At 43.1% G+C, this 144,179-nt stretch overlaps 1 pseudogene; it reads right to left on the bottom strand.

The window, feature by feature from the left end:
• Window positions 1-52,207: 52,207 nt before the first annotated feature.
• On the bottom strand, window positions 52,208-113,580 carry LOC141574786 (trafficking protein particle complex subunit 9-like; annotated as a pseudogene).
• Between the last annotated feature and the right edge of the window lie 30,599 nt (window positions 113,581-144,179).

Raw genomic sequence — 144,179 nt, 5'->3', positions numbered from 1 at the left:
TCTCAAGTCAATAACAAAGTAAGGGTCTTCTGTTTGCTGGGGGTACCTGGTGTCACATTAGGGAGCTGTGAGCCTTGGGGACATCAGTGAGTGGGTGGCTCACTGTGTATACTGTGTTGCTTGTTAGGCGGCCTGAGGACAGTTGGCTTATAGGTGACCCATTCACTCATGCAGGGGTCTCTTTGGGAATTCTCTGCATGTGAGGCTAACTTGGGTCACATGGGGAGCAGTACCGGCCAGTCACAGCTTGGTCCACAGTCACCTAGTGCCCTCAAGGCTTTCATCCCATGGATGCGTCACCTCCCCCTAGATGGGGACAAGGGCACAATTGGCGGGACAGCTTCTCAGTGGTGGAGGCATTGCTCTCCAGACCCAACACTCAGCAGCATGAACCACTGGTGTTGGCCACAGTCTTGGCTAGATGAGGCTGTTGGGTAGCTGAGCTCATGAGACGTGGGTTCCATGCTTCCATTCTCACCAAGAGCTCTGCTTTTGAAGGTTCTGGTCAGAGAGCCACAAATACTCCCAAGCCCATTAAAAAATAACTGTCTCTTTTACTCGGGGAAGGGCACACAGAAGGAGAACGGGTCATCCCGAGAGCAGGAGAGACCAAGTCAGTACTGCCATCAGGGGTCTGACAGACAAGCCAGCTCAGTTCCTCTTACTAGTTGTTTACTTGGAGGATCTGGGGTATTTGGGTGACCTGCAAGTGTCAGGAAATAGTACACAAGGGCTTTGTAGATTTTCTGGTCTGGTGTTAACTCACCCCATTGTAGCTGTTGTGCAAGGAAACAAAACTTGGTGGACAACAGGCCATGGCCTCTGCTCCCTGGTGGAGCCAGGAGGTTACAATGTTCAGTACAACTGCGGGGGAATCATTTCTATGTTGAGAGTCCAGATGGCCTTACATATCTCTCATGCTGGATGTCTAAGTTGCAGAGGGAAACTGGATTCCATCCAGCTCTCCAGCCAAGGAGGAGACCAGAAGTGGCCTCCCCCACCAACTGTGAGCTCTTTGCCTCCACTGACAGCAGCATCTATAGCAAAAAGCTGGGCTGCCACCTGCGTTTCCGTGTAAACATCCGAGTAGCCACAGCAATGGTCTCGTGAGGGTTGGTGTGCCCAAGGAAGCGGTGTGTGGGATGGAGGGAGGAGTGCCGGGGTCAGACACCGGGCGGGCAGGCAGGCAGTGACGACATCTGTGCAGCGCAGGCGCCATGGAACTGAGCCAAAGGGAGGCGGGTTTTGGAGCAGGGAGCCTGGGCAGTGCTGTGTTGTTCATAAGAAGATCCTGGGCTCTGGATCCAAGAAGTCATTGGCTTGATTCCTGACCCTGACCCTCATCTTGGGCAAATGTTTGAATCTTTCTGTGCCTCTGTTCCCTGGTGTCCCAAATGGGGACAATAGTAGCAATTACCTCTGAGAGTCAGGAGGGCCTTTATAGATGTCATTTCATTACTCTCACAGCAGCCCACGAACACGGTTCTAGGTCCCCCATTTTACACGTGGCAGACAGGTAACCTTTTAATCAGTAATCAGGCAACTAAGAATGGTCAGAACCAGCATTTGAATCTGATCCCTGTGTCCAGATTATTTCTATTCTCACTCAGTATTACTGGAAAAATAGTAAATTCAGAACAAACATTGCTGGGAAATGGGTGCTTGAAATATGTTTGTCGTCATCACCATTAGGGAGTGTTGTGTTCATGTTACTCACAGCCCATCCGAGGCTCCCTGCATATCCTGCTGCCCCTGGTGGGGTCTGCAGGGCTCTGGGCAGCTTCTCCTTGATCTCTACCCCAAGGCTCTCTGCTCTCTACAGGTTGATTCTCAACACTGACTGCTCAGTAGAGCTAATGTCTAAAAACAAAAAAAGGTGGGGAAGGTACGGCTCAGTGGTAGAGCACGTGCTTAGCATGCAAGAGGTCCTGGGTTCAATTCCCAGTACCTCCATTAAAATAAATAAATCTAACGCCCCCCCAAAAAACAGAAGAAGTAATTAAAAACAATAAAGAGTAAAAAGTCCCCACTCCAGGCTGGGGCACACTATTTTTTCAAGGCTCCCAGATGCTTCCCATGTGCAGGAGGGTGAGATCTACCCCTCTACAACTCTTCTTGTGATCTTGTCCACTCACACCCATTAGCCCCTTGAAACAGGAAAACTACTTGGCTCAGCCAAGAACTTTCTCCTGATTTCTAGACTTTTATTTGCCTACTGGACATCTCTCCTGAAGCCCACAAGCACCCAGCCAGAACTGAATCAGTTGTCTCTTCTCATGAATTGCCCCTCTTCCTGCCTTTCTTATTTCAGGGAATGGCACTATAATTTAGGACACTGCCAAAGCCAGAAAGCTGACCGGCATCTTTGACCTCTTCCTGCCCTTCCATCACACCTGTGGCCAATCCTTCCACCGGTTGAAATGTTTTCTTCTCTCTCCTCCTGGTGGGGCCTCAGCAGGCCTTCACATGAAACTGCCAATAGGTCTCCCTACCTCTATCTTGTCTCTTTCTAGATCACTTTGCATGTTTCCTCTACCTTGGAGGCACACAGAGTCCTATGTGATCTCTCCACCTGGTTACCTCAGCTGCCTCCCACACCCTGTGCTCACTCCTAGACTATTTGCAGTTCCTGGAAGTGACCTGGCTCTCTTTGACCTCCCTCCTTTGCACGTGTAGCTCCCCAGGGAGAAATGGCCTTAACATTATACCTTCACCTGATCACTTCTAGGGCGTCTGAGAGCTCACCACAGTGGTTCCCTCCTCTGGGAGAGCCTTGGCTACAGTTCCGGCTCTCTGCCCCGAGCACCATCTGCTGACTGTTATCCAGGCCCTCTTAACACGCCTCCTCAGCCATCATTTCATGATGAGTCCTGTGCACCTAGGAGCTCCCGGAAGCAGGGACTGTGTCTTTTTTCTCTTTATTCTCAGAGCATGGTAGAGTCTCAGGTATAATGGTGGAGGGAACAGTGGTTATTCTGGAATTTCTCTAAAGTTGGGGCCTTGGGGTAACAGTCTGGTTGGAAGAAGGGCTTAGGGGATTTTCCCTGAAGCCACATTTTCAATTAACATTTCATGTAGTTTTTGTCTACAACTTGAAGTTACGAGTCTTAAAACAGAATGACGATTTCTAAAAAGTACTTTACCGAAGATTGAGGAAAATGGCAGTTTTCCATATTTAAGAATATTATTTTAATTTTGTGTGACTGGGGTGGTGGAAAATAGAAATGCAGGGGCTACTAAAGCATTCTCATCCCCTTCCCCACCCTCAGGTCCTTCTGACAGAAGAGACAGAGGGATGTGAGGAGAAGGCTTGGAGGGTGGACCATGCACTGATTTTAAATTATGACACTTACTTGTGCTTTTTTTAACTTTCTTTTTAATGGAGGTATTGGGGCTTGAACCCAGGACATTGTACATGCCAAGCACGTGCTCTACCACTGAGCTATACCCACCCTTCCCCCCAATATTTGTGTTTTTAGTGGGCATAGTGTGCTGGTAGCAGGTACTTTAGCATCAGACACAGTCACGTGCGTCTCACCATCACGTTAATACATACCTTTCCCCTGAGCTAGAGAGCTAGTCTGTTTTCAAAAGTTCAATAAATTATCTACATTTTCTTTTTTCTAAAAAAAGGCATTAACTCATGTTTCTCATTAGTATCGCTTATAAATAAAATGTGATTTTATTAACCATTTACCAAAGTGTTAAGGGTAATAAATATTAAGTACAGATTTCTGAAGCATCAGTCATCACTGAAGATCCACATTCTGCTGTTCTCTCTCTCTGTTAGTCACCTTACTTCTGGAGATCTGGAAGCGGCGCCAGGCAGAACTTAAGTACAAATGGGACACGGTTGAGCAGGAAGAACAAGTCCGGACAGAAAAGGAGGCTCGGTGTCCCCACGTGGAGACAGATGAGATTACCCAGGAAAAGCGGGCGCTGTTTAGATGCACTTCAGTCGGTTTACTTCTGGGCTTGTCAGCCTTGGCTGCATGTTGGAATCACCAGGGGACCTTAAAAAATGTTGGTGCCTGGATTCCTTCACTGCAAGCTCTGATGGTACTTAGTGGCCTGGGGTGCATTCTGGCATGGGGAAGTTTTTAAAGCTCCTCTGGTTATTCTAATGTGCAGCCAAGGTGAAGGAGCACTGCCCGGAATGGTGGACACAGAAGAGAAGTGTGGTCCTTCCTTCATAATAACAGTAAAAAGGGGGAAAAAAAAAAGAATGCTATGTGTATAATAAAAGAGGCATTGATTTGTATCCTTTCATAATGCCAATAAATAAATGCAAAATATAAATTAGCCGCAATGACATAGATGTAGAAGGAAAGACACATTGGTTTTTATAGTTGACTCCCATTTTTTCACATGTGCCTTAATTCTTGCGGCCTCCTTTTCATCGTAGACTAGGTGCCCCTTTGTCTTGAACTAAGTCCAGGTCACTGCTCTCCCTTCCGTTTGGGATGTGCACAAAGCAACGTGGCTCTCACCCTAAAGTCAGAGAAAGGGCAGAAGAAGCAGGGAAACCTTTGTTGAGGTGCCATCACTGTTTGAGCAATGTCTGAGCTAGGCATTGTAAATAAAAGAAATGAAAATTTATTGCTGACACTCATGCTGCAAAATTAAAAAAATAAAACTATATATCTTTGTATCAACATTCCAGAGCTATGTAAAGATGATTTTTTGAGACATCTGTATTATTGCTTCTTTCCATCATCTGAGATAATTTAGAGCTGATGGTACTTGCATTCAGTAGCAGCAGGACAGTAGGTTGTGAGCATGAATAACCCTTGGAAAGAAAAAGCTTTTACTAGGAACATCTGAAAATGTCTCCAACTATAGATTTAATAAATTGAATCACAGATCTACAGAATGTTGGCACTGAAAATGTCTGGAGGGAGCAGGTCAAATTCCTCTTTTTATAAATGGAAAAAAATGAAGTTCAGCTACCAATAGAAAGGGACATTTGTCTTTTCCAATGTAAAAAGCTTCTAATAATCCCCATTATGAATATTTCCCATTGTTTACAACTGAAGATGGGGGTCAAAGAATATGTTGGTGAAAGACCGTACATCCAGAGATGAAAGCTGAAACTTAGACAAAATTAGATGTGCATAATGTTTTTGAGTCCTGAAAAATAAAATCGTATCATATTGGCAGCATACAAAAAATACTGAAGAAAAGATTTTGGACATTTAAACTGCCAATTGTAAATTTAAAATTGCCAACTAATAAGTTTAAATTTTCATTGGAACATGCTTGTTGAAAAATTGAAGATGAAGACTCATTTCAGTTTATCATTCTTCGTTATTTAAAAAATTGTTTAATTTTTCTTTTAGTTATTTATTTGAATTGTTTACTTTAATTGCGAATGCATGCTCCATTGTTTAGAGAGGCCAGCGTTGTGGTAGTGAGACCTTGGGAATGAAGTTGCCTAAATACATATTTGAACACAACAGCTTGCTTCCTGAGTGATCTTGGACAACTTAACTTCTCTGTGCCATAGTTTCCTATAAAATAAGAATAAGAGAGTTGCTTCCTCATGACTGCGGTAAGCACAGGTCGAATTAATGTACAGAATCTACTTGGAAGACTTCCTGGCACAGAGGAAGGGCCATGTACTTAGTTACAGCTATTATTATGCTATATCTGCTTTTATAATCCAGGTAAATCTTGAGTCTTACTGATTTCATCTCTAAAAAAGAAATCTAAATATAAACCCTAAAATGGGAACTCTAAAACTTCATAGTTGTAGCTAATTAACACATAAAGCTCAACCAAGAAACACACAGTGGAGACCAGTTATCTGCAGACACCTGTGAAACTTCCTGTCCTGCATGGAGTCTAAGCTGTCACTACCGTCACTTCTGAAATCAAAGGCAAGCTAAGGAATAGAGCTTTAAAGCTTGGCCTAATCAGGTACCCAGACCCCTAAGTTCAGACCATGGCAGGGAAACAGTTTACTGTTCACATGTGCATTTTGAAAATATAGTATTAAAATGAACACTGTACGTATTTTGTTGTGTGTTTTACATCGATAACAGAAAAGAAAAGAAAAAAAAAGAAAAAAAAAAAAACCCAAGCAGTTACAAATAAGGAGGCTATGTCTGAAAATTATTATTTTTTTTTAAATTATGTTTACAATTTAGTGACCAGTTAGGAGAAAAATCATTTCATTGGTGTAATCCCTTGATTGACTAAACTTGTTTTTTTAATTAGGAAGAAGAGCGTGTTCCATTTACCACCTGGGGAAAGTGTATACATATAACTCTTTGTGCAATTGCTTTTTTCTGGGTAAGAACCTGCCACAGACTTTTTAAAATCTAATGTGAAATGCTGAGAAAACTGAAAATCAAGCTGGGAAATATGTAGTCTCATAGAGAAAACTTTTTCCAGAGAACATCTGAGCCAACTCAGGGGGCCACTCTGGAGGTTCCACAGTCTCTTCTGCTCACAGTGCTTCCCCCAATTCTTTTCACCTCACTTGTTAAAGTCACATCAGTGGTTTAGGATTCTCCAGGGTCTGATTAAGAGACCAGATGGAGCCATTAAAATTTCTAAAATTTTCCAAGAATAACAACCAAGGTAAAATGTCTAAGAATAGCCTAACAAAAGGATAGTAGGAACTATCAAAAAAAAAAAAAAACTACTGAAAGATATAAAAGATGCTTTAATCACATGATTCTAAATTAAAAGATCATATCTCCAAAATATCAAAAGTTATAAAATTGATTTGGGGTTTATTGTGAATAAAATCATATTAGTAGTATAATAATTATTAAGATAATGAGAGTTTTACTAGCTCAAGAATAACCAGATTAGAAAATAGGACAGGAAGTCCAGATATGGGCTCTGATATCAATAATAATTTAATATAAGAGATGGAAGACATTACAAATCAGGGAGATAAAGGGTATTCAGTAAATGGAACACTTGTTAGCTAATTGGGGGGGAAAGCAAAGATTGAAATCATACAGTGAACCATATATTGTGTTACATTCCAGAAACATTTAAAAAAGTAACACAATTAGAAAAAAACTACAAATAAATATGGATGAATATACAACCTCTAGATGAACAGTAAGTTTCAGAGGAAAATATATAAAGATTTCCATGCATCAGAAGCATCCTAAGTTTAAACAAAACACCAGAGGAAGTTATTTGTTTACAAATCTGACAAGGGGCTAATTCCTTCAATACATAGAGAGTTCAGATCACTTCAAGGTAACATCAAAAAATCTCAGGAGCGTAGGAGGCAGAGAAGATGAACACACATTCACAAAGGAAAAAATAGATGTCACACTCCAGTGGTAATTCATTCAGTGCACATCAGAATGAAATAGTTTTCCACCTCTCAAGTGACACAGCTCTGTTTATGAGGATGAAGTGCCAGTGATCACCAATCCCATGCCTAGGTTACTGGATATTTTTTGTGAAGTATGGTTGATTTACAATGCTGTGTTAATTCCTGGTGTACTCCTCAAGCCTTCTTAGAAAGCAGTCTGGCAGTTCATATCAAGAGTCAAAAATATTCATATGCTTTAATCCAATAATTCAGTTTTGAAAAACTTTTAATCAGGAAGTATTTCAAAATGGCAGGGAAAAGTCGGTATGGATGCAAGTCACAGACATACTTTTGTATGTATATATATATAAAATCTCAGCCAAAATATTCTTCCAAACCTTCCCATAGTAGAATATTATGCAGCCATGAAAAAGTGTGTCCATGAAAATATTTTATGACATGTCAAAGTGTTATGCTTATGATAGGCTTGAGAATAAAATTAGTATATAAAATGATTTGTAATATACAAACAATGCACCGTTCTGATGGAATTATGTCTATAGGTAGAAGCATTTTTCTTATTTTATTTTTTATTCATTCTGAGAGTTGGAGTCTTTTGATTGTAGGTGACAAAATCAATCTCCAATGTGTTTAAACAACAACCAAAAAATGGGGATTCATGGGATTTATTGGTTCCTGTAAATGAAATCCTCAGGTCTGAGGTCTGGCTTCAGTCAAGGAGAGATACTGTAGCCCAGATGATGTCAAGGGCTGCTTTTGTCCTGTCTTCATTCTGTGTCCAAGGATGTCTCAGCATTCTGCTTCTAGGCACTCAGCATCTCAGATCACACATCCATCCAAACAAAGAGAGGTCTCTTTTGGCAGCTTCCTCTCTTGATAGAGGAAGCTTATCATTCACATGGGCACCAGCACGTATCTTCTCACATAATAGTGGCTCTTACTGGGTTATTTGCCAATTCTCAAATCATGTGCGAAGCCAATAGAATGAAGGGTATTATTTGTCTTAAACCAACTGAGTTCTACCTCTGGTGCTTCAGAAAGAGTGGGCCAATCGAGCTTAAATCACAGGACTAAAAACAGAAGGGAGGTTATTTACCCTAAAGCAAATTCTGGGTCCTCTTCTAAGACTGGTGACAGATCCAGGACAGCAGTTCTGTCCACTACTGACTACTTTCAAATTTTCTTTAATGAGCAAATATTAAAGTTATGATCAGAAAACATGATAAATAAGAAGAAACTTGAGGAAAGAGAATGGAAAGCTTTCCTGTTTCTTAAGAAATATTGAACCCATTAATTGCTTGGAAGAAAAACGGAAATGTGTCAAGTTTGTAAAAGTTCTGAAATGAATTAGAATTGATTTCACAGACCATGAAGGAGACAGTGCTATACAGTTAGTGTGTCTTTGGGCTCTTTGAGTATTTCAGTTCTTTCACTTAATAGTTGCTTCATTTGGGGCAAATTGCATCATCTCCACGTGGCTCTACTTCCTAATCTGTAAAAGAGACATAATATTACCTTCCCCACAGGGTTATTGTGAGGATTTAGAAAAATAGATGTGTGCTGAAGCAATAGTAAGCATTTAAAGAATCTTAACTATTGTTTTCTTAACACATAATTAAAAAATTATTATGCAGACTTATTTAAAATGCATAATATTTAAATGGCCTATATGTGCTGTATAAGAAAGGAAGGCTTAATATACCTTCTAGAATACATTTTTCTCAGCCTTAACTAATTTTCACATTTAATCACACACACACCAAAAAGTTATTCCTTTCACAAGCATGAAGCCTTAACTGTGAAGAAAAGGATGATGAAAGAGAATAGAGGAGGAAATAAAATGCTTTCTCTACAAACTGATGGCTTAAAAACTAAGAAAAACAACTTTTTAAGAACTTGGTCACCATATTCATAGCTAAAACTTAGGTAGAGTTTTTCACATGCCTGTGGTTAATGTCCCAAATGTTTTCACAATTAGTAAATCATTGACTCATCACAATAGTCGTATAAATTGCTATTATTATCCCCCCATTATATGGGTGAGGAGATTGAAGCCCCTAGAGGTTAAGAAATTTACACAAGGCCCCACAGCTAGCATCGGAGCTGGGATCCAGATGCAGGAGTGTGGCTCCAGGAGGGGCTTGTAAACACCCTGCAGGTGCAAGCCAGCCTCCCGCTGTTACTGTAAATAACATGATGTGGTCCACTTTGTCTTGAAATTCACATTCTTTGTAGCTTTCTCTCTGGGGCAGCCATCAGGAGCAGCCAGAGACACTGAGTACATGCTTCTGGATGATGACCAAGAAGGTAGATGGAAGGAAAACAGTTTAAAAATGGGACCTTTAATGTGCATTCTTCAGTGGGCAGAAAAATACCTGCCTAGTGAGGAGCTGAAACCCTATCAGCCACGTGCAAATTATGCTTCAGACACTCCCGTTGCCCTTGGGTCCACACAGTCAGGACTACAATGGATCAGGGACATGAATCTTGTGCAAATGCAGGGAGTATGAATACCTGCCATTTTAAGATCTCAAGGAGTACGAAAATCATGTGAAGCTTCCATCAGCAGAGACCTGCTGTCACTTCCAGTATTTCCCTCATGGCACGTCCACAGCTTCACTGGTCCTATTCAGAATGAAGACGACAGCTAGCACCTGCTGACCCCTGAATCAGTGATAGGTTCTCCCTTGAAAGGAAGCGTATCCCTTTCATGGGTTACAACTAGATCATAACCTAAGTAATTCTATAGATGTAGAAGGGGTATTTTCATTGGTTCTGCTATCACAGACTTGTCTCCAAAAGAACATGCCACCAGTTACTCCATTTTCAGCCATTTAAAGATATACTTAGCAGGCTTCCTTCTTTAGTTCAGTTTTAGGTTTACAGAAAACTTCACAGAAATTGGAGTTCCCATATATTCCCTATGCCCTGCACACAGCTGCTCCTGCTGTCAGCATGTTACATTAGAGGATGCACTCATTCTTTTTGACATCCTTCATTCCTCCTCCCCAAAAGTTTAACATGCCTGATATTCACGTCTCTTGTGGCATTTATGTGCGATTTACATCACTTCTCATGTTTATGTGAGGTTTACAGGCCATGCATGTTGTCTGTTTAAGCTTTGGTTGGGGGCAAGTTTTCTGTTTAAAAATATGATCATTAGTGAGTCTCATGCTGCTGGGTTTTTGGGTTGTCAGGTCCCGTTGACCATTGCTTCAGTTATTGGGATCATTGTCTGTGGACTTTCAGTGTTCATTGTATTTTCTGCAAAACTTTCCAAGAACCTGAATGGAAGAGACCCAATCCAGAAGTACCTGACTGTGCAGGTGGGCCACGCCCATCACTGCTTCCCTCATCAGCGTTATCATCATCGTGACCCTGAATGCCATATATGAGAAAGTGGCAATCATGATGACTGACTCTGGTAAGCTCCTCCTGCAGCTGAGGTCATTTCTACACCAGTTTTAGAACGAGGTCAAAACAGAGACTGTATCTTTTAGGCACTTCAATTCCAGTACATTACAGTCTTTAGAAAACTTCAAGTGTAAACGTATTTTCTCTAGCCTATGTGAGAAGTGAATTAGCTCCAGCTTTGCATTACTAAAAGGGAAAAAGGAAGCATTAGAATGTCCAAGCTCTGTGTAAACAGGTCAGTGCTTAATAATAATTTCAATTACATTAGATCATGAATTTTATTGTTGAAAGTAAATAGTCTCTGTATTGCAAATAAGTGGAAGAGGGTCGTGGTTCCAGTGGCAGATTTGCTTGTGCGTTACAGAAAGGAGAGGTAATCACAGTTTTATGTGTCTTCCCCCTATGCTGTTCCTGTTAGTGTAGCTCCATTCTCATCAGATGTGGCTTCTATAATAAATGTTTCTTCTCTCTGGCTTGTATCCCAGCCAGCGGCTTAGCGGCCCAAGTTAAGTGCTTCCGACCCGCTGCATGTGGCTGGGTCGTTCTCCCAGTGGTCTGCTCAGTGGTCATCTTCTGAAAACACTAAGACCAATTCAAATTCTGAACTAGGAGGATGACCCGTTTTATGTTCCCCAAATGCTTCTAGCAAGTTGCCCCGTGTTTTGTTTGTTTCCTTCAATAGTCCTACCTTACTGCTGTTCAGGGAGACAAGAGAATATCATTTAGCAGGATGTTTAAAAGTAGCTTTCTGCCAACTTACACCTGACAGAGGACAGTTCTTGCCCATTGGATACTGTTGTGCTTATAAATTTTAAGGAACGGCTGACTCTTTTTTTTTTTTTTTTTTTTGCCTTGTGGGATATTGTGTTCATAGTGGGAGAAACTCTTACAACAGTGTGTACACTTGGAATTAACATAGTAGCTATGTTAAGAAATTCAAAACAGCTTAAATGAAAACAGTGTGAATTGTGTGTATATATACATATTTCCCGTGTTAACTCATGTGTCCATGGCTTTGATGAGAGTCTCAAAGCCGTTCACAGTTTTACAGAATTAACTTTTCTTTATTCTAGCTGCAGAGCACCCAAGGACCAGACTGACTATGAGAACAATCTAGCCATGAAGTTGTTCTTGTTCCAGTTTGTCAACTACTACTCCTCGTGTTTCTACATCACATTCTTTAAGGGCAGATTTGTGACTTATCCTGGAGATCTGGTGTATTGGCTGTGAAAATACAGAAATGAAGACGTGTGAATACAGCTTTGTGTTCTGACAGTCTAACCGTTTCATGTTTTCTCTTAGTTGCCCAATGAAGAGTGTCTTTACTCTCTGTTCCTTAGACTTTTTTAGGCATATAATAATGACTTTATTTCATTTTAGAGCTACCTAAAATTTAAATGAGATTTTCTTTCTAATATTCCAGTGTGACCAAGGTGGCTGTCTCCTTGAACTGAAGACACAGCTGACAATAATCATGGGAGGACAGTCAATCTGGAATAACATACAAGAGGTGTTACTTCCGTGAGTACTAAGTCGTGATCTTGGGGTGAGAACGGCCCACCCATCCACATCATTTTCCTGCATGCCCATTTCTAAAACAGGGGAGACTCTCAGCTTATTAAAGCTCTCCAGACAAGATGATCCAGCCAACATTGTAAACGTACCTGCTGTTTAATAATTATGCTTAGATACCTTCCTTTTTTTGTTTAACTTAAATCCCCAAGTGCTATAGTTTCTGCTTATGAGCCCATCATTAGGGACTGACTGATCAGAGCCCTTTGAGAGATGGCCCTTTTTAGGGCCGTGAACTAAGTTTTCCCACAACTTCCCACAACTTTCTCCTCCTTTTACACATGCATTTAAAAACAAAAAAGAACATTAATTTGTTGAGTGCCTAGTATGTGCTAGTCACTGTATTAAATGTTGTACATATATGTGTGTGTGCGTGCGCATGTGCGTGTACAATTTAATCACCCAAACAATCCTTATTCTTATCTTCCTTTTGCAAATGAAGATCCTGTGGCTTAAAGAGGGTAAATGATTTGCCCAAGGTCTCATTGCCAATAAGAGACCACTGTGGGACTCACATGTAAGACCCTATCTCTCTGAATCCATGTTCTTCTAAGAACGGAGACTCTTGTGGTCCTAAGGCACAGGGTTACATAATGTTTTAAGAGACACTTGTCTAAAAGAATAACTATAGAGGTTTTGACTTACTGTTCTCTTCCTAAAAATGAGAAAAGCAGATGTTAGCAAAGGTCACACTGTCCTTTTGATTTTCAAATAAGCCCAATCCCATATCAAAGAGGACAGTCCAGGGTTATCTGTAATTTCTGAACATTTCAAGGAGCTTACAGTATTCGCTTTATGTTGCTGTTGTAACAAGTAACCCCAAACGTCACGGTAGAAGGAAGAAAAAAGAAAAAGTATCCACTAAACAACACAAATTTAACCTTGTAGCATTCTTCAACGCAGAAGCCTGCTGAAGTCAAATTATTGGCAGGGCTGTTTCTGAAGGCCTCAGGGTAACCTGTATCTTTGAATTTTCTGGCTCCCAGAGGCCACCTGCATTTCTTGGCCTGTGACCTCTTTTCTCTCTCTCAATGTAAGCATGGTTTTGTGTTTCTGACTCTAATCCTGTGGTCACATCTCCTCTCCTCTCTCCCCTCTTCTGTCTCCCTCTTCCTCCTTTAACGACCCTGGTGATTACACTGGGCCCATCTCTAGAATCCAGCTCATCTCTCTTAGAGTTGGCTGGTTAGCAACCTTAATCACATCTGCAACCATAGGCCCCCTTTGCCAGGGAACCTGACCTCTTCATATTTTCTGGGGATTAGGACATATACATCTTGGGAGGGGAATCATTTTTCTGCCTACCACACTAAATTTTTAAGATAATTTCTGGGTTTGAGTTTCTGTTCTCATAAAACTGTTGATCTCTCTTCTGTCTTGCCTTCCATACCAGCATTCTGCTCCTGGCCAACCTAACTGCAGAGCTCACCCCTCTCTGCAGTGTCCCCCAAAACCACTTACACAAGCAGGCCTTACTGTTGTTTGGAGCATGGTGGAGAAACTCAAACAACTTGAATTTTGAAATAAAAAAACCTCCGTAATTTTAAAATCTTCCATGCCACTATAAAAGTTTATATTTTTAACTTCATTTCTTAATTTTTAAACTATTTTAAACTTTGTTACTTTTTAAACTTTACTTTTTTTCTTATCATCCTACATTGTAGGCTCCAGAAACCTGCTATTCTGCCCACCACATCCAAGTTCCCTTTCATTGTTTCTCCTCCCTTCCCTAACCTTCCTTCTCTCTCCCTTATTACCAAGTTTCTGTCCATTCTTTTTATAGGGTAATTAAATTATTTTTTCTTTCTTTCTTTCTGTTTTTGCCGAGTGAACACCTTTGGGTGTCAGTGTGTCCTTCCACATTTCTTCACAAGGGCTTCATCTTTCAGCTTCAGTATGGATTACTGGGGTCTGTTTCTAAACAAAGGCATTTCCCTTGTCCCCCAGCTCACCACGCCCCTCAAAAAAAAAAAAAAAGACTCTGATCTTTGCTGTGAAATGAATCTTTTTTTTCCCTACTGTGCAGTAGACAACTCTTACCCTGAGTTCACAGTCAGATTTTTTCCAGAGTAAAAGTAGCTCATGTGCAAATAATACTATCTTTCTCTGTGAAAAGAAATAGACCAGATAGAGGAAATACTTAACTCAGATTACTCAAAAGCATTTCCTGAAGGAAATAGGTTAATTATTTAACAGTAAATTTTGTTGAATCTGGTTATCAGTGAGCTATTTTTACCAATCAAGGAGAAGGATATATTTCCTAAATTGGTACTGAGCAATTCATGTGAAATGAAACTTACTCACATGAACTAGTTTAAAGTAAAGGATGCATTATAGTATCTGTGGTCTGTTTATACCTTCGCTTAAGTAAGCACATTGTTGTAGGTTCCAGTGAGCTGAACTTTGCCTCCATGTATTTCTACTCTGGGCTGAAATATTTAGGGAATATGTTTTGAATTATGTTTCCCTTGTTTGAAAACCAGGAATGCTGAATGGTAGCCAAGTTCGAGGGTGGATTGCCTTTTCCTCACTGCCTCTTCACTTTGTATAATGTGCCTGTTTCCTTCTTAATTTTTCATATAAAATCCTAACATACCAGAGATCTATCAATTACTCTTGCTGCACCAATACTATACCCATCCTCAAAAATACATAGGAAGGCAAAAGAAAACTTATAAAGGTAACGACTATTTTCATGCTATGTAGATATGTCTAAAGGAACATAATGAAATGAATTTCACCATAACTCACCTGCCTCCAAACCCCAAGTTCCATGTGGATTTCTTGAGTAGGATTCTCGGAGCAAATGAAGAAGGACAGTGATGCCGTGATCCAGGCTCCCTCTGGGGTCTCCCCAGCACTTGGATCGGCAGCTGGTATAAAGTAGGTCTCAGTCCGAGCCAGCTGAGTTGCTGAGTGACTCACAGGCATCACATGCGTGATATCAGTGAATTAACAGCATTCTTTGTAGAACTCAGAGAATAAGCTGAGAGCCGTGTGGCCTTCCGTGCCTCACATACTATTTTGATATTGGGGTCATTTCTGGGAATGTTATTCTGTACTTGACAAAAAGCTAGTACAATTCCAGGGTTAAGCAACTTGCCCTAGGGAAATTTTATGATAAAATATTAAGAAAAAAAGTTAAATGCCCAAAATGACATAGCATTGTCTTTGGTGTTTAGATAATGTATGGCTGTAATTTTCTTACTTTATATGTTTTCTACATTTTCCACCGTGTGTATGCACTACTATATAGTAAGAAAAAGCAAATGTTTAAAAGAGAAAATCTCTCTTCTCCAGATATGATTTGGTTAGAGGATGTGTCAGATACATATAATAAGAGAATCTTAAATACATGTGTCCATAATTCACTCTTTAATTTCAGGAACAGGACTCAGGAATGAAATAGATTAAGAGAATCAAAGATACTTGTATTCAAGATAAACAAGTGGGAGTGTCCTCAACAGAATCGGTGATAATCTATAATGCAGGGATTAAATGTGATAATGAAGGTACAAAGACAACATGAAGTAGAAAGTGCCACGTGGCAAGCAGTGAGTAAAGGGCAATTTACCATGATTATGCCAATATGTGTGGTTAATTCCCAAGCAAATGACTGTGTAACATCTGCTAGAGGGGGAAAGCTTCCAGCCTTGGCTGGAGAGGGGGGCGTATCCAGTGTCTGTACTTTTTAAAATGTCTACAGGTGTTTCTCATGTGCAAATTGGTATCCCTGCATGAGAACCATAAATCAACAGAAAACCCAAAAGACCGAGGACAATGATGGGTTGCCGACAGCCCAAGCTTTTCTGCCACAGAAGCGTGGTTCCACTCAGGAAGACTGAGCAAGAGGCTCAGAGCCTTAGCTAAGGACAAGCAAGTCGGGACTGCTAATACGACCTGATGCCATTGACGGGGGAGGGCAGTTCAGCACAAGAAGGGAGCACCCGTTGAGTTAACATGGAAGTTTCATCCTGTATCCAAACTGTGTTGGATTTGGGTCCCGGAGGGTAAAAGCCCTGCTTCCCTGGGGCATGGACCGGATTCCACAGGAGGCTGAGACACGAAGTATGAGGCAGAGAAAAATTCCCCCAGGAGACTCCCGAGTCTGGGTGCCAGGGAGGGTGATGGACGAGCGCGGTCCCAGCCCCAACCGCAACGCAGGGCTCCGAGTGGCTGTGGAGCTGCGCACTCCCGGCCGGACCTCAGACCTGACTGCAGCGCTCTGAGCTGCGGCCTGGGGAGCGGCTTCAGCAGCAGGCTGTCCCCGTCATTCTCGTAGGTGCTGCAGTGACCCCCACCCCTGTGGACACGACGTTCCCAAGCCAAGGGTCTAAGTGACTTCAACCCTATTTCCAGGTGACCACAGCCGGTTAGCCTGTGCTGCTCAAAAGGAAGATCCCACATGGGGTTTTGATGTGTTAGGGGGGTTGCTAATACCTGGCCTGCTTTGAATTGTTTCATCCTGACAGCAGCCCAGGCAGTGAAAGTTTTATCTCCCAATTTTATTTCAACTTTTTTTGTTGAAAGTATATTTGGTTTACAATATTGTGTTAATTCTTGGTGTACAGCATAGTGATTCAGTTATACATACATATATATATATATATATTCCTTGTCATATTCTTTTTGACTATAGGTTATTAAAAGTTACTGAATGTAGTTCCCTGTGCTATACAGTAGGACCTTGTTGTTTGATGCAAAAATTACTAAACAAAGTATTTGCAGACTAAACCTAGCCATGTATACGGCACAGTTGAGTTTATCTCAGGATTTAAATGTGGTTTTGATCTCCAGGATCTCTTTATCAACTTATCATATGTATAGTGCCTGTGGAACACTTCTCAGAAAAATGTTTAAAAATCATAAGATTTAGAGAATAAAGAAGGAAGATAATTATACTGCAAAGCCAATATCAAGAAATAGAAATGGGCATTTGTGATACAGTAATATCTGAATTATTGGAAGAACGTGTTGAATAAGAGGATCCAGTGGTGGGTCTACTGACCGCAACGTTCTGCCACAGCAGTGAGTGTAAATCATCTTCTGAGATCCTCAACAATTGCATTTTGAATGTAAATAAAGTTAAATAACAAATAAGCCATGAAGTGTGGATTCAGATTCAGGGGTATCTCGAGTCCATATCCATACCGCTTCCCAGAGCTCCCTGCTCTTCCCCTAAAGTAATTGAAAGAAATGGGGAAAGTTTGTGAAGCGAAGGGCATGTTCCATTGCAAAGAAATCTCGTAGCAAACCTGGGAGCATGGCCAGGGAAAGGTTAACGCTGAGATCAGAGGCAGTGGGAAACCAGCAGGGGCAGCTCTTTACAAGTCACATCATGTACTCTGTGTGTGTCCATGTGTGTCTGCATACAGACGTGTGGGCATGTATGATGTATACACCTGCCTTTCATGTGAAGCCGCCTCACTGTCCAAATTTGAAATCCATCCAAACGTGCAGTGCTGTAAGCCGAAACTCAGCCAGACGCTTAGTTGTCTGTTGTTGCTCTGTCTCTTCTGCTGAACTCCACGAGTACACCAAGCGCCAGCTGTTGCTTTCAGGGACAACAGCTCTGTAGGATACAGGTCCATGCCTTGTTTCACTGCCAACTCTGGTTTCCTTTCAGGACAAATTGCCATTTGAAAAAGGGGGAAGCATTCAGTTGGCCCACAAGCCTCTGAGTGTGGAAAAAAGAAAACCTTAGAGACAGCTCTGTGGGACAGCATCCAGGAGGGGGCAGAGCACTGGGCTGCTAGTCGAGGCTGTGTTTCTTTCAAGCTCTGCACTGACTTTGAGGTGGCATGTCACTTCTTTGGCCCTTGATTTGTTCAGCTTAAATTAGGGTCTTGGACCTGTTTGATCCAACGTTAGAGTATCACTTTTCTGCTTGGTCACCCTCCATGGCTCTGCAATTCCTTCAGAGGGAAAAATGCCCACATCCTCACTGCAGTCTCTTAGGCTCCACCCTCAAAACCACCACTTATTTCCTATTCACTCTGGCCCACACCAGCCTCCATGCTGTCTGTCCAGCATGAGGGACCTACAGGCCTGTGATCACCGTTCCCTCTGCCCCTCCTCTGCCCTGACCTTCCCTCCGTCTTTGCCTAATTCAAAGGTCACTGCCCCATCCCCACTCCTCCCTACCACACATTCCTCGTCCTCCTTTATTTTACCCACAGCATTTATCACCAGCTCACATACCCTGTATTTCTTTCTTTTACTTATTTTCTCTGACGATTTTGAGACTGGAAAGGCCACGGTGGATAATAGCAGAGAACTGGGGGGAAAAAGACAAATGAGGGAAGGTATCTTCTAAAAGCTATAATGCCCACCTGAAAAGGAGGTAGGAGATAAAGTTGTAGTCGTTACAATTTTGGTAAACCCAAGGTACGTAGTCAGGACTAGTTTTCACAATATTTGGGGGTAGGGAGGCAGCAATAAAAGGAAATTTATCCTGAAAACAAGAAACTAAATTCTTGGGAAGATGATGTTTTCACCTTTAAATGTCAGTAATACTTTAATGACCTTGGTCTGATAATATCCTGCCTTATAATTTGATCTGTTTGGCAGCTGGGTCATGAAACTAATGGTGCCACAGTTTCGGGAGCAGAACAGAGCACCCCACGATGGGAACGGGAAAACCATCTGTATCCCATGGGCAAACTGGGCTTATTTTATGAATACCTTGAAATCAGCAAGTCATCAGTGGAAATTTCTGTGCTGTCGGTTATACTAGAGTATGTTTTGGGTCTCAGAAGCATCGGTTACCCAGCCAAACAATGACCTAGCCTACCAAAACGGAGCCTGCTTTTCTCCATTAAATGCAATTATGCAATCAGTCTTTCAAATAGGGTGCCTGTGTGTATCTTTGTCAATATTTATGTTGTACAAAGCTGAAGATTTACTGCCAAGGAATGAAATGGAATACTCATTCAGGTACGTCTCCACCATTGATTCTCAGAACCTTCTGGTCATGTAGTCTAAGGACGAGCTCAGAACCGTTACTAGATGTGACTCAGCACGGGCTGCAGCCCGTGTGGCACAGCTGTTGGCTGATCTCCTTCTAAACAGAGTCATGTGAGCCCGCCAGCCTGTGCAGAAAGCCCGCAAGAGCATCCTGCCTCATGGCAGCAAGGGTCACAGGGTCACCCCTTCCACATGTCACACCTGCCTTTGACATTGTTCCTATCTCTTCTGGCCGATGGTTTCTGCCTGGTTCCTTGAGTGACCTCATGGTACATCACTGGCTTGAATTCAGGATGAATTTGCTGATCTGGAGTATCGGTTGAGAAAAGATCCCCTCCTTCTCCAATGTCTTTGTCCATTTCTGTACATTTGCTTGGGCTCTGTTTCTCTTTGGTTGAACTTGGTTTTGAGCTCTCGGTTGCCTTTAAATGGTTGCATCTCAAAATTGATTTCCATAGGAAACGTCATCTTTTCTATTATGCAAGGTGCACTTTTATCTACTAGAAGGCTGATGATGTGCACGTTTTGTATCTGAGCCTTTCAGCTCACCACTGCCTTGAATTAGTTTTTTGGTCTTTTTTAAGCTTAGGAGACAGGAAAGGAGTTTGGTCAATAGGCTTTGCATTTATGCATGCATGTTCATGTCTGCAAACGCACCCCTTTGTGCTTCCAGTTTATAAGGCTACAGATAGAGGGAGGTATTTTTTTTCCTAAATTAAATTCTATATATAAAATAATTGCTTTTAAAAATATACATTATACATGGAAACGCGTCTGGTTCCTTCGGTGAGTGAAAGGTCATCTTGTGGCATCTTCAGTCAGCTATGCTTTGTGGCCTGGTGTCTGATTTGAGTTTCATCTTTGCTTTTGTTGTGTTTCGTGTCCAGGTTCCTTTAAAGGTGCAGCTGCAGTCCCTGGTGTAGAAGTTATGTTCGTTTATTCTGCTTATTTTCAAAAGGACTATAAGCCAATGACCTGTTATTCCAAAATGAGTCATAATTGTAAATATGTCTTATTGGGGCTATTATCAGCATTAATAATAACAACAACATTCTGGGGGAAGCATATCATTTGGTATTTTAACACACACGAAAAAAGCCTTGGAAAAAAGTTATTCTAGTTAAGTCAAATAAAGGTCATTGAAAGGAAAAGTTGTACGCTTTTGGGAGAAACTGATAGGACATTTAGAACTTTATAGTCTCATTAAAATACCAATTAAATAATTCAGCCCCCCCTACCCTACAAAACAGGATGGAGTAACAGCTATTCCAGAGAGGTTTTTCAGATTTATTCGTTTTCCTATTCTCTAAATAATCCCTAACGAATTAGAAAATTCAATCCATTTCTGAGAGTAGGCAGTCAGTTATTCTGTATTCAACGCTGGAGTTAAACTTATTTTGTGTTCTTTTTGTTCATGGGAGATAGAATTTCCAAGTGCTTTATGAATTATTTTTGTTCCTCTAAAATAAAATGCCTTTTGTGGTGATCTCCTGACCTCAGTTTCCTCCTCCCAGTTTTCCCCATGATCATTAACGACACCCCACCTGCCTTCTTATTTATGCTTCTTAGCTGCTGAAGGGGAACAGCTTCTGACAGATGACCCTGGAGCTCTCCACCCGTGCCTTGTTAGGCCTCGCACCCAGCCACCAACCCTAGTGTCCTTCGCCTGAATTAACTTTCTCTGCTTTTCTGCCTGGAAGGACTCTTGCCAAGCCTTGGCAGGGACCCCTCCATGTTTTAGAGATTTGCTGCTCTCCTCCCTAGGCATGAATTGCACTTGATTCTTGTCTTGATGGTGCATGATCGTGTCCGTGTCCATCGTGCTCCCCGATGGACTGATCCTGTCGGAGGCAGTAGTCAGGCTTTTCACCTTCCCGTCCATGTCTGGAGCACCACAGCCTGGACCCTGGTTCTCATACGTGTTTAAGTGACTTGAGCTTGGAGTTTCAACACACTCACATATAACTGTTAGATGAGTTGGCGGTAACATTGCCCCCAAGCCCTCACAAGGTTCTATAGGGCACATGATTTTTTCTGAGTGAAATTTCTCTTTTATTTGTTTTAGTGAATTCCCCACTGTCTTTTGGGATTATTAGAGTAACCCTGAGTTGTTAACCACAATAGCTCTTCCCCCACAAGCGAATGATCCTGCTGTCTGAGAACTCAGACAGGGGACATAAGAGAAATAATCTATCAGTCTTAATATCTGGAAGCCATAAGATACCGTTTTGTACTTAGAGCACCCATAGCACTAACACCAGTCTCTCAAGAACTTGGCGCTGCCTTCCCAGACGGCGGTTGCCGTAAGTGAAATGCAGTGAGTGATGAAGTGAGAGCTCTTCGTCTCTGGTACTGCCTTTTCCACCCTTGCTGTGTTAACTTGATCTTCCCTTCATATATTGTGTTCTCCATTTAATTTACTGCAGTTAATATCAGTTGTTCTTCAACATCTCCTTGCACACGCCCTCTCCATTCCCACTCTCTCCAGTGCTCTCCCACCCACGCCGCTCCTGCGCTCTCCAGGACCAGGCCTGTCTGCCCCACGCCCTCACCTCTGTTCTGTCTGCCCACCACCTGCACTGACATTTCCTTAACTCCGCAGAATGAAATTCCCAAAATGGCAGCTGAGTAACGGGGGGGGATTGTAGACCTCTCATCTCTTTACTGATACATTCGTTTATCCATCCAACAAACACTGAGCACCTGCTGTGCCAAACACTGTATCAACTGCTGGGGAGACCAAGACAGGTAAGACTTGGTGTCTGCACTCCCCAGGCCAGGCGAGGCTTGGCGAGTCGTTGATGGATTGCTCAGCAGGTGAACACACATTGGACTTCCTAGAGCTGGAAATATTTGAACTGAATCTTGAAAGGTGAAAAGAAGTTAGCTCTCTAGTGTGGTAGAGGGAGTGGACACTTCATGCAGAGAGGTAGAGACATATAAGAGTACATGGCATGAAGCGGCTTGGCCAGACTGAAGAACAAGTAGGGCTAGAACAAAGGATCCATAGGTGGGAATATCAGGTGCACAAGGCCTCTGTCACGATGGGCCTTGTGTGCTTAGACTTGAATGTATCCTTAGAGAAACAGGGATATATTGGTATATTTTTAAGCAAGAGAATTGCATAATGTTTATGTTGAAGAAGATCTGGTTATTCTGGCAGAAGAATGGAAGATACTATTTTTGGGGGAAGGCCCATATTTTGGGGGGAAAGGATATTTCGGGGACCACCGCAGGTAGCCCAGACAACAAGTGACACGCCTGCAGAGAGGCCCTGGGCAGAGAGAGAGAGAGACATGGGCAGCAGAAGTGGCGACTGCTGTAGAGGGGACTGCAGGGCCGGGTAGGCGGGCCACAGAGCTGCTGAGGTGACTTTCCAGGGACCCATCCGGAGAGCAGATCTGCAGGGGGAGTGTAAGAGGAGGAGCTGGTTTCGAGGAGATGGTTCTGTGTGTGGCACTTTGAGTGCAAAGTGTCTATGGGACATCTGAGGGGTGATGTCCATTGTTAAGCTGGATTCACCAGTCAGGAGCTCAGAGGAGCTGTGGGTGAGGCCGTGGGGGCAATTCAGTCCTGCCAAGTGGAGGATTGAAGACGAGGCCCTGTGGAAAAAGGCCATGTACATGGCACATGGGAGAAGAGAAATCCACCAAGAGAAAGAACAGCAGAGCAGTTGGGAGAAACTAGTTGAGGCAACACAGAGAAGGCTGTAACCTGGCTTAAGAGGGATTTGAACACTGACTAAAAGCAGCATAGTGAGAAAGGGGTGTGTGTGGGGCAATAAAGCAAGAGCTAAAGCCCAACTTTAATTGCCAAGACTGGGGAAAAGGCGGAGGAGGACTATAGTTAGGTAGCCTTTAAAAAACAGATCTGTGTGTATCTGTGTGTGTGCATATGTGCACACATATTTTCTGCCTGGGCCTTTTAAATTTATTTAAGTAAAACAAAAATTAAGGGGGGAAAACATTCCACTGAGAGGAAAATATTTGTCCACGGCAAAAGCTACCTGGTAATCAAATAAACAGGAGCTGAAAATGCCGACTGGTTTGAAACCCGCAGCCACCGGCAGTGCAACTCCCGTCTCAGTGCCGCGGTGAGGGCCGTGGGGGATGCAGGGCTCGGAGCCCTGGAGGAGTGATCAGCGCAGGTACTTCTCCAAGAAATTGGACTTTAAAGGGAAGAAGAAAGTGTAGAAAGTATAAGAGAGCAACACAGGGCTGTGAGAGAGGGTTGGGCGAGGGTTAGTTTTGTTTTACAGTGGGCGTTTCTGGACTTGCTGAGTTGCTAGGCATTTTCAGTTTTTGGTCTTTGATCCAAAAGCTTTTTAGAAAGTTCTTCACGCTTGAATATCTGAACAGATTAAATCATGTTGGGTTATTTCTGGTGTTTTATTTTTTAATTAAAAAATTATCTGGAATTTATTTTAATACCAAAATTGAGGACACTGTACCAGGTCTTCCAATGATTTAGCTAATGACTCCAGTACTTGAATCCACTGATTTGAAGTGTCAGTTTTATAATATTACTAAAATCTCAAAAATATCCACGTCTATTCTTGAAATGCATTCTATTTCATTCATACTCTCAGTGCACTATTTCTATACTGTTTCCACGACCATAGATTAATACCTCCTAGAGTTGGTCTTACTTTATCCTTTTCCAGAATGTCCCTAATACTACAAATTCAAACATCCCTCCTCATTATTTTATTTGTATATTTGTGTATATTTCTGGAAGAACTATACGATCACCTTTCAGATTTTTTTCTTAAATCCATTTGGGATTATTAACTAAATTTGCATTCAGATTCTAAATTTATTTTGGAGAAAAAATGTTCTATGTCCCCCAAACTTGAGTCTGCCCAGTGAAGTGTATGGTGCATTCTACTATTCATTCAATCATCATTTTTTTTTCTTTTTTTAAGTCATTTATCAGAATCATTTTAACATTTTTCATTCATTTATTTCTGAATAGTCTGTGCCTTTGTTGTCATTATAAATGGTAACTTTTCTGGGTTTTGAACTGGGTTGATTGTTAATAAAGTCTTAATTTCTGGCTTCTCTTGAATAAGAAGGAGATCTGACAGTGTGGGGCCCTCTTTCCAGTATGGTGACGGTGAGCAATGCGTCTCATTATGATGTCCACTTGCCAATTTGCCAGTGGCTGCACCCACTCCCCACATTTCTGCTACTTACCTGCCCCCCATAGGCAGATGAACTCATGTAGGGTTAGGTGGGTTATGGACAAAGATACTGATATCACTGCTGCCACGCTGCTGACCCTGTGGCATCACTAACTCTGGTTCTTGCACTCTGACCTCCCTGAATATGACAGCTCCTTTTGGGCTGTGGACCTGCTGCATTTTTCCAGCACTGTCAGCTTTTCTGCAACACACCCCTGCCTCTCAGGTCAGAAGCAAATGTCAGCTCCTCCTACCCGTCCACCACATCCACGGTCTTGCCGTTCCTGGCCAGAGTGGTCCCTACCCCTTGACTGAGCAGTAACACTAAAGGGACTATAAATTTGCCTCTCATCCACTGTCTTAGTTACATACCTGTGCTAGTTTACTTTAAAGGTATGCCAGTCAGGAAGGGAGGGTCAAAAAGTCTTTTAGATCTCTGGCCTTATCATTTCTAACTGCTCCCCCGCCCCATGGAACAGCTTACCACAGATCTCTGCTGCCCCGTCTGTAGCAATGCCCTGAAAATTACAGACAAAGAGAAAAGAACTTCTAAGCCACCACCATAACTTTGACTTCCTGTGACCACACAGGCCATAGAAATATCAAGATAAAAATTCCTGAAGAGGAATATTTTGCTTATAAAGACACTTTAATTGCATACCTTTCTGTGACTTGTAATAACTTCATAGACCCTCTGAATGGGCTGCACTCACCTTCCCAGACTCAAGGGAGCTTGCTCACTTGCCTATCTTCAGTGTATTTCCTCCAACATTCTCTATGCATAGCTTTCCCAAAGGTACATTTCTTATTTCTATTTAAATTGTTAGATACATCCACAATATTCTTTTTTTAATCCTCAATTACAAATCATCTTCCAAGATTGTATTATTTCAACACCGAGAGTGAATAATATGCTTCAAGATTCCCAAGTTTATTACCAGCAAATAACTATGGTTGGTTGATGATTTTTAAGCATGTTACTCCTACTAAGGGTATATACATGAAAGAAACAGGTTGTAATTAGTCTTCTTCCCAGGGATTTTATATTTGCCTTTTGTTTGGATTCTTTCACTGTTGAACATTATTATTACCATGAATGTCTATTCTCTTTGGGAATTTGTTCACCATTTCCCCCTCTCTCTTTACAGGAGTAAAGGAATTGATGTTGTCCTTCCATCCATCCACCACTCCATGTTGTGTGTCCATTCCTTCAACAGGTATTCAGTTTGGGTTCACCACCTTATCTGTGGCCTCTTTCCAGTGGCCTCTCTGTTGGCTCTGGAGAACAATATATTGGAAATCAGAGTGGGTACATGGAAACTTGACTACCCAGTATAGACGCATGCTGCCAGAAAAGCCCAGGACATGGCAGCGTGGCAGCCCACCATGCAAGGAACAGCAATTCTGGCAGTGGTGGACCAATGTGAATAAAAAGGCTTCATTGGGTGAAGACTTAGAAAAGTCCAAAAATGCATTGGCATTGCTTCCTAAGGAATCCAGTGTTGGGTATTGTTTAATATGAGAGGGAGATGCTAACACTATCATCGTTATAAACAACATAGTTGTTGTAACTTCAATTATTATTTTAATATATTTTCTTTATAATTATTATTTGTGACTTACAAGAGCTCTTAAAGAGGCAGTTGTTAAGAAGCGTGGCCGTTATACTCTTGCTGAAGTGTTAATTCAGTAGAAGCATGGTAATAGAATTAATAAGTACTCACTCTTTTGATCCTCACATGACTCTAAAGGTTACCCAGCAGTGCTTGTATGATGGAGATAGAAGTCTATCCGTTTAAGAGTTTGTAGAACCTAAAATAAGAGCAGTCATTCCACCGTATTTGACCATATATTCCAGACTATCAGTTTAAAGTAGGAACTACCTGATGAGGCCATAGAAACCCTTTGTGCCTCCCCAATCATTCATTACCTTCCTGTCCCCTGGGGCAGAGTTTCTTCCAGAAGGTGTTTCCATCTCTCCTCCCCACCCCACTCTTGGCCTTTGCTACCCACTGTTGGTCATTAGCTAAGCATCCTCATGTCCTGCATGTGTCTGAGCTGTGAGGGAACAGAACTCAGCTGCTTACAAACTGTATTGACTATGACCAGTCTGAACAGTCTCTCTCCTTCCCTGCCCACACCCACACAGGGCAACAGGGGGCTCACAACCACAGCGATTCCCATGCCAGCCCATCAGAGAACCTTCTTCCCTAGAAATATTCTTACAACCAGGGCTGTTTCCTCCCTTACTTCACTGCCAGTTTCACTCCCAGGTTACAGTCCCCAACAAAAGGCTATCTCAGTTTGAATTACTTAATCAAGTCACATTGACACTGAGTACCTGGCACTTTCCCATTAGCACTCATAGAAACAGAACAGGGCCTGGCAGTGGCTGTGGGCCAGGTTCCTGGGTGAGGGCACTTGCTGGGCCCTTCAGGTTCTGTAGTCTGGGGCGAGCTCATCTCCCAGCACGGCGTCTTCCTTTCTGCACGATTTCACGCCAGGCTTCAACAGTTCAGAGCGTCATTTTATCACCTGCAAACAGAATAATTCCCTGCTGCATATTTTAAGACTGTTATGTACCACAAAGGGTGCTTAGGGAATTCAGTGAGTCAATGCATGGAAGTCACACAGCCTGGTCCTCAGGGAATGTTAGTTTTCTTCATTATGCAGCATCGATAAAATTGGCTGCACAGACTTGGCCAGGCATCAAAGCTACAGGCACAAGAATTTGACAATGAGTCACTTTCTGGATCATAGTCACAATTTTACACAGTAAAACAAGCTACCTGGGACCACCCATCTGTCAGCCCACCCGACTCCCCACCCCAAGAACCCGCAATTTATCTGATTTGCTTGCTACCCCTACTTTTTGGAGAAAGTTGGCAAATCACACACAGTCAATGACTGCTAGGTTATGACCATTCCCATTCACTCAAATTGCCCTATTTTCAGTATCCACTGTGCTGCAAATCATAGACTAATGTTCAGAAATGTGACAGCAAGGCCTTTCCCATTCCACAGTCAGAGAACTATGAATCTGTCATGTTTAATATGCCATGTGACACTAAGCAATGCAGGAAAACAGGCTCCTGTGCTTTAAGAAAGTTTTTAACAATGACGTTTGAAACTAAAAGTGTTTCTGTTTGACCTTCAGCTAACCAGAAAATTCAATTGACTCCTATTCCCCATTACTCAGGTGTCCTGGTTTGATTGTATTAGGTACTTTTTCCTCATCTCCCCAGCATGGCTTTGCTCCATCAGCACAGATGGAGTGTCTCCAAGGCTGCTCCGTGTGCATGGGCGTGTGCGTGCACACATGTGCACCCACTGTTTGGTGCCACTGATTCATATCCAGGGGTTGTTCTGTCTTATAACTCAAGCATTGCTTTATTATATCCTAGAAAACTGCTTTTAGATCATTGATTGAACTATAGACCAATCTCTTGCCCACATTAGGAAGTGACATCTTCCAAGACACAGGTCCTGTGTGCTTGTATATATGTATAAGTAAGAACTAAATATGTATGTCATCCCTTCACATATTTAATTTGTGCCTTGCCAATTGAATGTGCACAGTAAAGGCTAACTTCCCATAACAGGAGAACTTTTAGGAAGTAAGAAGAAGGAATTAGCCACCAGGGAGAAGACAGGATATCAAGCAGGAGTTTGGTATAAAGTCATTTATTCTAAAGCTGCTCTGGCTCAATAAATAAGTGGAATTGACATTGTTGTATCATGCCAGAGCATCTGCTATTGAAGACTGATTTTAATTTACTTTGATATAAGTGGAAAATTGTGTCGGAACAGCATGGGAAATGAAGAACACTGCATCTATCTGTACTCCTGAAGTGTGTATCAGAGCTGCTCAATTTTGAGGAAAATTATCTTGTCTGGAGACAATAGAATTATTTTCATTGTTGGAATTTTTGTAGCTTCCAGAAGCACATGTGCAGGTGATTCTGTAAAAGTCTAGAGTTGACTTAAATAGCAGGAAATTTTAGCCTATTGAAATCAGGAGAAGTGAAAAATTTTTTCCTACCACCACCACCACCACCACCACCACCACCACCAGGCAAGCACTTGTACACCCAGAGAGATTTCACATCAGAGGGAATGACAAAGCTGGTTCTGTTACCGAGGCCAAACTTGTTCTGCTCACGGCACAACAGTGATAAATAAATAAATCAGGAGACAAGGTTTTGGGGCAAGGAATAGTAACTTTATTCAGAAAACTGGCAGACCAAGAAGATGGCGGACTAATGGCCTGGAGAATCATCTTTCCCAAGTCAGAATTAAGGCTCCTTTTAAACTAAAAAGGGGAGGGGTGTGGTTGGTTGTGAAAACTTCTTGCTGCAGGCATTCTTTGTTCTTGCAGCCATTCTTGGGTTAGGCTATGGTGTCCCTCTAAGCCTCCAACAAAACAAAAGTTATTCTCTATTTTGCAACTTGCCATCTCTGCGTAAGTGCAGAAGTGCTAACATCCTTAAAGGTCAGAGCCCCGAGAATAGGCTTTCCTGTAGGTTTTAGGCTAAAGGCAACGTTGTTTAACAAAAGGTGCAGAGCCAGCAAGATTAAGCCTGGAAAACAGGGCACAGTGCTTCAGACTGAAGGAACAGATCCAATATGGCGTCAGATTTGTTCTCTATTACAGTTCTAGTTAGGGGAAATTTTGCAGCAGAAAATCCCCTCAGTTGTTTTTCTTTCTTTGCCTGAGATCTTGTTTGTTGGCTTGTGGTCTCATGGTATCTAAACCGTATGATCAGATGAATACTATTAAAATCATATGGTGCAGAAAACATAACTGCTTCAAAAAATGACTGAAACATTTAGCTTTGTTTATTCCCATAGAATTTGGATTGAATGTATTCTCGACTTTCTTCTTCCTTCAAACCAGTTTTTTACTGGAGGATTTAAAGCCCAAATTAAAGAATTTTGGAGAAGACTCATGTAATTTATAAGAGCTTTACATCCGAATTTAAGACTGACCCATATTTATACTTTTAATCAAGGAACACAATAAACTTTGTTAGTCAATCATTTATGGCGTTTTTAACTTTATCCATGTAATCTTTTGGAAGTTGAGAGACTTAGACAATTGATATAACAAAACAGGTATCAATGCTTGACTCTGTGAATGAAAGAATCCCAGTATAGTTTTCTGAAAGTATATTTTATTAAAAATAATAAAGAATTCTTGCTCTCTAATAAAGCAACAGACAGAAGCACATACTGAGTGTTTAAAATAAATAAGACTCTGGGAAAAATTATCTAAACAACTCAAGATAGTATAGAGAAAAAAGTATAAACTTGAAGGAAAATACATATTGTGCAATTAATATCCTATTTTTAAGAAGCAAATGATAAAAAGAAAACCAATTTTTAAATGCTTTATCAAAAAAGGAGTTATATAATGTCAACTTATATTCACAAGTGTTACATAAAAAAGGGCTATCTAAATCTATATTATTAAAGAATAAAATATACCAAATATATCTCCAAGGTTAATTGATTTTCATGATATTTATACTTTTTGAAAATGTAACTTACATATACTTATCCAAGCAGGTCTTGACATAACCACAGTACCCTAGTATACAGTTATACCTATTCCACATAAAAAATGAGAAGGCAAGGATAAGGCCCTTGCTTACGAACTGCCACTGGACTTCTGGATATTCCCTTAGGTTAAAGACCAAAAGCAAAGTAACTATTCTACTTTGAAGCAGTCGCTCAAAACTTTAAGACATTCACTATCTATATCCAGTTACAGGAAAGACAAGTTTTCTGAAGCTTAAAAAAAAGAAATCAACTGCTGAAAATGAAATTCTGTAATGTCTCATGACCATAACTATAAAGGCTCTAAATTAATGCTCCCTTTACTTTTTTTTTTACAAGCACAGGTCATGATCATCACTTTCACATTCCATTTATGCTAGATGAACGAACTGTCTCCACATGCCCAATTCTGAGAGTTCAGTGTGTGTGAAAGCCGTCAGTCAACTACCTTATTGGGAAAACACAGTTTAGTTTAAGTGGGAAACAACACTACATACATATATATGAGGAGGAAAAAGTTCCAACTGGGAATAACAGTGAAAACTGCAGGAACTGAAAATCGGCAGAGGAAACATACTGAGAATCCAGAGTAAGTGTTTTAACTACAACACATTTACCTTAAGCTAGATGAACGAACGTCTTTCAACATGTTCAATTCTGAGATATAATTGTGGGTGAAAAACGTCAATCAGATAGCATGTTGGGAAAAAAGTTTCTTTTCAGTTGGAAAAACCACTACATATTTTTATAAGGGGAGTTAATAGCTCCACTTTGATTTAAAATGAAAACTGCATGAACGTCAAACCGACACTAGGAAACATACTGAGAAAACAGAATAAGTGTTTTAATTGCAACCCATTCCCTTTATGCTAGATGGATGAACGCCTCTCCACATGCTCAATTTCGAGAGATAACTGTGCATGAAAGTGGTCTTTAACCTAGCTTCTTTGGAACCCAAACTTTCTATTCAGTTGAAAAAACTCTACATACATATATAGCTGGACGTTCTAGGTCCAATACGGTATTACAGTGAAAACTGCATGAATTTCAAACCGGCAGTTGGAAACAGACTAAGAAACCAGAGTCAGTGTTTCTACTGTAAACAATTCCCTTTCTGTTAGATGAACGAACGTCTCTCAACATGCTCTGTTCTGAGAGATAAGTGTGTGTGAAAGCCTTCCTTCACCTAGGTTTTTGTGAACAGAAAATTTCTTTTCAGTTGTGAACAACACTACATACATTAATAATGGGAGGTACTAGCTCCAACTCGGTTTTACAGTGAAAAATGCATGAACTTCAAACCGGCACTAGGAAACAGATTGAGAAACCAGAGTAATTATTGCAATAAAAACCCTTTCAAATTATGGTAGATGAACTAATGTGTCTACGCATGCTCATATCTGAAATATAAATGTATGTGAAAGCCAACATTCCCCTAGTTTGTTGGAAGCACAAAATTTCTTTTCATTTGGAAATAACACTACATACATATATGTAGGGAGGTACTAGCTCCAAATGGGTTTTTCAGTGAATACGGCATGAAATTCAAACCGGCGCTGGGAAGCATACTGAGAAACCAGAATAAGTGTTTCTACTGCAAACCATTCCCTTTATACTAGATGAACGAACGTCTCTCCTCAAGCTCAGTTCTGAGAGATAATTGTGCATGAAAGCCGTCTTTCACCTAGCTTCTTGGGAACACAAAGTTTCTTTTCAGTAGGAAACAACACTCCATACATATATATGGGGAGGTACTAGCTCCAACTCGGTTTTACAGTGAAAACCGCATGAACTTAAAACCGGCACTAGGAAACAGACTGAAAAACCAGAATAAGTCTTTCTACTAGAAACCACTCCCTTTAAGCTAGATGATCGAACTTCTGTCTATATGTTGGATACTTAGTGTTAAGTGTGTGGGAACTCTTCAATCTTCTAGCTTGTTTGGAACACATTTTCCTTTCAGTGGATAACTACACTCTATACATATATATGGGAAGTTAATAGCTCCAACTCGGCTTTACAGAGAAAACTTTATGAAATTCTAACCAGCTCTAGGATAATTTACTGAGAAACCAGAGTAATTTTTTTTACTTCAATTGGTTCCGTTTATGCTAGATGAATTTACGGCTCAACACATGCTCTATTCTGAGAGATAAATGTTTGTGTAAGCCATCAAAAACCTAACTTGTTGGGAAAACAGTTTGTTTTCAGTGGGTAACTACACTACATGCATATATATGAAAAGGTATTAGCTCCAACTCGGTTTTACAGTGAAAACTGCATGAACTTCAAAGCGGCACTGGGAAACATACTGTGAGTCCAGGATAAGTGTTTCTATTTCAACCCTTTTCCTTTTTGTAGATGAACGAATGTCTCTCCACTTGCTCAATTCTGAGAGTTAAGTGTGTGGGAATCCTTCAATAATCCTAGCTTGTTTGGATCACACAGATTCTTTAGGTTCGGGAAATTCACTACTTACATATATAATGGGAGGTACTAGCTCCAATTCGATGTTACAGTGAAAACTTCATTAACTTCAATCTGGCACGAGGAAAACATACTGAAAACCCAGTAGAAGTCTTCCTAGTAGAAACCATTTCATTTAAGCTAGATGAACGAACGTTTCTCCACATGCTCATTTATGAGATTTAATTGTTTGTGAAGCCATCAATCTCCTAGCTTGTTGGGAACACAAAGTTTCTTTTATGTGGAGACTACACTACTTATATATATATATGGATGTAATAGCTCAAACTCGGTTTTAGAGTGAAAACTTCATGAACTTCAAACCGGCAGTAGAAAACATACTGATAATCCCGAGTACGTGTTTCTACAACCCATTCCCTTTATGCTAGATGATCGAACGTCTCTTCACATTCTCAATTCTGACATTTAAATGAGTATGAAAGCCGTCAATCACGTAGCTTTTTGGGAACACACAGTTTCTTTTGTGTGGGAAACTATGCTAAATAAATATATTTTGGGAGGTACAAGCTCCAACTCGGTTTTTCAGTGATAACTGCATGAATCTTCAACCGGCACTAGGAAAACATACTGAGAAACCAGAGCAAGTGTTTCTTCTGAAACCCATTCCCTTCATGCTAGATGAACGAACGTCTCTCCACTTGCACAATTCTGAAAGTTTAGTGTGTGTGAATGTCTTAAATCAGCTAGCTTGTTGGGAACACACAGTTTCTCATGAGGGGCTAAATTCTCCACATTTGTATAAATGTGGAGGTTCTAGTTCCAACTCGGATTTACAATGAAAACTGCATGAACTTCAAACCAGCACTAGGAAGCATACTGAGAATCCAGTGTGGGTGTTTCTACTGCAAACCATTCCCTTTATGCTAGACAAACGAATGTCTCTCCACATTCTCAATATTCAGAAATGAATGAGTGTTGAACCCATCCTTAACATACCTTGTTGGAAACCCAGAGTTTCAGTCCAATGGAAACTAAGCTTCTTTCATATATATGGGGACTTACTAGCACGGACTCGGTTTTACAATGCAAACCGTTTTTATTTGAAATAGGCTTTGAGGAACATGCTGACAACTCAGAGAATGTGTTTCTGTATATCACTTAACCTTCAATGCTGGATGAAAAAACGCCTCTCCACAGCTTACTTCTTACATCTGAATTTGTTTTGGAGACGTCCTTCACCTAACTTGTTGGAAAACCAGAGTTTCTGGTATAGGGAATCTACGCTACTTACATATCTAAGGGGAGGCACTCTCTCCAACATGCTTTTCCACACTAAATTGCTTTTACATTGAAAACGGCGTTGGGAAACATGCTGAAATTTTAGAGAATGTGTGTCTATAACACCTCTGCATTTTATGCTGCATGAAGGAACGCCTCTCAACATGCTCAACTTTCAGAAATGTATGAGTATGGAAGCCGTACTTCACCTAGCTTGTTGGAAACCCAGAGTTTCAGTCCAAGGTAAACTAAGCTGCTTTCATATATATGGGGACGTACTGGCACCAACATGGTTTTTTACTGTAAACCACTTTAATTTCAAACCGGCTTTGAGAATCATGCTGAGAAATCAGAGAACGTGTTTGTACATCTCACTCTGCCTTTTATGTTTACTGTGAAACGCTGGTTTGAAAGAAAAATTACTTTGCTTTGGTAAACTGCTTTGAACCGAGTTCCTCCGCTTTGATATGTAAATTGGGTAGTTCCCGTATTCCAGAAGCTCTGGTTTTCCAACATGTTAGGAGAAGGACGTCTCCAACACAAATTCAAATGTCAGAAGTGATCTTGTGGAGAGGCATTCTTTCATCCAGCATTGAAGGTTAAGTGACATACAGAAATACTTACTCTGAATTCTCAGCATGTTTCCTAATGCCAGTTTCTAAGGAGGAGCGGTTTGCTGTGGAAAACCGCTTTGGAGAGAGAGCCTCTGCTTAGATATGTAAGCAGCGTAGTTCCCTAGACCAGAAACCCTTGTTCTCGAAGAAGTTATGTGAAGAATGGCTCCAACTCACATTTAGATGTCAGAAGTGAGCATGTTGGGAGGCGTTCCTTCTTCCACCATTGAAGGTTAAGTGACATACTGAAACACTCACTCTGATTTCTTAGCATGTTTCTGAAGTCCGTTTCAAGTAAAAACGTTTTGCAGTGGAAATGCGAGTTGGTGCTAGTTCGTTCGCATATATATGAAAGCAGCGTTGTTTCCCTAGTCCAGAAACTGTTGGTTCCCAACAAGCTAGGTGAAGGACGGCTTCCATACATATACAGATTTGAAAATAGAGCATGTGGAGAGGACTTATTTCACCCAGCATAAAAGGCAGAGTGACATGTAGAAACACATTCTCTGATTTCTCAGCATGTTTACTAACGCCGATTTCAAAGTAAAAGTAGTTAACTGTGGAAAACTGCGTTGAAGCGAGTGCTTCCCCTTAGACATCTTAGTAGCGTAGTACCCCTATACCAGAAACACTGGGTTTACTGCAAGTAAGGGGAAAGACAGTTCCAACACACATTCAGCTGTCAGACGTGAGCATGTGGAGATGCGTTCTTTCATCCAGCATTGACGGTTAAGTGACATACAGAAACATTTACTCTGATTTCTCAGAATGTTTCGAAAAGCCGGTTTCAAGTAAAAGCGGTTTGCATAGGAAACCCGAGTTGGTGCTAGTACGTTGCCATATATATGAAAGCAGCATAGTTTCCCTAGTCCAGAAATTATGGGTTCCCATCAAGCTTGGTGAAGGATGGCCTCCAAACTTATACAGATGTGAAAATAGAGCATGTGCAGTGGCGTTCTTTCACCCAGCATAAAAGGCAGAGTGACATGTAGAAACACATTCTCTGATTTCTCAGCATGTTTACTCACACCGATTTCAAAGTAAAAGCTGTTTGTGTGGAAAACTCCGTTGGAGCGAGTGCCTCCCCTTAGATATGTAAGCAGCGTGGTAACCCTAGACCAGAAACTCTGGTTTTCCAACATTTTAAGTGAAGGACGTCTCCAACACTCATCCAGCTGCCATAAGTGAGCATGTGGAGAGGCTTTCTTTCATCCAGCATTGAAGGTTAAGTAACATACTGAAACACTTTCTCTGATTTCTCAGCATGTTTCTCAAAGCCGGTTTCAAGTAAAGCGGTTTGCAGTGGAAATGCGAGTTGGTGCTAGGACGTCCCCAAATATAAGAAAGCAGCGTAGTTCCCCTAGTCCTGAAACTATGGTTCCCAACAAGTTAGGTGAAAGACGGCTTCCATACATATACAGATTTGAAAATAGAGCATGTGGAGTGGCGTTCTTTCATCCATCATAAAAGGCAGAGTGACATGTAGAAACACATTCTCTGATTTCTCAGCGTGTTTGCTAAAGCTGGTTTCAAAGTAAAAGCGGTTTGCTTAGGAAAACCGTGTTGGAGCGACTGCCTCCGGTTAGATATGTAAGAAGCGTAGTTCCCCTAGACCAGAAACTCTGGGTTTCCAACAAGTTAGGTGAAGGACAGCTCCAACACACATTCAAATGTCAGAAGTTATCATGTGGAGAGGCGTTCTTTGGTCCAGCATTGAAGGTTAAGTGACATACAGAAACACTTACTCTGATTTCTGAGTATGTTTTTCAGAGCCGGTTGCAAGTAAACGCGGTTTGCAGTGAAAAACCGTTTTGGTACTAGTGCATCCCCATAGATATGTATGTAACGTTGTTTCCCTACCCCAGAAACTGTGGTTTCCCAATTAGCTAGTTGAAGAACGGCTTCCAAACTCATACATATCTAAAAATTGAGCCTGTGGTGTGGAGTTCTTTCATACAGCATAAAAGGTGGAGTGACATATAGAAACACTAACTCTGGTTTCTCAGCATGATTCTGAAAGCCGGTTTCAAGTAAAAGCTCTTTGGAATGGAAAAGCCTCCTGGAGCTTGTGCCTCCCCTTATATAAGTAAGTACCGTAATTCCCCGAGGCCAGAAACTGGGTTCTCAAAAACCTAGGTGAAGGTTGGCTTCCACTCACATATGTTTCCAAAATGGAACAAGTGTAGAAGCATTCCTTTATCTCACCTAATCAGCAAGGCTTCATCTCAAGTACTTACCATGATTTCTCTGCATGTTTACTTGAGTAGATTTAAAGCTAAAAGAATTTTTTGCTCAGAAACCTAGTTAGAGCTTATTCCTGCTATTATATATATCAGTCGGACAGTGCCCCAACAACACAATTCTGTGTTTCCAGCAGTGTTGGTGAAGGATGGCTTCCACAAACATTCGGTTTTCTCTCCTCCTCACTCTTCTGCTTAGACATCAATGCAGGTTGTGTATTGTGGAAGCCAAGGAAATTTTTTTCATTTAGGATCAGCCTCGGAGAAAACTGAGGCCTGCTTCTGCTAATTTTCCCTGCTCGATTTCCTCTTTGTGCATTTCCAATCCTCAAGAGTGAGTTCCTTTAACCAAGTAATTATTTCAAAAAAAATGAGCAGGTTTCCATAGGGCCACTACTTCTTTTATATTCTTGCTTTTTAATACCTCTCTTCCATATCTTTATCTCCAGGTGCCTTATTTCTAAGTCCTTTGGTTTGGGCTGATGGCTAATCAGCATTAGTGTAGAAATTGTTGCTTGATATTACTGATCTATATTCTTTCCATGGATATTTGATTTATCATTGGATTTTAGGGAAGATAGTTTCTTTAAATAAATTCTGGTAAGTAACTTGTGGGGGATTCTGATTCTCTTGGGCTAGAATTATAATGCTTAATTTCTGAATAAGTGATACTTTCATAGAGCTCAAAATTCCACAGGTTTGAGTGCCACCACTGTCCTGAAGCCTTTTATACTTTTCTTTGGGTGCACCCAGACCTGAGTGTGTGTGTGTGTGTGTGTCCTTCTGGACTTAGTTTAGCCTGAAATGAGCAAAGGCAAGTACTCCCCATTTTACACAAACAACAGACGACTTTCAAAATTTGATACCTTTTAAAAATATATGAACTGTAATGTTGCAGAATTTGACAAGAGGCAGTGAACTTCAGGGCTGTCATCAATGGAGGCAGAACAGTTGGAGGGACAGCAGGTGCTCGTGCTCAGCGGCTGAAGTCACACAACATCCACAGCCACCTCTGGTTAATCTTATAGAGTTGGCGCTGTATGCAGGCTTTCAGGGCTGTGCACACCTCCTCACCAAACATATATCTTAGGAAAAGTGGTGAGCCTCAGTATGAGAAACAATAAAGAATTATTAGGGTAAAATGAGTTTATTGTTTTTAAAAAGAAAAATTAGCAACCAGGTAGTTTAATTTCAGCTCCTAATAGACTGATGTGTTGACATTCACAAGGATGCGTAAGCACCTGCAAGATCATGGGGCAGGACTGGAGACTCTAAAGCAGCAATCACCACACACAACTTCCACTGCTGTCCTTGACAGCCTTATAGAATTACTTGATTAAGAAAAGGCCATAGATATTAAATATCATCATTTTGCGAAACCAGTTCTTTTGAAATCTTATATACTAATGTAACTGAATTGGATAAAGAAATGCTAAATGTGTAATAAAGTATCCAAAGAGGTAATGATTACTGAAAACACCACAAATTGAAGAGGACCACAGCATAATGTGCGTATATATTTTAATGATCTGGAAGAATCAGCTCAGCAGTGTATTCGAGACATCTAGAGATGATGTCAAAAGGGGGTGTCCTTGGATAGCTTTTTGTGAATGTTAGAGTGAAGTCAGGGTCAGGTACACAAATTTAGTTTAAAAGCAAAAGGTGAAACAGATTTCTTTTCAAAAATCTATTGTGTCTGGTTAGAAATCATCAAATCCATGGGTCAAGGGAAGGGAAAAATAAACCTAGTGACAACGTGACTGTTTAAGGAGCTGGTAGTAAAATGACAGTTGACAATTGTGTAAATTAGATATGATCTTGATGTCCAACTGACCCAAAGATTTTTAGTCCATGTGCCAAAAATATATCAAGGAATAAATAGTGATCTATGTTTTATCAGCTCTGTTATCCCCCCTTCAAGCCTGCATTCTGATTGGGAAACTAAGAACTTCTACTGCAGGGAGGGGGATTTTCAAAAATGGAGTGTCCCCCAACCGAGAAAATAAAGAAAATGTAGCCGTACACTGTAGAGACACAGGGAGATCTGTTGAGCCAGAGGACACTTGCTTTACTGTCAACTAGTAGTAGGTGCAGCTTTTTGATGACTTGGGTACCACGTTGCTGCCTTTCTCAAGGTATTGCCCACGGCTCTTGAGAAGCGATGAAGTGGGGCCAAGGAATTATCCTCCGAATCCTTTCCCATGGATGTTGTCTCTATTCTCCACTTTTAAGCTTTAGCTTAGAAAAGTTGCCGTGTCTTGCCAAGTGAGCTGCAGACAGTAAGCGTGTCTTGAAGCACACGGCTCTTTCCTCCTCACTGCAGCAGAGAACCTCTGCATTGGAGCATCCTGCGATGTCATCGATGGTCATTTTTCATGTTAGGAATCAGAAAGGATGCTATGTCAACATGGATGAGGAGGGTAAGTTTTCAGTCTCTAAAGTGGTAATGATGGGTTGACCTTTTCACTTAAAGAGTCTCACATCAACAAATTCGTGTCTGTTCTGGACCAAGAAGAAACAAGTGTTTGAAAAAGAATAGCTTGAAAGGTCAGTGGGACATGTCAGGCATCTTCTTCATGTTTTCAATTTCGGGTATCAAAAATGGTTTTCCTATTTTGAGTGATACTGACAATTTGCCGTGCTCTGTGCCTCATGTATACCAAAGGCTTTCCTAAATAAAATATTTAGAAACGGTAACATTCTTGATATGTGTTAAACTGGGGGAGATGAATGAATTAAAATTAGTTCCTAATGTGCATTGATTTTTTTAAAGACATCAATTTTATAGAAACTTTTGAAGAATTAAAGTGACAGAAAATTACAAAGCACCTTTTCCTTCTGGTGAGAAAGGGTTCTGTATTCCTGTATTGATAAATATAACATAGAATCAGTACTAATATTGTTTGTATTGTACTTAGTGTTTACAGAGTGATTCACAGATATTCTCCTATTTTATCTGTGCAATGACTTCTGGAAGATAAGATTTCCTAGTTATGCTTTTTAATGTCTATTTTTAACTCTGTCTAAACGCAGATTGATTGAGCTCCATTTGCTCAGTTTAGAAGGCTGGACTGATTAATTGTGTCAGAACATTCCAGGAGGCAGAGGAAAGGAAGAGACATGGGTTCTACACGATGGAAGCTGCTCCTGAAATGATTTGACCAGCAGTCTTATCCATTTTCCCCAAGGCTGGAAACAAAACACAATCAAAGACATGGAAACCAGGGAGGCCATGTGACTCCAGCCTTGGCATGAAGACTCACGGCTGTCCTTCTGTGTCTTGGAGAGGAGGATGCTTTGGGTCTCTGTTCTACAAACTCTGTTTTGCTTTATCTCCACAGTGTGTTGTTTTATTGGTATATGCTGAAACTTGATTTACATTTCATAGCATTAAAACAAAAATCAAGATCTCTTTATCATTTATTTACTCTTTGGTAAATAGTTTTTGGTGAATATTTAACTTTATTATTAGGTCTTACCATGGCAATGTACAACACCTAGTTCCCCAGATAACAGCAGTAGCTTAAACATGCTAAAATTGTATTTCCCTCTTACATAAAGAAGTCAAGCAATCAGTAGCCCAGGGCTGGTTTGCATGATGGCCCCTGTGTCAGAGAACAAGATGCCTGTTATCTTCAGCCCATCAACCTGATGGCCCAAAGTGGCTGCCTGAGGGTCAACCATCAGGTCCACATTCCAGGCAGCAGAGAGGAGGGAAGAAAGGTGCTTCAGTTCCCTTTTGGGATGGTTCTGTAAAGTCCCAGGTAGCTTTCCTGCTTTTATCTTGTTTTAGACAGAGGGCTGAGAGACAGCTTGCTATGAGGTAAGCTCAACTCAGGACCAGACATCTCCCTCGAGGGGAGGTGAGGGAGTGGGCGGGGAGGAAACGATCATCCTGCACATGGTGTAAGACACCACGATGAGCCCCGGGGGCCTCTGCAGTCCGTCCATTGCTTCGGGCTGCACTGATCGTTTTGTAACGTTTGAGATTTTCATGTAGAGGTGTGTGTATGCTGGAACAATTGCTCGGTTCATTTAAACTAGTTGCTACCAGAGCACGTTGGAGAACACATTTGTCCTCAACTGCTAGCCAGTGACCCTCCCGCCAGGTTTCTGTCCTGCTCTTCATTTCCACATTATTTTCCAACACTTCCGGAGGAAATGTAAGCAGCCTGATGCTCAAATGCTTTTCTGTGTGATTCCCCCCTTGTTTTTTGAAGGAACAACAAATTGCCTAGAGAAGAGTGGACGAAATTCCTATCCTCCACTTCTTTAAAGCTCTGAGATTTGGTGTTAGGAAATAGAAGAAAATTCCAGAAACACACTTAACAAACATTATTTCTTTCAAATGTGATTTGGAACAACAAAGGACAATATATTTTATAGAACAATTTTTAAGACAACAGATTTGGTAATAAGTTCACATAATGAAACTTCCAACAAGTCTTTATATTTCTCCTGGAATTTCCTTGGTTCTTGGTGTAAATTATTAATAATTATTATCAGCTTTCTATTCTTTCTCTTCCTGTAGTTGTAGAGTTAACGTGAAAATAGCTTGTTGTGTCACTGAGAAAGCCTCCTGGTCAGCCTTCTAGTTAAACAGCTTGTGTGCGTTTCAGTGGCAGGTGTGCCAAATAGTAGTTTTCAGGCACTTGGGGGATGCCCATCACACCAGCACTGCGGGAGCCTATTTCTCACCCACGACAAGGTGAGACCTTCCTTTCTTCCGCTGCCTCGCCCAGCCCCCCGCTTTCTGGTTCTTTCTCACCACCCATTTTCATCAGGTTCAGCCCTGCACCAGCAGAGCAAGTCTTGGTTTCTCAAAGACCAGGATCTTAGTTCTAGGCTTTCTGTTAAAGGACAGTGTATAAAATCAGGTAAATTTGTGTCTTTTGAGGCCTCGGGATCTCTGCAATTAAAAAAAGAACTTGAGTTAAATACTATTCTTTTCCACTTCTGAATTTCTATAACTCCACACAATAGCTTTTTTATTAATTAGCTAAAAATTTTTCCAGAATATATTTTCCTGATTCACAAATATCTGTTACTTTATATTTAAAGATGCAATATTTAAGAAATGGAATAATTATTTATTTTTAAAAAGTAATTTAAGTCAAGAAATGTTTGATACTGAATGTTTACTATGAGTTCAAGTATGTAAGCTTAATTTTTGTGGTACTGTTGATAAATCACACAACGTGAGAGTTGTGGGTTAAGTTTTATCTGGGGCAAAATGAGGACCAGAGCACAGGTGTCAGCATCTCAGAGAGCTCAGAGTAACTGCTCTGAAGATGAGGGGAGCTCAGTATTATATGAGATTTCATTGAAGGGGAACGTGCAGTCAAGTATACGTTAAGTCAGAGGCTGCTGCTAGTCGAGGAGCAGGTGTCTCTGTTAATGATTTCAGTGCCTTTCTAGATAGGAGGAGATGCAAGAATTTGGGCTCTTAAAATTTCCTGGAAATGTCTAACTATCTGAAGGCTTTTCTGCCCATTTTCCCAGAGCACAGAGCGCCCCATTCCTGATCTCCACCCTGAACTACTTTCAGAGAGTGTTGAAGGTCAGCAGCTGCAGCGGGTCATGACTTAATCAAATCAGAGGCAGATGACAAGTGCCAATTTTTAGTTGACAATATGTATATATTGTAGGGAAAAATTTACTTTCCAACCCTACCCCTGTTTTACTTTTAGTTAGAGCTCAACTGATAAATCTTAGATGACTTAAGTCACACGAGGGGGCGACGGGGTCGTCTCTTGAGCCGGCCAGTGCTCTATGTCAGCCTCCTTGATCACATTCAATTTTCTTTCTGTTCAAACAGCATGCATCTGATTTTATGAAGTTTGGAGCCTGTCATGAGCACATGGGGGCTAGAGGTGGCCCTGTTCCTGTGGTCTTTGTTTATTCTGTGAATTATGGTGTGAATCTTTATGTGCCCAAGATTCATCATAATTTCAAACTTTAAGGATTTAAATATGGGAGATGGATGCCAAGTTCTGGGAATAGATTTTCAGGATAACAGCCAGGATTGGTAAAAAGTAGGGAGAATGGATACAGCCTTTAAAAAAGATATGCTATTTTACAATATCTGCAGATAAATTAAAGTTCTTGTTGGGATTCTATCAGGAATGTTCAATTGGGAGACCTACCTCCCATTTTCATGAAATAAAATAATTTTATTATTTGTTTAGTGCCTACTGTCTAACAAATAAGTATCCCCTTTGCATATAGTTTTATCGTTTAATCTCTACAAGGATTCCCAGGAGAACACATGTGTCACAGGTGAAGGAACCAAGACCATCCAGGGTAAGTGGCTGGAAGGCAGATGGGCTGGAGGGCTTACCCTCCTTCAGGCTGAGACAGAGACACCAAGGTTTATTGACAAGCATGTTGCTGAAGTGGTTTATTTAATACTTTGCTTCCTTGATGAATTGGATCTCTTGAAATTGTTTATGTCTGGCTTATCTTCCCCTCTCTCCTCTGCCTCAGGACTTCTCCTCGTAAGTAGTATGAATTCAGCCTGAACTGATTCAGGAAAATCAGAAAATAAAAAATTAGCTCACACAAATGTTTGATTAGTCCTTGTAATTCAGTACTTCCTAAAACTCTTAGAAACACAAGAAAGGTGTGTTACCTCGGGGACTGAGTGCATTTGAAGAGTGAGAAATGTAAGTGTGATCTGGTAAATGCACAGGCTCTATAGACAAAGATCTGGGTTTGGATCCTGGCTCAACTGAGTACTGGAAACATGACCACCCAGAGCCTCAGTTTCTTCATGTGTTAAATGGGCTGATAGAGCTCACCTCCAAGCGGTCAGGTCAAAATGAGATGGTATGAGTGACTCTCAGGCAGAATGCTTGACAAAGTGCTAGTTGCTCTTGCTGCTTTATAATGTCCTCTTAGGTAATTCCGTTGTCCATTGGCTTGAGAATACCTCCTCATTTGATTTAAGAAAAATAGCACGCCTTAAGAATTTTAAAAATAAGGAATGAAGACTTACTGATTAATGCTGGGTGTATTTTTATAGGTCGTTTATTAAAAAAAGTAGGAGTTCTCTAAAGAGAATTTATTCAGTGTGCCTAGAATATGATTCAGGTAAAAATGATCTTCCTTTAAATACTTTTCAGAAATTTTCTGTGATATTTTTCTTGAATAGTAGTTGAAGATTTCTGAGGAGGTTTTACATTTAGAAAAGTTTATTCTTGTAACAATCGACACATTAAATAAATGATTCATAACCCTGGACAGCATAAGGCCCTGGCTTTTTTTTTTTTTTAATATATGTAATTTTGGTGGTTAGTTCTATGACATTTTATTGGGTAGAAGTATCTCCCATTTCCATTTTACAGGCAGAGAAGATGAGTCATACGATACTCAGTATACAAGAGCAGCAGAGGCTGATTAATTTGGGCAGAAGAGTAAAAGGGTGTGGAGAAAAAAATCCTTGATTCTCAAACTGGACACATTCTGCAGTGCTGTGCAGCTGAAATGGATTTGATTTTGCTTCTGGGTTGTCCTAGGTTTCGGCGCATGTGCCTGGGAAGGTCTCTTGGGCAAAGATGTTAACTTAAGAAGGTTGTCATTGTAAATGCACTTAAGAGCATTAATCAAATTCCACAGCAAATAAATGAACATGTTTGGAAGGTTTTCCACCCTCATGTAATTTCCAGAAAAAAGACATGATTCACTTGCTAAACCAAACACACAGGTACAATAATGAGCCTGGCTCACATGACTGGACAGCACGGAGGGAGCCTCATCTATTGGCATGGGTTACGCTGCAGGAAGCGCACCTGAAGTTTTAATTAGAATTTATTTCCTGCGAGTGCTGCCTCCGTGTTTTTCTCCCCAAAGGAAGCGCCCTCCTTGCCTGGCCATTAGTCTGCAGAGCCCCGCAGCTCACACACTCCCCTGCTCATCAGAAGGCTGATGGAGCCAGTTTGCTTAGACACGCTTAGCTACACTCGCAGCGGGGGTCATCAGTCTCTTCTGTGTGTTCATCTCCATGTGCAGGGGAGAAAATCGACTTTCGCTGCTGACAAACGCTAATTGACTACCAGTTGTTTCAGAGGGACTGTGAAGTTGAAAACTGGTGTCACTTTCATTTTTATATGTTGGATGCTGACAAATTGCACGGCGACACCCCCACTGTAAGTACACCAACCAGGGAGGGTATCGGAGTTTGAATCTGTGTGTTTTAGTATTCAGATCTTGGCACTGGTCAGCTTTCAGTGTTCTCGCTGAGTTTGCGAGACTGTTTCTGGTGCGATTTCTTTGGCTTCCAATAAATTTGCAAAGCCGTCTCCTTCAGTGGAGTTCTGATGAGTTGAGTTGGGAGGGGCATGTGAAATTGAGGCGGGCAGAGAGGTGCAATGAAAACTGGCCACCATCTGGTTACCTCTCATTTTTTATGGGCCAAAAATGCTTGTCTTCTTTTCTTTTCTCCTCCATCCTTCCCTTCAGGTCAGGGAGTCGTCTTCAAGAATTTCTTCCTAAAATGTAAAGTAATGATGAAGGCAGTGTGTTTCTGTGGTTGATTTCATTTGATTTGGGTTCATTGTTAAAGGTTTTCTGGTGAGGTACCTATGAGCTCTTAAAAGCTGGAAGAGCAGCACAACCAAGGAGAGAAAGTCAGAGAAACGAGTCAGCGGCCCCTGTGAGGTCTGGGGGACGAAGGCAGGAGGTGGGGCAGATGCACCACCGTGGCTTCCCCTGCAGCCCTGAAGGCAACTTGCGCAAGTAAAGCCAGCGTCTCTTGTCACCATGTGTTATAACAGGACTCCCACTAAACGAATGAGAGGAGATTTGGGGAGGCCTTACAATTTACCCTTGTCAAACACCTTTAATGCTGACTGTTTTTATTCAAGATGACACAGAGATCACCTGCAGAGCGTGAGGGAGCGGTGCTTGCTTCCTGTCTTGCCCGACCCAGTCTCACTATTCAGACTACTGATTCTCGCAGGCACTGCAGTGCCCGTGGGGGGAGCTCTGCTCCTGGGGGAGTTGGGCCCGGGAGTGCGCACATTGGAGCCGGTCGCACCAGCGCTGATCCCTCTCCACGTGATGAGCCCTTTGTGTAAGTAGTATAGGTGGGATCCATAGTCTTCCTGTGTCTAAGGAGTTCTCCAGTAAAGCCAACTTGGAGGAAAGAAAGACAATGCCTACTGTTCCATGACTGTGTCCTAAGGGTTTAAAGATCACTGCAGATCACACGTGAGATCTCATTCAGTAAATACTCTGGGGTCTTTACTCTGACTTGTCATGAATTTGGCATTCTCATAATGTTATTTCTCTTAAAATATGTCTAAGCAATCATTTTTGTGTGATGGTTATTGTGCGTAAGGTTCCTGAAGAAACTGTTGTGGATGGAAGTGTGGGCATCAGTGGTACCAGAAGGGCTGGTGGCCCTGGGGGCTGCCCGAGCTCCACACCATTTGTTACCAGCAGTCTTTCAGATTGCATCTTATTCCAGAGCTCGCCGGGGCTCCCATCTCTCACTACGTGTCTTGAGAGAATATTTGTTCAGAGGGGAGGGGACAGGGTGCTTCCAAGTATGGGTTCTGGGGTTCCCTGTCTAAAGGTGGCACTGGCACAAATCCTTTATTCATGGAGTAATGAAGTCCCCCAGTCTCGTGGCTAATTGGGCCTCCCTGTCCTTCTTCATGATAGGAGCCGGAGGGCTTGGGTTTGGCCCCCAAACCTGTTTTTGGTGAGCTTTCAGCCCTATCACACCTCCTGGGTTGTCCCGTTTCAGTCACATGACTTTGATTTTTGCAGGTAGGTGTGAATTCTGGATAGTGCCTGGGACTTCCAGGTTTCCCCTACAGTAGGGACACTGAAGAAATTTCACCCCATAAGGTGTGTTCGGGGGCCTCGAGGACAAGTAGGGACCCACAGACAGATGTCTGGATGGTTGGCGATCAGGCCCGAGTCTTGGAAGAACAGAGATTCCTTTACTGTTTTAACAGTGAATTTGAGGGAGTAATTCTGGAAGGTCTGATGTAACTGAGATTAAAATTATTATATGGTTTTTATTGTTAGCAGTAGTGGTTTTTAACCCTTAGACCCAGTCCCCCCTGTTTATAATAAATATTTTGTAACCTTTCTTTTCTGGTGCCCGGAAGTGAACGTCATAGAAAATGTAACCTAACTATAAATATGATAAACAAATAGACAGGTAGATGGAAAGATGTGGTACCTAAATTCTTATATTATGGGGTATTTTATATTCTATGCTAATTAGTGACCTCTCAGGACAAAAGGCACATACAAAGGGAGTCACTTCTAATAAACTATTTTTCCAAGCCTTACCTAACTGGGAAATAAGTGGCTTCAGAATGTTAGAGCACCTCCCAGGTCCCCGGGGAAATCTCCTTGTCAGAGTTACACTTGCTGATGGTGTCCTGTGCCAAGTGCAAGCAAATGCGGTTCGCAAGCTGCCCGGAGGCTGACTCCGGGGATTCCTTCTCCGTCGCAGCTGTGAGGGAGCCTTGCCTTTCTGACCACAACCACAGAGGCGATTTTGAGTCTCTGAAAACGGCCATACCAGTGTATAGCACAACCCTCACAAGATATGTTGAATAAAGTAGAAAATTTTAAGTGTCTCCTTTAGGATAGAAATAGGGTATAAAAGAAATAAATTAAAAAATTCTAGTGCCCGAATAAGTGCTACATTACACTGGCTGCATCATAAGGTTAGAAAACTTCATTACCGCTTTACATACCACATCTTGTAGTTAGAGTTTATTAATCTTTTTTTCCCTAAAGAAAAAAAAATCATTTGATATGTTCTTGTGTCAGAGGTGACGAGCAGAGAGCAAGTGTAAACCCGGGAATCGGGATGCTGGTTAGTCTAAGACCATCTCCTTCACTGCGCAGATCATCTTTACGCATTTTACTGCACTTTTTAGAATCACCTTCTCACTTGGAAAAACCCCTGTGTCAGTTGGATTTTTTAGTAAAACAATTCTTTTTCTTACCTAGAACATCTGTGATGTTTTCAAGATGATAAAAAAATTTGCCCATGGCATTTAAACAGTTGCTTGTTCTCGTAACTCATGGCTCACTGTCTCGTATTTGTCACAATTGGAGAACTGTGTTTTCTTTCTGCAAATTCTCATTGCTTTGGTGACGCAGGGACACGTGTCCTTACTGGATGGATTATGACAGTAGTTGTTTGCATTCTCTCCCTAAATCTGGAGTCCTGTGTTATGTTCCCTGTTAACTTAAAAAATAGGAATATTGTTATTTACCTAAATATCTAACCTCACACCAGTGGTGCATATCAAATTGGTCCAAATAGGAATTCCAATATTAAATGAGACAGTAATTTCACAACCCACTTTTCCAAAAATTTGGATTGATTGTTCAATTATACCAGGGACATTAGCTGTTTTAATTGAATGAATCATTGTTTTTTCAATAAAATTTTCCATTCCATCTGCTCTTTTGGTTTATTGTTCTTCAGTGTTTCATTTGCTTTCTTTCCCAAAAATATATGATTTTGGCTTTTGTCATTGAAAATCCTTGCTGGTTTTGCTACCTCATGCTGGAGAGGAAGGCTTGTGACTGTTTTATAGTCACTGGTTTCATGGCTGTCTGAGTGCTTAATGCCATGTTGTAGGGGTGTGGAGACCTAATGAAGTGTGTACATAAAAGGTTTAGTCTACACTGAGTGCAGGGTTAGTGTTCGGAGCCCATGTCATCAGTATCATAATTAATCCATTACAATCATCCTCTATTAATCAGTGTTATCCTTCTAACGTCTACAGGAGAGGAAATTTAGTAGTCTAAATGCAAATCTTTGCCAAACTTTCAGTCAGCTCAAAACCTTGAAAGCTTTGCTGTCAATAGGACTGTGTGCCTGCTATCCCTACTTCTACTCCTCCTGACCCAGGACGCAGTCTCCATGGCTGATGATCCGTGAGACACTGGATTCTTGATCCCATGGCTCTGTGTGTTCTGAGACATCTGGGGAATTCAGCACTGTTTTAGAGGCTTTGGTTCCCACCTCTTCATAGCATTGCTGAGATGAGATCTGTGGGTTCACCCTCATTCTTGAGTGTATTGTGCATTTTTTCTAGGACCAGCACACGCCACCGTGGCAGCACTGCTTTGACCACGTGCTGGGACAGCGTGTGCTTGTCAGTTCTTGGGTTTAAATTTTCTGTTCTAATTTCTAAAATGGGGTATATTAACAGAAACACTCCATGTAAACAGAAGCTCTGTGTGGTTTTCAGCAACTTCTAAGATCATAAATATTCCTGAATCAGCTAACCTTCCTCCCAACAAGTGAGGAGCAAGCCGGCAAGTCCTGGGTGCCTGTGGCGGCCAAGATGTGCAGCCCAGGCTGCTCACCGAGGAGCAAGGAGAAAATCTTAGAAACCTACTTCCATGCTGTCTTTCACAGAATCGTAGAAATGAACATTTTAATATCTAAAGAGGGGTGATTTTTTTAAATAAATTTTTTATATTTTTTCCTTTTTCAATTTTATTAGGTAGAATTATTACAGTTCAACTTCACATACACATATTGCATGTAAATAAATGTATAGAGTATACTGCATATTTTAGTTTACATATATGTACTAATTATTCTTTCTAAGAACAGATTAGAGCTTTAGATTTTTAAAATTACAGTTACCAGAGGAATAAGGACATCTAAAAAAGAATAATAAACAGAATATGGTAATCCAATCGCAAAGGACAGTCAGATGTGCTTACATATATTCAAGAAATCAAAATAATATTTAGTTCATTTGTGGTCTTATTATTATTGTTATTAATATTAGATTCCCCATAAATGAAGCCATAAGGCATTTTTCTTCCTCTTTCCACCCTACTTCACTTAGAATGACAGTCTTCAGGTCCATCCATGTTGCTTCAAATGGCATCTTTTATGGCTGAGGAGTATTCCATTGTATATATGTATCACAACGTCTTTATCCAGTCGTGTGCTGATGGACATTTGTGTTGTTTCCATGTTCCTTGTTCTATGTTCCTTCTGGCAACAATTTCGGATTTTAAATATTTTCCACCTTAAAAACCTTCCTGAAGGAGATGTGGTAACTGGAATCAAAAACAGTTACAGCACATGGTTGTGTGTGATGGGCCCTGGGGCTTGGTAGAAAGGTTGGCAGAAAGGATTTCAGATTCTGATCAAATGATTCGTCCTCTTGTAGCCCTGCTGACCGCCTCTCTCACGGCCTGCCCTACAAGTCTGACCAGTCCCTTCTGTGAATCCTGTTGTATTGTGCAAAAATTTTGTCCAATTGATGTCATCCAGTACGGACCTTAAGTGAGGCACCCAAGCTCCTGTGTTCGTTTCTTCCATCAGCCCTTAACTTCTTTGGGAGCCAGGACTGTCTCATTGCCCCAAGGATCCCTAATGCCTAGTGAGATGCCTGATACAGCTGGTACTTAACGAGCACATGGGTCAAATGGAAAAACCTGATCAAAGAAAAGGCCCACATTTCTCAGACATACCTACTTGAGCACATAGGGTATAATGACATGTCTTCTTGGATTTGCTGTCAAATACTTCAACAAAGGACAAATAAAAGAACAAAGGTCTGAATAAAGGAAATATGGAAAAGTTTGTGAATTCCTTAATCTGGGTGATGGGCTTATTGCACTATACTTACTGATGTATACTTAAGTTAGTTTATAATTTTTTTGTCATTAGCTGAATAGTAAGTATTAATACGTATTAATTGAAATCCTTAGAACTGACCAAACTTACCCCACACAAAATCCTTAATATCCTAGTAGTTTGTGTTACAGAAATCTTTTCCCACAAAGACAGGAAAAAAGGGAAAGGCAGATCCGTGCAGTATTTCCACGTTGTCAAAAGACCAAAGGCCGACACAAAAGAAGAGATTGTAAAAAAGCTAAAGAGGCTGAAATCAATGTCCGGAAAACCTAGCCAAGAATCCTCAATGGCCCAACTTAACTCACCTCAGCACTGCAGCATCAAGAATGGGGCAAGTAGCACCTAGTGGAATTTTTTTTTTTAATAAACACATAATGATCCATTTCCTACCACAGGCAAATATGATAAGACTGAGTATAAGTTCTAACAACAAATATTGTACAAATCATAATTTCAACTTGATTCAAACTGCTTCTTCTATAAAATTTGAATCTTTTTATTCTTAAGACAGATTTGTGGCATACGACCTAGTGATAAAATTTTCAACTGGCTTGTATTAAAAAAGTTCACCATAGTGAAAGTTTATTACATCAAATATTGCTTTTTGGGAAACCCATGTGCCTTGTCACTCTCTTTCATAAGATTTCCTGTGGAAAATTCAATCCCTCATTCACGAAAGGGCTGAGAAAATGGTCTGATGGAAAACCTTCATACACTGCAACACAAGGAAATGAAAATGACAGTGAGCAGCCCGTGAAGCCGTCAGACACACACAGCGCACGGCTGTGTTCCCGCCGTGACTTTCTGTAACCAGCAGGGAAAATGTGCATTTCAAGAAATAGACATAAACCTTTTTCAGGACCTAAGCACACAATTTCCCTTTCAGGGTTTAGTGGGCTTCCATTTAATTCTATGAGAAATGTTTAAAACAACAGAACAACAGCTGAGATAGGGTTTAAAGTACCTTTTATGTCTTAGTGAAAATAAAGCCAACTGATAGTTATCATTTTTACTTTATTTGATCTCACTCTCTTACTTTACCTCCCCAACCTCCTCCACAAAATGATGGTGAACATCCCCTCCTGGGTCAGAAGGCTAAGTAGAAAGTACCAATCACATGGAGGTGTGCTTTGTTGTTTTCTTTTTCAAAACAAACAAGTTTCATTCATGTGATTTAATAATTAAGATCAGAAACAAAGTCTACTCAATAAATGGTAGCCAACACATGACGTCATAGCTGCTCATCAGGTTTGGCCCCACATTACACACTTTTACATGGACATGTGCCATGTGCTGTCATGGGAAACGATGAGTGGTGACAGGGCCTCTACTCTCACAGGACACACAGCCTGGTGGGGGAGGCGGTGTTCAATCATTGCCCTTTTTTAATGTACTTACAAATTATGGGAAATGCTATTTAAAAAGAACAAAATGAATCAATGAAAGTGAAAAATACAAGGACAGTATTTAGGCTGAGGGAAGACTGGGAACCTCTTTGAAGAGCTGACACTCCACTGAGACCCAAAGGACAACTCTGGTGCTGCAGGTGAAGGGCAGGGACACACTGATAAAGGGCTGATATACAGAATATACCAAAATTTCTTTAAGCTCAACAAGAAGGAGGAATAACCTGATTAAAAAATGAGCAAAATGCCTGAACAAACACCTCATCAAAAAAGAAATCTAGATGCAAAAGAAGTCTATGGAAAGATGCTCCACAGCATCTGTCATCAAGGGGATGCAGACTGAAACAGCGAGGTACCACTGCACACCTGTCAGAACTGCCAAAACGCAGAACACTGACGGCACCGAATGCTGTTGAGGATATGGAGCCTCAGGAATTCTCATGCATTGCTGGTGGGAATGTAAAATGGCCCAGATACTTTGGAAGACGGTCTGGCAGTTGTTTACAAAACTAGACGTACTTCTAACATATGATCCGGCAACTGTGCTTCTTGGTGTTTACTCGACGAAATGGAAACTTATGTCCACACACAAATCTGCATACAGATGTTAATAGCAGCTTTATTCATAATCACCAGAACTCAGAAGCAACTAAGCTGTTCTTCAGTAGGTGAATGTATAAACTGTGGTCCAGCCAGAAAATGGACTATTATTTGGTGCTAAAATGAAATGAGTAATCAAGGCATGGAAAGACATAGAGGAACCTTAAATGCATATTACTAAGTGAAAGAAGCCAATCTGAGAAAGTTCTGATTCAAACTGTATGGTGTTCTGGGAAAGGGAAAACCACAGAGACTAAAAGATCAGTGGTTGTCAGTTTCTAGAGGGGAAGGAGCAGTTAATGAGGTGCAGGACGGAGCATTTTTAGGGTCACTAACACAGATTACTCTGTATGATGCTGTGACGGTGGATACATGTCATTGCACATCTGTCCAAACCCACAGAGTGCACACCACCAAGTGTAAATCCTAGTGTCAAGCATGGGCTCTGGGTGATGATGACGTGTCAGTGTAGGTTCAACCATTGTCGCAAATGCACGCTCTGGTGCAGGCGTCAATAGTGAGGAGGCTGTGGGGACCAACTGCTGTTCATACACCAAATCCAGCCCCAGCCACCGCTGTTAATAATGCTCTGAGGGTGTGTGGACTGTCCGGCTGCTTTGGCGTCTGAACAGCAGAGCTGAGCAGCTGCACCAGAGATCAGGAGGTTTGCAGACCCTGAAATATTTACTCCCAAGCCCTTGACAGAAAAAGTCTGTTGAGCCCTGTTCTAAACGAATCAAAATTCACCCTGATGAGACAGGACAGCAGGGCCCAAACCAGGCATGTTTAATGGGACTGATGCGATGTTTTAGTTCCAACACCTTTGCTGAAGTCCTGCGGAAACAGCGACAGACTGTAGCCAGGAAGCGTCTGCAGAAGGAGTCGGGAGCAGGCCTTCCCGCCAGGCTCCGGGATGCCGGGGGCCGCGCGCTGCACGGGGGCCACCCGCTTGAAGAAGGCGGACTTGCAGTGGAAGCCGATCAACTCATAGAGCTCGGAGCGGATGCTGCACTGCTGAATTCTCTCCTCGGAAACCTGAAGCACAGGGAGAAAAGCAACAAGCATCTGAACGAAACATGTAAGTGAAAAAAGACTCGTAAAAAAGTTTTCCCTTAAAACAGAGACCCGATGACACAGGAAGGAAGAGGACGGTTTTCTTCATGCACTGAAGGGAACGGATGCAGAAAAGCAGGGAAGCAGCGCTGTGCAGACGCTCCAGACCCCCTCTGGGCCCCACCTCTCCGCGTTCCGCCTCTCCTTTTAATAGAAAGTCCCGTATTCCCTGAAACAGAGGAATCTGCTAACTAAACATGGGGCACAGAGAAGGGAAATAGGAAAAGGAAGGGAAAGTAAAGGAACAACAGTTCATCTAGACCCTAGGGTTTGGGCGGGACTTTCACCAAACACAGAACCTCTCAAAGCACAGAGCACACAGTGAGAGGCTGACAGAGTGACTGCGACTTCTGCTCCTTAAGCACCAGCTACCTGCCAGCACACGCTGTGCCCGTTACTGAATCATTATAATCATTTCAGAAACTATTACTACCCCGGCTCACAGGCAAGGAAATCTGAAACTCGGGGAGGAATTATCATCCTGGACAGAGCCCCACAGCCCAGAAGTGTCAGAGCCTCCGGCAGACCCTGGACTAAAATGCTCCTCATCTCCACAGGCCCTGAGCCTCAAGCTGAGGCCACATCAGGTCTGCACGGGCCCAGAGCATGAGTCTGTGGGACAGGGAGTGGTCCCACTCGAAGTGCCAGGCCAAGGCCCTCAGGGACCTATGTAATGAAAGCAAATCCCCAAACTCATTTCCAACCCACTGCCCTGTCAGGGAGGACTGCTCGGCACATCTGGCTTATCACCTGTGCACAGGCTGAGCAAGGGGCCCAGACAGTGACGTGACGTCCCAGTGGAAGTGGCTCGGAGGCCGCTTCATCACAGGACAGACTCTCCCGGCTTCCAACGTTAACTCTCCATTCCATTTCCAACTGGAAAGTAAGTTTAGACTTGTTTTCCTCTCCGGAAACAAAGAGAGTGGTAACATCAGCGGGAAACTCAAGACTGAGGAAGAGTCTCCTGGCCATTGGGAAGGATAGGCCGGGGAGGGAACAGAGACTGGGATCAGAAAGACCCGTGTTCCAGTCCAAAGTCTGCACGTCACTCGCTTTGACAGTTTCCTTTTTAATACAGGTGATAAAATCGAATTATGATTGTTGGGAAAACTAAATGAAACAACGTATGCCACTAGCATAGGTGTAAAATCCTCCATGAGTGTTCCAGAAATGGACTTGACCGTGGTTAGTTACTGTCTGCCAAGTCTTGGGTGCTAAGCCCACATCAGCCAGCCAGAGATGTGCCAGAGAATGCCTCAACAGCCAGCAGCCTTCTCCAACTTGGAAACTCACAGTGTCCGAAGAACAGGCAGTGGTGGAACATTTCGGGCACTCTGGAGGTAGCACTCAAGTGATGACTTTAAAAAGCTGGGGAGAATTTAGGGGACCAAACAGTTCAAATACAGAAAACTCATTCCATGTCTACAAATAATCATCTCTAGACATGATGATTCAGAGAGGAAATACATATTCAAACGTACATCATTTTTCCACATAAGTGCATCAAAACAATTTGGAAAGAGTGTAACTTTCTTCTCTAGATCACACAGCTGGGATTACAAGGTTTGTACTGAGAGCCCTACTTGTAAATCATCTGCAAACGTAACTGGGTCCACTATCAGTCATCATCATTCGAAGGGAAGGATGGAAAGAACAAAGCCAAGCTAATACGCCCCAGTCTTTTGTTTGGTTATGATGTCACAGAGGAGACGGACAGCTCAATAAGGAACCACCCTGCCGTGATCACGGAGCCGGGGAGCGGGGTGGGCGGCAAGATGTGTGACGCAGCCGCAGCTGTGCCCGCGCTTTTAGGCAGGTACCCAAAGTCGCCTCGACCAGGTGTCAAACGCTTGTGCCCACGTCCTCATCACCTGACATGTATTAACGAGAAATAGAAACCTATAAACGGCCAATATCCTCGATGGGTACAACGTCCAAATAGCAAAGTCACAGTTTGACAACTGGCCATCCCGGTTTCCTGGGATTCATCCTTGGAGAACCTTAAAAACCACTCCTCTGTCCTCAAAAAGTGCTGCCTACTTGCCCTATCTTTGGCTCAGGGATAGAGCACGTTCACGTGGACTTTAAAGTCTGCACAGATTTGACTGTCTTTCTCCAGGTTCACTTGTCCATTCTGAAGAGGCCTGAGTTAAGTCCAAATTCCATAAGATCAATTCCCTCCAGTGACAACTCAATGAGCCTGCAATTACAAACCAACTGAACAGGACTGTCCTCAGCTAAAAATGTCACACACCTTTCACTGCTTTCTTAATCTGTTCTCCTGGCTAATTGCAACAGACTAACACCACCCTCCACCAAGTTCCCCAACTATGTCAAATAGAAAGTAAGGTCCATGAAAGAGGAGACAACTCCACAGTCAACTCTGAATTCCTAGCACAGAGTAATGTCAATAAACAGAACTATGATTATGGCTTCTTTCTTTTAAAACCTTTCTGGTTATTTAAATGAGACCATGGAAGGGAGGTGTTTGGGTCCAGTATCTTGATCCAGAAGACTCTGGAGGCCTTTTTTGGAATGGCTGTCCACTGATTCATTCAAAACACAACTTCTCTTTCTGGGAGGAGCTGTGATTTTCTGCCAGTAGTTTGTTGTCACTCTCATGCCAGAACAGAATTAAACTAAATCCTAACTTTGAATATGTTATTTTTCCCCGCTTCCAAAAAAATTGAGTATCCTTATTACCTTGCCTTGAGGAATGCTTTTTTCCTTTTCTTTCTAATTCACTCTTTTATAAAGCAGGGTTCTCAGGATGTGCTTGGCCTTACATAAGAACAGCCAATCAACTCCCAGTGTGAGAGGCCTCGGGCTCAACTCCTTCCCTCCTGCCAGGGCAACTGAAACTCAGTTCAGGAGCGAAACGGCACCCCAGGGCTTCTAAGGCTTGCTTATCTCCCAGAATCCCTGCTTTCTGGTTTGTCTTGCCTTTGAGGATTTCCCTTAACTTTCTTGACAATTAGCTGTGCAGCTTGAAAGATGAGGAAGGAAGGTCTTATTTATTAATCAGCATTTTAAGGAACTTATGTAATGAAGGTTTTCACGAGTTTCTAGAAGCCTCCATTGCCGAGACAGAAAACACATTAGATATTTTCTAAATTTAGTTATCAAGTGCATTTTTCCTTTGCTTTTGTTTTCTTAACTGCTAACAGACATTTTTTAATTAAAAAATAAAATAAGGCCCCAAATAGGATAGAACATTGAAGGGGCAAACAAAATTAAATGGCAAAGACAGAAAAATGATAAGTACTCTACAAAGTTAATAGAATACATACACTATAGATCAGATCAGCAATTCTCAGTAACAGCTAATTGAAACCTGACCATGATGTAAAACGCCTCTCCTGTCAGGAGATGGACAACAGAAGATAGAATTAAATGAACAAACTAAAATTCTAAGTCTGGCGAGGTACAGAAGGCTACCAGCAAAATGTGTCGTCTTCTGGAAAAGAGGGAGACTCACCAGCTCCTTTCTGTGGAGCCTGAGCCCAGGTGAGGATGGTGAAGTGAGCTCTGTAAGTACCCAATTAGCAAAGTGAGTGATGAATAAAGAGACGTGAGCTTTGATGACAGAGATGATACCACTATTCAATTCTCCTGTAAAGTATGTCTTCACGTTCAGTGATCAATACCTCGGCGTCCTCAGGGATTGAGATTATAGGAAAATGCACAGCCTGGGCCCAGACCTCCACTCTGATTGTGACACTGCACTTAGATGTCTCAAGGGCACCTCCAACTCCACCTGTAAAGAGATGACTTCACGGTGCTCCTCCCATAGCCGTCCTGCCCAGGGCCTCTGGTCGGGGGGCAAGGTCTCCCTGCCTCTCCCAGCTCAGGCCCATCACTCACAGATGTGACTGGACCCCTCCTTCAGGGCCCAATTTCCTCAGTCAACGAGTCCCACCACCCACACCTGACCTACCAGGTACTTACTGGCACTCCCTCAGCATTGACTCTGTGCTGGGGACCACGCTGCACATTGTGCACACGTTATCTCACTGGATCACCACAGCAGTACTGGGAAGTCGGTACATCACTCCTTCAATTTATTAGATAAATTGTTTCACTTCCTTGAGTGCGTCATCCAAAGTGACACGGCTACTGAGCCACAAACCTGGGACTGAAAATCACTTGAAAATTGAACACCGCTACACCTCACAGCCACCCTACTCTGACTCATCACATCACCTCCTGCCGAGCCTTCTAAATTTTTCTAAGCATTCTACAAGACAAAAGTGATCTACGAGAGCACCCGACTCCCCTACTTAAAATCTGTCAATGACGTCCCACTTCATTTAGGAGAAAGCCCCACTGGCCTGAGCTCAGCCCAACGGCCTGGCATCCACGTTCCCTGTGTGGCCGCTCCACCTCACCCACCACGCAGCACTACACGTGCCGTGTCCAGGACAGGGATACTGACTCCGTACAAACCGGGGCTTGTCTCACTCGAACAATGATCACCCTCTTCAGTGGTCACCCTCTTCAATGCTGACTCTCAGAAAAATATTTTCTCAGGATGAATCAATCTTTTTTCTTACAACTTCCCGTCATTGATAATGAGCTCCCCCCAAAAGAGAGAAGACCTAATCCTCAGTCTCCTTATCTGTAAAGTGAGAATAACAAGGAAATATGAGAGGTTTTATGTGAAATAATATTCATGTGAGGCTGAGGGACAATTCCCAACATACAGTAAGCACTCAATATGTGCTTACTTAATATTAATAAAATAGATTCCAATCCAGCAACCTTAAATCAATGCTTTATGGCTTTGTCCAAAAGACTACCGACAAACTGTTGGACGAACCGCTTTGAGCAGATCAGCCCAAGCGTACTGGGAGAGGTAAGCTTTGACTCCAGTTACAACTGCAGCCAACAAGCACTACGGGGCGGGGGCAGTTTGTTCAAACTCTTACATGTTGCTTGAGCATTTAGTTGTAGTTATTGAATAAAGACAGGTATTATATAGTCAAAGCTCCTGAAACATAAATCTTCAAAGATTGATGCAAATTAGATTTCAAGTACAACACTCTCACTAGAAAATATTTGAAAATTATAGTCTTAGCTCCTCCGCACATCAAAAGGGCATGTTCTTAATATATCTGACTATATACACTGAAAGGATTGTTTAAAAGAAATTAAGATGAAGTCATACTGAATAAGCTCTCAGTATAATCTGCACAAAGCCCCACCCAAGGGTCTCATTTCTCACTTCCACATAGGTGTTCAGGTAGCTTAACCTGGGTCTTGGTTTCTTATGACACGGGGGTGGGAAGAATTGTGGATAGATTTATGAAGCAAATATAAATCTAGGGTATTTGCTGTGTAGGAATCCTAGAAATAAATAAATTGATATCTAGTCCCACCCTTAGGAAGCTTAGCCTTTCCAACTACAACAGCATTAATAATAAAATGAGAGATATATTTAACAAAATTTTACAAGATTTGTACATTGAAACTTTTGAAGTATCACCAAAAAAAGTTTAAAAGATCTACATATATGGAAGGCATCCCATGTTCATGGAATGGTAGACAATATTGTTAAAAATGTTAAGACTCCCCGAAGTGATCTACAAATTTAATGGAATCCCTATCAAAATTCCAGCTGACTTCTTTGCAAAAATTGAAAAACTGATCCCAAAATTCATATAGAAGTGCAAGGGACCCAGGTCAGCCAAAACAATCTTGAAAAAGAAGAGCAAAGTTGGAGGACTCACTCAAAGGTTACTACAAATCTATAGTACTCAAGTCATTATGGTACTGGCATAAGTTTGGATGCATAAATCTATGAAACACAATTAAAAATTCCAGGGGGGAAACTTACATTTACAGTCAGTTTTCCAGAAATTTGCCAACAACACTCCATTGAAAGAATAGTCTATTCAACAAATGGTGCAGAGACACCTGGGTATCTGAAGGCAAAAGAATGAATCTGGAATCTGGACCCCCATATTTTATATAACAAATAAAATATTAATTCAAAATGGATCACAGACAGAAACATAAAAACTAAATGTATAAACTTTCTAAAAGAAGACATAGTACAAATCTTTGTGGTCCTAGGATAGGCTATGGCTTCCTAGATACAATACCAAGAGCACAAGTGGAAAAAAAAAGATAAAATGGACTTCATCATAATTAAACCATTTGTTACAAAGGGCATCATCAAGAAAGTGAAATGAAAGGGGAAGGGGGTAGCTCAATTGATAGAATGCGTGCTTAGCAAGAAAAATAAAATGAATAAATCAAATTACCTCCCCTATAAAGAAACTATTTTAATGTTTAAAAAAAGTAAAGTGAAATGACAATCTGCAGAATAGGAGAAAGATTTTGCAAAGCATACATCTAATAAGAGAGTAGTATCCAGGATATGAAATAAATGCTTACAACTGACCAATACAAAGAAAATCGACCCAATTTTTAAATATACCAAGGATTTAAATAGATACACAATTGGCCAATAAGCATATGAAAAGATGCTCAGCATCACTAGCGAACTCAAAATCAAAATGATATCTCATTTTAAACCCACTAGGATGGTTATAATCTAAACATGGACAATAACAAGTGTCGGTCAGGAGGCAGAGAAATGGGAACCCTCAATACACAGCCGTTGGATAGGGGCAATGGTGCAGCTTCTTTGGAAAACCCTGGTGTTTCCTCAAAAGGTTAGAGTTATATGGCTCAGCAATTCCACTCCTACATATAGAGTCCTCCCACAGTATCCTCAGGGGTGTTCGTTTCAGGAACCCCCCACCCTGGATTCCATAATCCAAGGAAGTTCAAGTCCCTTTACAACCAGCCATCTGGATCCATGAATTGGAAACTACAGATATGGCGGGCCACTGTACAGCCAACAGAATGAAAACATTTTCTCACAAAAACTTGCACATCAATATTCATGGCAGTATCATTCAGAGTAGCCAAAGGTTACAAACAATATCCATCCATCAATGAACGGATAAACAAAATTACCAATAGTCCCACAAACTTTTGGTCATTGAATCTTTGACAAAGGAGGTGAGAACATACAATGGAGTAAAGACAGCGTCTTCAGCAAATGGTGTAGGGAAAACTGGACAGCTGCATGTAAATCAATGAAGTTAGACAACTCCCTCACAGCATACACAAAAATGAATTCAAAATAGCTTAAAGACTGAAACATGTAGACAAGACACTACAAACCTCTTAGAGGAAAACATAGGCAAAACATCTGACATACATCTCAGCAATGTTTTCCTAGAGAAGTCTACTCAAGCAATAGAAATACAAGCAAAAATACACAAGTGGGATCTAATTAAACTTACAAGCTTTTGCACAGAAAAGGAAACAAAAAGCAAAACAAAAAGACAATCTATGGAATGGGAGAAAATAGTGGCAATAAATGAAACTGGCAAGGGCTTAATTCCCAGAATATGTAAACAGCTTTTACACTTAATAAGAAAGAAAAACAAACAATTCAATCAAAAAATGGGCAGAAGTCCTAAAGAAACATTTCTCCAATGAAGACATAAAAATTGCCAATAGGCACATGAAAAAATGCTCAATATCATTATCAGAGAAATGCAAATCAAAACTGCAATCAAGTATCGCCTCTCACCATTCAGAATAGCCATCATTCAGAAGTTCACAGACAGTAAATGCTGGAGAGGATGCGGAGAATTGGGAACCCTCCTACACTGTGGTGGGAATGCAGTTTGGTGGAGCCATTGTGGAAAACTGTATAGAGGTTCCTCAAAACACAAAATATTGACCCCCCATATGACCCAGCAATCCCACTCCTAGGCACATATCCAGAAGGAACCCTAATTCAAAAAGACACCTACACCCTAATATTCACAGCAGCACTATTTACAATAGCAAGACATGGAAACAACCTAAATGTCCACTGACAGATGACTGGATAAAGAGACTGTAGTATATTTCTCCAATAGACTACTATTCAGCCATAAAATAATAATAAAATAATGCCATTTGCAGCAACATGAATGGACCTGGAGAATGTCATTCTTAGTGAAGTAAGCCAGAAAGAGAAAGAAAAATACCATATGAGGTGGCTTACATGTGGAATCTAAAAAAACAAAACAAAACAAAACAAAGAAACAAAAAGATAAACTTATCTACAGAACAGAAACAGACACAGAGACATAGAAACCAAACTATGGTTACCAGAGGGGAGAGGGTGTGGGAAGGAATAAATTGGGAGCTCAAGATTTGCAGATACTGAGTATGTAAAGAATAAACAGCAAGTTTATACTGTATAGCTCAGGAGAATATATTTAATATCTTATAGTAACTTAAGTTTAAAAAGAATATGAAAATGAATACAGGTATGTTACTATTTAACTGAAGTGTTGTGATGTACACAAGAAACTGACACAACATTATAAACTGACTAGACTTCAATGAAAATATTTTTAAGTAGACCAAAAACGAAAAAAAAGAAAAAGGATATTATCAAACAAAAAGAATAAAGTAGTGATTCAGGCTACAATATGGATGAGCCTTGAAACTTTATGCTAAAATAAGCCAGACACAAAAGTGCAAGTAGTGCTCTTTAAGGTGAACTGTATCTAAGCGTTTACTGTACTACTTCTGTAAATTTTCCGGAGGTTTGAAGTCTATCAAAATCAAAATAAAATATATTATTCATTAAAAACATAAAATGATTCCTCACAGGAGGGCTGTAATTATGAAATGCAGAAATGCATGTAAAGCTCCTGGAACAACACTTTGCACGTCCACACACAGTCACTGCTGTCACTGCTGCTCAGAGGGTGGTGCCAGCGCAGATGAGGGCTGCCTCCACTCACTCCTCTGCAGACAGTAGTGAAGGGCTGGACTCTGACAGGCAGGGTGAGCGTGAACCTGGGTCAGAGCCACGTCCCAGACTCTGTGTTACCCAACTTTCTTATACAAACTGCAACTTGTAATGCAAACACGCTAGAGGGATGTATCTTACAACACAGGGAATACAGCCAATGTTTTACAGTAACTATAAATGGGACATCTATTGTACACCTGAAACATATCATATTTTAAATCAGCTATATCTTTGTAAAAAATTAAAAAAATAATTTCAAAATGTTATCAATTTAATATTCAATTCGGTTTTTAAATAATTACTAAACAGCTTAGAATATATATAAGCATTTAAGTGTGCTGTTTGTTTACATATTTATTTACTTTCAGACTCCTGCTAAAAGAGAAATTAAACAATTTTTTTAAACACAGCTTAACAACCATAACAACAAAAAGGCAAAACTGAGAGTGAAGAGAAAATGGAGATCCAATATTTAAATGAAACCAGGGGGAGGTAAAGTCATAAAAATGGATTCCATGAAGTCAGGGCAAGTGTTAAAGGTCGACTAGAAATTCAGATGTAAGATTCTTGGCAGCTAAAGCAAAAAGAAAAAGATCATGGGGTGGGTGGTAGAGCGTGTGCTTAGCGTGCACGGGGTCCTGGGTTCAAGCCCCAGGGCCTCCACTCACAGATAAATACACCTAATTACCTACCCCCCCAAAAGAGCCCCAAAGAAAAGAAAAAGAGAAATTTCCTTCCAAAAACACCTTGATATTAAATTTGGATTATAGACTTAAAAAAAAAGAAGAGAAAAATAGAAAAGATGAGTGACACTGTGAAGGAAAAGCCCAGCTGGTCTAAGGAGCTAAGTCACAAATCTAAGTGTGATAAGTGTCGGTTTAGTGATCTAAGTTCTGCCGGGCTAACTCGTAAATCTGAAGTTTAGTGTCAGTTTACTGGGCTAATAAGCTAACTCGTAAATCCAAGGTCAACAATTGTCAGTAACATGATCTGTTCCAAATTGATAAGCTCCAGTGTACTGATTCCTTGCTATTTGTTGTTTGAGCCTTAGTGGCTAATACCCCATACTTGTAATTAACCCTATAAAACCTCATGTGCAGGTCTTGGAGGTGCTCAGAGCTTCAGAAAAGAAGCTCCTCTGAGTCCGCCTGTGTAATAAATCAGAGTGCTTCTTTCTTGGCTGGCCTGTTGTTTCCATAACAACACAAGCGAAAATCCCCTTGAGATAAATCTGCGATGGCTGCTGGCAGGTTCCCATGTCTCACGTGGGAAAGGCTGAAACATCCTTCTCACCACTCAGAGTCATCCTCAGCCCACCCCAAAACTCCCGCTGTTAAATGCAGAAGCAAAGGCAGGGCTCGGCCTTTGCTCTCTCTGTGTCATCACAGTGAGACAGGATGGAAGGGGGCAGAGCACAGCCATTCAAGGAAGGCCACAGCAATTAACATCAAAATGGTGAAGGATTCAACCCCCAGTAGGCCTTGAGGCTCAGGATAAAGAGATTTAACTTCTAGCAGAGCTTGAGCTTCATTATACACCCATTGTAATAGTAAAATGGTGAATAACACGCCCCCAGGCACCATGGCCATCCCAAGGCTAGCCACAAAACGTCACAGGGTGGGAAATGGCCAACTCCCTGGGAATCCCAGACCCTTGCCCTTATGCTGGTCCTTCTACTTATTAGCATAAGAAACCACCAAGCCCATGAAAATCAGCAACACAGCGCCTCCTCAATGTCACCACTCTCTCTCCCTCTTCGGAGAAGACCAACACTCTGTCTGTGGAGTGTGTAACTACTTCTAATCTGAGCATCAATCCCCCACACCTCGTGACGTTTCTCTTGCCTTTCAATGTATCTCTCTGAATAAATCTACCTTTACTCAACACTGGCTTGTTCTTAAATTATTTATTGCACGAAGCCAAGGAACAAAATCTGGTGGGGCACATACCAGGGGCTCAACAAAAGCCTGGGATACAGCCCTTCTCATGCTACCGTTTTTTTTTCTCTTGTATCAACAGGACTGTGTTCGAAGGGATCTCTGAGGCCCCACCTAAGGGACAGAAGCAGCCTCCAGGGCTTGAATTGGCGGGCAGCCTCTTCCCCAGCAGGGGCTTTGGGGTCTGCCCGGTTCTCTGTGGTTCTCTGTTGTTCTGACTCCCCAGGCAGACAGCGTTCTCCCTAGGCCTGTCCCCACAAAAACCTTCTCTCCAAAATACAAGCACATCATGTCACAATCCTCTTGTTCAACCAGGAAATGTTCAGCCCACTTTTTCCCTCCCCAGTAAAGTACCTAACTGTCCTCCGTCCCATCACACAAATTCTTTCTTTGTGAGAACTCTGCATTCCCCACACACCATCCTGAACGCAAGTGCCTTGCAGGCTGGGACTGAGATGATTCAGTCGCACACAGCCTGCATCCTTTCACTTTCCCCCTGTTACCTTAAAAATGCCTTTCCTGAGTCACCCATCCATCTGATTCTGAACTTCATAAATTGCTGAGTTTGCAGTCACTGTGTGCATACCCCCCAGGTTTTGACAAGGTTTCCTTCGCAAGATCTTCATTAAGGAGCTGCATCTAGAAGATTAAAGGGGCTGTTCTTACATCTGAGCGGAGGAGCCTGCAAAAACTTTAAGTGGCTTTGAAGAGAGAGTTACCCAGGGACAGAGAGGCCGCAGGTCTTAGTCAACAGTGTCATGAGGCAAAATGTTGTTCAACGGCTCAGACTGGCTTCAGAATGCGGAGACGGCAGGGAAGAGGTGACAGGCAGTGAGTGGGGTGAGTGACACAGGGTACGGTCCCCCAGCTGGGGAAGAATTGGATTTTTTTCTGGTTTTCCAACAATTCCTTACTACCCTTTTCACTTATTGTCACATACCATTTCCTACGAATTAAGAATATCAATGTCAGTCATTTGCGCCACTTGGGAGAAGCAATAGGATGCCATTCACAGGGCTGGGACATGACAGCCAAACCAGTTTAGGTTGAAAGACCAGTGGGGTTATTTCCAAGGTAATCACAGGCATGCAGCAAACTCCCCAGCTTCAATGACCTCATCTCATAGGTGGGGCCAATAAAACTACCAAGAAAAGTGCGTGATGATTATGGCTGACATCTGTTTACTAGGTAAGTGCCCGTGACAGCTGCAGCTTAATGGGGAATGAGTATGATTAACAAGGCCCTGTCTACCTGGCCACACGCGCCCTGCCTTCGTGCCTTAGTGCAGCAGCAGAGCTTGTTTAGCTGAGATGAACGCCCCCAGATCAGCCCCGACGGGAAAGCTCCCAGCTCTGCACGGCGAGGCGTGTTCCTTTCCTTCTCAGAGCTGATCACAGTTTGCATTCGTCTGTTTTTATGTTTATAACTTTTGTAACTGCCTCTCCTCCGGAGTTTTTCCTCAAGCAGCTCAGGGCCAGGTGTGTCTTGCGGCCTGCCGGATATTCTGGGCTGGGAAACAGCCGACCCCACATCTTTCTCTGGTGCTGAACGGAGAGGGCATAAGGCCCAGGGGCCCATGCTGAACCAAGGCTCCTGCACCCAAAATTATGGTCTGACTTTGGGCAAATTACACAGACTTCTTTACCCTGAGATTCCTCATCTGTCCATGAAAATAACTGCCCATGACACACAGAGTTACAAGGATTAAATGAAATCACAAAATTCACAACCTATTCATGGGGCCACCAGTGCACCCTCAACAGACACATGCTGCCTTTACGGCTCTGACACACGCCAAGCGGGGCGGCCGCACACAGTGAACACCGCTAAGTGCCAGTGTGTTAAGTGCTCCTGTGTGCTACCATACTCTTTAGAACTTACAACAATCCCAGGAAGAAACTAAAATTATCATGCCCATTTCACAGATTCACCAACAGGTTAGGAGAGGTTACATTCTAGTCCAAGGCCCTATGGTGAGGAAATGGCGATTTAAACCGGAATCTGGGCCCAGGCCTTGGCTCCATCTCTCTCCCATCCACCTGACCACTTGCCTATGAATTCTACCTGTCCAATCCACAAGTTTGCAGCCGGCCAGTTCTTAAATGCAATGTGTGCCACCGTTTGTCAATGTTGGTTAATTACCATAAACTGTTCTCAGAAACCACTACAGTAAAGAAAGGTGGACTAAAGGAATTCTGCATTGCGTTCTACTGTAATGTGCAGGAACCCTTCCCTACACCACCAAATCCAAGTGTATGCTTCCTCCATGTTTATGTTTGCACACAGCTTATTAAACTAGAAGGTACCTGCAGTAATTCCATCTCGGTTGCTTTCCAAGGTTGCAGATTATCCATAATCAGTCCGTGAACGAAAATACTACAATGTGAATGAAAATACTGCAACCAGGTCAGTAAACAAAGAATGCTGAAACCAAGTCATTAGTGGCTGCCGTCACCCCCCAGCAAAGACAGGCCGCTGCAGCAACTCACAATGGTGCCCTCTGAGCAGACTCAGAATAAGAAAGGACAGGACACTGGCCCTAGATAGCTAGGTGCTTGTCTAAAGAATGAATTCAGTGAGTCCAAAATATTTGCTTCCTCCCATACATAGAAAAGCACTAAATTCTTGAACTTGAGATATCTGGCTTTCTTTACATAACAAGCAATCTTTTGTTGTTCCAACAACCTGGTCTTTGTTGTAAAGCTCCTATATATCCTAGCTCCTCCTCAACCTCTTGGGAGCAGTCCCTCAGAGAGATCTGAGAGGCTGTCATCTCGGCTCGAGTCGTCCCGCCAAATAAAACATAACTCTTAACTTTTAGGCTGCACATGTATTTCAGTCAACAGTTTTGGACAACATGAAGGGACCCAGAGCAGACTTTCTCCACCTGAACTCTCCAAGTAACAGTGGCCTTTGTACCAGCAGTGGCCCTTTGTTCCCATCCGCCTCCTCGGGGAGTCCATATGAATTTCGGTGAGTCTCCTGGTTCTCGGATCTCACATATTGGTTGATATTCCTGAGTTTTATTTGGCGGTGTTTCTAGGTATCTGGCCCTCCAGTTGAACGAGACTGGGGGGAATTACCCACCCAGTGGAGACATACTGGGTGGGGCCTGGTAGAAAGATAACGGGAAATACCCACCTTGAGGAGACGTCCGATGTGGGCTGGTGGAAACATATCAGGAAAATACTCACCCAGTGGAGACGTCCCGAGTGGGTCCAAGTTGAAAAACACTGGGTTCAGTTCTGAGTGGTTAGGTAAGTGGCTGGTCTAATGTTTTTCTCAATTTGGATACATCCATTGAATTTTTCAGGATAAAAGTAAAACTCTTATGAGGAATCTTTCAACTCCAAAAGTGGGACCCTCCTCCTGGCTGGTAACAGTTTCTCGGGTGACAGAGAATCTTGCAGGAATGGTAGAGGCAAAGACTTCATGCCATAGTGTTGTCCCTGTGAGAAATCTTACTAGCAAATTTATTCTGAGAACCCGACCTTACAATGGGGAATAGAACTTTCAAAAAAAATAAAAATAAAAATCAGAAAAGAAAAGAAAAAGGAATGACAGATTGCCAGCCTCCAACTATTACCCCAGCCAGGTTTATGTACGTACAAAACTTAAAACATTAATTGGAAATTAGAAAAAAAAATCTCACTCTGAAAGTAACTAACCAGGCCTGATAAAAACATTTTTTGGAATTCTGAACTTATAAAAACAAAATCCCCGTTAGGGGGAACTTGGATTTCTATTCCTGTGTCCTTGAAATATAAACTTTTTATCTTTCTCTGGGATTTTAAGTGTGTGTATGTATGTATATATATGTTTACTTTCTTTTTAAAGGAAACCTTGGACTCTGCCATACAAATGGTACAAGTATCGTGTACATATGGTGGCCACGCAAATAAATTGGATTCTAAGCAATTCTTTGATTGTACCAATTTTCAGATATTTTACCATCTTAAACTTTGTTGCATCAGCCTGGACCACAAAGGCCTTTAGCTTTTTTAGAGTAAACCTTTGAATTTTATTTAGGCAACACCCCCACTCTCATGTGGAAAAGCCTTTTCATTTTATTGGTTTAAAATCACTATATATATATATATATTATATATATATATATATATATATATATATATATATAGAAATTGATGGCCATATGATGGATCCTTTAATTAGGAAAAACTTTTAAATTTGTGAAAGTTGAAAGAGATCTCACTATAAACAGCTGTTTTATTGGTACCTATTAAAATCAAGTTTAAAGGTAGAAAAATATATCTAATGGTTAAACTAAGAACTTAGTTAAAAAAAAATAACTGGTTTGAAAAGTTACATTTGTGTTTTTCCTTTCTGATAAATGGTTCTAGAGTTGCTAATAAAAACTTAGAATAATTATTGTTAATTAGGTTGAATAACTGGAAAAAAGGATTGTAAAAATGTCAAAAAAGGAAAGATAAAGGCTTATCCCAAATTGATAAATATTTTTAAAAGGTTATTTTGAATGAGATAAATAAAATGGACATTTTTGGATTTAGATACAAGGTTTTGATACTACACTACTTAAAGTTAAAAAAAAAAAAAGGGCCAAAGAGATCACCTACTGCCCCCCAACATTAAAGTTCAAAGAAGTCCGTTTTATTTACCACAGTTTAAAATATATGTATATATAGACTGAAATACTTGATCAATGATTGGGACAACAGACCAATTAATCAAATTAAAAACTGAGAAGGGTCTAAGCTCTTTGGCTGAATCTTGGGCATCTAGAGACTTTTCTATAAAATTAGATACAGTGCACAAAAAAAAAAAAAAAGACTTCTGGCACTCCTTCTAGAAATAAGAATTATTGATTAAACCTAATAAATATAAAAATTAAAGGTATAAGATTTAATAAAATTGAGATAAAATTTTGTAAAATTGGTATATTTAAATGGTCTTTATATAAACCTTTTGCTTAATTATGTTGTGAGATAGATATGTTTCAATGGAAAAACGCTTCCCCTTCTTGGTATTATAAGGCTGGGCACATATCCGTCCCCCTGAAAATATTAATTGAACAAAGTAAAGGAAACCAATAGAGTTACATGAGCCGATCCTATATAACGTAAAACTAAAAACTAATATTCAGTGGCTAATAAAAAATTATAATAAGAGGTTTACCGTGGGTTTAACTTATACCTCAAGGAAAAGAGAACTTACTAAATGCCTTATGCAAGCTTTGGAAGACATGATAAAGTAAACCTTAAAGTTTTAAAACATGGAATTCTTTGTTTACAGCTCTTCTCACTGATAAAAAAAATGCCAATTAAGGAGAGAAAATTGGGTCTGGGTGACAGAGCAGTTCTCTGGGGAATTGGAAGAGTGTGTCTTTGTCTTGCAGATCAGAAATGTAAATACAGCAAACAGTGACCTAGGACTGAGCCTAATTAGCTCAACGAAATAAAACTTAGGGCCAAGAAATTTTTGGCATTTTAGAACTCAGATCTCTGACGGGTCCTTCAGACTTTGTCAAGATATCTTAAATATCTGTTTCATAAATAGTAAGCCTTAGTGATTTGAGCAAGCAAATTCAGCTTACTCCAACTATTATTATACCTATCTTATAAGGTGAAGCTTATCTTCAAAATGAAGCTATGAGATCTCTAGCTTTTGTCTGTTTATAATCCTGCATACACATTATAGATGTGAGATATTTCTACAGCTAAAAAAAAAAAATCAAAGTCAAAGAGCTCTGCTTAATTGACGTAAGAAATAAGAGCTTACAAATTAAGTATTTTTAAAATAAAAACTGAACAAATTGACTTTCAGCATCACGTGAACTGGAAAATATTCAATATTAAGATAATATTTGATATTGTTTAGTTTAAGTATTTTCTAATTAATATAGACATCTTTAAAGTCATCAATATTAAGTATAATGCCTTTACTGTACCTAGGTTTAATGAAAGTCAAATAAGATCCTGTTATATCTGTTACAGATTTGTCAAGAAAAAAATAACAGTAATGTGTGGTAAAATTTTAAGTAAATTAAACGCAAATGAGATGAGAGATTTGGGTAAATTTTTAAAATATATTTTTAAAATGTATGCTTAAGATAATCTCTAAACGTTTGGTATCTTTAAATTCTAGAGTTGTGCTAAATTAAGTTAAATGATAGTATTTTATTTAATAGATATGCCATTTTCAGGTAAAATGATTGAAATATGAATTATTTAACATTCAACTTACTCTTACAGAGAAACTAAAGGTGTTTAGATATATTAATAAATGGTTGGTGCCACCCTGAAATAGACTCTATTTTTAAGGGAATGATCTCAGTATCCTAGGAAAGTAAGATAAATGTGTAAAGGAAGATATAAGATTGGAATTATATGTTGTTAATGAAAAATAGTGACTTTGTCCTGAAGCTGGTTATTTCTGTATGGAAGAGAAAATAAGTGACACACTAATATGAGAATAGAAAGCTGTGGAAGACTTGGGGAAGAGGAACACTGAGGAAAGAATTTCGTACGTTGTCAGAATTGGCTAAGTTTAGAATCAACTTGAGCAAGTAAATGAATCTTAGAAGTAAGCTGGTACAAGACTAGATTTGGTTTTCTCTCTGTTAAGAGGAAAAATTTTTCTTAAAATGTTAATCCACCTTCAGCAACAGATTGTAAACCTTCTTATACCACTTAAGTGATCTGTTCTGCCTTTACCTTTGACATATTTTCTTGTTAATGAATAAGTACTACATTACAGTGATCTATACATTTATCTGACCAAGTGTTCTGAAATCTTTTAACAACCTCCCCAAATATCAATTTCTAATTAAAGTTCTTTTAATCTCCAGTTAAGTTTGGGATGCTACAGAGGGCCCCTGAAACATCCCAAAGAGAGATTTTAAGCTAGTAAGTTTCATTTGGCATGTTAAATAACATGGTATTGTCAAATGAATAACAAGTCTTCTAAGGTTATATTGTATGAGAAAATATTATTAATATAGATATTGTAGAAATTATATGGACTCCGTAAAATTCTGGTATATCTGAAATGTTACCAGTGATAATTCTGGGTATAGTGACCAGGTTTCTTTATCGATTATAGTGTAACGCTGTTTAACCATGATTTTAAATCTTTTGTCATATATAGACAGTTAATTGTTTTCTTCTGATGATTTTGAAAATGCTTGCTCTTCAAGGAGATTTACTGATTTCTAATAAATTTCAAACTATAGCACTGAACTAAACAGGGTAAGAAATTTTAAATGTCTAATGAAAACTCTGATTAAAAGAATTAGTTATGTGGGACTGAGTAAACTGATGAATATGGTTATAATTTTTGATTTTGTTTGAAATACTACTGGCTTTTAACCTGTTTCCCAGACATAAAGAAACTCTTCCTCTTAAGCTAGTTATGAATCACAGAAATTTGATAAATTATACCTATGTAAGCAGACTTGAAACAGTTATCTTTACTCTCTATCTGATCCCTCAAGAGACTAAAAACTCTTAGGTCCCCAGTTGCTCTATCAGACAAATAAGGAAGATCATCTCCTAACAGATATAGGAATATCAAGATATTTTAAGGATTTTAAAGAGAAAAGAATTTACCTAAATCTGTAAGGCAGAAATCCATGACAAGCCCTTCTCGTGGCTTTCCTGGCTTTAGCAAATCTTATTAACATTCTACACAGAGACTCCGTATTAAAACTTCCAACACAGCCAATTTAATAAAGCCTATATGATCAAATAATCAGACTTAACTTGTAAAGAAATTAATCTTGATTTGGCTATATTTGAGAAAAATGAGGGTAACTTTAGAGAGAAAAAAATATTTTATTTTAGTGGATATTAAATTCTAGTTTTGTTAGTTGAGGTCTATATTTACTAAGACACTTCCCAGATCATTCCTTGCTGTTATGCCACATTGCTGTACAGTTTAACTGAATTATGAAAGATACACTAGGTTTGTTTCTGAAGCTCAGTAATCTATCCTTCGGTAAAGTTCCAACGCCCCATGACCTGCAGCCAGGGGATTATACATACTGGAACAGGCATGACCTAAAGAACTGTCTCCAACCTGAATGGAAGGAACTTTTATCAACTACTCTTAACTAGACCATACACACAAAAGCTGAAGGAAACGTACTTTCAGATTCATTTCCTATCAGAAACAGCCCCTGCCGTGCACTGGCCTATAGAGCACTGCTCACCTTAAAACAATGCCCAAATGGAGAAAAAGCTACCAGGCCAGGATGAGAAGACGAGATCTGAGGTGGACAGCTGACCCAAGACACTGGACCAGGCTTGTATACCAATTACTTTGCCAATTTCTCCTACCTTTGATTATGAGCTACTCCAATTGTTAAGTTTATGGTAAATTACCTGTGTCTAGTACTTCTGTGTTACGTTGGTGGGTTTCTCTACTCCAAGGCTCTAACTAGATAGCCCTCAGAAACGTTATTCTAAAAATAAATTATAGTTCTGTTTAGGCCACTGTTGATCTTACAAGGTGGGAGACCTCACCTGGACAATTAATATCTGCTCTGACCCTGACTATAAATATGAACTTTCTCATAAGATCACTCAAACTCAGAAATACAAGCAAAATTTTAACCCAAAAATATAACTTCTCGACTGTTAAATTCTTACTCATGACTTTATTAACGTTACTAGCTATATTACTTATATGTTGTCTATTTTATAAAATTGTTGTCTGTTACATTTCCCAAAGTGTAACTAGGCCTACAAGATTGGTGACGGCTAAAGATCTTGAAGAAATAGATAAAATTTATAACCCTGCATAAAATAAACGTAATAGTGTGATTCTAGGTATGGGAATGAGCAACGAAGGGTAAACATTTCCAGGATCATAATAGATTAGTAAGACAGGCGATCCAGAGAACTTTTAGTATCAACAGGGCCTGATAAAAAACCTAACACCTTGAATGGCAACTCAGAAAATTCTTCACCTGAACTAGGAAGGAGCCATCTTAGCACCGTGGGACAAAATTGGTCATGAAATGTCTCTCAAATTATTGGTCGAATTTAGGACCAAGGAGGAGCACTGTGAATGAAAATACTACAATGTGAATGAAAATACTGCAACCATGTCAGTAAACAAAGAATGCTGAAACCAAGTCATCAGTGGCTGCTGCCACCCCCCAGCGAGTACATGCCTGCAGCCCAGCCTCTCAGCCACTCACAGTGGTGCCCTCTGAGCAGACTCAGAATAAGAAAGGAAAGGATACTGGCCCTAGATAGCTAGGTGCTTGCCAAAGGAATGAATTCAATGACCCAAATGTTTGCTTCATCCCATACATAGAAAAGCACTAAATATTTGAACTTGAGATACCTGGCTTTCCTTAGATAACAAGCAATCTTTTATTGTTCCAAGTACCTGGTCTTTGCTGTACCCTCCTATTTATCCTAGCTCCTCCCCTACCTCTTGGGAGCAGTCCCTCAGAGTGATCTGAGAGGCTGCCATCCAGGCTTGAGCCCTCCCGCCAAATAAAACATAACTGTTAAATTTTAGGCTGAACGATTATTTCAATGAAGTCCCAGAATAGACACAACTCATCAATTCTGTAACGGAACACAATGGATCAGGAACCAAAAGCGTGTTCTAGTCCAGAAAAACTACGGTTTCCTCTTTCTTCCTGTCATTATACAATCCCACCAGAACTCATTAATTTGCTGTCTGCACACTTGGCAACCAAACTCAGAGAAGAGTCAACTTACAGAGCTCCATGCTGGGGAGAACCCCCTGCAGAAGCACAGCAGTCGGCCAATCCTCCCGTACGCTCTGCTGACCCCTAGTGTCCTCAGTGGAGACCAGGCCAACAGAAATGCTGTAAACAGCTGCAAAGTCCCACACATTAAATAAAAGCATTTTATTTTATACTATATGTTATATATATACCCATCTCTGAAAACAGCTTTGCCAGAAGCCCAAATCTTCAACATTAATCTGCAAAGTCAAATCCGGTCCCCAAGGGAAAACAAGTCTTAAGACGATGCTAAGGCCTCCAAAGTCCTCTCCAGGACCGTCAATAAAACTGCCTGCAAGTCTGCAGCTGCAGGCGGCTACATGTCTGCTTTTAAAGCAACCCCTTCCTGCCCTCAGGCTCTACAATATCCCTCTACGCCCTCCCATCTCAGGGTAAGAGCAGCCGCTACAGAACCTCGCAGGCCTGCACTGACAGGACTGGACAAAAGGATCAGAGCTAAACTAAGCCTTCTGATGACACGAGCTTGTCACTGTGTCACTTTACAGATGAAGATATATATAGAGAGGTGGGGTGATCTTGCTCAAAGTCACACAGCTAATAAGTGGCAAAGTCTATAAATCTGCTCCTCCCTCTGGTGTGATGCCCCAGCTGGGACGCCCACAGGGATCTCTCTTGTCTGCCTGATCAGTCCTTTCCTGTCACTCATAACCCACCACAGTGTCTGATCCTAGCCTGCCTGTTCAGCATCTTTTCCCTCCGGTCTCGCAGGAACAAGGCGGTTCGGGCCACTGTATGACTTTCGGCTTCCCAAAACCTCCGTGCTCAGGCTGGTTTTGCCTGTGCATCCGGCCCCCTGCTCAGAGGCTCTTCCTCCCCTGCATGAGGATGTTTCCACTCTCCGCAGGGACACCCCCTCAGGGAAGCCCTCTTCTCACCCTCAGCAGAGCAGGTGTCCCAGGCCACATCCCGAGCTGCCCCATTAGGACTGCAGGTGCCCAGGTCTGCTAGTCAGACCAGCAGCCTCAGAGCCAGGGATTATGCCTGGGTCACCCTGCAAACCTACTGCCCGCCTCACAGCCCCCAGCCAGCAGGTCACCTGGAAGTCGCAGCAAGTGTCCCACCCAATCCCGAATTCTCTTCATTTGCCAGCACCGCTGATGACTGGTCTCCAACCTTTGGTCAGTTTCGCAAAAAAAGCAGCTTCCACTCTGAACCGGGGGTTTTCGCTTCTGCTCCCATCCTTACTGGAAACGTCAAGGGAAACGAAAAGGCCTTTTCTCAACCCTTTTCTGATGACACCCTCCCACCCACAATACTCACATGCTCAAGAGCTTTGGGTCCACGTGATTTTGTTTCCCTTACGCTAAGGGGCTCAAAACCCTGTGGGATTCTTTCTCTTTTGAGGGTATTTGTACTCAGTTTCTCGGCTTTAATCTGTTTTTGTCTCTCTCTTCAGTATCCTTAGCAGTTGCCACTTCTTACTCCCTTCAGCAGCCTCCCTCCCAACATCCAGTCTAGGAAATCAGCTGTGATGAGGGGCCCGGGGGCAGTCACAGAAGCAACTAAGGCACAGAGAGGCGACATAATTTGCCCGAGAAGATCAGCTTCAACCCCCAACAGTGTGTGTCACGTCCCTCTGTTTAACTCTTATACTAAGCAAGCTAACTTTTTGTAGATTATGCTTATAAACAGATGAGGTATCAAAATACATACAAGGACACACATCAACTCTAAGATGCTGATTAACTCCACTATTTTGTTTCTATTTTTTTAATTTCTATTAAAAAAATTAGGAACCACTGCACTCAATATAACAAAATGTTACTGGGTTTTAAATCCAGAATTTAGAGGTGTTAAGTGTGTCATTGCTCACACTTATTTGTATGTTCACAAGACAAAATGATTTGAAAGTCTCTCTCCCCTCACCCTACTCACTACTGCCTTCACCAGAGCTCCCAGTCCACACATCTAACAGCCTTTCACTTTACCCACAGCTGAACTCATCAGTTTTCCCCCAGGACTCCCTCTGTAGCTTTCCCTCAGAGCACAGCAGGACCATCATTTACCTCATTAATCCACCCAGAAACCTGGGCCTTACTCCATCCTACCTTCACAGACAGCATTCATCCTTTCCTTTTTACCATCTAAACATGCCTTCAATCTGTTCGCTTTTACCCACTGACCGTCCCACCGCTCAAGTGGAAGCCACCAACACTATCCACCTGGAGTCACGAGTCTCCAAAGTGGCCCCACAGATGCATTCCCATACTTGAGACAAATGGGATTGTGTCAGTCCCGCGGTTTTTGGACTCCTTTCAAACCCACTGTTCTTAGAAGAAACTCCAATTTCTTCACCTGGTGAAGGTCTTTGCCATCAAAATGTCAGCTCAGGGAGGGGAGGACACGCCCTCTCCCCTCAGCCCCGCCCTGTCAGAGCATCAGCTTGAGAGGACCTGCTGAGCTACACCAGCCTGTATTCTAAACCTGGTCTTGAGTTCTTAGCAAACTGCTTCACTTATCCATACAAATCCAAGGTAGATTAGAAAGATTTTAGATGTTGAGCTAGACTATTGATTTGGGGATTTTGCACTAGCAACCTGGAAGTACATGTTCTAATGATTCTGTCTTCTAAAAAACACACCCAGATTTAAGTAGTACTTGTGGAATGTCTTCAGAGTAAAAGGGACTCTACTTTTACAGACTTTATATTTCATAACATGAACAACCCGGACAGGGTCAGAAATGGAACCACCTCACAAGTGACAGAAGACAGCTGAGAGGCATATAGCAACAGGTCACAAAGATGGTAAGAGCAAAGTTGTTTCTCCAACCCACCAAAAAGTTTTGAAAGAACCGAAAACTCTGAAATTTGAAAGTAAAATACTATCATATAAAGAAATAAAATAAATAATCCTCTCCATCAGTGTTTCAAGATCTGACTGCAGAATTTTTAGCATGCCATACTGAATCCTAGCACAGAAAAATCAGATGGACTAGTGGTGAGTAAGTTCCAGGAAAATGGCAGTAAAACCTCCACTTGTAAGAGGACACACAACCACTTGTCGAAGGTGATTGTAAACCACATTCTGGAGAAATTCAGAAGATTCAGGTTCCTCTTCCAGATGGTGATGACAAGGAAGAACGGCTTGGATGAACGCTTCTAACTGAGTCACCGGCATTCTTGCACTGCAGGGGGAAAAGGAGGCCCTCAGTCTAGAGCAGAGATGTTCCTGTCGTGTCTCACAGCCCGTGCCTCGGGGACTCAGTGTCCTGTAGCAGTCCGGCCCCAGGCGAGGACCCGCAGCGTGGCCCACCCAAGCAGGAGGGGCACTGTGATTGAGAAATCCCATCCCCGATGGGGGCAAGAGGGTTTGGTGAGGTTGTGTGAACCTACAAATGCTCATAGAAATACACCTGCATACATTCAAGTGATACAATTAAGAGTAGAAGGCTATTTAACAAAATTTCAATTGTCAGTGTTAATTTTACCATTCCTTTCCTCTTGTCCCCTGCACTCTGAGACAGGCTTAGGCTCTCTCACACATGCAGCTCTGATGCAATAGTTATGAAGTCATTTTACTTTGCTGCAAGTGTCCTCGGTCCCCGTTTCACTGTGTCTGTCCTCTCTTAACACAGTCGGATATCTTCCTGGATCTCTCCCTGAGTTCCTTGCTCCTGCTTCTCAGATCCTGAGATAAAGTACAGGTGAAGGCACATGTCTAGAAAAGGCACTGTGGACTTGACCAAAGTCCTCAGTGACCCCTAGGTAAGTGCTGCCCACCCCTTACCTTCGATTCTCAAGGTTCTGCCCAGGGTGACATCCAGACAGGAAAGAGTCTTGGGCCCAATTAAAATCTGTGTGGCTTGGGTGCGGGGACAGTTGCAGGAGCTGGTTCCGTAGCCTGGCCGCTCCCCACCTCTGCTCCTCTCTCTCCTGAGGCTCCACTACCAAGCCCCCAGGCTCCCTGATCTTCTGCCCTTCTCTTCTACTCTACTCCAAGCCCTTTTACCCTTCCTTTGTTCCCTGATTATCCCCAGCTGGAGTGATTTTTCCATCACAGCATCTGAAAAAATTTCCTGCAGCTGAAAAAGTGCTCTCCAGAGGTCAATGCCCACATGGTGGTTCCTGAAGAGAGCCCCTGGTTAGGGGGACCCTCACCAAGAGTGACGGGGCATCAGACATGTTGCAGGGTGGACCACCCCCAACAAGAGTTTGCTGAGACCCCAAGGCACGCACAGCATCCCTGCTCACAAAACTGTAGTTGGCCCACTTATCCGTTATTAAGAACCAAAAATAAAAACATTGCTCATGTTTCTTACTAAAATTATTTATAGGTGGAAAAAGAAATTGTAATAGAAAAGAACAAATTTGACTCCATGTTAAATGTGTTCATTTGGCTTTAAACCTGTGCCCTGTTTTCTAGGCTCAGACTTGCTATCTCTGCACCTTTTGTAAAAGAAAGTTGCCTTTAGCCAGAAATATCCAGGAGAGCCTATTCTCTGGACTCTGATCTTTAAGGATATTAGCTCCTCTACACTTATGTAGAGATGGCAAGTTGCAAAATAGAGAATAATCTTTGTTTTTTTTTTTTTTGGAGGTTTTACAGGGGCACCATGATTTGACCCACATGGACAGCTTCAAGAACAAAGGATTCCAAGGACAAACAATTCATGCAGCAAGAAGTTTGCGACAACCAACCACACCCCTACCACTTTTTAGTATAAAAGGAGACTGAATTCTGACTTGGGGAAGAGAGTTCTCCTGGATATCATTATGCCATCTTCTGGGTCTGCCAGCTTTTCAAATAAAGTCACTATTCCTTACTCCAACATCTCATCTCCCAATTTATTGGCCTGTCATGCAGAAAGCAGAACGAGTTTGGACTTGGTAACAAAATGACAGCATTAGAGGTAGTATGTCTCCACTGTTTCCTCATTTCCAGTATGTCACAACCTATCAATTTTATATGCTGTTTAACAACACGAACAAAAAACCTATTATATGGAATTGATTTGACGGAATTAAAGTTATTTCTACTCCTTCAAAACTTTTTTCTTTTCTATTTTATTTTGTTTTGCTTATTGAAAAGAAAATAAAAGTCAAAGCATTTTATTTCACGTATTTTTTCACAGCTACATATTGTAAATACTACAAAGATATTTAAATTGCAATAAAAATTGTTCATATATTCGTATAAAGATATATACACAATCAATGCAGATTAGGAAAGAAGTGGATATTTACTAAAATTCCACTGCACATCCAGTCTTTTACAAGCATATACTGGAATATAAGCTCTATGATCCAGGGGTCCCCCACCCCCATTCTCACTGCCGAGTCCCATAGTAATCAACTACCAAGACACCAGCATAGAAACACGCGATCACTATTTTAGGTATAAATGAGGGAATTAGCTCATTCAATTACAAAAGGGAAACCATAAATAAATACTGAACTTATTTACAGATAAAGAGAATTGGACAAAAAGAGTAGAGTTTCTCCCCCAAGTCACAAAGATAATAACTGGTAAAGGCAAGATTTGAACTCATCTGCCTGATTCTAAAAACTAAGGTGGAAATCTCCTTCGACTGTGGAGGTCCAGCAGCACAGCCTATCACCATATCTTTGTTCAGATCTAGCTTTAGACAGCCTGAGACAGCACCCCATTCCTATGGAACTCGAGGGCAAATGATAACAATAAGGATTTTATATTCAGTAGTTTCTTAGGTCTCATTTATATAAAGTGTCAGCAGGTCAGCAGAAAATTCTGTGAAATATGAGTGGGTCCAGAGCTTTTGCTGATAAGAAACTCAATCTATCAGGATAGAGTGACCTTCCCATGAGAGGCCACATGGACATAAACTAAAGGCAGCTGAGCAATGAAAACTAGCAAGACCCTGGAACTCAAGCAAGAAGGATCCCTGCCATCCCCTGCCCAGTTGCCTCTTCACCCATGTGGACAAGATGTCAGAAGACCCAGGTTCTTGTCCAAGTTACACCATCATGGATTCTCACCCATAAAAGTTACAACTCTATGCTGTCTTAAGTCCTTTCCAACTCAAATATAATGACACCAATGTCTCAGCAGAATGTCTGTTTCCACTTTCTCTCTTCTATTAGGAGACTATATCTATGGCCACAAAGCAGAAATCCAATTAAAAACACCATGCATGAAGGCTGGTGAAAGTCTGCGTAAGAGACTTTGCTCTCACGCTCAGTGAATGAAAACTCAGAAAAAGTGGTCCCTCTCCCTCAGCAAGTGGGAGGTAGCCTGATTGTGTGTGTGTGTGTGTGTGTGTGTGTGTGTGTGTGTGTGTGTGTGTGCGTGTGTGTGTGTAAATCAAATACAATGAATTCTGGGCTGTGTACAGATTTTTTTTAAGTTACTATCATTTCATGAGGATGAGACAACCTTTAAACTAATTTAAATCTAGTGTTCTGAGACAGTCTCAGGCTCTTTTGGTGGAGGAGGGGAAAGGAAAGGAGGAAAGAAGTAAATGAAGCAAAGGAGTAAGAATACTGCTAGGGAAAGGCAAGGCATTAATTTTTTTCCTACTTGCATCACACACAAATTAGGGACTGGCTTTCCCCCATGTCTTGTCAAGCAGTGAGTTGCAGAAGAAGAGGTGACAGCCCACTTCTCACTGAGATTGTGACTGTACGTGGCATCTTATAGACACAAGTTATTTACACTGATCAAACTCTCTAGCAGCAGGCCATAATTCTCCTGTCTTGAGAGACAAGAAAACAGGAATTGAAAGCGGGTATATAACTTGACAAAAGTCAGAGGACCAGTAAACTAAAGAGGATGAATTCAAACTCAGATCTGAATGCAGAGTCTGATCTTCCTACTCCCAGGGCTGGAAAATCCTTAACACACAGGCTCCCCAGCTCCCCTGCAGTGTTCCTGGCACCAAGCATTTCCCATGGCGATGGTCTCCAGTTCTCAGACACAGCACTCTGTGCAGCAAATAACCTCCATTCGACCTTGATCATCTACCTGCCTCGCCCACCAGGCTTCACCATACAGGCAGGAAAGCTGGCTTTCAAGTGCATACAAAGCCACCCCTCGTCTGACCTGGGCTCTTCAGTGGCTTTTCCAGCATAAAGGCAGCCATGAAAGTGCTCAGAGTTTGTACATGAGCCACACTACCTCTCTCCATCTGTCTCCCCACCTATACTACTTAGCTATGACCATTTTGAGAATCTTGGAAACAAATTTTTAAAAACAGAAAAGAAAGGATTCTGTAACAAGTACTTAATACTTACAATTTTAAATGACAAGTTACAAAGTGAGTATTTACAAACCGAATCTGCCTTCCTAGGAGTCAGTTTGAACAGATAAAAAATATAATAGCAAAATATTTTCACTTCCAAAATTAACAAAAACATCAACAATAATCTGGAATAAACTCAAAAACAATGTCCATGTTGTACATGGAGAAAGTACAGGACTGTACTGAGTGGTAAAGTAAGAGGTGTGAAAGTAGAGACATCAACATATTGTATGGGGGAAAGCAGTTTTGTAAAGATGTACGTTCTCCTAAATATAATTCAAAACTTACTAAAAAAATCCCATGACAACTCTTATCTGTTTTTTTTTAACTTGAAAAATATATTTTAGAATTCTTTAGGAATAATAAAGTCATAATACTAGCAAAGAAAATTAGGGATGGAAAAAAGAATCAAAAAAAAAAATCACACTGTCAGATATTAAATAAATTTTTACAATATGTTAGATATAGTGCTGGAGTAAGAAAGTAAGATTGACAGAAATAAACCATGAGCTCCAAAAGAGACTCTAGTGTACATAAGTATTTTTTACAGGTGGGATTTCAAATCAAATAGCAAAGTATGAATTCAATAATTGTCTTGGGACAATCAGAGAATCACCTGGAAAAAACAAATTCTATTCCAGTCATAATGACCACAAGAAAAATTACAGATAGTGATGTAAATATTAGAAAGTACTAATAACAGCAAATACAACTCTTTGCTCATATTAATTCAACTTCTCCTCTCTATAACAAGTACTATTATCATCTCCATCTTAGAGATTAAAAAAACCTACAGAAGAGATATTTACCATTATAAGAAAGTATTTCTAAGAATAAAATCAAGGATAAAACCCAAAAAGAAGACATTTACTATCTTAAGATTATTTTGGGCCACAACAAAAATAAACCTACTGAACAAAATGAAAGGCAAGATATGACAAGGAAAAGCTCTGAGATACATGTTGATGAAGACAAGGGGTTAATGTTCATAACATACAAAGAGCTGTCACAAAGCAACAAGAAGCTCCCTCACTTAAATTTGTGCAAAGGACAAAAGGGATCATTCACTTTTTAAAAGTCAGATGGATAATGAGTGAAAAATGCTCAATACCTCACTGGTCATCAAGTGCAAACTAAAACAATGAAAAAGCACTTTTGCTCATCATATTGGCAAATACTTTTAAAAGGTATTCTAGCTAGTATCCATCTTTGAGAGAACAAACTGTGAGCGATCTTTTTGGAGGACGACATGTCAATGGATATGTAAACTCTGAAAAACGTGTGAACACACACACTGAACTCCACTTTTAGGAATCATTTTGTTTAGAAAAAAAATCAGTTCAAAAAGATGTACTCATCAGAGCATTTGCACAGCACTTTTTACAATGGTGGGAAGAAAAGCTGAAGTGAAATCATATCCAGTGATAGAGAATTGGTTACATAAGTTGTTCTACATCTTTTCATTCCCCGCAGGAGAAGGAATTTCTAGAGTCACTTGAAAGGAGCCTGTGATGTATGTAATAGTCACATCCAGGGACTAAATTTCCAGAAACCTTAACTAAAGGAATACTCATCCAAGATCACAGGAATGTTTGTACTAGAAGGATGCCAGTCAAACACCCTTTCTGACAGTGGAAAATGGAGAAAACTTAAGTATCCAGCATCAAGACAATGATGCGGTAAATCAAGGCGAGCTGTGGGCACTAAGGGTCCGGCGTTTCACCGTGGTCCAAGGCCTTGTCCACAGTACTCTCCCACCAAATGTGTCCTTGTACAAGAGACCAAACCTGCACATCAGGAGACCCCTCTACTCTATCTGAAAGGACCGGGTGAGTCTGGAGTGGGAGGACGTCTATGATATACACCTGAGTGAATAAAGCGAGCTGCAGAAAACATATAGTATGGCCTTATTTTTCAATAAAGCATATATACACACACATATACATAGATTTCTGATATACGTGTATGTATGAATGTGTATATATATATGACATAGGCATAAAGGTCATGAAATATATACACCACATTCTCAATAGGTTTTACTCTCAGGAAAAAAGGGGAAGGGATGTAGGGGCCTTTTGGTACCACCACAGTTCTCTTCTCAGTACTTCAGTTAAGTATACCTGGAATTTAAAAGTTTATTTAAGTCCGAAGTAAAATGGACGATGCCTCCACAAGACAGAATGCTATACTGGTCATTAAAAATCATGCCAGGGGAGATAGAATATTGTAGAAAAACGTGTAATCAGCCGAATGGAAAATGGAGGTCTCCACACAGTAAACAGGCACAGAGTGCTCGCTGGTTTTTATCACAGAGGTGATACACAATGATGAAAAGAACAGAAAATAGATGTTAAAGTGTTAATTATTACCTCTGAGTAGTGGGACCAGGATAGACCCTTTTGCCCCCTTTTTCAGACTTTTATATTAAATACACATTATTTTTCATCTGAAAAAAGCATTTTTAGATGTCTAGTACCACACATTGAAAAAAATACACGAGTACTTACAGAAACAATAACTAGGAGACACCGCAGCAGCGTCACACAATGTAGAACGGGCGATCCTGATTAACACCACGCAGTTACATAAGGACCCACAAAGTGAGAGCACCTGCTGTAACAGGGCGCAGCCCCCTTCTATTTGTCAGTTGTGTCTTCAGGGCTGAGGCGGTTCTGAACACGGCCATTGTCAATGCTGGTGTCTGGATGGATGCCACTGGAGGTGAGGGCACCTGCAAGCCGAGAGGAAGAACAGAAATCATCCTCTGCTTTTTCTGTCTTGTTTCTTTGTTACTTTTAAAGAGAGGCATAAATAAGATAAACTAAAACTTCCCTACTGAAATTTCAGTAATGAAACCGTTTTCAAAGTGTTCACAACTTATATTCTGCCTATAACTGTCTTTTCCACAAAGCATCATATTTATTAAATGTTAATTAACTCAGTTAATTAACTACCTGTTGAAACCTATTAAAGAAAATGAAGTGCACTACTTAAAAGCACCACGCCTGCAGTGACTAGCTCAGCTGTCTTGACGGCAGTGCAGTCAGCCCGCACCATCACGTGGCTCTGAGCTCCTGATGCTGGTAAGAGAGCACGCTGCCGCCTCAGGTGGAGAGAAACGGTGAAAGCATTTTCTGAAATCTACAGCACTGACAAAACATAACTGACAAATCCCAGGCTCCTTTGAGGCTCTCATTTTCTGTTTCTGGCCAACCCCCGTCAATGAGAAGAACCACCCCATTCCCGAGCCATGGGACTCATGTGGGAAGCAGTTTTGGAGAAATTTCCAGGTATAGAATGTAACCAACTATACATAGAACTCTAAAAAAAGAAAAGGTGCAATACTCTGATCTTGGAAGACACTCAAAATATTCTCCTAAGCCTTAGTAGCTGGAAATGCTGGGCTTCTCCTCAGCCACTTATTTATTTCACAGCCAGTGAGCATCTCCCACAAACCCTGTTTCCCTGTGTCTGCTGGGAGCCTCAGGCACACTCTTGCTGTCGATATTATAAGTCAACAGGGCAGAGGCGTGTGTCTCATGCCTGCAACTCTCACACAGGCTCGCCTCCTAGCCTCACTGTCTGAACTTGGCCCCATTTTCTCACCTGTTTATTTGGTATCTGTTCTTCTGTAAGCTGCCTGAAATGCTTTTTGGAACAAGTCAGAAGAATGAGTGGGTAGAGAAATGGACAGTTGGACAGGTGAGAGGTGGGCAGACAGACAGACTCCAAGAAAAGGGGAACAAAGAAAATTTCCTCTGCAAAACCCTCTTCTAGTCAGGGAAGAAAACCACCACGGAGAAGTGTGAAGGGGCAGTTGGCTTAGGGCTGTTTCCTGGATTCCATGAAAAGTCACACCAAGAGATGAGACGGTAGAACTATAAATAATAAAAGAAAAATAGCATGCATGCTTTAAAAATATATCTACAATATGTACTTTCTAAAGAATAGATTCAAATCAGCAGGGCCCAATAACACAATCCTTGGGTATTTACAGAAGTGAGAATCCCATCTCCAAACCACAAGGCATCCCTTCGGAGCACTGAGAGTCTACACGGGGCGGTCATAAAGCCGTCACCGCAAAAATTATGCTATCTTGCACTTAAGACGAATGAGCAGCTGAACTCGGGCTGCCCACGCGGGTCATTTACACCCTACAGCACCTCTACGGGTGTGGGATGCCTAGCGAGCCCAGTCTCTGCAGGACAGAAAACAAGTCCGGGAGAGGCTAAGCCGACCTACCAGTTCTTCATCTCACAGGACTGGTCACTCCAGAGCAGGACTCCAACTCGGACCCACGTTTGTAACCACAGTACTACCGTAATTTATGTGCTTTTTGTGTGTATAATACATTTGTTTCTGGTATGGAAGGACATTTAATAAATGATCGGTTGTCTTGTCTATCTCATTAGCTCACAATCTTTATATTTTTGAATTGTACTCTTTTCCCCTGGAGAACGGAATGGAAAGAACGGGGGTCAGAATGAGGTGGGGCTCCATTCTTTATCTGTTACCTCATCTCATCCAAGTCCCCAACCAGGGAGAAGGAGTAAATGTTCTCTTCATCTTTTAAAGAGAAGGCTCCAGTAATGGTGACTTACTCAACTCCAAAACCAAGGCTGGGGGAAGGGCACATGCAGGAACCAGAGCAGTATCACCTGTAGGAAGGCGAAAAGAGCTCAGGGGAGGGCTCAGGGGGTCAGCCTGATTTAATTTCAATCCATAAAAGAATACCACACTCTAAAAATACTAGCATGCAATGGATTTGCTCTTTCTTGACATCTAGCAAGTTTCCACAGCCCACATGTAACATTATCATGAACTAGTGAAAGGAAGAGTCCACAAACAGGGAAAATCAATGCCACAGGCAGTCTGAAACCCAGACTGGAGGAAAGGAAGAGAAAGGGCATAGTTAAGAAAAGGGGAAAGTCTGGGAAAAAGATATCATCACAAGGACTCTCAAGCATCATTCAGCAATCATATAATCATTCATTCAAGAAAGAGTTACTTAGGTCCTATTTTGTGCAAGATTTTACAGAGGGCAAAGAAAGACCGCAGCGTCCATGGTGGCAGCAAGTGGCGGAGCTATAATACAATTCTGATCCCGGTACCTTGCACACTTGTACTCAGTATAAAGGGAAAAAAATAAAATAAAATAATACTATGTAAACTCTATGCATTGTTGAAAAAAATTAAATAAGACCTAAATACCTGGACAGACACACGACGCACATTCCTGGATAAGATGACAGCGCTCTTGGGATGGCAATGCTCCCCAGAGTGATCCGTATACTTCACGTGGTCTCGATCACAATCCCAGCGGGCTCCTCTGCAGTAACTGACTAGCTGCTGCTACAATTCATATGGGAATTCGAGGGTCTCAGTAACCAAAATGTACTTGAAAAAGAAGAACAACATGAGAGGACTTGTAATTCTCAATTTCAAACCTTACAACTGTATCTCCAGGTGAGATTAGAGGCCATTTTAAGTTATTACTGTGTTTATCCTTATTTTCTAAATTCTGTACAACAAATATACCTGTTAGAATAAGAAAAATAAAAAGTAAGGTATTTTTAAAACATGGACACCGATTCATTCATTGGGAAAAAAATTATTTTAACTATAAAGAGATAAACAAATATCTAGTGAAAAAGGACTACTTAAAAACAAGTGTGCATTTACAATTTTCATAAATTGAAAACTGAAAAGCACAAACACATCAAGTTTCTAGGGAGACTGGTGAAACATATTAATAGTTATTTTCAAAAATTCTAATTGAACAATGAAAACTCAAGAAAGGGAAAATCGTGATTGACAGCCAACTGCAAACAGATGGAGAGCAAAGGCCTAGAAATCACAGTTCCTTTAAATCTGCTACTAACTCAGTAGAATAGGAAATTCCTCACTGAGGGGACAGTGGAATCCCATTCATAAGACAGGATACACAGTACAAACTGCAGTAGTAATGGGAGTGAATTTCTTAGAAGAATTCTAAAGTTACAACATTGCTGAAAAACTATAAAAACACTGACAGACAGATTAAAACACACAGTCATATATATATTATATAGAAACATGAAGTCTGCTCCCATGTTGCATAGAAATACAAACATATTTGTTCACTTATATGCACTGATTACTTTATCCCAGATAGAATATTTCAACTAAAACAAAAAATCAATAATACACTCCTCTTGTCAAATCTGCTTGATAAGTTACTCTGCTATGTAACCATAATGTGTCTAAGATAGATCTAAAATTAGTGAAAAAGATCTTTGTATGGTTTCTTGAATTCTTCTCAAAATTCCAAGCTTAATTTTAAAATAGATCTGAGCAATATTTCTATATTATCTTTTCCCTTGTGAAATGAACAACATAGTCTGTTGTCAAAATTCTGTCCTTACAATGATTCACAAGCACCGTATCCTCACAAAACTGCTGGACAGCAAGGCACTATCCAGACACTGTGACCAAACAAATGAAACACAAGGAAGACAGTGACCCTATTCTGGAGGGCTTATAATCTGTGTCAACACCGGGTTTTTATTTGATTGGTTTGATTTGGTAGTAAAATAAAATCAATCAAGTACTTTCTTCTTTGAGCATTCTGTAAGTCATGACTGTTTTTAGTGTCATGAGCAGGAAAGACTTAAGCATGACTTGATTAGGTCAAATAGCAACAATCATCACAGGGGAGTGAGTAATAAAGAAGTAAACTGATAGCAATGCTTCTGCCTACATGAGACCTAAAATAAATCTACACTGATATATGAAAGGAAAATGAGGAGATGAGGTCCCCAATGAGAAAACAAACTAACAAGAAATCAAAAAAGGAAAGACGTTTTCATTAACGATTCCAGGCAGTAGTGGAGCATGGTGGTGAAGATCACAGATGCTTGTGACAAACATGAGGGTCTGAACTCCCACAGCACCGGGTAGCTGTGACACTGATATTTCAGAGAAATTTTCTGCATCTCAGCCTCCTATCCATAGACTGGGGACAACAACCGCACCCATCTCCTAGAACGGCCCTATGAATTAAGTTATTTTATATGTAAATTTTAAATAAAATACCTCAGATTTTAAATAAAACCCCAAAACCCAAGGAACAAAGAAAACAGAGATAAATTGGAGTTCATCAAAATTTAAAACTTTGCTTCAAAGGACACCAACCAGAAAGTGAAAAAACAACACACAGGAGAAAATTTTTTCAAATCATTTATCTGATTAGGAATTTGTATCTCCAAATAAAAAAAAAACAAAACCCTACAACTCAATAATAAAAAGGCAACTCAATTAAAAGGTGAATAAAGGATCTGAAAAGATATTTTTCAAGGAAAATATATAAATGGCCAATAAGCACAATAAAACGATGTTCAATATCATTAGCTGTAAGGGAAATCAAGTCAAAACCACTAGGAGAAACCGCTTCACATTCACAACAATAGGTTATAAAAAAAAAAAAAGCGTAACAAGCACTAATGAGGACACAGAGAAAGCGGAGCGCGCAGCCATTGCTGGTGAGGACGTAACACAGCGTGAACACTTTGGTAAACAGCCTGGCAGGTCCTCAGAGAGTTGAACAGTTGGTTTCTGAATGACCCAGCAATTCTGCTCTCTGGGCACACACGTAAGAGAACTGAAAACAAATGTCCACATAAAAACTCCTACAGGAATGTTCACGGCGACACTACTCATCACAGCCAAAAAGCAGAAACAACCCAAATGCCTATCACCTGATGAATGGGTTAACAGTGGGGCCCAGCCATACAGTGGAATATTATTCAGCAATAGCAAAGCATAGAGTACTGACCCAGGCCACAACGTGGACAAACATTGAAAACGTTACTCAGTGTGAAAGAAGTCAGTCACAATAGACGGTTCCACTTACCTGAATTGACTCGATTTAAATGAAATGTCCAGCACAGGCAAATCCACAGGGAGAGAAGAATGGCTCCTTGGGGCTGGGGGAGGATGGGGAAGATGGGAATGACTGCTTATACATACGGGGCTTCAAGTTGGGGGGATGAAAATGTTCTAAGATTGAATGGGATGCACAATTCTGGGCATAGAGTAAAAACCGCTGTACATTTTAATAGGTGAATTGTATTAAAACTCTTAAGAAAAAAAGCACCTCGGGCCAGTACCTTCCATAGTAAATGCAAATTGCTAACTTTTAATAGAGGAAGAAGAAACTGCCCTCAGCATGAAAGCAAGAGATCAGCAAATGTGAGTTAACCGAAATTGGACAAGAGCATTTCACTTGAAACAGTTGCTGAGTGTACACGAAATATTCAGAAATAGGAAAATCAGTTTCACATCACGAAGAAGCATTCTGCTTCAAATGCAGATCAAGGATTCGGCAAGCCCAGCTGCTAGAAATGACCAGAGAAGAAACCTGGTTCGTAAAACAAGCACCAGAGCCAACAAGGTAATAGTGGTGAGGAAAGCAGGCGGCCGAATATCTGGAACAGTTTGCTACAAATAATTAATCCACTGAAAATTTAAAAATAAAACGAAAGTGATGAAATGCTCTGTTGACCTCACGTGAATGGGCTTCCTTCGGTGCTCGACTGTTCTGTAATCCCGATTGAGAGACTCAGGAGAATCAGCATGGCTCCTGGGAGTCCCCAAAGGACTGCCCACCAGCATGCTGACCACCATCACATCTGCCATGGTTGAACTGCAGAGAAGAGACCAACTTCTGAAAGGCACAGGAAATGTTGACAAGGGAAGAAATGGCTGCAGCCAGTCCTGGGAGAGAGGCCCTCTGAGCAGAGGCCAGAAGGCTGCAAGTGAACTGCAGTGGCCCTGGGGCAGGAAGGGACCACGGGGGAGCAGATCTCAATTCTCTTCTCTCTCTCCCTCGGGTAGGAGAGATAAAGCCTGCATCCTTCTCACCTGGAACTGTGGGTTCTGGCTGGCAGAAGTCTTACCGACACGGAATGATTATTCAAGACTCTGTGGAAAAAGTCAAGAAATCGAGAGGGAGTAGGGAGCCAACTCCACGAGCCTCTCAAATGCTCCCATATTTATTGTGTATAATAAAAGGAAAAAGTCATTAATAGTTGTGTGATAGTAAGGAGGAACTTCGGGAAAGACGGGATGAGGCAGAGATTGTAAAATCCACAATGAGTACAAAGGATTTGTGTATCTTTAGGGAAGTCATGGGGTGAGGGGAACAAGATAAATTTTTAGATTGTGAATTACAAAGCAGACCACCAGACCAGCCAGGTCCTTGTATTGGGGATAATAGAATATCTAACAGCACACAACCCCAGCGTTTATAGCTGAGGGCCATGGTCCTTGCTTTGCAACCAGCAGAGTACTATCTAAAACCTTAACTATGCAAGCAAAGCATTGTCTCTGCTTTTTAAGGCAAGGAGACTGGAGTGAGGATGCACAGGCGCTTGCTTGCAAAGCAGTTTCTAAGCATACTTTTTCTTCTTAAAGTTCACAGGCGGCTGGGGTGTGTTACAATTTGTTAACCCAATCATGGGCTCCCACATGGAACCATTATGGAGGACACCCTAGGATGACAAATCCTGCCTCTGGGTTTTTCCTGCCATCTTCAGCCACTCTAGCAGGGTCTAGGCACATCCGTGAATAACGATCCTACAGAACCACCCACACTCTTAACTCTTGGTGCTTGAAACTTAATTTTAGCTCTACACAACTTACCGTAGAAAAGTTTCAGAAATAAAAGATATAATATTCCTTTTAAATCTCATCATATTACTGATTTTTCTGATTGCTCTAATCTGCTTCTATTGGGTAAAGCACATAATTCTGCAGGTGAACTCAGTAATTTCCATTAGGCATATCTATCCAGTTTGGGCTCGCTAACTTCTATTGGACAAATATCGATACACTTAATTGATTTCTTTGTTTATCAATTTCAGCCGGGAGGAGAGGGAGTGACACTCTTTTCCTCAGCCCACCCTCAACACTTTTCTCATCAACTCAGGCATCCTGAAAACAAAACAAAACATTTGTTTCCCTTCTACACTTTCCACAAACCTAAGAGGAAACATCAGCCAGGAGAAAGAATTCAACACAAATGTTAAAACAAAAATCTATAAACCTGAAGCAACTCCATCTCCAAATCATGATACACAATGACATGAGAGTAAGTGTGTCAGGCACAAAGCATGAGTGAGCCTGACCACCTGATTTCTATTCTTCAAAGGAAGGAAGGTTTTCCTATTTTTTATTATCATTCTTTCTCATTGTTTCTGTTTATGCCAAAAAATAGTTTATGAAATAATTATGCACTGCAATAACAGATTTTTATTGTATCAATTATAGAAGGCATTCAGAGGTGATAGGGAAACCCAGCTCTCTAAAAAATGCAAAATTTCTTCCCCTGTTAAGAACATGTATACAAAATGCAACAGAGAATTCAAATTCTTGTGGAGAGGAGCAAAAGCCACAGAACCAAAGCAAATTCATTACAATGAGTCAATTCAAAATTCACTGAACAAACATGTCAATGCATTCAAATAATTTTAAAGGCACACTGCAAACCATTCACTTAATGATCTGCAGGCTAGAGGAAGCATTTCCCTCTTTAACAGACAACAGAATTCAATAGGGTGCCCCAACAAACAAGGACCAAAGAACAATCAGGTTTTTAAAAGTTCTAATAAATCAGCATGTTCTAAACATCAAAATCCAGAAAATTTAAACATTCATTCAAACCACAATGAAACAAGCATTTAAAAAAAAAAAAAACAAAGAATCTAAGCACATAGATCATGTACATAGATCAATGAGAATGTCTTGTACCGCTGGAAGAAAGAACAGGCTATAGCCTTTTACTTGAAAAATAAAACTACTTTTAAAGATAACTGCTAAAACACATTTCATCATTCATGTTGCCTTGAAAAATCTGAGGCACTTGTATCTGATCAGAAAAGCAATTCTGAGTAATAGTATGTTACAATTCAGTGCCAGTTTGCTTTAGAAGAAAAGAGAAAAGTAAAGCGACTGTTTCTCATATTCTGCACAAAATGTGAAGTGTCTCCCGGCCTCTTTCTCCTCCCATTTTCTAAGCTCATGCTCCCCAACCCTTCTGAAACAAGTATGAGAACCTATTATTCCCAATATGCCAAATGACAAAAGAATATCAATTTATTTGTGTAAATATATGCCTACACCTTGAACTGGAGGAGAAAGGTATCAGAAGGCTATATGGAACTTATTTCTACCTTCCTGAAATCACACACACAAACGTTCACACAGACACAGACACATACCCCCTGGATTACTGGACACTTCACAAGCTTAGGAATTCCAACTTCTAGAAGATAACTTTGTAGTTAGTTTAAAATACAAAACTGTCAGCTTTTGAAAGCCTTGATCATCTGCTAAACCATCCAATATATCAGAGACCCAATTAGCCTTCTCTGTAGAATGTAATTTCCATTGATGGCAAAACAGACCCTAAGAAGTACTGGATCAAAGACTCGTGTTTATCACTACCTATGATCGTTTTTAAGCACATTAACAGATTCAGAAATGTACGTCTCAACAACATTTATTCTTATTGAAATAGCATACGTGTTCAATTGTCTATACAGAGACTAGGTCCCATGATGGTGTTTAAGAGCTATTTTGTGTATTGCAATATTTATTTTCAAGTGCAGACAAGGAGGGTGTGTATTACTCAGTTGTAGAGCACCTACTTAGCATGCACAATGTCCTGGCTTCAATCTCCAGTACCTCCAAAAAAATAAATAAAAATAAGTGCATATTTAAAAATAAGAATAAAGTTATAAAAAAATGCAGACTAAAAACCACTGCAATCTAGGTGCTACAATTATACTGAAAAAACAAGTGTTTCTATCAAACACTAACTATATGCCAATCACAAAGACAACCACAAATCACACCTGACAACCATCACGTGTGATTCTCAGCAACCCTACTAAGTAGACACGGATGAGAAACCCGGCACTGCGGATGAGGAGACGGAGCTCGGAGGAGCCGGGGACGCTGACCGTCCTGCTCCCTGTGACACCGCATCAGCCCATGGCAAGCGCTGACAGAGCTGCTCTGAGGGGACACCCAGCTGCATGGAGCCTTGGGGCACTGGGGAGTCCCAGAAAACACTAAAAATTCTTCAGTGAAAAACCAGCTCAAATATATTACACTGTGCCACAACCTTTAAGCAGGGAACATGACTGAGACCTTTTTGATGCCTCCGTGTCCTTTCTGCCATCATCAATTATTTGCCCTCTCAGCGCGACCAGTGATGAACTGGACCCCATATGAAGTGCACTCAGATGGAAGAACTTTTAAAGCTGTTTTATGAAGTTTGTAAGACTCTGTCTATGCCTCACACAGGCGGTCATCCATCACTTCTCACCGGTGTGGATGTACCACCTGAAATCACTCCTTTCTCCTTTTTAAAATCCCTTCATCTAATCCAGACTTTTCAACAGCAAAGCAGCAGCTCAACCACAGACAGTGGACAGCCTTTCACCAAATGGACTCGAACAGCCCATCGGACACCTGGAAGCCCTTTTCTTCTATTAAACCCACTTCTGGTACTTCATCATTTTCTGATTGGTGGACTTGGCCACTGACTGGCCTACTCAGAGAGCTCCCAGCCTCACATCAGGGGGTGGGAGAGGACCCTGCTGTTTGGAGAAATCAGTGAGGAAGGCGGACATCCTCCAGCCAGGTCTGCATGGGTAGAAGTGCGACAATGTGCTCAGAAATTATACCGTCAGCATCCCTGGGCTCCCATGGACTGGTTTCACATTAACCAAACTCATGACACACCGATGCAAGAAAACCAGAAACTTAACTTATTAATGTAACAGAAGTGAAACTATAAACCAGACTGAAATATCAGAGTTCAACCATGAGTACATTTTCTCCTCCACGGCCCAATCACGGGCAGGCAGTCACATGGCAACCATGGACAGAAGCAGAGCAGGAAGGGTTTCTAGATTAACTCAATGGACTAAATTTCTGTTATACGAACAGATCTACTGCCTGGAAAACAATTAACGCTAATCACAGTGCACACTTCGTGGACAGTGGCCGAGACACGACAGTGAGCACCTGTGTAACTCTCCTTTCCCTGTCCTTTCTGGGCTAACTGATGCACAGACGTTTAGATATCCAAGGATGCAGATACCTCTAAACACCCAAATCCCATCTCTGGGAGCCTCAAAACCAGACAGCCAGGGTTTAAATATCAGCTCTGCCACTTACTAGCTCTGTAATTTTGGCCAACTTACTTACCGTCTCCGTGCCGAAATTTCCACAATGTAAAACTGGGATAACAATCAAACCTTCCTTACTCGCTTGTTGAGAAGATTGAAGGATTCATTTCTGTAAAACTCTCAGAAAAGAATGTAGCACATTTTTGGTGTTCAACAAATGTCAACTTAATATAAAAGTGATTTACAAGTCTCCCTTCTAATAATCTTGTGTGTTTCCTGGCTAGTATAAGTCCCAAAGAAAATCCTTATTGATCCTTTTATAAACTCTTGGGGAGCACCCTCCTGTTTCATCCCACCACCTGTTTAAACTAAGGAGGGGATGTCTCCTCCCCACTCCTCTGGGCCATGGAGAGTGTTTCTTCCTTCATACCCGTGGCCACTGGCTCACAGCTAGGCTTTGTCACACTAACAGAGTGAGGTGTGAGTCCAGGGAGATAAGCAGGGAATGTGAAACCCTACCTTTCCCTCCAGTGTTGGTCACCATTGGGAAGCACCTGGGATGCTCAGCTTCATGGCAGGACAGCCCCTTGCATGAAGGGGCATGTCCTCTTAAGGGAAGGCTCGCTGTGTCACAGAGCTACCTGGGACAGGGTGAGTCTCTAATTCTGGGACACAGTATCATGACATGAATTTTCCCACAGCCCTGAAGTTCATGGAGAACGTGGCTTCATCAGTAACAAAGAAGACATATATCGCCTGCTTACTCTTTTCTGTCATGTCTCAGTTGGCTGCTGGAGACAACATGTGTATAAGTACTGGATCCCCTTAAGCCACAACATATATGAAGTAACAAAAAATTCTGTGGCTTAATGTTGGTTCAGGGCGACTGTGTAACAGTTCTGACTCTGCTGATGCTAAATTATGGGTATAGGAACTATGGAACCTCCTCAAATATCTTTCATCATAAAACCAGCTTTTCTTGTTTTCCTGTTTCTTAGTAATTGCCAAAGACTGTAAAGTGATGGCTTCACACCAAACAGCAGCTAAAGTTTATGAGCCCTCTTGACATACCCACTGTGGTAAACACTTTACATAATTTCTAATTCTCACAATTCTAGAAAGCAGATACGAGCGTCCCCATCTCACAGACGAGGGAAAAACTCAGAACAAAATGACTCAGTCTCACGTGGCTCAGTGGCAGCGCGTGCACGCAAACCCAAGTCAAAACACTACACCCCTTCCTATATGTACCAAATCTCCTACCACCAATTAACACACAGCGGCAGGGTCAATACTCAGGGAACTCAGTACACTTTTCAGCTTTAAGGTGTTCCAGAGGCGGCTACTAGCTGTTTTAAAAATTCCCGGCTCACTGGTTTCTAAGACTGGGAGAAAAGTCCGATTTTACCATTGTTTACACAGCAAGTCTGAGATGTTCACAGCGAGATGACAGAATAAAACTAAAATATAAGCAGAATAATTTTTCCAGGTAGACAGACATAATGGGCTTTGTGCTATTCTGAAGCATCAAGCAAATTAATCAAAATAAAATCACGTTGTTTAAGCCTTCTTTTACAAACAGGAAAATTAAGAGTGTAAGAAGGTGCAACAGCGCCACCTATGGCTAAAAAGACCTTCCAGGTTGCCGGGAAACATGCAACATAAAAATTGCCTGTAGGATGAGAAACGAGAATCAGATAACTAAAAGCTTATGTAGCACATACTGCACTTTGCTTCGGGGGAAGGGTGGGGTATTCTGTATTTAATCTGATATTGCTAATACTCCTGAATATAAACAAAAGACATAGGCTCATGTAAACTCATCTTAGAAGAGGAAAGAATCAAGTCCAGCCACTTCATTTTACAGGAGGGGAGACTGAGACTTTGGATTTGTCCTCCTGTCAATCAGCAGCAAAGCTCTCCTAGGCCTCATGTCTTGCACTGTAGCAAAAACCAACAGATCCGTACTAGGCCTATATTCATAAAAGTCACGTCTGTATTTTTCCAACAGTAGGTAATCTAAGTATCTTGCAAAATACTTCTCAAAGAGCCAGGAAATCATACAAGTTTGTTGAAATACAAAAACATTTATTTACATATTAAAACAGCATGAGCTTTATTCTGTCTATTAAAAAAGTGACATGTGAAATCAAAATTTTGATATTTTAAAACCTGTTAAGAGTGCAGAAAAAAAATCAAAATTTTATTTAATCACAAAACAGAGAAGGTTATTCCCTGAAAATGATCAATGTGGATTTTTCTAAACTTAATGGTTCTGGTCAGAATCCCAGGAATTTAAATGTCTGAGTGGATTGTTACAGGACAACAGGAATTCTGAGTTGTAACAATACACATTCTTTGTAAATAATTTTCAAGGTCCTCTGCTTAAGGCAATTTAACTAGTCCGTGTCTCACTAGAATGATACAGATTTCATTAAAACTTCATACTGCCCTAGAAGTAAAGAAAACTGAATCCTTGTTACTTTAATCCATATTCATAAATATCATATATATACATAATGAATATGCATCAGAAGTAAGCTACCCTTTTTAGTATTAAGAGTTGATACTTCTAAAGTATCAGTCATTGTGACAGTACATTTTTATTAAGCACCTCTACGGTGCTTTGTATACAAGGCGTCTAACTCTCACTGTCAGACAAGGTAAACGATATTACTCAAATTTCACAAATGACGAAATGTACTTAAGCCATGAAAACAACTAACATATTCATCATCAGGAAAGGAAAGAGTAAGGATTTTACTTACAATACTCACTGACAATCTTTTCTTCCATACTAAGACTACATAAAACCAATTCAGTCTTTGTAAATTTTTCAGTCAATAAGCGCCCCTAGAGAAAAATAAGTAACATCATTAGCAACGGTTGGACGTTCAAAGCCCACTTCTCTTTTGCACTATAATTACATTTAATGATTTGTTTTTAGTGCTTACAGAGCACTAAAACAAAAAAAAATATTAATTTTAAGTCATTAACTGAGAATAAATCATTTGTGAAAATGTACAATTTTATTTTATGCCACTCTGTCTCACATTCTCACTGGTGTCTCTCCTTTGAAGGCCTCATCAGGCTAAGATAGCTAAAATCGGTCATTTATGGACTCACAGGAGTTCGGGAAACCACTCAACGGTATGCTGATTAGAGGAGCAATTGAGAATGCATCCTGTGCAGCCTGGATTCCAGCACCGAGCTAGCCACCACCAGCTGCGTGTGATTTGGGACAAGCTGGCCCAGCTCTCAATCCCTCAGCTGCAAAAAAGGAGACACTGATACCTACGCTTAAACACTGCTATGAAGTAAAACATGAAAGCATTTTGACTTTAGGTATGTGTCCAATCACAGTGAGTTGGTCATTATGATGATGAGGATGGCTGTTAATAAATTAAGCTAGACCAAAAAGTAGAAATCACCATAAAGGAGAAACACTTTAAGTCAAACAGCATTTCCTTTTGGAGTGGATTGCAGAATATTCTATTGATTTTTTTAATAAACCAAATTTTGTCCATTAATTATAGATTTAAAAGTTCATGGACAAGTCTCCAGAAAAAGTATTAGAGGCCTCTAACCTCTGATTACTAAGAAAGTAAAGTTTAAAAAAAATCAGGGGGGATATTTTACCTCATTTTGGAGAGTATGTGCTTAGCATGCATGAGGCCCTCAGTTCAGTCCCCAATAACTCAATTTAAAATTTTTTTTAAGAAATGGAGAATTAAAGCAAAAATTTGGAGGAATACAGAATTTTTTTAGAGACTCAATTCAGATTTAAGATGGGGAAAAAAACTTCCATTTCTCAGAGGAAATCTTGAGAACTATGTAAACTGGATCTGAGATGTCTAGTCTTTTAACATTATTCATGAATTCATATTACCAAGTCTTAAAACTACCTGATAACCCACAGTGGTGATACTAATCGTAACAGCTGCCAACGCGGATCGAGCTCCGGCTAGGACTGCTGTGTACTGACATCTCTGCTCCTGAGGCCTCACCAGGCTGAGGGCACTAAATTCGGTCATTCATGAGCATCTCGTTTAAGTCCTCCATTTGTGCTTCTCACTCCCCCCTCACCATCTGAGGGAAGCACTTTTATCATCTTCTCCACCCGCAGATAAGGCCACTGAGGCACTGAGACTAAATCCGTTCCAGGTCACATTGTTATTAAAGGATGTCTGTATTTCTGCTGTTTTTCTTTTGACAAAGGAATCTGAGATATCAATTCAAGAGAGACTGTTAAATAATCAAGTCTGTCTGGCCTTCACAAAGAGCAGATACTATAAATTCCTGATATAGGATGAGGCTGCTGCCACAAACTGACTCAGCTTGAAATTAACATCCAAAATGAAGCAGCGGATACACGTAAGTTATCATGACTGTCAACTCCGCTCACGGATCTGGGCCCTTCACTGTCTGAACGGGGGTGAAATCCCTACCCGTGTCTGGGAGGGAAGCGCGGCTCTTCCCAGTCTCACCCAGGCTTCACGGGCTGTTTCCCCCCACAGACTGTCCTCAACAATTAAAAAGCTCTCAAGATTTTTACATCATGCAAAACTGAAAGACATTTCTGCAGATGGAGCATTTTCTCAGGCTTAAACCTTTTTTGCCTACACTCACCAAGAGGGAAAAAGAAACATGACTCTACAAAGTCTCTGACCCTCACCACTCACAGGAGTAGAACGTCCTCAGCACAAGATGACTCTTCATATTGCAGGATGAGAACAAAATAAAGCCGCCCCAACATCAGGCACTCCCAGAGACAGCGCTCAGCAGTCTTCTGCACACTCACGGTTGTGCAGCCCTCAACACCATCTATTTCCTGAACACTTCATCACCCCAGAAGAAACCCCATGTCACTAACAGTCACTCCTTAACAGCCCTCCACCCAGCCCCTTGCAACCATCACCTGCTCTCTGCCTCTGCATGTGCCTATTCTGGGCATTTGAGATCACTGAAACAACAATATGTGGCCGTTTGTGTCTGGTTCCTTTCACTTAACGTGCTGTTATCAAGGATCGTCCATGTTGAAGTGGCATAAGGACCTCTCTCTCTCTCTTTTTTTTTTTTTTTTTTGAAAACGTTAAAGTTTTTTAGAAGGTGGTAAGTAGTATCAAAAAGAGTATAGTGGAATATAAAGGATTGGGTTTCAAAGGGAAAAGGGCGGGTTGAGCAGTCAGGGTGGACTTCCCAAAGCAGGAGGTCTTTTTCATCTTCCCTTTTATTTTTTTTTCTTTTTTATTCACTCTTACCTCTGAATAATGTTCCACTACATGGAGATACTACATTCTGTTCATCAATTCAGCAGCTATGTATGGACGAGGTCCAGAAGAATGTGTTTAAAATGTGACTAGCAGGGATGGCATTTAAACAAAGGGCAAGATGTGCTTTAAAAGAAAAGCCAACCAACAGAGGCATGAGGAAATTCACTGCGTTTCTGAGCAAAGTGCTTGCTTGCTTCGGCAGGACTACCATGCAGGGCTGGGGCGGATATTGGAAGGGATCACGGTGAGGGAGTCACCTGAGAAAACTCCCCACTGCAAGCAGCTCAGACAATTCTCCTCCCTCATCCTGTATTTTTAGAGCCATGTTTCTATGTTTCTCTTATTTCAAGTAATAGCACTTTAACTACACATCTGATCGTCTGCATCAGACCAACTTACCTCCAAGCCACAGAAAATCATTCACTGACCGGAGCAGCTTCAGGACATAACGGTGATGGATCAGGGAGTCCTGCAGCATCCCAGCCTACAGGCACAAACCCCACATGTGCCCTGTTGATGTCCAGAAATTAAAATGCGTGGAAATATCTTACTGCTGGTGCATGACATCTACCCCCAAATTACCCCAAAATCATGCTGGCAAAGCACTACTCAACCCTCTCACTACAAAAGAAAAAAAAAAAAAAGCTAAGAAGGCAAATTTAGGCTCTTCCATTGAAAACCAGCAACCGTCACTGCCAGTATCTGAGCTGGAATGCTCCTGACTTCAAAAACCACTGGGCAGTTACTTTTCAAAGGTGTAACGCATGTATGTATTCCACATAGATGGCATTACAGAAGGATTTTTCTTTTCAAAAGTTCCAGTTGCAACATTAGCACAAGAAAGTTTATGTTTCAGCTCTAAAAACATTCAATTATCTTCCACTTTCTTAATGTTGATCCTATTATCATTTTATAAAGGGAGCTATGCTGCATATTATAAACCAACTCTTTGGCTTCTGCAAGCAAGACCTTTAGGACCTCACTATTTCAGAGCAAACTTTAATGATGCTTTGAGAGGTGGGGCCTGGGGCGCTCACTAACAGCTTTTTAAATACAGACGAGGATGTACTATTAAGTAATGCAAAGGCTCTAACTCCACATTAACTCAGAAACCAAAGAAACTACACCAAAAAGTTACTTTATCATTTTTAAATATTCCGATTCTTTTGAATATTAAATTTCTTAAAAGATATAATTTCTTTTTGATAAAAACAACAGCTGTATTAAATTTCCTTTCACCAAGAAAACAATCTTTATCAAGAATAAAAACCCCTATAAATATCCAAAAGACGGGACGTTTCTAGCTAAGTGAACATGCAGATCTGAAAACAAACATATGTCCTATCAGATCTCACTCGAACAAGCGCAACAAAGTACTGGGCTACCCTAGAACTTACCTCTTCTGTTCCAAATGTTGGCTGAGCTAAGATCATCAGCCATGGCAGGGAAGGAGAGAAGAGGAATGTCCACCTGGCGGCCTCCATCTGTTTTCTTCCAGCCACAAGGTGCCGCAAGGGCGGCCCCACTAACAAGCCCTCCCCATAAGGAAATCCGTCATCCATATGCCCCTGCCGTCCCCAGGCAGCCCCGAAGCCCCACTCCCACTGGTCACCTCCCAGCCTGTGAATGGTCTAATGACCCCGCCAGTTGGTGGCAACCTCCCCCTCTTCCCCGCTACACACACACACACAAACACACACACACACACAGAGCCAAGGCAGCCTTCCCAAAGCACAAATTTAATCACATCAACCCCAACTTCAAACCCTTCAGAGGCTCCCTGGTAGAGTTCTAGCCCCACCCCTGACCTTGACCCTGACCGTGTTCGCCCAGGCTCACCTCAGTACCCAGGTCTCCAGTGACCTCAGGGGCCCCCTGACTTGCTCTTACTTCCCACTTGCCTCCAGGCTCATTTTGACTGTTTCTCAAGGAAGCCTTCCCTCCCTCCAACCTCTGCAATTTGTTCCTCTGTTCCTAGAACTTTCTAGGTTAAGTCAACTTCTGACACTGCTAAGCTCCCAAGAAGCAATTACATTTTGCTTACTAATGTGGGCCCACTCTCTCTCCACTAGAAACTCAGAAGTGTGCGTGTTATGAATAAATGAATGACGGGGTGGGTCTCAAAGGGAGAGACATACCTGCTCTCGCCCATCCCGGCCCTTCTTTCTGAAGAATATCAGAAGCAAAATCAGAAGTACCTTTCCTGAGGGTCAATTCCTGCTGACACCATTCACTGCCTCCTGTGTCAGTTCTAGTAAAACCCAAGCTCTTCCTAAACCCTCCTCCCAGGACCTCTCCAGTGTCCTCCCCAGCAGGGACACCATCCACCCTGGACCACAGAGGGCAGTCTCCATGAGTCCCCACCCCACAAACCTCCAGGCCTCTGCCCGGGCTGCACCTGCCACCTGAGCCACCTTCTTGACTCCTTCTCCTGGCTGACTCTTACTCTGTCCTCAGAACTGAATGTAGAGCCCATTTCTTCCAGGAAGTCCTCTCTGATAATGTCCTTTAGGTCTTGGCTGGGCTCACTCTACAGCAGCAATGCATGGCGACCAAGTGGTGTTTGTCCACCCACTTCTTTGAGACCATGACCTCTTGGAGGCCACATGGGAAAAAGGAGTGAGATGACAAGAGGGGTGGGAAGAGCAAAAAGCAAAATCAGAGCCCAAATCCCAAATTTAAGTATCCTTTCTCAGAAAAAAAGAATAAAATGTTTCATACATGTGTCATTTGGCTACGATTTTTGTGGCTCATGGAAAGCAAGAGCTTGGTGTTCTAGTCCAAAAACCAAGTTACATACAAAGAAATGTATATATTCATACATAAAGCAAGCCAGAACTGCTCTACAACAGTTTGCAGTTAAATTCCAAAGGAAATTTGATAAAGGCAATCACTCTCTCTCCTTTATTTATTTATTTTTTTTTGGAATCATATAGTTTCAGAAGTGTTTGTATAACTAAGTGATTGCTACAGCCCATGATTCTGCACTGGAGTGTTTGGGGCTGAGGAAGCCCAGATTACATGCACTGTGAAAATGCAATAACACCAACACACTGACAGGAGCCCTAGTGCCTGAGCTGAATTTTCAAAGCAGACAACCTTACAATGGAACACAGTTCTATGTAGAAAGTAAGAAATGCAATGTTCTGTACTCAATTTCATACGTTATATGGGCCATTAACCAATAGTGCATCTTGTCTAATGAAACCCAAAAATAAATTGCCAACGTCGATTTTTTCCATCTGATCATTTTATGTTAACATTGGTTATCAAACCCTCAATCCATACAGAAACCTCAGGCTTACGCTGCAGCAGAGTTACATCCCACGGAAGGAAGCCGATCAAGGAAGAACTGGAGAGTTCCCCTTCAGAAGCTGCTAAGTCTGGTTTTGCACCTGTACGTCATTTGCAACCACGTCATCGTCAAAGGAGTAAGACCTAACCTCTGTGGGGCGTAATGTACTGCGTTGCTTCCGAACAATCAAAGAACACTGAGCTTTGTGAATCAGTCCTGAGGCACTTAAATCGCACTTTTTCTGAAAGGCTCCAAAACTGACCTACTTGACCATTCCAGGTACAACAGGGAGGTACCGGAATTAGTAGAGAAAACATGCCCTTGAAGTCTGACAAGGCCCTGCTTGAATCCTGCTACAGCATTTACTAGTCACTAAATGGACCAATAACTTAACCCCTCTGAGAAGGCTTGCCAATCCGCAAAAGGGGGCTGCCACCGCCCCCATGGGAGGGATGGATGTGAATGGAACACGCAATTAGGGCTGCCGACTGGTACCTGACACGGGGCCTGGCTAGTTTCCCTCCGCTGCACTTCTCCCCCTTTAAACTTGCACTGTTGCCTCTGGTAAGGCTCAAGACCCCGCAAGAGACTGCCCGATTCTTCTGTGTATCCCCAGATACATGACTTACCCTTAGGAGGACAGAAAAACAGCCTCCTCCCCAGTTACTATCAATATTCTTTAGAGTCTGGGTTTTTTTAACTCTATTTTGCAGGGAGACTATTCCAGAACTGTCCAAGCACCATTCTCCAGGTTGGCTCCCCTCCCAGCACCCATCCCTTTTCATCTCAGATCCTCTGTCTGATTGCCTTCTGTTCATGGGAAAGAGAGTCCGGTAGGGTGGGGACTCCCTAGGCCTCCCTCCCTCCCTGACAGGTAAGTGTGACTACTTTCTCCCCACTCCCCACTCCAAATCCAGCTTCTGAGGAGTCTCCCCTCTAGGACCCTGCAGCCTCTGCATCGTCCCAAGTCGCACACGTGGCCACAACCCTCCCTTTAGATTTCATCCTGGCTGGCCTGCCCACCACCCGGCCCTTTAAGGACAAATGGCATTGCTCTGAAAATCCCAAATGCCGATGACTGACACACCAAAGCTGCATTGTCTGGGCTTTCCTCCAACCCAGGCACAGCCCTGCCCCCACTCAGCCTCAGTCTGCACCTCTTGAGAAGAGCTAAACCACATGTAAGGCTGTGAACACCAGCTAAGAAGGACAAATCCCAACGTGTATCTCTAGTCCGGCACCTTCAGCTGAGCCCCAGGCTCATAGACCCGAGTGCCTCTTTGAAGTCCTAACTTCGATGACAAATGACATCTTAAAAATGCCTCATGTCCACCATTTACTCTGGAATTCGATTCCTGGCAGGTACCTCCCATGCTCCCCATTTTAGTAACAAACCCAGCACTCACCTAGGTGTTTGAAGTCACATTCAATGTCCCCTGTTCCCTCCCACCAGCCCTGCCCTGGAATCAGTCCTGTTATTTCTGTCGCTAAGCCCATCTCAAGTCTGGTTCTGCAGGGACCATGGCCATAACCCCACAAGCTCACAGCAAGGTGCTGTGAATCACAGTCCTCCGAAGGGTGCTCCCTGGAGGAGGAGGCATCTCCTGCCGATGGTCACCTCAGAAGGCACTGGATTCTCACACAGGAGGCCCAGGAGAAGGGAATCAAGGTTCTCCCGTGGTCTGAGCTTTGAAGGACACGAGGTCTGGGGGAGCTCCTAATTAGCAGACACACTTGCCAGTGAGCAGATGAGGATGGAGGAGCCCAGGCAAGGCTGTTCTCACTCTGACCCCTGGGCTCTCAGGAGCCACGGGAAAGGCCTGTGTCCAGGGCACAGCCCACCCATCACAGATCCCAGCCTACATTTGCTAACCCGGACAGCCTAGACTCCTTCTATTTGCGACACTTACTTCTTTTCTGTTCCCCCTGAGAATGTGATGGACTCTTTCAGAAAGTCTGGCCTGTCTCAAGCGAGACCAAGTCAGTGAAGGATGAAGTGTCCACATTTGGACTAGAGTATGAAAGGAGAAACAAGGCCTCATGGCCAGCATGACGGTGGTGGCCAAACCCTTCCCCCGGGGGAGATGAACCATGGTAGGGGTGAGAATGCAAGGTCCTAGTTCGGCCAAAGCATCTTCCTTCACAGCTGACTGTGGTGTTGGGGTCTCACTATCGAAAACTAACGACATGGCTGTCAGTCGTGGACGTAGCTGCAACAGACACAGAGTTAGCTATTTACTGCAAACGTGGGTTAAAAGTAAAGGCCGGTACAGGGAGGCCTGCACAGCTGCTGAGGCAAACCACAGACCAGGCTCTGAATGCCCACTGGATGAAGCAGAATAGAACATATGGTCCCCTTTAGCGGTCCGTTTGTCCACCAGATCCAGGTGAGCCAGCCTCTTTGGAGAAGGCCATGTTGTCCTGATACTCAGAAAAACCAGCCTCATACAGGGAAAAAAAGAGTGGCATGGATTATAGACCCGGTACTGTCCCTTTATGAAGGCAAACTAAAGTAAATGGCAGGGGGAAGTTGAATGCAAAAAAAAAAAAAATGTGACTGCTTCCTCCAACAGCGTCCCCTGCAGCTGCTCACCCCCAAGCCGGCCACTTCCTCCTCACCAGTGACCGCCGGCCAGTAAGCGCCATCACGCACGTCACACAGTGACAGCCAGGAACCGCTTGCTGAGCACTTTTGTGTAAAAGCAGGAATCGAGCAAGGTGCTGCAGACTTTGACTTTCCAAGTTTAAATACTCCATGAAAAGAATCCCTCAGCAGCAGCCTAAATCAATTCGCATCTCACTTCTTCAAAACAAATTTAATAAGGGCGCATTTGTCACCAAATATAAGGAGGACCAAACAGGTTCCTCAAAGCAAGGATTTTAAGAGGTATCAAACACCAGTGGGTGATGTGCTAACAAAGCAAATATTCCAAAAAATTAGAAAATAAAAAGTTGACTAGGATAAGACATGGATCAAGGCAGCTATTAAGTTTTTGATTTTTAAAGCGATGGAGACAGCATGGAGGGCGATGTAGCTATTTCCAATGCAGGGTGTGCACAGCCCACCTTTTCAGACGCAACAACATGCTCACAGGGCGGTACAAGAGAAAAAGGAAAAAAGAAAAAGGAAAAGAGGAACAAGCGAAAATTAGAAAGAAACAAGAACAAAAGTGACTTTGACAGCCTGTACAAGATCTTACGTGAGTGTGATGAGGACAGGGACATGGGGAAGTTGAGACCCACCCTCACCTCCTGCTCCAGGGAAGGCAGGGGCCTGTGGGGATCGGCACTGCCGGGGGACACCAACGTGGTCAGAGCCCCAAACCAAAATTCCACCTACATGCTTCTAGATAGCTTTTGAGCTACAAAATGTGGTTGCATTTCAGGCTGGAAAGTTTTACTCACTCCCACCAAGAGCAGCAGGAGAGAATTAGGCTCTGCTCCTGCACCAAAGCATTGTTTTATAAAATAATGACTGCAGAACAGTAAAAGGAACAATGGAGTAAAAGTGACTGGAGAAGAACGTGCTTGACCCGAGCTCACTGGCCGCGTTATCTCACTGACGTTCAGATGCTGGCTGGGCGCTTATTGTACCAAAACAGACAGATCCACCAGGAGGGAGGTTTAATGCGCTGCTGTATTTTGATGCCGAGAACCATGACTGATACACGAGGTTCTGGGTAAACAATGGTGACAGTGTCAAACACTATGGGCTAAGCACACATCCAGCTACTCTGCCAAATCCCAAGGACAGACTTCAAAAGGCAAAAACAGGCTGGCATTCTCTGGTGGGTCTACAGACTCAGAGTCAAGCAGTTGCTGAGAAAACATGTCACCAGTGCCTCCTATGACAAAAGAGGAGGCACTGGACAGGGGGCTTGGGCAGGGCTCCAGGCTTCCACTGCTCACCTACTGGTCTGTGCAGGGGGAGAAGACAGTCCCTGCTTACATTGCACCGATGAACCTACCCGGACTAACGCCTGGGGGCTCAGCAGGAGGTGACAGGTGAGGTGAACGGAGCCAGTCTGGGAGTGGCCCGGTGCTGGCAGCTGTGCCTTCAGCAGTGCGCAGGCTCCTAAAGTTGCCACCTCATCTCCAAGTAGCAGAAGGGGAGTGTGGACATGTAGATCACAGGGCCTTGTGAGGACAAGTACAGATCATGGCCACGACATGCCTTGCCCCTTCCTTAAGCCATAGAGGAATGTCCGGGAAAGAACTGAAAATTCATCCAGAGTTTGCCAGGCACCACAGGCAGGTGGGACTCGGGTCCCCTGTGCCTCTCACTCACAGGGCTGGTCTGGACTTTCTTTTTATCAATTCTCTGCAATCTTCTCCTCCAACTGACCAACAACCAGAAAGTAGGATCTGATCTTAGGTAAGTTCAAGAATCACAGAGCACCGCCTCCACAGCGGGCCCGGCAGCACGTGCCAGGTCCTCCGACCGTCACCTGTGGGACCGCCATGAGCGCTCTCCAGACTCAAGGCCCGAGGCCGTAGGCCGGGGGGACACAGCTTCCCTCACTCTCCCCAGCAAAGGGGGACCACCTCTCGGCAAAGGCATCTCAACCTCTCCTGCCCGAGGGACAGCACGATGGACACACGGGGAGACAGAGCAGAAGATGGGGGTTAGGCAGCCCAGAAGAGCTCGTCTGCACTTTCGAGGCAATGTGAGGACTTTGACGTAATCACAGGGACAAAGTGAAGATGAACCTTTCCCTGCTCTGTCCCATACTCCGTGACACGCCTTTTCCTGTGTAAATAGTTCATTCGGAAGTCCCTGGCGGTGTTTCTGATGTCCTAACCTGGCATGGTGACTGTAGGGCATGAATAGAGGGCCTGAGCCGTGCAGGTGCTGGGCCTAGGAGTCAGGAGACACCTGTTCCACCCTCAGCTCAACCAGAGCCTCGTTCTGCATCTCGGGATTCAGCATCTTATCTATAAGCAAAGGGATGAGACTGTCCCAGGAAAGGCTGCCCGACAGTAATGAAATGAGATCCATGTAAAAAAGTTTCCCATTTTCCACATTTAAAAAGTAAACAAAGAAATAAATAAACAAACAAAAAACAAATACTAGAAACTGATTTTAAGAACAGACCTTACTTATTCTACTGTATGTAAAATACTATCATTTTGACGTGTAATCAATATAGAAAGTAACAAGGTAGATTACATTCCTTTTACTAGATAAGTCTCAGTGTCTGATGTGCATTTGACCTACAGCACATGTCAGCTCAGACCAGCCTCCTCCCCAGTGTTCCTAGCATCAGTGGCTGTGGCTACTCTATTGGACAGCAACTCCAGGGGTCCCACCAGGGGTCCTGGCTGAAAAGCCGGAGAAAGTGTACACAATAACCATAAAAGGAGCTCTCTGAAACAAAGGCGGATTCACTTTTAAATGTCTGTAAACTGGCGGGCTGCACCTCCCTCCACCCTTGGCTACAAGGCAGCCTTCTTCCTTGCTGATCCCTTCCTGGATGTAGGGAAGCAATCTGGCACACAGCGAGGGCAGCCGGGCTTCCAGGTAGACTTACCTGCTGTCTGTGTCCAGTCCCATGAAGTCCTCCTTCTCAAACAAGGTGCAGAGGAGTGGGATCTTGTCCCCAGACTTGTCGGGGTCCCATCCAGCCACTTGTACTTGAGCAAGATGAAGAGTGACTCAGTGAAGTCCTCGATCCTCTTCTCCACCAGCCTGCAGTCCTCGTAGATTGAAGGTCATGTCGGTGCGCGTCTGCTCGGCTACCTCCCCATGCAGCACAAAGACAAATAGCTGAGAGACATTAACGAGGTGCCATACAGCTCCTCTGCACGTGGAGCTTCTTGAAGGCCTTAGCCGAGAGGCAGTCGGCAATGGTGACAAGGCCCACTACATTGCTGTGGGTCTGGAAGTCGCTCCACCCATTCTCAGGCGCATAGTGGTGACTGTAGTGGATACAGAGTGCCCACTGGGAGCCGCAGAGGCTGATTTGGCTCACCAAGGAGATTCGCTTATAGATGCAAAAGAAATTCTCCTCTGAGATGATCCCAAAGGCTTGGATCACCACGGGGAGAATCTGGTCATTCTCAGCGCACTGCACGTAGAGAGGGATGCTCATGTTGCAGCCCCTGCTGAGAGGGGAGAGGAGATCGAGATACATACTCTGCTGTGGGCTGTGGGCCCCTCTGGGTTGTGGTGACCTGGTGTGTACCAGCCAGAAGGTAAGGGAAGCCCAAGCAAAGCCGGGGGTACAGTTTATCCTCAGTGTCTGCACATGGCTACCGTAGGTCGGATCACATTACCCAGCTTTTGGTCCAGGCTTCCTGCCCATGCAGACCAGGGTCATTTCTTGTTTTCTGTTCCAAGCACCTAGCCAGACCCTGATGCAAAGTCAGTGCTCAAAACTGCTGAATAAAGAAATGAACAAAGGAACTGCTTTCCACACCCCTTTAAGCAGAATATAAAGAAAAGAACCACAGTGGGATCAAAACATCTGGATTTCAACTCCAATTTATTTGAACTCCTAAGCTGCAGAATAATGGATAAGATAACTTGCTTTGGGGAGGAGGGTACAGTTCAGTGGTAGAGCACGTGCTTAGCAAGTACGAGGTCCTGTGTTTAATACCCAGTACCTCATTTTAAAAAGTGAAACAAATAAACAAACCTAATTACCCTCCTCAAAAAAATATTTTTTAACTCAAAATTCAAAAAAAATGCCTTGCAATTGACACAACATTGTAAACTTGACTATACTTCAATTTAAAAAAAAATCCTTGCCTAACAAGAATATATCTGGATTACGGAAGTTTGCAATTGTAAAATGCCTAGGTTACAACCTGCAAAAAAAGTGGGGACTATACAAATTTACTATCCCTCCTTTATGAGCTATATTTCCTTTGGGGTGGGTTATAACCTCTCAGAGCTAATTTTCTCAGATTAAAAAACAGAAAATATTACCTGATTCTCAGTACTGCTGAAGAATCTGATAACCCTATTAAAGCATCTGACACACAGAGGTTACTCAATAAATATTTGTTGAATGAATGAATAAACACGCAAGTGAATGCTGCCCCTGCTACAGACCATCACAATGGTACTGCCTGGAAATCCCAAGCCCATGTTCCACCCGACTCTACATTAACCATGTGGGTGAACTGTGCAGGTCTGTGTGCTTCTCTAAGCCCCAGGTTAATCATGAATAGAAATGAGGGCAATAACACAAACCTCAAAGGGTTAGTGAGTCAGTAATGAATTGTCCCCGAATTTTGCAAGATTGAACCATTAAGGAAAATTGGGCAAAGGGTCCATAGGCCCTCTCCATATTATCTCTTACGACTACATGGGAATCTACATTACATCACAAAATTAAAAGTCTAATTTTTTAAAGAGGCTATTGAGGTTAAATGAGCTCACTGTCTCAAATAAGGAACACACAGCACAAATAGGACAATCCCTAGACCATGAGATAGAATCAGTTAAATTACCCACTGAACCCACTGGTCCCTCCAACTTCAGAACACGAAGATGGGTCCTCGTGGTCAGAGGCCACTGCACCCGAAGCTAACAAAGCTAATGGTCCCCACTTCCAAGAGCCCCTGTCACCACCCTAGGTCTAAGTTTGTGTTTGTAATTTTTTTCTTTTTATTAAATAGAAACCCCCAATTGCATAGCCTTCAGGTCAGCAAAACCTGACCACAGAGATCAAGATGGCAGCCCTTCTTGGTGAAATAATAAAATGAAAAGCCATTTCCACAAGAACTCTGTGTAAATCTACTAGGGAACTTCATCCTGGACTGAGGGGAATAGGACTGGGGAGGAGGGGGCAATCTGGGGCACAGAGAACCATGGGCCACCTGTCCCACGATGGACTTTAGTTTCAACACTCACCCTCTAGGAACTTCAAAATACACACAGAGTGCTATGGACAAGAATTTTTTTTTTTTTAAAGAAATCACTGACTCCCTAGCAGGTCTTGTTTCTACCGAGACACAAATGGATTATGTGTATAATGTTTCACAAAAACCCTAAAATACTATCACCCCAACTTGACACATGAAGAAACTGAGGGAGAGAGGTTTATCACGTTGTGCAAGATTAGAGAGAGGCCACATCAGACAACGTATTTAAACCCAATCCCCAGCTCCATTGCTCACACAAGAAAGTGTGACATACTGCTCCTTTCCTGCCCTTTCCCTGCAATAAATCTCTGAAGAGTCTTTCCTGTGCCACCTGGAATCACAATCACATCAGCTTTCCACAAAGAGCTATGTCACTCCTTGGAGGACATATTAAAATGTAAAGGGTTGGAATGAGAGGAGAGATTTGCATTTTCTGTTTCTCAAAGGAAACATGGCTTTAAAAGAAACTGAAAAGGACTTATCTAGTCTACGGTCTCATTGTGCAGAGAAGGAAACGGAGGCTAAGAAGAGATGAGGAAAGGGCCTTATTAACAAATATTGCCTGAGTGCAGCACCAAGCCAGCCCTGGGCACTGTTGTGGGAGGATCTGGGAGGCCCAGGAGAATGAGTGTTAGAAAAAGGAAAGAGAAGAAGCATACAAAGCCCTGTCTCTACATCACCATACCATGGAATTCCAGCAAATTATCCAGTATGGGTGCAGCCAACATTAAGATTGGCTAGAGAGGTTATAGAAACCTGGAAGTCTCAAGCATAGTGGAAATTCCAACATTTACTATGTTTTTTTCCCAGTTCAAGCATCAGCTCAGTGGTTACTCTGTACCAGGGACTACACGAGGCCTGGAGTTCTCCCAAATACAGATCTCTATTACCATGTGTGCAAACCACATAAAGGCCACCAGAAGAAAAGCGCCCACAGATAAGATGGAATTACTGAAACTGAAAGCAGCCAAGCAGCATATATTAACTAGGAAAAATGGTGCTGCTAGAAATGGACTCATGGGCATAGAAACAAACTGTGGTTAGCAGGCAGGAAAAGGGGGATTAACAGATACACATTAATTAATATAAAATAAATGAAAAGGACCTGCTATATAGCACAGGGAACTATATTCAAGTTCTTGTAATGATTTGTACTAAAAACAATCTAAAAGGTATATATATATGCATATGTTAATAACTGAATCTCTGCTGTCACCTGAATCTAACATTGTAAGTTAAGTACACTTCAATAAAAAATAATTAGAAAAATAAAAGTAAGTCATTAAAAAAAAATAAAAGAACACTGTAATACCTGTAGCTGTAGGTGGTGGAGAATTCTGGCTGCAAGCAGCAAGTCCACTGGATCACTCCAGCACTGACTATCACCCTTTCTGACCATCAGAGAGTCACTTGGCTTCACTGAGGTTACTTTTCTCTTCTGTGAAAGGCTACAATTGCAACTAACAATGTATAGAATTTCATCATTCACAAGCCCAACAATTAGTGAGGACTTCCCATGGGCCAGGCTCTGGACAGATGAAAAGATAGGGTCTCAGATATATTCATGGGTAGAAGAAGTTTTTGCCATAAAGACATTAATTCTTCCTGTTTTGATAGACAGATTCAATGCAATTCTGATTAGAATGCCTATCAGATTTTTCATGGAATGTAACAAGTTAATTTATGGTCAGGAAAAGCCAAGAAACTTCTTTAGAACCACCACTGGGGAAGAGTGGATAGGTCATTGATTTCCACTGTTCTTTCTGAAGTGATGAAAACGTTCTGGAATAATAATGCTTGCACCACTGTGAATATGCTAAAAGCTGCTGAATTGTACCATTTAAATGGATGGACTTCATGGTGTGTGAACAATATCATAATAAAGCTGTTATATGAAAAAAATATTTCTTGACAATTATTTTCACCTCTATACAACTAGTCTGCCACACAATTTAAGAAAAACAAAAAACCAAAACAAACCAAACTGTGCCAGGAGCTATTTAGGACTGCAATGTCCCTAAGTCTCCAACGCCTCTGGTGGTGCTGTTCCTGTTAACACACACTAGCTGGGCTGGGCTACTTAGGGACTGTAACTATCTTTCTAAAATCGACGTTCACACGTTTCACCCTGGGAGAGGGAAGCCTGGAGGATGTCACAGCCTCATGCCTTCAGATCATTTTTAACTGAACCAAGCCCTGCTTTCAACACTGTAATCCCTCTCACTATATAAACACGTGACATCATCAAGCACCGCCATCGTAACACCTGAAAGTTTTCAAGGAATTTACCTGCGGCAGAAACACTGAGGGAGGAGACTGAAGTTCCCTCAGCACTGACGCTCCATTTTGCCGACTTCACCAGGAGAAGCTGGTATTTACAGCCTGAGGCTCTCAGCCCGGGGAGCAGCGCCCACGCCACTGAGCTGGTCCTGAGGGAGCGGGAAAAGGAGAGGAGGGCAGCCCCGGGGTCACGGGGCAGGGAAAGCGGGGTGGGGGACGCGGGCTACAGCCCCGCTCGGAGGCCAGCCCCAGCCAGGGCCGCCCGCCCCCGTCCGGGTCCGCAGACCCCGCCTGCCCGGGACACAGCCCGCCCAGGGGCGGGGACGGGCCGGCTGCCTAGGAGAGGAAGCCCGGGAGGAGAGGACTCGCGGGCGGGAGAGGGGAAGGGGATGCCAGCCGCGGACTGAGGGGAGCCTGGCTGGGGCGAGAGGCGGCAGGTGCACACCTGGCCCTGGATAGCTGTGGCCGGGTCGCCGGGGCAGGTGGCGCTGGCAGAGGGGCCTGGCCCGAGAAATTCAGCTGAACACACGCTGACTCGCGCCCTCGCGGGCTGTGACACGCGGACCGCCCTCCCACAGCCGCCTTGAACTTTCCCGTGAGCCCCCTACCTTGCACTTCCACAGCCGGAGGCCCCGGCCCCAGGCAGGAGCCAAAGGCCTACCGGGCAACAGAGCTGAGAAGCCTTTGGGGCCGATCCCCGGCTCGGAGCTGGAGCTTCCAAACCTCGGTCCAGCTGGCACCGACTGCGCATGCGCAGGAGGGCCAGCGATCCTTGGTTCTGCGAGAGAAGGTGGGGAAGCAAGGGAGGGAGAAGATGGGAGGAGGAGGGGAGAAGGGGAAAAGTGGAGGGAGACAGATGGACAGGAGGTGCAGAGAGAAGGGAGGGATCTAGAGAGGGGAGGGGAGTAGCAGAGATGGAGAGAAAAAGCTTTACCTCTGGGGGCACCCCGACACAGGGGGCAGTCCTGCCTCTGTACCCTTCTCTAACACTTCAAGGCCCGCAGCTCAAATTTTCCCTCCCTTGTCCACCCCTCCATCCGAGGCCTCTGCAGAATCCCTACGGGTATCACATCCATTGCCCCCAAGCGGAGCTGGGTTTCCTGTTGCTCTCGGAACCAAGCACCCTCGGGTGTTGCCGTTCAGAACTACCTTGGGAAAAGTATATATTCCCCTTTTACACGCTGTGAAACAGGCAGGCACGATCTCTGCCTTAGCTCCACTGTCCCAGGTTTTGGGCTACCTGGGAGCGGGAGGTACAAGATCAGAGCCCCAGACAGAGCAGACTGCCTGAGTGTTGGTGCATAGTCCCCATCTCTCCTAGGTAAACCACACACCACCCTAGTGGAACCATCAAGGGCTCACAGAAGGTCCCTGGGTGTGGGAGAGCTGTCCTCAGTTCCAGTGCCCAGCTTGCTAGGTAGATAGGAGTGTTACTGAGTCCAAATTCATTCTCCTCAGTGCAGGACAGGCCAATAATTTGGGAGACCAGGTGTTGGGGCATGGAATAGCCAGTTTCTCTAGACCTTGATAGCAAAATAATGTCCTGGAAAACCATCTCCCCAAGTCAGAATTCAGGCTCCTTTCCTACATGCTTGGTTGTAGCAAACTTCTTGGTGTAGGAATTCTTTGTTGTTAGAATCCTTTGTTCTTGCAGCTATCTGCCTGGGTAAAATCTCTGTAAACCCCCAGCAAAACAAACGTTATTTTCTATTCTGCAAATTATTATCTTTATATGAATGGAAAGTGTTAAGTATCCTTAAAGGTCAGAGCCTTGAAAATAGGCTCTCCTGTATATTTCAGGCTCTAGGCAACATTGTTTCACAAGCAAGATGAAGCCTAGGAGACATAGCACAGGGTTAAAGTCAAAGGAAAAGATCTAGTATGGAGTCAGATTTGTTCTTTTCTATTACCCAGGCAGAAGGCACTTGAGGATTTAAACCCCTTTAAGTTAAAAATAAGTAAAAGTTTAAAGGAATTTACATACATAGGTGGGAACGTGCATAGCATACCTGGAAAAGCACACAAAGGATAATAAACAGTGGCATCTCCAGGGAGGGCTGGAAGAACAGAGGATGAGGGAAAACTTCTTTCACTTGTGTATTTTTGTGCTCTGTTTGAATTTTTTTAACCATATGCCTGGATTTCTTTTTCAGTTAAAAAACAATTGTAATGGAGCAAAGGAGTAATTAGCACAGCAAATACAGCAGCCATGGAATCACTGAGCCATCAGTTTTAATTTAAGCCAGGAAACATTTATTGACTCTCTCCTATGTGTCCAGTGCTTTTTAAGAGTTCTTTTATTATTTTTATTATTATTATTATTTTTATTTTTATTTTATAAAATAATAACATGCTATCCCTCACCCCTGCCCAGGGTTGGCAGAAAACCAACTGAGTTTTTCTTGAGTTGTTTTCCAAGGAGTAGAGATGATTTATAAACAGAACACATCTTCCAGGCAAAACAGTCGGAGTGGTTTTCCAGCAGGCCAGACAGCTATGAAGGGTTTACAATAGAGGCGCCCAGAGGCTGAGAGAGAAAGCCTCCAGGACCCTACAACAAGCTGCCCAAAGTGCCTTCTCCATGGCACTACAGAAATAGGAAAGAAAAAATATGACTCCATATTAGATCTGTTCTTTTGACTTTAACCCTGTGCCCTGTTTCCTAGGTTTAGTCTTGTTGGTTCTGCACCTTTTGTAAAACAATGTTGCCTAGAGCCTGAAATATACAGGAGAACCTATTCTCAAGGCTCTGACTTTAAAGGATATTAACACTTTTCCATTCATATAAAGATAACAAGTTACAGAATAGAAAATAACATGTGTTTGTTGGAGGTTTACACGGATCTTACCCAGGTGAAGAGCGGCAAGAACAAAAGATTCTAACAACAATGAATTCATAAACCAAGTTTGCAACAACCAAGCATTCCTGCTTCCCCTTTTTAATATAAAAAGAGCCTGAATTCTGACTTTGGGAGATGGTTTTCCAGGACATTAGACTTCCATCTTCTCAGCTGGCTTTCCAAATTAAAGTCGCTAGTTCTTGCCCCAAAACCTGGTCTCCCGATTTATTGGCCTGTAATGCACAAGCAGAACAAGTCTGGACTTGGAAACACAAACATACATTGAAAGTACCCATTTGGTATATTAAATGACTTGCTTCCACTCTTCTTCCTGACATTTTCTTCTCTTGAAAACTCCTGCTATGTTTATGAAAACCCTGTCATGTGGACACATTTGCATCTCTAGCCACTACCCTTCCAGGTAAGAACTGATGCCAAGAAGTCAATGGAAGTTGCCAGAAAAGAGCAGAATTGGTTACTGGCTGATGTTCAGGAGCAGGCTGGGACACCTGACAAGATGTCATAAGTACGGATAGACAGCTGGGCACCAAAGGAGAAGCTTCTAAGCCTCCATGAGGGACTTGTTGGATAGGAAGGAAAAGTCCCAACCTATAGCTCTGATCCCACCACGAGCTTCCTGGGTGAGGCTGGACAATTCACTTAAATTCTCTAGGCCCGTGCTGTCCAACATGGGAGCCACCAGCCACATTCAGGATTATGAAGTTACTCTGTAGCCAGACAGAATTATAAATACACATTTTATTGCAAAGGTTCAGCAAGTATAATATTTAAAAACATTATTTGTTATCTTGCCCTAACGAGTTATTTTTGTATGTCTAGCTTTCTGTGGATTGCAATGCCTGCGACTAATGTTTCCCTTACAGTGAGTTATTTTGAAATTATAAGTTACTGGACACAGTACCCTCATATCACACTTGAAAAAAATTGATCCACATAATCAAGGTGATCTGACTTAGTAGTTATGAGCAGGGGCTCTGGGGTCAGCCTGCCTGAGTATAAATTCTCACTCTGCCTCCAGGGGATTCTGTGTGAATCTTGGAAAAATTGTTATTGTTGTTGTTGTTGTTATTTGTGTCTCTTTTTCCTTCCCTTTTAAATAGCGAGGAATATGTAGACTATATCTCGTACAGTGTTGCCAGGATTAAATGAGTAAACGTCTGTGCTGCCCACTTCCCTGGGTTTCAGCATTCTCCAGGCAATCAGTGTCAAACTCAGAGGCATTCTCCACTGTCTTCGTCAGTCTGGGATGCTGTAACATATTACCATGGGTCGGGTGGCTTAAACAACCAGCATGTTCCTTAAGTTGTGGAGGCTGAGGTCAATGTATCTGGGAGAGGATACCCTTCATAGCTCGAAGATGGCTGTCTTCCCACTATCTTCATGGGCCATAGAGCAGAGAGAAGCAAGCAATCTGTGGCCCTTTATAAGGGCACTAATCCCATTCATGAGGGCTCCAATCTCATGACCTCATTTTATCCTAGTAATCACCTCCCAAAGGCCCCACCTCCCAATACCATCACCCTGGGAGATGGGGTTTTGACATATGGATTTTGAGGGGATGCAAACATTCAGTCCACACATCGCCTAACTCTCCCCAACATGCAATCATCAAACCTGTAGCTAATTTCAAAGTAATGTTTATATCTCTCTGCCCATTTCCATTCCTGCATCCACTAACATTGAAGCACTGTTATATTTTATTCCTTATTTTTCTGGTAGAGATTTAATTGATTCCTCTACTCCAATGCTCTCCTCACACCAAACAGTCCTATTAAAAGCCCTGCCAGGTAGGTCTTCCTTAAAACACCTTCCCACTGCATCTCGTTGTTTTTTAGGTGTAAATGTCAGAATCCTCTCCACACCCCAGCCTAGAACTTTAATCCCTTACACTACTGCTCACTATGTTATTTTTCTATTACCACTGTAACAAACTTCCATAAGCTTAACAGCTTAAACCAGCACAGATTTATCACCTTATGGCTGTGGAGGTCAGAGATCCAACACAGTTCTCACTGAGCTAAATTCAAGTTACCAGCAGGGTTCCTTCTTTCTAGAGGATCTAGAAGAGAATGTTTCCTTGTTTTTGTTTTTTTTCCAGTTTCCAGAGGTCACCCACCTTCCTTAGCTTGTGCCCCATGACTTCCTCCATTTTCATGGTCAGCAGCCTTTCTGAACATTGCTCCATGGCTACACCTCCCTCTGATTTTAAACTCAGCTGGGCTATGTCCTCCATTTTAAGGACCCCTGTGATTACATTGGGCCCACCTGGACAATCCAGGCAACTCACACTATTGTCTCATCTCAGGATCCCCTTCTCCCCTCCCATTAAGGCATTATGTACGTGGCTGTGACACTCACCTTGTGAGACATTTCCTCCCATGAGCAAATTAAGGTTCAAGGCACTTATGAATGACTTTTTGTTTTTCTTCCTTAGTCTTTCTACCTTCAGTATGTGTGGTGAGATTATATGAATCCTTTTTATTTGTGGCCCTCCACTAATCTTTAATAATGTATCATGGGTTTAAAAGGCTAATAGACAATTTAGAAGACAGAAATCCTCTAAGATTTTTCTCCTAATATGTCTGTCATCCCTTTTGCCATGTACAGTAACATGTCACAGTTGGCTAAATGTGGCGGGGGAGGAACATGAATCTGCAACCACACTCCCCTCATTCACACCAATTTGATGATCAGCTAACCAAGGATCTATGCTCCCCGCTTCGCTCACTTCCTCCTCCTTTCCATTGACTACCCTGTTCCCACTGCTTCCTTCATTCACCACATCAGGATTTCATGACCATATTCTTCTCTAAGTAAAATGGATATCTTGCATCTACTGTCTGATAACTGTTCTTATTGTATATGCACACACTGACCTACACATAGCCCCACCCATCTCTTTATTTTCCTAGAATCTTCCAGAGGAATCAGTTCCATGATAATGATGATAATGATACTGACAGTGATGACAGGGGCCTCTCAAGGATTCTGATAAAGAGGTAATCAAAAAGGGAGGGAATCATTGCAAAATTGCCCCAGAACAGGCTTAAACATAAATAACTGTTAAAGTGTTTAATGAAATTGACTAATATTTAACTATTTTTAAAACTTTGTAACACTGAATTTAAAATTTTAATGGGAATTTTCATTCACCCCTAACCAAGATTCAACTCTAGGACCAAAATCTAACTATTTCTATCTTCTAACAAATTGTCCACTAGCCTTTTAAACACGTGATCCTTTAAAAAGCGTAAGTGCTGGGCTGAAAATAAGCAGGATTCATATAATCTCACCAGACACAGTGAATGTGGAAAGACCAAGGAAGAAAAACAAAAAGCCATTCATAATGTCTTGAACCTTACGTTGCACACAGGAGAAAATTTTAGCCAAGGTGAGCGTCACATCAACATGACGCCTGAATGGGACGGGGAAGACGATCTTCCTCATCAGACATTTATGCTGATTTGTTAGATGCCAACAGAGTTTCCTCATTGGATTTGCTTCTAACAAGTATGGAAGAGTTTAGGCTCTACCAAGAGCAGACTAAACATTTTCCCCTGCTGTCAGATCACTGGACTGAATGTCCCCACAAGAATGATATGATTATGTTTCATAGGGAAGTCTTCCTGAGAAGCAACAGGCTTTTCGAGGGCAGAACTGCAGGTCCCCCCATGGGGGGCTTGAGGAGGGCAAGAGGGGACACTGGAAATACAGGAGGAGTGAGTTCAGATACTGCTGCTCAGGTCGCCAAAGTCAGCAGTGCTATGTCTAAGGATATGTCATTCTCCCAAAAGTTCCATGAGTGAAGGAGCCTGTGAACACTAAGCAGGTTTTTAAGACACAGCAGCACATAATTTGCATCACAACTCAATTACAGTATGTTTTCATATTTGGAAAATAATTAGCCCATTGTTCTTTGAAACTGCAGCAGTAGTAATAGAAATAAAACAGACTGAGCCGTCTTGGAGACAATAATCAATAAACAATTCTAAATCTGCAGGATTCCTTGACAATATGCAAGCAATGAGCTAGATGTGTGCTGCAGATACCTCTTACTGCAGGGCTCACCCCTGCAAAGCACAGAACTAGTTTTCTCAGCAGACATAGGGAACCAAGTCAAGATTCCTAAACTTGAGAGGTTTACTATATGGTAGGGAATATCAGACAAGTACATACAGCCAAATATGAATAAATGTAATCAAATATTATGAAATGTGAATGGAGCACAGACGAAAGAGAAATTCCTTTCACCTGGGATCTAGAGAGACTTCAGAAAATGTGGCTTTGGAGATGGCCAAATTCACGGGTGGAATTTTGGCAGAACAGGATGTAAGGAATTTAAAAACTGATTCTAAAATTCATATAAAAATGCAAAGGATCCCAAATATCCAAAACAACTTTGAACAAGAAAAACAAAGTTGGAAGACTTACACTATCTGATTTTCAGACTTTTTTTTAATAAAGCTACAGTAATCAGAAAGTATGGTGTTGGTGTAAAACAGGAAAATAGAATAATGGAACAGAATACAAAGTTCAGAACTAAGCCAACAGTTATATAGACAATTGATTCTCAAAAAGGATGCAGTGGAGGAAAGGATCTTTTCAACAAGTAGTGCTGGAATTGTTAGATAGTGATATGCAAAGAAAAAAAAAAATGAACTTTGATCCACACCTCACAAAATATACAAAAATTAACTCAAAGTGAATCATAGATCTTAATAGGAAATCTAAAACTATAAAACAGCTAAGAGAAAAAGCATAGGCTTAAACTTTATGACCTTGGGTTTGGCAAATATTTCTTTGCTATGACACGAAAAGTATAATCTATTTTAAAAAGTAACTGATAGAGTGAACTTTACAAAAATGAAGACTCTTCAAAGCTCTTCTAAACACTGTGAAGCAAATGAAAAGACAAGCCATAGACAGAAGCTATTTGCAGATCATATATCTGGTAAAGGTCTCTCTTTGTGTCTGATCCAGAATATAATGGTTTCAAAACTCAATAATAATGCAAACACCTGAATGAATGAATGAGGCCAGAAAACACACGTCAGTAAAGATATCCAGATGGATAATAAGCATATGAAAAGATGCTGATTAAAGATGCCATTAGTCATTAGAGAAATGCTTTTAAAAACCACAGTGAGATACTAGTACACATACATAATAGAATGTATACGATTAGAAAGACCGACCTTACAAAGTGCTGGCAAGGAAGTAGAGCAACCAGAACTGATACACACCACAAGGAATTTACAATAGCACAACCATTTTGGAAAACTTTTTAACAGTTTCTTTAAAAAAGGTAAACACCTATCTACCATATAACCCAGACATTCCTCATCTGATGCTTTAGAAAATAGAAGCATATGTCCATACAAAGACTTGTAACCAAATATTCACTGCAATATTATTTATAATAGCTCAAGTTGTAAATAACCCATGCATCCATCAAGAAGTAAATGGAGAAACAAAGGATGGTCTATCCAAACAATGCTCACAATAAACTATTCAGGAAAAACTCAGCACTAAGCAATACTCTGCTATAAGAAAAATAAACTATTAATACAGCAACATAGATGACTCTCAGAATAATTACACTGAATGAAAGAAGTCAGACAACATAGAGTAGATACTGCATGAATCCATTCATACAACGATCTTGAAAATGCAAAAAAGTATGTTGTGATAGAAAGCAGATCAATGGTTTCCAGGGGAATAGAAGGGGAGGGAGGGAGGGACAACAAAATGCAGGAGAAGAGTTTTGTGGGTGATGGGTATGTTCACTGTCTTGAATGTGGTCATGTTTTCTTGGGGATATACTTATGTCAAAACGTATTATGTTGTACACTTTAAATGTGTGAAAATTATTTTGCCAAGTATACCTCAAAGATGTTTTAAGAAAAAAGGCACTTCTGTCCTGACACAACTCAGGGCCTGATTGGAGTGAGATGATCAGTCCCTCACTCTGTCTGCCTAACGGGAAGGTGGAAAACCTCTCATGGAAGATAAGATATGGATTTTTCATTTGCAATGTCTGCCATGTAATAAAGAATTTCTAGACATGTAACATGTCAAGACTATATGATGGATAAAATGAGAATAAGAATCATTAGACAATGGATTCAAACCCCCAGGTGATGTAGGCATCAGAGTTACCAATAAAGGCTATGAAATACTTTTAATATATTCAAGAAAATAAGGAAATGATGGGAGAATATATAACAGGGTCAAGACTTTCACCAGAGAAATATACTGGGATGTATTTTTAAGAAAAATCAAACAGATACTCTAGAACTGAAGCTTTCAGCTCTGGAAACATGTAAACAGAGCTAATCAGGATCCCTTTTAAGTAAAACTTTCAGTAATGCCGGATAAAATACAACAACAAAAGTAACACAGAGCTAACTATGGAGAGAGAAGTTCCCAGGTGACAATAAAAAGAGGACACTTAACGCCAAAATGGTAATCTTGTGAGCTGATGCCACCGCACCCTGGAGGGAAGGGGTTTTCATCTGCACATAAATAGGGATACAATGTCCATTTAGGAAACAGGGTCCATACCAGATGTAGAAGAGTCTTCCTTTATAGAAACCTCTGCATAAGACGTATTGGAAGACTTGCCTCTTCACTGAAAGGGAGACTCACAGTTCTCCACATGTGCACACAGGAAAGTGGTGAAACAACCGGTTCTCTAGGGAAAAACAAAGTCTCCCTTAAAAAAGTCTAACCTCCATGCCCCTGCTTTATATGAATGCAGAATCCAAATTGATACTCCACTTAAGATTCCGGAATTCCAAAACCAAAAAATATAATAATTCAAGGTTCATCATATCACCTGGAGCCTTAGGATAAGCAACACAAAATTGTTCTCTAGGGAAACTTTAAAAACCAGGATGTAAGGGACAATCATAGGAAAAAAAATTGTACTCACTATAGAGAAGATCCCACAACTCTGCACACACACAGACACACAACTAAAAACAGAAAGAAATCAGTGCCACAGGGAAGAAAGAGCTAACCGTAAAACACAGGATGATTAATATTCCAGAGCCTAAAATTATGAAACAATCTAAGAGAGAGCATAAAATAAGTATGACTGAATCATTAAAAGGTAAAATTAATCTTATATAACATAATGAACAATCAGGACATCATGAAAAAGAAAACAGATCAATTTTTTAAAGAACTAAACAGAACTTATGGAAACAAAATACAGATATCATTTTGTATATAAAATTCAATGTATGGGTTAAGTAACATTTTAATCTTCAATATCTAGTGTGTTCATTAAAATTCAACAGTAATCTCTAAAGTAATTGTTTAAAAAGAGAATAAAAATAAAGAAGTCAAAATGAAGAATGCAAAATAGGCCGGTCACTATTCTAAGTGCTTCATCTATTTTATCACTTAATGCTCACAGTCTTTGAGGTGGATAGTACCACTTTTTTACATGAAGGAGGTGAGTCTCAAAGGGATTACATATCCTGGTTACATGGTTAGCGAGGGAGGGAACCAAGCCCGGATAGGCTGTCTCTAGATGCCATGCTCTTAACCATGACCACAAGGTATATAACAGGCAGGAGAAAAGCAGAGAAAAGAAAATAGAATTCACAAAACAAGATGCCAGAAATAAAACATGATCACTAATCACAATGTATTTAGATGAAATAAATAATGAGTTAAAAGATTTACCGATTTCATTTGTTAACCTGAGACAAAGCAAAATTAAAACTTAAAACTGGTTGAAAGCTTAGGAGAATAACAGAAAGAAGTCAAAAGTTAGAGCCAGAAAAAGAGACACCTGAGAAATACTAATCAATGGAAAGGGAATCACTCAAGCCTCCCTCAGGTTCATAGGTACCTGAAACCCACCTTGGCCTGACACTTACCAGCTCTGTGCCTGAGCGAAACACTCAGTCCCCCGGAATCTTCATTCACTCACCTGTGAATGTAAGGAAACTTCCCTCCTTCCATCCGGAAAATTTGTATTGACTGCTGTGCCACGGGTCCTGGTCAAGCCACCTGAGGTCCGTCAGTGAACAAGTAAGGATCCTTGTCCCTGTAGGACTGAGGAGGAGCAGAACATAGACTACAGTCGTGACAGTCATGTGAAATATATGGTATTCTAGAAGGTGATAGAAATAATATGATCAGGGAGAGGGGATTTCTGGGGCAGAGACAAGGGGAAGGCAGTTTCCAGTTTAAAATGAGATGGCCAGAGCTGGCCTCACTGAGGACCTTGAGAAGGGGGTGCTAGTTGCTGAGCTCCCTCTAACACAGCACCGCACACTGGGTGACATGAACCACAGAGGCTCACTGTCTCACAGCCCTGGGGGCGGGGAGTCTGCAGGCAGGGTGTCAGCAGGGCAGGCTCCTCCTGAGGGCTGGGAGGGAGAGGCTGGTCCAGGCCTCTCTCCTTGGCTTGGAGACGACCGTCTTCTCTCCACATCTCATCACGTCATCTCCCATGTACACGTGTTTCTGTGGGCACATTGCCCCTTTTTATCAGGACACAAGTCATATTGGATTAGGACCCACCCTAATGACCTCTTCTTAACCAATGACATCTGCAACAACCCTATTACCAAATGGGGTCATGTTCTGTAGTCCTGGGGGTTAGGACTTCAGCATATGAGTTGGACAGAGACCGGCCAGGTCAACAGGCCTGTGGGTGCATGTCTGATGTCCCCAAGGGCCAGCAGGGAGGCCAGTGTGGCTGGAGCGGAGTGAGCCAGTGAGAAAACCGGAGATGAGCTTAGCTTGGGGACTGGGAGGAAAGCTGTAAAGTCACCATAAGGACTCTCACTTCTTCACTGAGTGAAATGAGAAGCCATTGCAGGATTTTGAGCAGAGAAGATCACACCCAGGGTCTCAATCATGCCTGACTTAGGCAATGAGGATGAAAATATTCAGGCTTTTGAGCTGATAATAGTCAGACTACATGTTGGACTTTGAGTTGATGGTGTAGTAAATGAGACTCTGGAGGGTGTTCGGATGAGGTGGATGCATTTTGCATGTGGGATGGACAAGAACCAGTGGGGCCAAAGGGAAGAACTTGGTAGAATAATGGCCCCCAATATGTCCACGGTCTGATCCCTAGAACCTGGGAATATGTCACTGTGCATGGCAAAAGGGACTCCGCAGGTGTGACTGTCAAGGACCTTGGGATGGCAGATCACTGTGGGAAAGCAAACGTCATCACGGAGGTCCTTAGAGGAGAGAGGCAGATTGGTCAGAGACAGAGATGTGAAGTGGCAGCAGAAGTCACAGTGACACAGGGCCCTGGGCCAAGGAGTGTGAGCACCTCTGCAACCTGGGAAAGGTAGGAAGATGAATCCCTCCCAAAAGCCTCGGTCTGGAACGTAGACTTCGCCACACGTTGGTTTTAGCCCACTGACATTGACTTTGCACTTCTGCACCCTAGAACACTGAGACAATGGATGTGTGTTACTTTAAGCCACTGAGTCTGTGGTCCTTTGTTACAACAGCAATAGGAAAGGCACTCAGGAACCAACATGAACATGAACCACAGGCTGCCTGCTGTAATGGCAGGAAGTCCTTCGTCTCTGATCCTGGGGGAGTGTCCTGTCTTCTGGCAGAATCCACACACTACCTCATGCTAACCTGGCAGCTTGCAGGGGGTCAAATCTTAACCCTGCACAGTTCTTGATATTTAGTTAATAAAAAAGATGGTGTCATCATGGGTATTTTTCCATCTTTTAAATACACTTCAGTCTTCTAATTGAGAGACCGTGTATATAGTTTTCAATCTTAATAATAAATAACTGTGGTTTTATTTGGTTATTTAAATTATGAATAATAATATTCACATTAGTAAAAGTTATTAAAATCAACATTTTTCAATGAAAATATCAAATTTCTTTTTTCATGAACATGTATTAACTACAAGAAATGTTCCATGCTTTGTTCTATGATTTAGTGTTAGAGTCTTAGAGAATAATATTTTCCTTAAAAGTTATTATGGCGAGGGGATTTCTTTTGGTGGTACAGTTCCTACATAAAATCTGGTGCATGGCTCAGGCCACTGGGAAACTAGAGATGATAGAAATAAAGAGGCATTATAAACACAGAACAATTTTTAAAGGAATTAAAAAACTGGATGTGTGAAAACAAAGAATCAGAGAATATTCTGGTGAAATAAAAGTATTTTTCAGCTTAAGCAAGACACTGGGTGAATAAATCTAAAATGAAAAAACCACCCAGAGATTAGCAGCGAGTCATGCATGCAGTGTGACTGATCAAAACCAAGTTGTTTCCAAACCAGTGTGCAGGCTTGATGCCTTCATCAATCAAGTCTGTGTGGCACCAGGCCACCTCGAATACATGTTGATGAGGTATTTATAAGCTCTTCAACATCCCAGCTCAAAGCCCACACACGAGCCACACGACCATCACCTACACGTCTGCAAAACACACATCGTGGTGAATAGCACTTTTCTTGCTCAGTAGCCGGTGGCAGGGCACTGTGAGCAGACAGAGATACAGGGACACAGAGACACAGAGGCACCTCCCCTTACTCAGCTGAAAACCTTCCGTGCATTCCTGGGGACAGGATTGTCATAAAATGCACCATGCATTGATCCTCCTCCTAGGAAAGAAACAACAGGGTTGTCCTCAGGTTTGAGCAAGGGTGGCCGGGGGATCTCAGTAGAGCTGTTTCAGCACAACCAATAGAAATGATGGCCACCGTGATCAAGAGAGACGTCCCCTGCCATCTCGGTAGGCACTTGGGCTCCTGACAAAAGCTGGGCTCAGTAAAGGGTTGAGTAGAAGGCACAGACCTGAGGGATGCCCCAGCGAGAGACAGGAGGTAGGTCCTGGTTTATACTGCTCTGGGTGTATCCCAGCCTCATCGGAATACAAAATCAGAAATTTGCAAAACAGTAGAGCTGGGATGGATCACCTACTCCAGACTCCTCACCTTACAGTTAAAAGGGTGGCAGCCCTGAGAGTCAAAGCAAAGTGCTAAAGGCAGAGCCTGGAAGTGGCAGCGCCAGATGAAAAGCACCGTGCCAACCCCCGTTCAAGGACGCTGACACTGAGTACGGGGCCAAGGTTTCCAACTAGGAGAATGAGACAGTGTAAATACTTTGTTCCCCCCAAAACCCCAAATGTTTTTTAAAGGCACAAAAACTCACTTTAACTAGCTCTCTTCTGAGGGGGCGCTCTTCTGTCTCCATCTTTTTGTCTGTCTCCATTTCTCTCTCTCAGACACAAACACATACAATTTCGTGAAAGGGGAATTCCTGCCATACAAAGACAGACTTCACATCTTCAGAAAGACACTTGACAAAGCACGTTTTCTCAATTCAAGTCTTTGTGTGAGGTCTGGGCAACTGGCTTATCTTCTAGAACAATTGGTGGTTCCAAAATCAGGAAATCATCTTCCCCAAAGGAAGAGTTCTGGTCCGTGTTGATGAAATTGGGGATGTCACATTTCATAAGCCTGTTCGGCTCCTCCTCTGGCCACCTGCTGCATCTGATGGCTTCCTGGAGCCGAACATCCCTGTCAAGGGCTATGGTTGGGATACCAGCTTTGGCCTTGTCCAAGCGGTCCACTTCATTGACGTAGCAGTGAAAGAGGGACCTAGATTCGTCATTGCCCTGCCAGAGAACACCTTGGGCACCAGCGGTCTTCCAAAGTCTGACACAAAGCTGTTCAGTCTGAATCTCTTCTCGGGAGACTCTGCATTGCCATAAAGAAAACCAAAATAAAAGATCGCTCACACTCTAGCTCGGTGACCTGAAGAATCATAGTTTTTGCCATCTACTGAGTGCAAGTCCCTGCACAGAGCATGCTGACAAGCACTGGAAGTGAGAGACATCACTTCTGAACACATACAATTAAACCCAAGGCAAAAGTCACAAGTGAGTGCCCTTGGACCAACCTAAACAGACATCATTCCCTGAGAATCCTCAATATTGCTGTATCGCACAACACTGTTTCTCAATGGGGCACTCAGATCATCTTCATCAGAATTAGTTAAAGTGCTTCTTAAAATGCAGAATTCTGGGGTACACTCAGCGTCTCCAGAGTTAGGGACCGGTAGTCTGTATTTTCAGAGCCACCAAGGTCACTAAACATGCTCAGGTTTAACACCGCCATCTACATCGGGTCACCTAAGCATCGACAATGCTGTCTCACGGGGTGGGGGGATTGCCATGTGTGTCAGGGTGCTGTCCTACCCACGAGACTCCCCTGATTCTCAGAACTGACAGTGCTGCCCCATTGGGCAAGAAATACCACCATTTCACAATGCATACACAGGGCGCCCGACTGACAGATACAATCAGTGATAGGAGAGGGGACAAAGCTCAGGTTCTTGATCCCTTGTTTCACTTACTATGGGACAAATGATCAATTCAAGGGTAATAAATCAGTGAATGAGTGAATAACATGACTCTCGTTAGTCCCACGAGTGCCTGGAAGAGGGATCCTGGGCACACTGAGAACCATAACAGCCCATCTACTTAATTGCCATCCTCCCCAGATTTATGTAAAGGTTACTTCCACCCAGGCAGTGACTCCTGAAGGGCAAGAATCATGTCTGAACACACTCTCAAATCCAGAACAGAACCTGACAACAATTAGGCTCTGGAGTCTGTGTTTAGCGAGTGTGGAATCTCGGCGATTCCAGCTCTTACACCTTGCCTTCCCATCCCAGCCCTCACGATATGGCCCTTATGACCAGCTCTCCAGGGGCTGGGGCCACAGAACCCATTTACAGGACTGGAAGAATCTGATCATGTAAACCATCCCCCAGATTATCATCAAGAGTTACCTGCATTTCAGGGATCAGTAATCCCAGAAGCTTTGCAGTTCAGGCAGCTGAGGGATTTTTATATCAGTTCTGTCTTCTACTGTGACTGCCTGGGTGACATCAGACAAGGAATTCTCAAAAGCCTGAGCTTTTCCTTTCAGGAATAATCTAATTAACAAATCTCGTTGACCACTCAACAAATGTGATGTGAAGATCAATGATTTACACAGGAGTACAACATTCACTAGGTAGTGGATTTAGAATCAGAGAAAAATCATTTGAGAAAGATTGACAGAATGTAGCTTTAATGCAAATTTAAGTATTCTTACCTTTCAGTAAATCATCTTCCCCTACTTATCACTTCACCCAAATTTAAAAGATGTTTGAGAACAGGGATGAGTGTGCCAGCAATCTGTGACCCAATAACCTAAAATGTCACGTAGGAAAAAGAGGGGAGTAACACATTTTTAAAAACATGGTGAGGATGGCGGGGACATCCCCCAACTCCAGACTAAGAAGCTCTGAGTAATAGCTTTCCTGCCTGCCTGGAGCATCAGCTGATGTGAAAACCCACCCAGAAACCTCACTGTCCAGCAGCTCTTCCGTAACACAGGCTACACTTTCTCAGAATTAAGAATTGGGGCCAGTAACCACTTCACTGAAGAATAAAGACAAAGGAGAACAAGAGAGTTCTGCCCCTCCCCAGGGGAGAGCCCAGACCTTGGGCTGCATGCACTGAGCCCACCTCCCAGGAGAAGGATAAACTGGAGAAGGGCGTCCTGTGAAACTGGGGCAGCAAAGGTTGAGATGGGAACAAATTGACCAGCTGGCCAGGGACAGCCCCCTCCGTCACTGCCTTGGCGGCTGCCTCCGCCCCCTCAGCACACCCTGCACACTTTCGGTGGTTAAGCTGTCAGGGAAACTGCTTTGCGACCTGGGGCAACAGAGGCTGCCCCCAGGCCAAGCTGAAGGGGAGATGGGAGCTAAACCACTAGCTCCCAATCGGCAGGCTCCACACCCCCGCCAACACCCCGCCACCCCCGCACCCTACTACTCCCCCGGGGCAATATGACCCGGAGAAGGGTGACCTGGGAACGAGGGGCAGCAGAAGCCGCCCCCACGTCAGGCCTCCAGAGAGATGGGAGCTTATCCACCAGCTCACCAGGGGCAGCCCCCTCTGCTCTCCACCCCCTGATCTCACTGCGCCCACCTCCCAGGAGCAAACTGACCGGGTGTGGGGTGTCAGGCGAATCATGGGCAGGAGAGGCCGTCCCCAGGCCAGGTCAGGGGAGAGGAGAAGAAGTGGCCCCATTAGGCGGGGCAGCCGGACGTAGCAGCTGCCTCTGCCCCTCGACCGCATTGCGCCCGCCTCCCAGGAGCAAGCTGACCTTGAGACGGGCATCCGGCTTCTTGGGCAGCAGAGGACACCCCCAGGATTGGCCGCGGGGAAGAGGAGAGAAAATTGACAGGCTCCGCGCTGCAGGTCTTCTACCCCTGCCATCGCCACCCTCGCACATTAAAGGCACCGCCCGGAGGGCCCCTCCCCCAGCAGGCTCAATGGGACAGGTGTGTCTGGTGATCTGGGGCTGGAGAGGCCACTCCCACACCAGGCCTTCGGGGAGACGGGAGCCAATCCACCAGCTCCCCAAGGCAGACCCCTACCCCTGCAGCAGCCACCATTCTTGCCCCCTGACCTCACGGTGGCCTCCTCTAGGGAGCAGGCTGAGCTGGAGATGGACCTCCGGCGAACTAGGGACAACAGGGTCCGCCCTCAGGGCGCACCATGGGAGGAAATGGGAGCAAATGGACCAGCTCCATAGGAAAACCTGCCGCTGATGCCACCACCCCCAATGAACCACTCCCTCCTCCCGGGGTCAGGCCGACTAGGATACACGTGTCTCGCAACCCAGGGCAACAGAGACCGCCCCCAGGACAAGCCGCGGGGAAGATGGGAAGAAATGGGCCCGCTCCCCCGCTGCAGGCTCCTGAACCCAACCACCCCTGCACCCTGACTACCCTGCCTCCCGCCCCCAGAAGGCAATGTGGGACAGGGGTGTCCCAGGACCTGGCGCAGCAGAGGCCACCTGCAGGCCATGCGGCACAGACATGGGAGCTAATCCACAAGCTCCCCCAGGGCAGCCTCCCTATCACCGCAGCCACCAACTTCCCAGCCCCCTGACTGCACAGCACCCATCTCCCAGGAGCAAGCTCACCTGGAGTCGGACCTCAGGCAAATCTCCGGCGGCAGAGGTCGCCCCCAGGCCAGGCCGCGGGGGAGAGAAGAAATGGAGCAGCTCCCTGGAACGGCCCCCCTCCCCCTGGCGCCACTGCTGCCGCCTCCCAGGACCAAGCTCACCTGGAGACCGGCGTCCCGCCTCTAGGGCAGCAGAAGCCGCCCCTGGCTCCGCCGAGGGGGAGAGCGGAGTGAAATGACCGGCTTCCGCACGGCAGCACCCCTACCCCCGTGGGCCCCGCACCTTAATGGCACTGCCCCCACTCCGCACTCAGCAAGCTGAGTGGGACAGATGTGTCCGGCGACCTGAGGCAGCAGAGGCTGCCCCCAGGCCCGGCAGCCGGGACAAGGCAGCTATTCCACCAGTTCGCCAGGGGCAGCCCCGCTCCACCCACCCTGCCGCTGCCGCCGCCCCTTGACCTAAACGCCCCACCTCCCAGGAGCAAGCTTACCTGGAGTCCAACATCTGGCGAATCTCCGGCGGCCAAGGCCCCCCTAGGCCAGGCTGCAGGGAAGAGAAGAAATCGACCAGCTTGCCCAGGCTGCCTCCCACACGCCGCCACCGCCGCCGCCTCCCCAGACCATTGCACCAGCCTCCCAGGGTCAGGCTGACTGCGAGGATGTGCGCTTGCCTTCTGATCCTGGCCACGTGCCTGAGCACCTCCCTGCACCCTTACACTCCTTGCACCTCTGCACCCGTGCCACTCTCTGCACTTCTGCACTCCCTGCACTTCTGCACCCCTGCACCCCCTCATCCCCTGAACTGCCTGCACCCTCCACAGCCCCTGCACCCCTGCCACCACTTACACCTTTGCACTGCGTACACTCCTGCACCCCTGCATGTCCCACACACCGCCTCTTGGGCCTGTGGCAGAGTCTCTGCTGTTAGACCAATGCACAGGGACTCACATCTTTGCCAGTATATGATGCATCAGTGGACATCTGGGGTTGGCTGCAGGAAGGTACATGTTCCCGGTCACTAGCCTGGGCCACTAGAGTGATCTCTGTGAGGTCACCCAGGACGGGCTCAGAGATGCTGTTTTCCGGGAAGAGAGGAGTTGAAACCGGTCTTGAGGGCAGAGCTGTGCTCACCAGGCCGTCCACGCTTCATGTTTTACACAGGGCTAGGTGATGTGAAATGGATCTGGCCAAGTAAGACCTGCCTGCTGTGCGCCCACCTCAGTCCTGGGCTCTGAGGCAGACTGACTGGCTCCCAACCTCAGGGCCAATTTTGGGCACCTGAATGGTCCCTTGGAGTCATCCCATCAGTTCTCAGGAAGAAGTCTGGCTGCTTCCACCCCATGGCCCTCCCTCCCACTGTGCTGGCCTCAGGAAGTTTCCTTATTTGGGGAAGAAGGCAGCCCACCCCTACCCCACCCCTCACCTTTCTCTAACCCAGGCTGGTGCTTTCTCTGCCCTTCAGAGTCTGGAAAGCCATTTCTCTTCAGTTATGCCCCTTTTGAGATGGAATTGCTTCCACTCAATTCTAGGTGAAGATGCACCATGGAATGCACTGAGCAAGAGAACCAAAATAAATACTTTCTTCTGTGAGGTTTTCTGTTTATCTACTGGGGCTGGGCTGTTTGTAGTTTGCTACAGCTATTGGTGTGAGGGGCTAAAGCCACCTGTGTGTCCTTGTTTTCATCTCCCCGCTGTCTTTGGGTTTTCCCTAGACACTCCTGAGACATTTACTTCTTTTAGTTTTATTCATGTCATTGCACAGGGGCCCTACTGACATGGAGGTAAGGGGTTGGGGGAGCGGGACAGAGCAGGGCATCTGTAGTCCTGTGATTAGTTCTCATTGAGCCTGTGCCCTGAGCTGTGACCTCCACAATTGTGTCTCTTTCCCCTCACCCCAATTTGGGTGACACAGAAGATATTTCCCTTCCCCCAGGTTGGTTAGGCTTTGGTAAAATAATTTCTCATTAAAAAAACAAACAAATAAAAAACAACTTCCCCCAGTGAAACAGAATGTTCTGGGTGTATTTCAATAGAGTTATTTTCTGCTTTCCAGGCAGGAAGCATTAGGAGTCTTTCTCTCACTTTCAGTCTGAGGACAGGGTACAGTCCTGGAGGTAAAATGCATGAAAAAGAGCAGAGGGCCCCTCTGAATGGCCCCCTGCAGTTGTCACACTCAGACTTCCCCATGCTGAGCCTCTCGCTGGCCTCAGGGACCTGTTAAATCTGCCTTTCCCCGGGGTTCTTACAAAAGCGGGTTCTGCCCTGGGAGCTGTGACTCTCCAAGCCTGCCCGGTTGCCTCTCTGGGTTGGGAGCAGCTTTCCCCCTCAGTTTTCTTGTGGATCTAAGTAGAGCAGTGGGTTTGCAGCTCCCTCAGCCCTGGTGTTGTTTTCAGGACAGAAGGAGCAACTTCTGAGCTCCTCACAATCTGGACCAGAGGCTGGAAGCCTCCCCTCCTCTGCCTCCGTGCAATCAGTGGCTGTTTTTCTGGCCGAGTTTCTGAAGATGTGGATTTAAACACACACATCCCAGCCCCTACAGGAGCACACAGTCCCAATAAATCCCCCCAGTTTCGACTGGGAACTACGGAGCCAATGGGGACACGAGTTTTGGGACCACAGAGGACTGACTGCACGACTTGCTCCGTGGCCTATTAACGTGGTTGCTTTGGGCCTTGCCTGAAGTGGCTTGCTTACCACACCTGGTACGTGGGAAACACAAAATAAGTATTAGAACCTGCACTTTTGCTCCCTCCAGGGCCTTCAAACATAGAAAGAAATAAGTGAACTCAGACGGCCTAGTCAGCACAATGAGGTCCGACCAGCCTGGCTCTCCTGAGTGATGGGCACTGACTTGCACCTTAACTCGGAACAGTAGGGGAACCGCCTTCCTCTAACTGGGCCTCTCCCCAAACCAGGCACACCCTCAGCTGAGACGGGGAAAGCTCACCAACTGAGGTGTGTGCTGGTGGCTTCAGTGTGACCTGGCCCTGCCGGGATGTGAACCTGAAGTGAGTGCGGTGGAGGGTCGGGTGGAGGGGGGGGTCCATTCTTGGGTGGCAGGGGGCCCAGCAGCACCCCGCCCGGCCTGGTGCCTGAGGCTCCCTAACACCTCCTACAGCTCCTGGGTTGGCTCCAGTCCTGGCCACTCCACACACCCTCCCAGTATCTTTTCATTAATTCCCTTTTTTGCTTTTATCAGCGAGAAGTGGCTTCTGTTGCTTGTTCAGTGGAACAGTGCATCGGGAAACCAGACTATTTCTAACATCAGTAAAATACCAACCACGGTCAGCTCGCCGGGCAGACCGAGCAGCACAAAGGCCTGCAAAGGGCTGTGCGAACGGCTTACATGAAGGGTCCTCATCACCTGACTTCAGAGATACAGAAGCTGGTGGTTCAGGTAAAAACCTCAGGGAGGGATTGAGGAATCCAAAGCTGGTTGGTTTCAAAGGCTAACTGGTCAGACCAGACCCCTGAGCTGTGGTCAGAAGCCTAGCTCAACATCACACAGACTCAGCACCCTAAGTGCAGGGTGGGGCCGGTGGTGTTCCCTTTGCAGGCTCTCGTTGGGGATTCACTGTAGCCCCTTACATGCAGCAGAGATTCCAGCCCCCTTAGCCCCCACCCTGAGTGATCCATGACACAAATCCCGGGAGTGTTTAATTTTCATCTTTGATTAGGAGGATGAAGTTGGGGCAAGAGGAGGCATAAATTCATACTGACTGACGCAAGGTCACAGCCAGCACCTCCTCCTCGGAGAGCTATGTGCTCCCACAGTTGTGGCTAGGGGGCTGGGCGGAGACCCTCCTCTGGTCCCAGAGGGACTCGCTCCTCTGGCCACAACTGATGGGTTGGACAACAGATCCAGGGGGAGACAGAGCATCTTTCCTGGGAATTTGGAACTGACACACAGAAATCAAGTTCACTCATCTGGGGATTGGCGAGGGGGAGGGGCGGTGGTTGGAAATCAAATGAAACCAGAGCATGAGAGAAAGTTAGAAGTGAAAGAGAGAGAGACAGAGAGACTGAGCTTGTGAGAGCAAATAGTCAGAAAGAAGGAAAACAATCAGGGGACAGAGGAATTCCAGCTCCTGACTGTCTAGTCTGTCCCAGCCCATCAACCACCCCGCGGGATGGTTAATATCATTCCAGTTTTGCAGATTAGGAAACAGGCTGAAAAAGGTGGTGGCTGGGTTTGGGTGCACAGTTAATTCAAGTGCCGCTGGACCCCTCATTTCCCATTGCCTGAAGGCACCTTAATCCTCAATGGGACCCCTGCGGTCCCCTGACCGCCCAACACCCTGATCAAAGGGCCCCTGCAGGAGTGGGAACCCCTCTGAGTGTGGAGAGTTCCCTGCACCGAGATGCCATGCATCAGCAGGCTCCCGCTCACCCCAGGTTAACATCGCCCCAGCTGTGCAGTCTCCCGACCCACTTCCCTCCCTGCCAGGCACCCCTGTCCTTACCACCGAGTGTACTGCAGGAATTCAGGCACAGGGATGCCCAAAGCAACATGAACCCACAGGCTGTACAAACAGCAGACTCCCAGCCCCACCTGGGTTCCAAGGGGAGAGTAGGCGTCCTCACCGTTCATGTGTCGAGGACAATCTTCTTTTTCAGCTGGAGGTTATAGAGAAAAATAAAATGTCCAAAACATAGTTCGGTGAGGAATTCCTCCAAGGACCTGACTCCAGAGTCTACAACCAGGTGTACCTAACCCCCAGACTTGCGGTGAAGGTGGATTATTGATCAGCACAACCCCCGGTGGCCCAGCTCCTCGGCTTGGCTGCACAGAGGGGGCTGGGGGAATGGGTAAGGCCAGGGCACTCAGGAAGAGCACAGAGGACCTGACATCTCCCCTCCGCACTCGTAAACCCTTCCCCAAATCTCAAGACATCGGACAGAGAGCCACCACAACAATAAGGAGATGCTCCCATCACTTCACTCACTCCTTTCAGTTCACTTACGAGCTGAGCATCCACTGGGTCCCAGGACATGACACATAGGATGACCGTTGGGACAGGCTTGGTCCTTCCACCTGGACCCTGTTCAATCTGATGGAAGAATGATCACTTATAAAGAGTTTCTCAAAATTGTACAAAGACCAAAGACAAACTGCAGAGTGAACCAAATTTAAAAATATATATGAAGATCCCCCAGTCTCCCCGCCTTAAGTTAACAGCATAAAGCAAGAAATTCTTGCCTTTGATCACCAAGGAAGTTGTCACCCCCTCTCAGGTGGAAAGGAGAGTTATTCTTTGAGCAGGACACAGAAGTGCTCCATCGGATTGGACCAGGGCATCTACATTCATTCAGCAAATGTGTATAAGCTCCTACTACGTATGGGAATCTCCTAACTAGACCCGTTCCCAAGGCTCTTGGGCTTTATCAGTCAACAAAACAGACACGACTCCCCATCACTGGGGGCTCAGAGTTTTAGCAGAGGGAACAGGCAGCATGTTGGGGGTAGCAAGAGCTTGGAAAAATTAAAAAAAATGAGTGATATGAGCAAACTCGGGTGATGGCGGTGGGGTGGGAGGCAGGCAGGAGGGAATAAGGCAATCCTGGCAGATCTCATGGAGTAATGAACTTGAAGCAGAATAGATCCAGAGGAAGAAGGAAGAGCTGGAGCCAGAGGCCCCTAGAGTGAGGGGGAGAGTGTGGGTGGAGAGGCAGAGCACGCCGGGTCCTGAGGCCTTTGTGACAGCTTTGGCTCCTAATGAAATGGTGAACCGTTTAGTGAGTTTTGAGGGGAGGGGTGATGTAATCCAACTTATGCTTTTGTGTTTGTGTTTTTCTGGGGGAGGTAATTTATTTATTTTAATGAAGGTGCTGGTGATTGAACCCAGGATCTCATGTATGCTAAGCATGAGCCCTACCACTGAGCTGCACCCACCCCCTCAATGTATGCTTTTACAGGCTCCCTATGACTCTGTGTGGATGAGAGATTGTAGGAAAGCAAAGATGGAAACAGGAGGCTATTGGTGTCCAGAAAGGGCTGAAGGTGGCTCTTAGGAGGGCGGGGAGCAGGGAGCAGGTGGTTAATGAAGACAGAGTATCCAGAATTTTCTAACAAGCTGGATTTTCTGTCTGTATGTGTAAGAGAAAGAGAGAGAAAGGACATGGTTCCAACATCTGGACCTGGACAATGGGAGGGATGTCCTCTCCATCCACAGGGTATGGGACAAGGTGGGGCTGAGTAGGTGGAAAGGGGCTGGTTTCAGCTCAGTTCTTCAATGTCATGGTTAAGGGGTGTATTACATATTGCCACAGAAATGCCTAATAGGCAGAGGAGTCTGTTTTCTTTTTCTTTTTAACATTTAAAAAATATAATTTAAATGTATTAATTGTATTATGTGAATGATTTGGGAATTTTGTTTCATGCCAAGGTATATGTTATATATAGCCAAATGGAAAATATATCAGAAAAGGGGAGAAATGAGGGCTTTCACATAAACTGACTGTCCATAATGTAGGTAAATTTTCAATAAAACCAGTTTTCAGTGCAAAAACCTCATCTCGGTGTTACATAAAAATAAATGAAAAAGGACTATGTTGATGTATCATTATTTCATGTTACATAACAGCCCGAAACAAACACACTGTTTCACTTTGAGGCTTGTAGAAATACTATCTGCTTTATTCACATAAATACAGAAATGCAGAAATGGTCTCAGGTAAAATAAGCATCTTAGTGGAAATAATACAGATTTGAGCATTTTACATGATATATATGTACTGATTCAAAATTTGTCAAAGTAATTACATAGTAGAACATATGTATGAATGTGAAACCAAGATGAATGAAAGAAAAAGAATGTGAGTCTCAGGGATAAAGGTCCAGATGGAAAGGGCAAATCAGGGATTTTTGGAGAAATCGAGAAATTGATGGCATGCCAATTTCCAAGGCTGGGTTGCTTCCACCAAAGGAATAGCAGAGAGAGAGAAGAGAGGCCTAGGAACCAGCTCTGGGACACACCCACAGTATATGTTTGGAAAAAGGAGGAGACATTGCCAAAGGACCAGCCAGTAGACCAAAAGCAGACAGAGCGATGGGCTAGAGGTTGAGTGAAGCAGGAACACGGAGGAGGAGAGATGGAAGAGCTGGGTCAAATGCTGCCGAGGGGCCACTCATGATGAGGACTGAAAAGTGACCACTATATTTAGCAACGTGGGGTCACTGATGGCCTTGACAGGGCAGTTTCCATAGAGCGAGGGATCAGGGGAAAAGCCAGAGTGGGTGTAAAAGGGGATGGTTCAGGAGAAGATGCAGACAGTGAGTTTAAACAACTCCTTAAATATTTTCTGCAAAGACACAGGGTGGCAATTGGTGGGGGTGAATTAGGGTCAAGGAGTGCTGTTTGTTTCTTTTAAGAGGATGGACATTTATATACTGATGGGAGCCAACTAGCAGGAGAACAAAATATATGAGGTAGTGAAAGAGAGGATGGTTTTGGGAGTGACAACCCAGAGAAGATGTGAGGGAAGGGGCCCCGGGGACTTTTGGAGGAATTGGCTTTCGATGTCACTTGTAATAAGAGGTGGGGCACAGAGAGTGAGGTCACAGACATCAGAAGGCGAGCGGATGTGCTGGAAGTTGCTTGTGAAACTTCTCTTCTGTTGGCTTGTAGGCTTGTTCAAAGTAGAAAAGTAACTTTACCAGCTGAGGGACGAGGAGGAAGAAAGAGTTACTGGAGCCATGAGCAGAAGATAAGAAAGAGCCTTCCAGGGAGAATGGGACAGTGAAAAGAGCAGGGGGAGATGGGGGAGTGCGCTCAAAGAAAGTTAAATTTTATCTTTGAGGTCCCCAAGTGTGTGATGTGTGATTACCCTTCCTGCTCTCTACGAAATAAAAATTAAGTATGATTCAGAGGAAATGCTATTTCATTCTAAGAGGCTGCCTGTTTCTCAGGAATGGTCATCTTAAACTACAAACATTACAAAAAATGTTGAAAAGATGAACCTGTGTACCTAAAATCCCCTATTTTCTATTACTCTGGTTACTATTTAGTTCCCCTATGAATAACACATAACCAATACTGCCGTGATGCAGGTTCATCGATGCTTAAAAGGAAATGAGATCGGTATCCTTTTCCTAAATTCCATGCCTTCCTTAATATGCAATTCCCCTTGGAATTTAGGAATATCTGGTATAAGAAGTGAGAAACAGTTTGAGAAAATCCCGGCTCAGAATTACACAGCACAACCGCATCTCAGAAGTATATACAGCTGTAAAGAATTTTAGAAGCAAAACTCCGTAACTACTCTTAAAGACTTTTGCAAACCTGAGCCTGCCCAGATGTTTCCAAACTGGAAAGGAACTCCAATCATTTGCCTGGTACCGGGACCAGAGGCTGGCCAGCCTTTTCTGTAAAAGCGAGAGAGTAAATAATTTCAGTTTTGCAGATCATTTTGTTGTAACCATGCAGGTCTGCAATAAGAAAGCTAAGAGCATGGGAGACAGGAAACAAATGGTCATGCTCACACCCTCCCTTCCACTCAGGGCAGCTTCTCTGTGGTGGGGAGCTTTGCCACAATCACTTGCTTCTTTGTTTCCATTGGTTTCTTTGTTTCCACCTTACTGCTCAAGCTTAGAACTTCAGGTGGGCCTGGTCCTTCTGCATCCATGCAGAGAGAAGGCTGAGCGGGGGTGGGAACCCCACCTGATGGAGAAGAGAGATTGCTGGGAGGGACACTGCGGTGGCCACCATGACACGACACAATCACAACTTCCAGGGTGAAAGGGAATGAAGACAAGGGAGGGACACAGCAGTGGGACCCCTAGGTCTCCTGCCAGGCTTGCTCTCCCTCCACGGCCACCCTGGGGGCCTGGGGGGTGTTGGGCTTCAGCTACGGATATTAGGCTGAAGGGACTCAATATAAAGGACCCTCCACCTCCTCACTAGTTTCCAAACGCAGCCCCTCTAAGTCCACCCTCTGAGTTTCTGGAACTCAGCTGGAAGAATACATGATCAGGCCAGACCCAGAGCCCAAGCCAAATACGACAGGGGTCACGTGGGATTGTAACCCCGTGCTCAGTGGTCGGGGACTCCTTGCAAATCTGCAGAAATCCCTGTTCCACCTCATTCCTGGGAGAAAGCCCAGATCTCCTCCTGCTCTGTCTGTTCTTCTCTTGAGTCTATTGTCCTGGAGGGATGCAGAGTCCTTGAACCTGGCCCTCCAAACGTTCATAAGCAGCCTGTTCAATAAAACAAATTATGCACTTTTTCACATTTGCTAGTTTTGTGATTCCAGAAAGGCTGTGGGACTCATTCTCAAAGTCTCCTGTGCCCCCACCACTTGGTGGCCCTCTGCTCATGGAAACACGATTTCCCACAACTGCACCCTGCCTCCCAGATGGTCAGAGAGTAGTGTCCCACAAAGACACAGGTGTTTGTGAGGATCCTGTCCCCCAGCAGAAAGACTACTCCTGGAGCGACGGACAGGGATCTGGCCTCCTGAGCCGCTCAGCTCTAATTCAAAGCGTAAACTGGGGGCCCTGAACATTGCTGAATGACTTTCTGAGTCACCTGGGCTGGAGGGGCCTGATTTTTCTTTCCAGGAATGGAGGTAGCGCAACTTCCATTTTCAGGGCTGACATTGACGATGGATCTAGTTCCCCACACTGCACCGCAGGAAGGAGAGGCCCTTCCATCCCACAGCTAGGAAACCCAGCCCAGGGGAGTTCTGAAGCAGTGCATCGCTGCCAGGTCCAGCATCCCTGCAGAGTGGCCTCTGCCCCTGAATGAGCCCCTTCCCTGGGCCTTGTCTGCCCCGACACGACCACACCCCAATTTGTGCCAGAGCTCTGGGGCTCTGCATGTCCAGGGTACACAGGTGGGACCTGAGCCATGTGTCCCCTGGGCCTCAAGGGGGAGAGATCTACCTCTGCATCAGGGGAAGGTGACCCCACATGTCTGGCAGGACACTCTCAATATGGACCTCCAGGAGCCCTGGGAACAGTTTCCCTGCAGGTGTTAGGAGCCATCATCAGGAGGGCAGGCCCCTCTTTGTGCAGGCCATCCCGCAGTGCTGGGCCCACGTGCTGACCACAGAAACCTACATGCCCCCAGGTTACCCCAGGCAACCTCACAAATTCGTCACTTGGTGACCTGGGTACCACGGTCTCCTTGGCCATCCCATGAGGGTGGTCCTTGCAGGCATGGTCTCCAGGTGCTCCCGTTAAGAAATCCCCCTGGGTTTCTGTGGTCACAGAGCCCACACCAGAAAATTGTAGTCCTGCAGTGACCCCCACAGCAGTCAGCTCCCCTGTGCATGTCCAGGGACAAATGACAGCAATTTATTGCCAGGAACCATAATGAACAAGGGGGTGGGATTCCATACTAAGTTCAGGATCCTGGTAACTCACTCTGCACCCCAAAAAGCATCCATGAGAAATGTGTGTATTGGGATGCCTGTGCCCCTAGAAAAGCTGTTCCAGCGGGCGCCTGGGACCCTCCAGCCCCTCTCAAGATTCTCAGAGCCTGGGTCTAAATTTCTATCTCCCTCCTTTGGTGTACGGTCACCTGTGTCTCATGGTCACGGGTCACTTTATTGCACAACTTGGCATGTTTTTAGTGATCGTCCTCCACCCCTGCACTAGACTCCCAAGATGTTCCCACTGACCCTTGGTTCCCTGTGTGGGTCAGGGGGCCCTAAGTCTGCACCCTTCACTCTCCTCCTCTACCCCCACCACTGGGGCCACCCCTAAGTGGACTGGGAGGTGTTTGTAAATGAGTCTTACACAAGGACATGACTGGACAAAGCAGGACACCACCCCCGGAAACACACCTGCTCCCTTCTCTGAAGAGGACCCCACAGCCCCACATTGCCTCCAGGGGTCTACTCAGGACACAGTCCCCCTGTTCTGGGCAAGGCATCTCCCTGGAATCCTTGCTTCCAGGCAACCTCTCTGTCCTTCTTCAGAGTTTAGAGTTCCCATGTCTCTGAGCACCTAGGTGCCCAGCACAGTCCCTTCAGTGTCCTGGAGAAACAAGGAAGATATGTGGCCACAAGTCTCACAGGACACACCTGCAGGGACCCCAGGCCAAAGGTCCGTCCTTCTGCCTTCTCAGGTGTGGATCCCGTGGTACCTTTTTGCAGGGGGCCCAAATGGGGAGTGGGGTCCAAAGCAGTTCATGGGGCTCTCTGGGCAGGGAAGACTTGGGCCAGGCGGCCTTGCCTGGTTTCCCTGCTGGGCCACTCTGAAAACCCCCGCTCCTCTGGCTGTGGCTGGAGGCCCCCCAAACCTCAGGGTGGGGCCCTCCACTGCCTCCAAAGCCACGCTGGCGCTGGCGTGGGGAAAGAGCTTTCTTGCCCTCTTGTGCCCAAGTTGCCACAGGTGGATGCTGCGGGGAGCTGGAGAGAGGTAGCACTTGCTCAGATGTGAGTGGTTAGACAATTTGACACCCTGTCAACTAGCCTTAAACATTGGAAAGAGGGTTTTCCCGGGAGAGCTGGAAGCTACTTTCAGTAATTTGTCTAAAGATTTCTTTTTTTTTCCCCCTTAAAGTCTCATAAAACCTCTCCCAGGTCATTCCTGGTATCGACAATTATCCAGGGATCAATCAAGAACTGCAGAAGGAGAGGGGTGGGGCTGAGGGAGAGGGGAGGGGAGATCAGAGCCCACGGAGAGGAGATGGCCCTCCCAGGAGCCACACACTGGGCAGTGGCTGCTGGCAACCAGCTCTCCTGTTCTAAGGCCCATTTCATCTGGGGGGTGTTTCCAAAAGAAACAATGGTGGAAGGGCCATGGAGGACACCTAGACCTCCCAGAATAGACAGGGGGAGCAGAGTCACCATGCTGGCCCTGGGCTTGGAGACAGACCTGTAGTGGAGACCACAGGTCTTCTGAGAAGCCAGTTTTGAAATAAAGGCAGTATGCGCTGGAATACCCAGTTCGAGCGAGTGCTTCATCATAGACATGTAATTTACATAGTTCTTCTCACCACGAAACTGTGTTCCCAACACGCTACGTGAATGACGGCTTCGACACACATTCATTCCTGAGATGTGAACAGGTGTAGAGCCGCTCTTTCATCCAGCATAATGGGCATGGTTACACCTAGGAACGCTTACCAAGATTTCTCAGCAACAGCCAATTTCGAAATAAAGGCAGTTTGCGCAAGAAAAGCCTGTTGGATTCAGGGCTTCCCCATACACCTGTAAGTTATATAGTTCCCCTCACCATGAAACGCTGCTCCCAACACGCTACATGCATGAAGGCTTCGACACACATTCAGTTCTAAGATGTTAGCATGTGGAGAGCCGCTCTTTCATTCAGCATAAATGGCATGGTTACACCCAGGGAGATTTACCCAGGTTTCTCAGCTGGTTCCTTCACCCAGATTCAAAATAAAGGCAGTTTGTGCTGGAAAAGCCTGTTGGAGCGTGTTCAGAGCTGTTTCGGGCTCTGTCACAGCTGGAAGGTGCAAACCCCAACCTCCAGAAAGAGGGGCCAGGCCCCCACCCGCCAGGTGGTGTTGCCTTTGTTGGGGAACAGTTATCTTTGGGTTAGATATTTTGCGGCTCTCTCTAAAAACTGCTTTGACTTAAGTTTGCATCCTAGTGACCAGTTCCAGGGCAACAGAAAAAGCATACCCTACATCCCTTTGCACTCAAATCTTCCCAAAAGAGCAAATATTTGCCCACGAAAATACCAGCTGCTCATCTAAGGCCCCCTAAATACCCAGCAGTTTGGGCGGTGCACTCTTGACCAGGGACAGGAGGAGAGGGACCAGCGGCGCTCAGGCAGGCTTGGCCTGGTGTGGCAGCTGTGCTGTGGGTGTGTGGTGGGGAGGGCCATGCATGGAATCCTGTTTGAGGGGCCTTTGTGCACGCCTGCATTATGGTCTGAGGTTTCATAAAAAGGCTCCAGGCATCCTAACAGGTCAGATAAAGCCCCCACCCTCGGGCTGGAACCACCAGGAGCTCAGTACCTGTAACAGGGACAGTTCCTGGTGTGGGGAGAGGTCATGGGACACTCTGGGGCAGGGGTAGTGGTGCTGGGGAAGGCAGCGGATGCAGTGAAGGGTGAAGGGAGCAGGGTCCCTTGCTTGGGGGTGAGAGTTCTTGGGGAGACCACAGAGGATGGCACACACCATCCCCACCCCATATCCCAAATTCCTAGCCCCGCCAACAAGGGGCTGCTCTACACCCTCTCACAGTGGCTCTCCTGTAAGACTGCACCCAACCAGGCATCTGGCACCCCTGCCCTACATCCCCTCTTGGGACAGATCCCGTCTTCTTGGAAACTGCCCAGCAGCGCGATTCCAAGTCCGACAGCGGGCCTGGCGGATCTGCACTTCAGGTGCCCTACCTGGCCAGCCAAGCGTGCCTGGGCTCAGTCCTCTATCTTGC

This window comes from Camelus bactrianus, chromosome 23 (genome assembly GCF_048773025.1).
Source record: "Camelus bactrianus isolate YW-2024 breed Bactrian camel chromosome 23, ASM4877302v1, whole genome shotgun sequence".
NCBI lineage: Eukaryota > Metazoa > Chordata > Mammalia > Artiodactyla > Camelidae > Camelus > Camelus bactrianus.
The sequence above is the reverse complement of the archived record's forward strand: the minus strand, read 5'-3'. Positions and strand labels throughout refer to the sequence as shown.